The following is a 142,487-nucleotide window of genomic DNA, read 5'->3' as shown; positions in this document are numbered from 1 at the left end:
ATGAACAGTAGCATTCTTACTTAGTAAAATGGAATTTGGGTGGATTTTCATGATAGTAAGGGCAAAATCGTCTAACGATTAAATTTTTGATATATATCTTTCACCTGGATGTGCTCATCGAAATGAGACGTGGCGTCTTGTTCCGTATGAGACACGTGTTAACATTGGAGAGTGCCACCTGTCATATTGGTCCCACTGATGTAACTGGCTCAGATGCGGACAAAACAATGGCAGTGCAGTACAAACTACAAAGACGAGGATAACACCGCATCTTTGTCGCTGACGCGGCAAAGAGCAATCTCAGCCGTAGGATCATCGGTGAGAGATCCAAGGGCTGTAAACGATATTTTGAGGCACCCTGAATGGAGACGGGTTATTAGGTTACATGACTTAAATGTCTACGTACAATGAATCCACAACGAGTCATTGAAGTTGTAGTTTTAGCTAGCAAAACGTGTCAGGCAATAACATCTTCCTAAAATTAATGTGAAGAGAAGAGCCTACTTATGATACTATTTATGTGAATAGGTTGGAACGCCTTCTATTCAACTTTACACTCTCGGCTTGGATTGGGAAATTAGGGATTGAATCGGCATCATATTTAAAGAAAAAATTTAGGAAAATAACATCACATCTTGTCCTTAAGTATTTAAAGAGCTGTCAAGAAGACATGAAATTACATTTCTCAAAAAGCTCTTACAAGCCAACTAAAAGCGAAATGACAAGCTAGAACCATGGTTTTAAATTTCGAAATTTCGGATTTCGGTGGGGACCGAAACCGAAATTCCCCCCTCTACAATATTTTGGACTGAAATTCTGAAATTTCAATTTATTATCATTTACAAAAAAATGTTACAAAATTTTGGAATTTTGGGGAATTTCGGCCTGAAATTTCGGATTTCGGTAGGGTCCGAAATTAGTACCGAAACCGAAATTTAAAACCTTGGCTAGGACCACGCATCTATTAAAACATTACAGTGCTGATATCATTTCCCAAAATTTAATCCCAGTAGTTCGAATAAAAATTGACTACTAGTATTTGCACTGCCATTTTTTTATAATAAGTTGAACTCACCTTGTCTTTTATTATTTAATCAACTCTCTAAGGTTGTTACAATTCCCACAAAATTCTTACCATGTTTTCATAAGATGAGCTCACCTGGTCATTTATTTTTTAATCAGGTCTCAAAAGTTAGAGAAAAGTAAGGAAGGGGGCTCATGTTTCGAGAAATTATGGATTTGGGCACCTTTTAAAACAAGAATGAAACACTGGCTAATCTTCAAAATCTAGGGGGGAAGACCCTGTTACCCTTCTGACATCGACAGAGTCCTCTTCTTTCATTACTGCCTCTAAATTGGCACGCTTCACGAGGCTTCTTTTGGTTCGTTTGAATGTGAATTTGAACCGACAAAGCTTTGGGTTTGTTTCTATCTTGGCCGTCGGAAATAACTAGAGACGAATGGATGCTTGACACATGTTGGAAAACTTTTTGGAACCCCGATGTTATTGAATACTTTTTGGAACGCTAACGTTATCTTTTGGCTTAGAACGGTAACGTTATTGAATACTTCTCTTTTGGCTTAGAATCTTTTCCCTTATCTTTTGGTCCTCATTATTTACGCCGGCGTACCTATTATTTATGTCGGCGTACCCATGAATTCTGCCGGCGTACACCCTATTTCAGCTTACATCCTATTTCCGCAGGCGTACCCCATTATTTATGTCGGCGTACACACTACTTCGGCTTGCACCCTATTTCCGCCTGCGTACCCCTTTATTTACTCCGGCGTACCCATGAATTCTACCGATGTACACCATATTTCGGCTTGCACCCTATTTCCACCGGCGTACCCATTATTTCCGATGGCCAAGATAGAAACGAACCCAAGGTTTTGTCGGTTAAAATACACATTTGAAAGAACCAAAAGAAGCCTCGTGAAGCGCACCAATTTAAGAGACAGTAATGAAAAAGGAAGACTTTGTCGATATCAGAAGGGTACCAGGGTCATTTGACCACCCTATTTTGAAGATTAGCCCGTGTTTCATTCTTGTTTTTAAAGGTACCCGTAATCCGTAATTCCTCGAAACATGAGCCCACATTCCGTACTTTTCTCCAAAAGTTATTACAATTCCGACAAAGCTGTCACCATCCAATTAAAAAAGAAAAGACAAGGTGAGTTTGTCTTATTATCAAAACATGGTGGGGAATATCAGTAGCCTTATAGATTAGATCTCAGAGAAGTTTGTAGAACTACTCTAGATCATTTTGGGCAGGAATGGCTAGGGACTGTCGCAGAAGACATTTCGTGGATGGGCTGTTGCATGTGAGAGCAGCCAGCTCAGATGAATAAAATGAATAAGACAAAATTTGAGCTTGTGTGGAGGCTCTCGATCACATGCAACAGACCATCCTCGAAATGCCTTATGCGATGGTCACTAGCAGACCCCTTCTCCCCATCATGATAACTTCTCTAAATATCATTCTCTGCTTTGTGATTAATTTTTAGGACCAATTACCAATGGGGGACAAACATTAGGCAAAATTATCAACAGGACCCATGCTTTTCAAAAATTATCAACGGGGGACAAAAGAGGTCTTGTCAGTAAAAGCTGGACGAAAATACCCTTTGGCATATACAACACGTTTTGACTTTGGAAGGGGGTTTTCAAGTCTCTACGATTGGGGTTATCAGGTATCAAAATGGGGTTGCCAATTTCAGAATGGGCTTATCAAGTCCCTGAAAATTGGCCGAGGGTACTAGAGTTTTGGAAGGGGGTTTTCAAGTATTTGGGATTGGGGTTATCTAGTATCAAAATGGGCTTATCAAGTGCTTGAAAATTGGCAGAGGGTACTAAAGTTTTGGAAGAGGGTTTTCAAGTTTTTAGGATTGGAGTTATCTAGTATAAAAAATGGGGTCACCAATTTCCGAATGGGGTGATCAAGTTCCTAAAAATTGGCCAAGCGTACTAGAGTTTTGGAAGGGGGTTTTCAAGTCTCTGGGATTGGGGTTATCTAGCATAAAAATGGGGTTACCAATTTCTGAATGGGCTTATCAAGTCCTTGAAAATTGGCCGAGGGTACTGGAGTTTTGGAAGGGGGTTTTCAAGTCTCTAGGATTGGGGTTATCGGGTATCAAAATGGGGTTACCAATTTCAGAATGGACTTATCAAGTCCCTGAAAATTGGCCGAGGGTACTAGAGTTTTGGAAGGGGGTTTTCAAGTATTTGGGATTGGGGTTATCTAGTATCAAAATGGGGTTACCAATTTACGAATGGGCTTATCAAATCCCTTGAAATTGCCCAAGGGTACTGGAGTTTTGGAAGGGGGTTTTCAAGTCTCTAGGGTTAGGGTTATCCAGTATCAAAATGGGGTTACCAAATTTCGAATGGGCTTATCAAGTCCCTTATGAACACGTTTTTACTTCCTGTTTTTTTTCACTCGTTCATTTTCACTTTTTTTTCTTTCTACCGTACGATTCATCTTCCTCATCCTCCATTGAAAGGGAGAAGGAGAAATGCAAAACCCTAAAACAAATGAAAAATAAAACCTAGATATTGAAAGATAGATGGGAATGAACTCACGTTTCAAATTTTTGAGTTTTCCCGCCTCCAATGGTGGCTAAATGATGAAGAAGATGACTGGTAATGTAGAAAAAAACAAAGTTGAAAATGAAAAAGTGAAAAAAAAGAGGGAAAGAAGAGAGAAGAGGGAAAAGTGGAAAAGCAAAACGTGTTGCTTAAGAAAAGGGCATTTTCGTCCAGCTTTTAATGACAAGACATATTTTGTCCCCTGTTGATAATTTCTGAAAAGCATGGGTCCTGTTGATAATTTCACCTAATTTTTGTCCCCCATTGGTAATTGATCCTAATTTTAAAGCAGTACGTGAATTCTTCACGTTTCCTAAGAACTCTTTAGCAAATGACACTTTTTCCAATTTCAAGATTTTACATAGGGAAATGATTTCAACACAAACATGTATTGATACATGACGCTCATGTTTCTTGTCTTTTACATTTAAAGAGCAGTAAAAGGGTTTTTATGGTCGCAAAAAGCACTTACGTGACAATTAAATGCTAAAAGACAAGATACATGAGCTCATGTATCATTTCCCTTTATAAACATACCATTATTATAAAAGACAAAAAATGCCAATATAAATAAAACAAATTATTAAAATCCTTATACTATATATAAAGCGAGAATCACGGGTTATTTTCATGCCCACTTTAGCCTTAATTCCAACTATGTCCTCTATGTATTCTGCCTGTCCTTTAAGATACAGCTTTATGAAATTCCTTAGGCTATTTTTGCTATCTTATTTATTTCTTTCATACTTTAGTCTAAATTCCATGAACTTTCCCTTATCTGGTCTTGTTCTCTATTTGACCTTTACTTATTAGAGTAAGGGTATTCTTGTCATTCGACTTATGAACTCTACCCCTCAAAAAACAGCCAAAACTTGCCTCACTTGGAGCCAATCCACTAAACCCAACCTTCTATCTCGTCCAAAGCCTATTTGGTGGCCTATCCCATCAGCTTTTGCTTTTCCAAGCACCAATCTCCGCTTCCACAAATGTTTTATCACCCTCCCTCTTTACCTCTCCACCGTATGCCCATTCAAACAAATATTGCCATTAGGCTGCCACACCCATGCCCTTTGTTTTTAATCGCAAAGTCTCTTCTCTCTTTCCCCCACTTCCTCATGTCCTCATTTCCTCTTAAGAAACCACCAAAAAATCCACAATTAATTAATTACCAATGATATTGGCGCCCATCGAATGGACAGTTTGGATCATCCTACGGTATGCCTATCACATGGACGGTTTGGATCATCCTACACCTGCTGTCTTTCCCTTCCCAGTGCCCATCCACAAAACTCTAGAAAGAAAGACTCTCAGCTACTTTTGTGCTCAATTTGGATTTGCATAAAGGACCGTATGATCATATAAAAGTAATTTTGGTTTTGTTTTTTGCAAATTTTGTATACACCTTACATGTAAAGAGTATTACAAGTGAAGATGTTCTGTAAATTAAACTAAGACTTTACACCTTATGTGTACTGCCTGATATATATATATATATATATATATATATATATATATATATATATATATATATATATATATATATATAAATTTAAGTAATGCTTTACATCTCTTGCGTATTGCCTGATGTATAGAAGCTTCTAAACTTGTTTCCACATCGAACCCTTTTGACAAACAACATATGATCTCTTATTTTATTTTATTTAAGTAGAGAAACTGCTTGCACGTGCATTTTTACTTTTTCTATTAAAGTCTCAATCGTATTAGCACAATATTTTGACGTTTTTATGCTAGGCCGTGGGCAGATCAATATGTGACTTAAGGGTATGTATCTTGATTCAGTGTATATATAGCTTAGGTGTCTAAATGTAGGTGGTCTCACTTGAGCCCAAATGGGAGGCCCACTAAATGGCCACCATTTCAAGTACAACTCACCACCACCACCAAAACCAAAACAAAGAGGTAGTGGGTCCCACAACCACTTGCACCACTATGCTAGTGGTTGTGAGTAGTTATTGCATGTGGGAGTAGTATATAATGATTTTTCCTCTCTTTTTAGAGGGGGAGAAAAAAAAACCAAAAAGCAAAGCAAAGAGAGCAAAAAGGGAAGACTAAGAAGAAAAGGAAGGATCCACAGATAAAGCTACTTCAACACAAGGAAAGCTCTCCCTCACTAAGACTATCAAGAAAAATTCTACCTCAACGAAGCAATCAAGTACTTAAGAATTCTCTCCTACGAAAGAACAAGCCACCACAAAAAGCCCTTCACTAGAAGAAAATTAAAATATCTTCACAACCGATAAAGTGCGAAGCCCGGAGTGAAGCTTGCACATCTTTTTTGAAATGGTGAAGTTTACACATCTTCAAAAACCGAAGAACGAGAATCAAGCTGCGAAAGCCCTCATCTTCAACATACCGATTGTTGTCTTCACAATTTTATCGTTAATCAGAGGATTGTAGAAAGTTGTACCACTTTTCATTTAATTATAATTTCTCTGTAATTTGTCATCGAATTTTCGTGTTAGTGAATTACGCGAAATTTGTTGTCGACACTGACGTAATTCTCAGTTTGAGTACTTTGAATGACCTGTATGCAAGATGAAAAAACATTGTTATGTATATTAGGCTCCTGCAGGGGCCCATCTCTCTTCCTTTTCAGCCCCCAAAGCATGCTGCTTTTAAACTCCATGGTCGTCTCCTTAGAGGCACAAAAGCAAAACTTTGCCTTGGCTCTTCAATCTATCTTCAACTAAACATGGATGGAGTCTCGCTTTGGTTCTTTTGATGTGTTTGTCAAACAACAGACATAATTCTCTTCAGAAAATACGGCAGTAGATTGACTAGATTTCTCTCCTTTGCCATGACTCTTTTGTTTTGCCAAGTTATCTTCCCTGTTTTAAGTCCAATATAAGTGAATTTTTTTTTTGCTTTGTTTTCTGAGAAATGACAGTAAAGGCCAATACAAATGATTGAACAGGAGAATATATGATGCTTCATCGAATTTTTTCTGCGAGCAATACACATTCAGAGTTCTAGAACTGGCAAGATAAGAGTATTTCGATCCATACCCATCTTGAGTTATTCTTCGTGGGACTTCTGTTGAACAATTACATAGCTAATACAATGTTCTCCACAGCCCCTACTTTATAAGTATTATAAATAACAAGGCACATAACCAACCGGCACTCATGTCTTGAAGTTTCTGTGATGCCCCAAGTCAAGCTACCTGCAAAGCTTCTTCACGTTTCACGTCAAACACCTTGATAAGGACATCCTCAACAACCTGTTCGAGCCGATCACATAAGAATTAGAATCTATAAAAAGTCAAGAAAAGGTACAAATTTAGATAGAACCAATGGTCAGCTACTGGAAATCGGATATAATTTACCATAGCTAAGTTCTCCTGAGACAGGATTTTTCAGTTACTAATATGGAAATCGGACATCCTCAACCCAAGTTCGTCCATAGGATTTTTCAGTTGAAGAACCAATGAATCCTATGATTAGTAGCGTTGTGTTTTAGTTTTCTATTACGTAGATGATTGGTAAATTCAGTTTAAATATGAGGGGCATGTCCTGCTTCCATCAACTTTATGGTATTGCTCAATTATCCATTATATAGTAACTTAAGCTGCATCGCAAGTAGGGCAGGCTAGATTTTCCATGATTAGGAAAAGGAAATTCAAGCACATTATTTTCCCTATAAACTAGGTGTCAACCAATGAATAGTTATGCAACATCAACATCTGTAGGTGTCAATCAACGATTGAAATGTCATTGATTCTTAAAGAATCAGTGTCATCGATCGCGTCTTCCTTCTATACCAATTTCTAGCTGCCAAGTTTTCAAGAAAAATTGTAGAATCTCAGATTTCCTCATATACTATGGAGATCCAAGTATTCAAGCTTTCACTCATATACCATGGAGTCGTGAATCCCAAACAGAACTTATATCCAACAAGCCAAACTACAATTAGGGACAGGAAAGCCCCAAAAGTCAAAGATTGTAAGAATTTATTTGCAGAGATTTTCTTATTTAAGAAAATTACCTTATCAGGAGTAGAAGCACCTGAAGTTACACCTATGGTGATTGGACCCTCTGGTAGCCAGTTTTCTTTCTCAACCAGTCCTCCATGCTGACACAATAAACAAAAAAACAGCTTGATTACTATCATTCTAAATTAATCAAATGGCTAAGCAAGAAAACAACAAGTTTCCAATGATTTCCTCTTCAAGCTTACATTCAACTTATAACTTATTCTGTTCCCAGGACCTATCCTCTTCTCACTGTCAATCCAATAGGACGGAATTCCTTTGTCCTCTGCAATCTCTTGTAGATGTGACGTATTACTTGAATTCCATCCACCAATTACTAAAATGAGATCAACTTTGTCCTTCACCAGCTCATACATTGCATCTTGTCGCTCCTGAGATAAGTTTCAAATTCAATTTACAGGAAAGGTCAATCCAATTAGCATGATTATATGTGCAAAGACCTAACAATTGTTTAAGGGGGACACTTGTAGAATTGATACTCTCTATTCAATCGAAGTTAGCCGCACAAAAGCTCTGCAGTTAGGAAAGATTGGGAAGCATGCGGTACAAGATAAAATCATTTTGTGTGTTATAAAAAAACACACACACAGGAGTAATAAGCAGAATAAAGAAATACAACGAACATATTTGAAAGGTGAGGAACCAGGGCTATGGTTTATGAATAAACACTTGGTGGAGACAAACAACCATGCCTCTAAAGAGATGGTCTCCAAAAAATGAACACTCTCAGTTCTCAACACAAGGGATCGGTCCGTATACCGCAGGAAAGGGGTGGTCCCCATGTGACATTTTCAGAATTGGACAACTAACAATTTAAAATAAGAAAGATCATACAAGTTTATCAGACATCTAAACTGGAGTATACCAACTCATGGGTTCTGGTTGTAGAGAGATGGTCTATCAGCATGAAAATGAAGTTTTAGCATTCATGTAAGCTATGATGTTTGGGATGCAGCTAGGATTTCCTATGTACTCTTTTTCTCTGGTTGAAATTTGAGGCATAAAAGGTTGAGACAGGGCTTCAAACTCTGCTCGCTAGCTATTGCCAAAACTGTATTATAGAAAAAGTTCATTTCCTTATGGAGGAGGAGGACACAAAAGCATAATTTTTTTTTTGATAGGTAAGCTGGGATCGAACCCCTGACCTCAGGGTGGAAGGCCAAAAAGCCTTTACCATAGAGCTAGGGGCTCAATCCCACACAAGAGCATAAAAATCTAGGAATATTTTCGACGTTCATTTTTATCCAAAGTCCCAAGAAACAAGCTTTTAAAAAATATCATTGATATTTGCTACAATGAATCAAAGGTTAAATTCAGTAACTCACATGCTAGCACCTTGATTGGTTCCTTGTAAGCATCAAAGTTTCTTACTATTGCCAATTTGTTACAAATCCATGCAAGTCATCAATGTAATGAAAAGGACTATTTTTTCCATTTTAGATATGTGGTAATCCTTCTTCACATGTTGCAAGCTCTATATCAAGTAGATTAGGTAGATTTTCTGGGACTGGAAATTGAATTCAAGTATACTCATAATGATGTCGGACAGGAAGGGAAGGAAACTAGGAAAGAAAGTTCGGATCTCCTTATAACTGGATTAGGATAAAAATTGTTAAATACAGTAGAATAAATAAACAACTGTGTTCAGACTTTACAAGTTTTAAAAGAAATAAACAAAATTGGACTGACAGTTTGGTAACAAAATTACTAACAGGATCATGAATGCGACAGGAAAAGGTGTAATAGTTCAGGTTCAACAACAAAAGATCAAAATCTGGATGAATGGCTGGCGTGGAAATTTTAACAAGGATGAAAGTTTCGGGTTTATAAAACTGGTCTTGGGATTGGAAATGAATGTCGAACAGTTCCAGATGAATGGTTGAAGAAATAGAGACTGAATGATAGAATATGAAAAGAGAAGGCAGTATGATTTAAAACAGGAAAACATAAGAACTAACTAGAGAGTAGCAGATCTAAATATCTGTAACCAGATAAATAAGAAAAATAGGTAGGTTAGAGCCATGCAAGTAAAACCCTAGGCATCACACCTAGGTTCAAGGTGTCACACCTCGAGGATGGAGGCTTAACAGTCCCGATGGTTTGGTCTTTGCAGAGAAGCCCTCGAGGATGGAGGCTTCACACTCCCGATGGTTTGGTGTTTGCAGAGAAGCCCTTTTCTTCATTCATTCAATCAAGCTTTTGATGGCCATAAGGTTTTATATAACTAGGCTCTACCATGACCTCTTCACCTAGACTTCTAATCAAACCCAATGTCTGATTGCTTGAACCAATTGACAAGCAACATACACTTCCCCTAAACAACAGTCCTATTTGATTTAAAACAACTAACAAACACTGCAACTGGACTGTATGACTTATCCTGCAAAAACTTCTAACTTAAATAATAAAAAAAAATGAATAATAAAAGAAACTATTCTAATGTGGCCCAGGTGGAATAGCTCCTATTTGACTAGCAACAAGTCATATTGGACACTTTGTCTGAAGTCGAACAAGTGGTAGAATTGTCTTGCTTAAAACTGAAATCCACCTGAACTCTTCTTCACATTTCTTCAAAATCAAGTGGGTGGTGCCCATGGGCCCCACTTCATGACGTGTTTGATCACCATCTCTAGAGCCTCCTTGTGTGTGTGTTTTTTTAATTCTGTGGACAATCACATGGGAAAGTTATAACTTGGTGTTAACAATGAATAGTTATGTGCCATTCAAAAAGAAAAATAAAACAGTGAATAGTTATGCTATTCTGACAATTACAGTTACAGTATGCTGGTCAAAACTAGCACAGGTTTCCAAAAGATTGAAGAATCATTGACACTGACCACAACTACCTTCTATACCAACTTTTCTAATTGCCAAGAATTCGTAAGAGTGACCCGATGTCTTGAGAAAATCTGTCAAGAGAACAGTACCTGAGTGGCGTCGCAAATCGTATTGAAGCTCAAGAAGTGCTCGTTGATATTTTCTACTCCATGCATCTGCATCATGGTCCTCTCGACCAATTTCCCTTGGAAGTTGAACAAGTAAAAGCCTAAATATCACAAGCTCCATTGTACGAACAAAATAACAAGGGAATGACAGATTTGTTTTTTCCCCGAAAGATAAAAGGGAATGGAAGATACACCATAATAGTATAATCGTGACTCACCAATTTCTTCGGTTTCACCTTTGAGCATTGTAGTTTGGTTCGCAATGCCTACTTTTAGTAAATCAATGTCTGGGTCAAACCCTGGGGAAACTGCATTCTTGAATTTCTGCAGACATACAGACTATTATTTCACTGAATCATTCCAAGAATATTTTTTTTAATTATCAGTGACAGACACAGCAAATCTGTACCGTCATAAACTCCACTTTTGTTGAACTAGATCCATCGAGCTTGCCTCCAAGGATGTAGTCGCATACGTACATTGCCTGGTTTCAGTTAAACAATTCCAACAATAGTGACTAAACATGTATAACTACATTTGATTATTTGAATCATCACAAGGAAGAACACAAGCAACAAAGTGGGAAAACGAAAAAAAAAAAAACATACCTCTGCCATGTTCTTCACAATAATATATTTCCCTGCAAAAGATGCAGTTGCAATAGTCTCTTCATGAGAGTATTTACCGTGAATGATTGAACTGTAGTCCCCCTTCTTGTGTTTTTCAACAGAGTTCCAGACCTTTAAAAAAAATTCAAAACATTACAAATTATTTTGTGATAAAAAACTATGAAAAAAGATGTCCAGTAATGTCATTGTTAGACTAGCGCAAGATGTCATTCTCTGAAATGTGTACCTTAGATACCCACGGGCAAGTTGTGTCGACTATTTGTACGTTCTTTTCACTCAACGTCAACATCTCATCTACAGCAGCTCCAAAAGCAGACAAAACCACTACATCACCCTTTTCGACAAGATCAAATTGTTTCTTCCCATCCGCAATGGGAATATTCTGCACTCCCATCTCCCTCAACCTCTACAAATTTAAAATATAAAATAACTTCATAGGTATAAACTAAATGATACAGAGGCACTCAATTAAATATCTCAATTATGAACCCTTAGCTATGAAAATTCATAAAAATATCACGGACTTCCAATATATTCATGGGCCTTGAAGATTCAACTAAGCACACCAGAGTATGCGAATCTGTAAGAAAGCAAGTTCGGTTAACAATTTAATAATGTACCCGTCAATTTGTTACACACTTAAATTCTTCATATGAGAATAAGCAGAAAAAAAAACAATTTTCAAGAAAATAAACAGATTGTGTTGCTGTATCGTGTATGCAATCATAGTATTACTGACCACCATGACGAAATTGTCTCCATATCTGTAGCGAGTGGTTGATTCAATACTTAAATATATGTTACTACAAGGTGCAGATACTAATAACATTTCAAGCAACCCAGTTGAAATTGAAGATTAATGGAGTCTATCCTACTTACCTACTGTCCAGTGATAGCATTGACTTGTCATGGTATCTTGAATATGGGGCCTTCGAAGGCAAAAGAAATCCATCTTTAAGGGGACCATTCTATAGCACACCTTGGTCGGCCCATAACCACATGTAGCTAGCATATATGCTGTAACTTGATATGGATCCCAATCTTAGCAAGTAAGTTGCTCATTCATTATATCTGGGAACATTTGAGATAGAGAAATCCTTTCATTATACACGTCACGAGTGTTATCCACAGACTATAATATGTGCCAACCTCCAAGCACCTGGGCGACAGCTTTCTTTGGAATTTGGGACACATAAAATAGCCAGGAATTTAGAGACGATTTGCTCAGTATTGTTCGAGCAATGTCTCCCACTCAATAAATCTAGCTCTAAACATAAAAAAACGGTATCCAAAGTGCGAATTACAGGATACATACTAAAAAGTGTTCCTATACAGCTAAAGAAAAAGCCCTCCATCGGGTACCCCACAATGTCCAGAAAGGAAGATATATTTACTGGGATCTATTCACGCACATGTGTGGTTTCAAAACTGTATTCAATCATTTGGCCTGTTGAATAATGTTCTTGGTTAGGTTAGTTCCAAATAGGTCCTGAATCATATGAAGCCGGTAAGCACAAATCTCTTTTGGGTATTTGCTTAACAGGGGGTTAGAGAGCTCCGCCTACCGAGATAAAGCATAAAGCTTGCCGAGCAGATATCGTGCACTACTTCTTTCGTTAGCGTGATACTGGTAGGTTAAACCGAGTCAACTTAGCTGAGTCAACAATTGAAGCTGCGAGTTTTTTATTGACTCAAGTGAGTCAAATGAGTTTGCTAATAGTCAAAACCGAGTCAACTCATCAACTCGTGCGAGTCAATGACTTGGGGAGGTTTTAGCCAGTGATTTTGGAAATACATCATAAGCATACAGGTAATGCTTCATCTTAACAGAATGACAACCCTCTTCCCTACGGCTCTGTTCACTTGCGTTCCCGGGAGACCAAATCCCGGGAAAACACCTCTTTTTTTCCCGAGAAAGCTAAAATAGCGGTGTTCACTTGCCTTCTCGGGAAAATAGCAATGGTTAGGTGGATATTGAAAAAAATGACGTGGAAATTGATAAAATGACATGGAGGGAAAGATTTTCTCACCAGAGTGGGAAACGAAATCCCAATAAAATTGCGCGATTCGGTTTCCCGGGAAACTAAAAGTCGTTCGGTGAGGAGTAAAAACGGTAGATGAAATAGTAAAGTGGGTTGTTCAAAGTAAAGAGGTTCTTGTAAAAAGAAACCCTAAATAGTCTTCTTCCTCCCTTCTTCGTCCGTCCATGGCAGCCATCTGAAATTTCGTCTTCATCAAACGGATGGCAAGGTTGGCTTTCCAGGTATGTTTCTCTCCTCTTATCTTCATTTCTATTTTGTTTTGTTTTTTTGGGTTTTCCCTTCTTCTTATTCCCCTCTATTACAGTGAAGTTTTTTTGGGTTTTTTGGCTTTCCAGGCAAGCTTGCCATTTTTTTTGGTTTTGAAGCTGTTATTGACATTTTTTTTTCATTTTTGGTCGAATTTGTTTGTTGGATTTTTTGGGCCATTTTTGCAGAAACGCGTGGGTAGTAACCTTTTTTTTTTTCTTTTTTTTCTGAAGTAATGTTACATGAAGAATGTGGTGGTGTAAGCTAGTCGAAGCTACTCTTGAAGTGCGGTAAGCTTATGAGTTACAATAAATTTGGGATATGTTTTGCTTTCATCTCCTCATTCTGATTTTTTTTATATGGATTTTTTTCTTTCATTCTTTTTTTTTCTCATGAGCTTTTCTATTGTTTCAGTTTCAGTTTTGGGTTTATTTTCTGATATTAGATGCTTTTAAAAAAAATCTGTATTTAATTTTGCCTCTAATTTATCATATTTTCTCATGCTGCATTTCTGAGGAATGAACATGTCTTGCCAGAAATGCAGCACAGGTCTAGTTCATGCTTCAGTTAAATGAATCCTTCTAAGGTTTATATCTCTTTTGTTAATGGTTGTATGTGGGGAATTCTGGTCATATTGCTGGTATTATGTGTTTAAGAGCTGACCAAATTCTGGTCAAAAAATATTGTTCTTATAAAATAGAAGCGCCAAGAAGCTACATTGCTGTAGAAAATAAGTTACTTCGATCGAAAGCATGGTGATTCCTCAGCAGGATTGGCACTCTTAAGTACTAGATTATGGCCTGAACATGGTCATTTAAAATATAAGAGGAACTCAGCTCCAGTGGTTGTATTTACTTTTCTTTTCTTTTTTTAATTCTATACATTATTTAGGTATCCATTATGAAAATTATCTATTTGAGGATATTACTCTGTTTTAAATACAAGATTTTGTACTAGTGTCCTGTTTCTTACTTCTGATGCATTGGATTTCTTCTAATACTTAGTTTGCATGTACAACACCCAGTTGTAGACCTTTGATGCCCGAACAATTCCCCTCATTACCAATATAACTGTAAAAGCAATTGTATGTAATGGCTAACCAAAAGATGTCTTTTCATGACAATTAGCAAGTTCTGTACCAAAGAAGTATTTCAAATCACCCAAGATTGCGACGGTCTAGGTTGTAATTTACAGTGTATTTCAAAATACCATGTTGCAAATTAAAGTGTACTAATTGTGGCTATATTTGATATTCTCCTACTGGATGTTTTTGTCAAGTGGTGTTTAGCTACTTTCCGCTTCGAGATGCATCCAAACTAGGGGTGCAACTCGGTTCGATTTTTCAGAATTCAGGTTGAGCTTTTACCATAAAATGGAGTCGGGTTCGAGTTGATTCAAATTCCCTTTTTAGCAAAAGCTCAACCCAACCTGGCCCAATTTGCACCCCTAATCCAAACTACTTTCAAACGAAATTTTTTTGTTCCAGGAGGAGCAAGTGGAATTGGTGCAGAGACATGTTATTATTGCTGCAAGGAACATTGAGGCTGCAAACGATACGAAACAATTCATTGTCAATGGAAACAAAGCTGCTCGTGTGGATGTATTGAAACTTGATCTTAGCTCGTTAAAATCTGTCAGGGCATTTGTTGCTGAGTTTAATGCTCTTGATATCCCTCTTAACATCTTAATGTAATCTCTCTCTCTCTCTCTCACACACACACACACACTATTTACACCCATCTGAATGTAAAAAATGGAGCCTTGGGAATGTAAATATCATATGGGTGTAAAACAAAATTTCAAAGGTTTGACCCATTTATGTTGTAATTCAAATGAGAACATGTATCTTACAAAAATGATTAAATTTTTAAAATGATTTCTTATGTTTAGGTTTCCTTTAATTGGCAAGTGAACAGGCGTGGGAAACCATTTCCTGCACAATTTCCCGGGATTTCCTGCGCAAGTGAACAGGTGTGGGAAACCTTTTCCTTCACAGTTTCTCGGGATTTCTTTTCCTTTTGCCACGTCAGATTCTCGGGAAACCTTTTCTTTTCCTTTCCCTGGAAAACAAGTGAACGGAGCAAGTATTAATTAAGTGAAGGAAAATGACTACCGTCCCAAAATATGGAACAGTGTGGTTCTTGCTTTTAGGATGGCACCAAAAATCATTTCTGAAATCTGATTCTCAAATATAACAATTTCCTAACGCTTTACGTGGGAGGAATTAAAATGAAGTTTGCAAAAGCTTGAAAGGAGAAGTGAGCATAGGAACGGAAGTAGAGCCAGAATAAAGGTTAGCCTTCAAAGGGTTCACGGTTAGGAGTGGACTAGGGAACACATATTAGTTGCAGGATCTGACTTCTAAATGCTCTCCAGATCAAAATTACATCACACATCATCACTAAAATGGAAAAAAAAAAATACGCAATTCTCGATTAGAAAAGAATGCAGTTCTTAACACTTCTAAGTTCCCACTTCCCACCCAACTTTTTTCTATTCATTTTTATTTTATGAATAGTAATTGCCTACACAGTTAACAATAATTCAATAGTGCCCAAATTTATTTATTTATTTTTTCTTCTAGCCTGTAAGATTTTCCCAGAATCATACTGTTAAAGTATAAATGATTAAATAACACCAACTCTAACAGCTTAAGCTTTTAGAGTAATTAGCTGTTTCACACATACGAATCAATCACACGAAAGTTTACACATACACATGCTGATAGGCATCGAATATCACAGAAAATACCATATTTTGATATTTTCACAAACCATCTTGTCTTTTAGTATTTAAAGAGCTCTTAAAAGTTTACTAAATTTCCCAAAATGCTCTCACAAGCCAATTTAAGAAGAAAAAACAGCTGGGTTTGCGCAAATATCAAAATATGGTTGTGCTGATAACATTTCACAAACTACAAGGTGAAAAAAAGCTTCATGCAACAAACAAAGTAGGGATTAGATTCACCAAACCCCGTTAATAGTCGGATTGTGACTAAGTTCTTTCGTAATCCAAATCTTCTCTTCTGGAAATTGCTTCCTCGCTTCATAGACAATCTGCACAGCTCGTTCCACGCCCCAGCAAAACCCGAATGCCTGTGCTAATCTCACTCTAACATTACCCCATGTATACTCGTATCCGTTCTCCTTCAATGTCTTTATCACATCACCTAAAAATCTCCAAACCGAAACCAAAATTACAAACCAAATTCTAACATCGACCTAACTCAATTCCCCTTAATTTCGATAAATTTCCTCAAAAAAAAAAAGCAAATGAAACCTGGAACTCAAATTCCGCAAAAGGAAAACGAATAATTTAAACCTTCCACCGAGCAAAAACATGAGTTCTAGGGTTTTTACCGAACAAAACATGAGTTCTAGGGTTTTTATCTAGCAAAAACATCGAATCAATGGAGAATTCAGAAGAGTTCTAGGGTCTTTACCGAGCGAAAACAACGAATCAATGGAGAATTCAAGAATCAATTGAACAATAATTTCATCGAGGAATCAAAGAACCTACTTCTGTACTCCCGATTCATGAGTTCTAGGACTTCTTCTTTATGTCCGAAACCCCTGCGATTGTAATTCTTGCTTCTCTTTAGGTTTTTGCGAAACGTTTTCGCATCAAAATCCGATTCCACGGCCGGAGCGGCAGAGTCGCCGCCACCGCACCGGACGGACAAATTTTTCCGGCATCCTAATCGGATTCCGGCTGGATTTTCCGGCAGATGGAGTTCCGGCCGGGTCGAGAATCGGCAAAATTGCAGAGATATCGCCATGAAGTGGAATGAAGAGAGCGAGACTATTTCAAAAAAAAGAGAGCGAGAGACGATGGATCTTTGTCCAAAGTGCCGTTTTTATATCTTTCTCATTTTTTTTAAGGGTGATGATATTTTCGCCTCCCCTGTAGAGGATTATGCGCCCCACTGATAATGTGAGATTTGAGTCTTTGACGTCAAAAAGCGTTGAAGGCTGTCCACAAGGAGGCGCATTATCCTGAAGTGGGGGCGAAAACATTACGTCCTTTTTTAGTTATTATTAATTTTTCCTACCCACTCTTTGGTAGCGTTTTGCATGTGCTGAAAGCGACAAAGTTTTATACCCTCAACGAGAGAGCCCGAATTTTCTGAAATAGAAATGCTAAGCAGACGGGCTTTAAGCCTACCGTTACCGTATGGTGGTGGTCCCACCCTTATTAGGGCTAAAATGTTCTGATCAGATGATCCTAACCGTTGGATTGAAACCTAAACAAGAGGCAAAATTGCGTGATGCACCCTTGATGGCAATATTAGTGATTTTGATGTGTATTTTGGGTGAATTTGATGACTGCATGTATTAGGAAAATGTTTTCTTGGGTGAGGATGACAAAACACGTGACATCGTGATCTTCGTGATTCTCTATATCTCGCCAGGAAAGTTTTTACCAGCCGTTGGATCAATCAACATCGTCTTTCTCGTGATTTTCGTGCTCCTCTGGTTGGTGAGAGATATTGAGTGGGGCCTTCCACGCGTTACTAGAGGTGTAAATGGATATTCGAAAATTCGATTATCGTCCGCATCCGAATCCGTTTAAAGCGAATATTATCCGATCCGTTTAACATCCAAATCCGAGAAGTAAATCCTTTTTATTTATTATTAATAATATCATTAATATTTATTTTTAGTAATGATACACTATCTTTTGTTTCTATAAGAAAAGTGAATATTCTTTTTAGAAAAAATAAAATAAAAACAAAAATAGCCCAAACCCATTCCATCAAAATAACCCAAACTCATTCCATCATATACAAAAAAAAAGAAAAAACCCAAAGACCACTACCAACACTATCATCCATCCCCATCGCCTCTCTCTCTCTCTCTCTCTCTCTCTCTCTCTCTCTCTCTCTCTCTCTCTCTCTCTCTCTCTCTCTCTCTCTCTCTCTCTTTGTTTTAAAAGAAAGAAGAGGATCTCATATATTTTAGGGTTTGAGAGTTAATTTTGTGAAGAGAATGTAGAGGTCTAGTTTTAGGGTTTGAAAAATTCATTCGAGTAAGTAGAAGAAAAAAGATAAAGTGTTGCAATAAAATGTTCGAATTTACCGGATAAACGGATACGGATAATATCCGAATTCGAACAATATCCGACGGATACGAATTCGGTAATAGATATTAAATATCCGTCGAATCTGAATCCGAATCCGAATTCGGATAGTGTATACTGTAATCGAATTCGGATATAGTCATATCCGCTCCGAATTCGATCCGTTTACACCCCTACGCGTTACAGCTCCTGCTTGACCGCTTCTAGGGACCATAGCAGAGGTATTTTGCGGACCAGCTGTTGCATGAGAAAGCAGCCACATAGGCTCAGATTTTTGTCTCATTCATTTAATTCATATGAGATGGCAGCTCCCTACCATCTGCGATGGTCCCTAGCAAATCCCATATAATAATAATAGTCTAAAGCTATACTATTTGTTGGATGCTTCAAGATACCCTCTAAAATGGTTTTGGCAGTTAAGCCAGTGGTGAGCATACATTTCCTCAAGATTCCTTATTTTTTCCCTACCTTTGTCTTTTTCAGTGCATTGAGGTCTGTTTGGATGCAACAAACTTGGCATTCATTGGGATTGCCCTGGGATTTAGGGAGGGTCGCAACTTGGGTCGAGCGGGTCATGTTTTGAAGAACCTTACAGTTCTACACTACCCGAGAAACAATCTTGGGTTGGGTTTTTGTTCTGGAAAACCCATGATTCATAAATCGGGTCTACAGGGGCGGAGCTACATGTAGCATAAGGGAGGCAGCTGCCCCTGTTGAGTTGGGTGGGCCAAACTCCTTAATAGGCCCAACTCAAATGGACCCAACCCCCTTTAAAATTTGAAGCTGGCCTGATCCCTTATGTATAAGCCTGCCCCCCTTATGTATAAATTCTGGCTCCGCCACTGCAGGTCTACCAAGGGAGTTTCTTGGGTCGGGTCGGGTTGTATTTTTTCATACTATCGCATTGAGCGTCATGTGAGACTACTCTTTTTTATTCCCACTTGTCCCGATTCACCCTAAACTTGATTTAAAAATGATTGCGGGCTGTTCTTGGGTAACTATGAAGGATTGTGGAGAAGAATAGGGGGAACTTCATATTGTTCAGGATTGTAAATTCTCATTAAAGTTTGAGCATCTATAGTGGTTTTCTATAGCTCCATTTTCTCATTTATATCCACTTAGTTACCGTGCTTGTTCTAAGCATGCTTGGATTAAAGTAGGTGAATGATGTGTGAATCCATAGTTGCATCATGTTCAATCTTTACTGTTTTGGGAAAAAACTTAGAAAGAAATGGCCAGATTATTGCTCAAGACCCCCAAAAAGGGAACAGTTCTGTGATAAATAACGATAAAGCATGCCACTTTCAGTCCAGTTCTGGTTTACACCTTTTGATGATGTATGTCAGCAATGGCGTGGATCAAGGAAGGATTTGGAGATCATGAAAGAACACTAGGGGCAGTTGTACTTTAGGAAGTTGCAGGTTTTCTGTACTACTGAGAGCTTAACTTATCTCCTTCACTTTACACAATCAGAGAGCCAGAGACTAAAAACCACAGACATTGCCAAAAACTGACTTAAGTGCCAAGCGAGACTTCAATATCTCATGATTAGATTCACATTTAGGACCCAATTTATATTCATATTTAGCCTTATCATCGACCTTTTTTATTCTTATCGTTACCTTTTACTCCTAGACAAACAACGAAAACCCTAGGTAAGTCCGAGGGATCTCCAATTCTTGTCTCCTCCCTCAAGGTGGCAAACGGGCCGTGCCGCCTGAGGCCCGGCACGGCACGGAGAGCTACAGTGACTCGTGCAGGCACGGCACGAAGCAGTGGGCCATGCCGGGCTTGGTTGGGTGGCACGGCCCGCGAGCCTGGTTCCCCTTTATAAAATGTATTTTCATTTGGAGGAAAAATCAACATCACGTGGCTAGTCTTGTTAGGTAATATTTGAAATGATAATCACACTTCTTTAATAATAACAGTTTTTGCCCCATTGTTTACTTTTCTAAATAGTTAAGGAAAGTCTTATATTCATCCCCTTTTTACATGGGACAGCCCCCCTAGTGTATTTATGACCACCCAGGGTTTGACTAGAAAGATCAGTTGCATTTTGGCTGCTACGTGCAAACTGCAGTATAAGAGGTTTTTAAGATTGCAGATTACACACAATAAGTGGCCCCTAAAAAGCAATTGAGTTGCATAACCAAACTGACTGTGGGCATAAAAAATATATATATATTTGTCCATCTCAAATTACAAAATCGCCCCAATTTTCTTAAGTGGGCCCTACACCCTAAAAAGAGGTCTAAATGTAGGTGGTCTCACTTGAGCCCAAATGGGAGGCCCACTAAATGGCCACCATTTCAAGTACAACTCACCACCACCACCAAAACCAAGAATGAAACACTGGCTAATCTTCAAAATCTGGGGGGGAAGACCCTGTTACCCTTCTGACATCGACAGAGTCCTCTTTTTTCATTACTGCCTCTAAATTGGCACGCTTCACGAGGCTTCTTTTGGTTCGTTTGAATGTGAATTTGAACCGACAAAGCTTTGGGTTTGTTTCTATCTTGGCCGTCGGAAATAACTAGAGACGAATGGATGCTTGACACATGTTGGAAAACTTTTTGGAACCCCGATGTTATTGAATACTTTTTGGAACGCTAACGTTATCTTTTCTCACTTATCTTTTGGCTTAGAACGGTAACGTTATTGAATACGTCTCTTTTGGCTTAGAATCTTTTCCCTTATCTTTTGGTCCTCATTATTTACGCCGGCGTACCTATTATTTATGTCGGCGTACCCATGAATTCTGCCGGCGTACACCCTATTTCCGCTTACATCCTATTTCCGCAGGCGTACCCCATTATTTATGTCGGCGTACACACTATTTCGGCTTGCACCCTATTTCCCCCTGCGTACCCCTTTATTTACTCCGGCATACCCATGAATTCTACCGGTGTACACCATTTTCGGCTTGCACCCTATTTCCACCGGCGTACCCATTATTTCCGATGGCCAAGATAGAAACGAACCCAAGGTTTTGTCGGTTAAAATACACATTTGAACGAACCAAAAGAAGCATCGTGAAGCACACCAATTTAAGTGACAGTAATGAAAAAGGAAGACTCTGTCGATGTCAGAAGGGTATCAGGGTCTTTTGACCACCCTATTTTGAAGATTTGCCCGTGTTTCATTCTTCTTTTAAAAGGTACCCGTAATCCGTAATTCCTCAAAACATGAGCCCACATTCCGTACTTTTCTCCAAAAGTTATTACAATTCCGACAAAGCTGTCACCATCCAATTAAAAAAGAAAAGACAAGGTGAGTTTGTCTTATTATCAAAACATGGTGGGGAATATCAGTAGCCTTATAGATTAGATCTCAGAGAAGTTTGTAGAACTACTCTAGATCATTTTGGGCAGGAATGGCTAGGGACTGTCGCAGAAGACATTTCGTGGATGGGCTGTTGCATGTGAGAGCAGCCAGCTCAGATGAATAAAATGAATAAGACAAAATTTGAGCTTGTGTGGAGGCTCTCGATCACATGCAACAGACCATCCTCGAAATGCCTTATGTGATGGTCACTAGCAGACCCCTTCTCCTCATCATGATAACTTCTCTAAATATCATTCTCTGCTTTGTGATTAATTTTTAGGACCAATTACCAATGGGGGACAAACATTAGGCAAAATTATCAACAGACCCATGCTTTTCAAAAATTATCAACGGGGGACAAAAGAGGTCTTGTCACTAAAAGCTTGACGAAAATACCCTTTGGCATATACAACACGTTTTGACTTTGGAAGGGGGTTTTCAAGTCTCTACGATTGGGGTTATCAGGTATCAAAATGGGGTTACCAATTTCAGAATGGGCTTATCAAGTCCCAGAAAATTGGCCGAGGGTACTAGAGTTTTGGAAGGGGGCTTTCAAGTATTTGAGATTGGGGTTATCTAGTATCAAAATGGGCTTATCAAGTGCTTGAAAATTGGCAGAGGGTACTAAAGTTTTGGAAGAGGGTTTTTAAGTTTCTAGGATTGGAGTTATCTAGTATAAAAAATGGGGTCACCAATTTCCGAATGGGGTGATCAAGTCCCTAAAAATTGGCCAAGCGTACTAGAGTTTTGGAAGGGGGTTTTCAAGTCTCTGGGATTGGGGTAATCTAGCATAAAAATGGGGTTACCAATTTCTGAATAGGCTTATCAAGTCCTTGGAAATTGGCCGAGGGTACTGGAGTTTTGGAAGGGGGTTTTCAAGTCTCTAGGATTGGGGTTATCGGGTATCAAAATGGGGTTACCAATTTCAGAATGGGCTTATCAAGTCCCTGAAAATTGGCCGAGGGTACTAGAGTTTTAGAAGGGGGTTTTCAAGTATTTGGGATTGGGGTTATCTAGTATCAAAATGGGGTTACCAATTTACGAATGGGCTTATCAAATCCCTTAAAATTGCCCATGGGTACTGGAGTTTTGGAAGGGGGTTTTCAAGTCTCTGGGGTTAGGGTTATCCAGTATCAAAATGGGGTTACCAAATTCCGAATGGGCTTATCAAGTCCCTTATGAACACGTTTTTACTTCCTGTTTTTTTTCACTCGTTCATTTTCACATTTTTTTCTTTCTACCGTACGATTCATCTTCCTCATCCTCCATTGAAAGGGAGAAGGAGAAATGCAAAACCCTAAAACAAATGAAAAATAAAACTTAGATATTGAAAGATAGATGGGAATGAACTCACGTTTCAAATTTTTGAGTTTTCCCACCTCCAATGGTGGCTAAATGATGAAGAAGATGACTGGTAATGTAGAAAAAAAAACAAAGTTGAAAATGAATGTGTGAAAAAAAAAAGAGGGAAAGAAGAGAGAAGAGGGAAAAGTGGGAAAGCAAAACATGTTGCTTAAAAAAAGGGCATTTTCGTCCAGCTTTTAATGACAAGATATATTTTGTCCCCCATTGATAATTTCTGAAAAGCATGGGTCATGTTGATAATTTCACCTAATTTTTGTCCCCCATTGGTAATTGATCCTAATTTTAAAGCAGTATGTGGATTCTTCACGTTTCCTAAGAACTCTTTAGCAAATGACACTTTTTCCAATTTCAAGATTTTTACATAGGGAAGTGATTTCAACACAAACATGTTTTGATACATGACGCTCATGTTTCTTGTCTTTTACATTTAAAGAGCAGTAAAAGGGTTTTTATGGTCGCAAAAAGCACTTACATGACAATTAAATGCTAAAAGACAAGATACATGAGCTCATGTATCATTTCCCTTTATAAACATACCATTATTATAAAAGACAAAAAATGCCAATATAAATAAAACAAATTATTAAAATCCTTATACTATATATAAAGCGAGAATCACGGGTTATTTTCATGCCCACTTTAGCCTTAATTCCAACTATGTCCTCTATGTATTCTGCCTGTCCTTTAAGATACAGCTTTATGAAATTCCTTAGGCTATTTTTGCTATCTTATTTATTTATTTCATAGTTTAGTCTAAATTCCATGAACTTTCCCTTATCTGGTCTTGTTCCCTATTTGACCTTTTCTTATTAGAGTAAGGGTATTCTTGTCATTCGACTTATGAACTCTACCCCTAAAAAAACAGCCAAAACTTGCCTCACTTGGAGCCAATCCACTAAACCCAACCTTCTATCTCGTCCAAAGCCTATTTGGTGGCCTATCCCATCAGCTTTTGCTTTTCCAAGCACCAATCTCCGCTTCCCACAAATGTTTTATCACCCTCCCTCTTTACCTCTCCACCGTATGCCCATTCAAACAAATATTGCCATTAGGCTGCCACACCCATGCCCTTTGTTTTTAATCGCAAAGTCTCTTCTCTCTTTCCCCCACTTCCTCATGTCCTCATTTCCTCTTAAGAAACCACCAAAAAATCCACAATTAATTAATTACCAATGATATTGGCGCCCATCGAATGGACAGTTTGGATCATCCTACGGTATGCCTATCACATGGACGGTTTGGATCATCCTACAGCTGCTGTCTTTTCTTTCCCACTGCCCATCCACAAAACTCTACAAAGAAAGACTCTCAGCTACTTTTGTGCTCAATTTGGATTTGCATAAAGGACCGTATGATCATATAAAAGTAATTCCGGTTTTGTTTTTTGCAAATTTTGTATACACCTTACATGTAAAGAGTATTACAAGTGAAGATGTTCTGTAAATTAAACTAAGACTTTACACCTCTTGCGTATTTCCTTATGTATAGAAGCTTCTAAACTTGTTTCCACATCGAACCCTTTTGACAAACAACATATGATCTCTTATTTTATTTTTTTTAAGTAGAGAAACCGCTTGCACGTGCATTTTTACTTTTTTATTAAAGTCTCAATCGTATTAGCACAATATTTTGACGTTTTTATGCTAGGCCGTGGGCAGATCAATATGTAACTTAAGGGTATGTATCTTGATTCAGTGTATATATAGCTTAGGTGTCTAAATGTAGGTGGTCTCACTTGAGCCCAAATGGGAGGCCCACTAAATGGCCACCATTTCAAGTACAACTCACCACCACCACCAAAACCAAAACAAAGAGGTAGTGGGTCCCACAACCACTTGCACCACTATGCTAGTGGTTGTGAGTAGTTATTGCATGTGGGAGTAGTATATAATGATTTTTCCTCTCTTTTTAGAGGGGGAGAAAAAAAAACCAAAAAGCAAAGCAAAGAGAGCAAAAAGGGAAGACTAAGAAGAAAAGGAAGGATCCACAGATAAAGCTACTTCAACACAAGGAAAGCTCTCCCTCACTAAGACTATCAAGAAAAATTCTACCTCAACGAAGCAATCAAGTACTTAAGAATTCTCTCCTACGAAAGAACAAGCCACCACAAAAAGCCCTTCACTAGAAGAAAATTAAAATATCTTCACAACCGATAAAGTGCGAAGCCCGGAGTGAAGCTTGCACATCTTTTTTGAAATGGTGAAGTTTACACATCTTCAAAAACCGAAGAACGAGAATCAAGCTGCGAAAGCCCTCATCTTCAACATACCGATTGTTGTCTTCACAATTTTATCGTTAATCAGAGGATTGTAGAAAGTTGTACCACTTTTCATTTAATTATAATTTCTCTGTAATTTGTCATCGAATTTTCGTGTTAGTGAATTACGCGAAATTTGTTGTCGACACTGACGTAATTCTCAGTTTGAGTACTTTGAATGACCTGTATGCAAGATGAAAAAACATTGTTATGTATATTAGGCTCCTGCAGGGGCCCATCTCTCTTCCTTTTCAGCCCCCAAAGCATGCTGCTTTTAAACTCCATGGTCGTCTCCTTAGAGGCACAAAAGCAAAACTTTGCCTTGGCTCTTCAATCTATCTTCAACTAAACATGGATGGAGTCTCGCTTTGGTTCTTTTGATGTGTTTGTCAAACAACAGACATAATTCTCTTCAGAAAATACGGCAGTAGATTGACTAGATTTCTCTCCTTTGCCATGACTCTTTTGTTTTGCCAAGTTATCTTCCCTGTTTTAAGTCCAATATAAGTGAATTTTTTTTTGCTTTGTTTTCTGAGAAATGAGTAAAGGCCAATACAAATGATTGAACAGGAGAATATATGATGCTTCATCGAATTTTTTCTGCGAGCAATACACATTCAGAGTTCTAGAACTGGCAACATAAGAGTATTTCGATCCATACCCATCTTGAGTTATTCTTCGTGGGACTTCTGTTGAACTTTTACATATGAAAAATAACAATTACATAGCTAATACAATGTTCTCCACAGCCCCTACTTTATAAGTATTATAAATAACAAGGCACATAACCAACCGGCAATATTTGAATGCCTACTCATGTCTTGAAGTTTCTGTGATGCCCCAAGTCAAGCTACCTGCAAAGCTTCTTCACGTTTCACGTCAAACACCTTGATAAGGACATCCTCAACAACCTGTTCGAGCCAATCACATAAGAATTAGAATCTATAAAAAGTCAAGAAAAGGTACAAATTTAGATAGAACCAATGATCAGCTACTGGAAATCGGATATAATTTACCATAGCTAAGTTCTCCTGAGACAGGATTTTTCAGTTACTAATATGGAAATCGGACATCCTCAACCCAAGTTCGTCCATAGGATTTTTCAGTTGAAGAACCTATGAATCCTATGATTAGTAGCGTTGTGTTTTAGTTTTCTACTACGTAGATGATTGGTAAATTCAGTTTAAATATGAGGGGCATGTCCTGCTTCCATCAACTTTATGGTATTGCTCAATTATCCATTATATAGTAACTCAAGCTGCATCGCAAGTAGGGCAGGCTAGATTTTCCATGATTAGGAAAAGGAAATTCAAGCACATTATTTTCCCTATAAACTAGGTGTCAACCAATGAATAGTTATGCAACATCAACATTTGTAGGTGTCAATCAACGATTGAAATGTCATTGATTCTTAAAGAATCAGTGTCATCGATCGTGTCTTCCTTCTATACCAATTTCTAGCTGCCAAGTTTTCAAGAAAAATTGTAGAATCTCGGATTTCCTCATATACTATGGAGATCCAAGTATTCAAGCTTTCACTCATATACCATGGAGTCGTGAATCCCAAACAGAACTTATATCCAACAAGCCAAGCTACAATTAGGGACAGGAAAGCCCCAAAAGTCAAAGATTGTAAGAATTTATTTGCAGAGATTTTCTTATTTAAGAAAATTACCTTATCAGGAGTAGAAGCACCTGAAGTTACACCTATGGTGATTGGACCCTCTGGTAGCCAGTTTTCTTTCTCAACCAGTTCTCCATGCTGACACAATAAATAAAAAAACAGCTTCATTACTATCATTCTAAATTAATCAAATGGCTAGGCAAGAAAACAACAAGTTTCCAATGATTTCCTCTTCAAGCTTACATTCAACTTATAACTTATTCTGTTCCCAGGACCTATCCTCCTCTCACTGTCAATCCAATAGGACGGAATTCCTTTGTCCTCTGCAATCTCTTGTAGATGTGACGTATTACTTGAATTCCATCCACCAATTACTAAAATGAGATCAACTTTGTCCTTCACCAGCTCATACATTGCATCTTGTCGCTCCTGAGATAAGTTTCAAATTCAATTTACAGGAAAGGTCAATCCAATTAGCATGATTATATGTGCAAAGACCTAACAATTGTTTAAGGGGGACACTTGTAGAATTGATACTCTCTATTCAATCGAAGTTAGCAGCACAAAAGCTCTATAGTTAGGAAAGATTGGGAAGCATGCGGTACAAGATAAAATCATTTTGTGTCTTATAAAAAAAACACACACAGGAGTAATACGCAGAATAAAGAAATACAACGAACATATTTGAAAGGTGAGGAACACAGGTCTATGGTTTATGAATAAACACTTGGTGGAGACAAACAACCATGCCTCTAAAGAGATGGTCTCCAAAAAATGAACACTCTCAGTTCTCAACACAAGGGATCGATCCCTATACCGCAGGAAAGGGGTGGTCCCCATGTGACATTTTCAGAATTGGACAACTAACAATTTAAAATAAGAAAGATCATACAAGTTTATAGGACATCTAAACAGGAGTATACCAACTCATGGGTTCTGGTTGTAGAGAGATGGTTTATCAGCATGAAAATGAAGTTTTAGCATTCATGTAAGCTATGATGTTTGGGATGCAGCTAGGATTTCCTATGTACTCTTTTTCTCTGGTTGAAATTTGAGGCATAAAAGGTTGAGACAGGGCTTCAAACTCTGCTCGCTAGCTATTGCCAAAACTGTATTATAGAAAAAGTTCATTTCCTTATGGAGGAGGAGGACACAAAAGCATAAATTTTTTTCTTGATAGGTAAGCTGGGATCGAACCCCTGACCACAGGGTGGAAGGCCAAAGCCTTTACCATAGAGGTAGGGGCTCAATCCCACACAAGAGCATAAAATCTCTGAATATTTTCGACGTTCATTTTTATCCAAAGTCCCAAGAAACAAGCTTTTAAAAAATATCATTGATATTTGCTACAATGAATCAAAGGTTAAATTCAGTAACTCACATGCTAGCACCTTGATTGGTTCCTTGTAAGCATCAAAGTTTCTTACTATTGCCAATTTGTTACAATTCCATGCAAGTCATCAATGTAATGAAAAGGACTATTTTTTCCATTTTAGATATGTGGTAATCCTTCTTCACATGTTGCAAGCTCTATATCAAGTAGATAAGGTAGATTTTCTGGGACTGGAAATTGAATTCAAGTATACTCATAATGATGTCAGACAGGAAGGGAAGGAAACTAGGAAAGAAAGTTCGGATCTCCTTATAACTGGATTAGGATAAAAATTGTTAAATACAGTAGAATAAATAAACAACTGCGTTCAGACTTTACAAGCTTTAAAAGAAATAAACAAAATTGGACTGACAGTTTGGTAACAAAATTACTAACAGGATCATGAATGCGACAGGAAAAGGTGTAATAGTTCAGGTTCAACAACAAAAGATCAAAATCTGGATGAATGGCTGGCGTGGAAATTTTAACAAGGATCAAAGTTTCGGGTTTATAAAACTGGTCTTGGGATTGGAAATGAATGTCGAACAGCTCTAGATGAATGGTTGAAGAAATAGAGACTGAATGGTAGAATATGAAAAGAGAAGGCAGTATGATTTAAAACAGGAAAACATAAGAACTAACTAGAGAGTAGCAGATCTAAATATCTGTAACCAGATAAATAAGAAAACTAGGTAGGTTAGAGCCATGCAAGTAAAACCCTAGGCATCACACCTAGGTTCAAGGTGTCACACCTCGAGGATGGAGGCTTAACAGTCCCGACGGTTTGGTCTTTGCAGAGAAGCCCTCGAGGATGGAGGCTTCACACTCCCGATGGTTTGGTGTTTGCAGAGAAGCCCTTTTCTTCATTCATTCAATCATGCTTTTGATCGCCATAAGGTTTTATATAACTAGGCTCTACCATGACCTCTTCACCTAGACTTCTAATCAAACCCAATGTCTGATTGCTTGAACCAATTGACAAGCAACATACACTTCCCCTAAACAACAGTCCTATTTGATTTAAAACAACTAACAAACACTGCAACTGGACTGTATGACTTATCCTGCAAAAACTTCTAACTTAAATAATAAAAAAAATGAATAATAAAAGAAACTATTCTAATGTGGCCCAGGTGGAATAGCTCCTATTTGACTAGCAACAAGTCATATTGGACACTTTGTCTGAAGTTGAACAAGTGGTAGAATTGTCTTGCTTAAAACTGAAATCCACCTGAACTCTTCTTCACATTTCTTCAAAATCAAGTGGGTGGTGCCCATGGGCCCCACTTCATGACGTGTTTGATCACCATCTCTAGAGCCTCCTTGTGTGTGTGTTTTTTTAATTCTGTGGACAATCACATGGGAAAGCTATAACTTGGTGTGAACAATGAATAGTTATGTGCCATTCAAAAAGATAAAAGAAAAACAGTGAATAGTTATGCTAGACTGACAATTACAGTTACAGTATGCTGGTCAAAACTAGCACAGGTTTCCAAAAGATTGAAGAATCATTGACACTGACCACAACTACCTTCTATACCAACTTTTCTAATTGCCAAGAATTCGTAAGAGTGACCCGATGTCTTGAGAAAATCTGTCAAGAGAACAGTACCTGAGTGGCGTCGCAAATCGTATTGAAGCTCAAGAAGTGCTCGTTGATATTTTCTACTCCATGCTTCTGCATCATGGTCCTCTCGACCAATTTCCCTGGGAAGTTGAACAAGTAAAAGCCTAAATATCACAAGCTCCATTGTACGAACAAAATAACAAGGGAATGAAAGATTTGTTTTTTCCCCGAAAGATAAAAGGAAATGGCAGATACACCATAATAGTATAATCGTGACTCACCAATTTCTTCGGTTTCACCTTTGAGCATTGTAGTTTGGTTGGCAATGCCTACTTTTAGTAAATCAACGTCTGGGTCAAACCCTGGGGAAACTGCATTCTTGAATTTCTGCAGACATACAGACTATTATTTCACTGAATCATTCCAAGAATATTTTTTTTAATTATCAGTGACAGACACAGCAAATCTGTACCGTCATAAACTCCACTTTTGTTGAACTAGATCCATCGAGCTTGCCTCCAAGGATGTAGTCGCATACGTACATTGCCTGGTTTCAGTTAAACAATTCCAACAATAGTGACTAAACATGTATAACTACATTTGATTATTTGAATCATCAGAAGGAAGAACACAAGCAACAAAGTGGGAAAATGAAAAAAAAAAAAAAACATACCTCTGCCATGTTCTTCACAATAATATATTTCCCTGCAAAAGATGCAGTTGCAATAGTCTCTTCATGAGAGTATTTACCGTGAATGATTGAACTGTAGTCCCCCTTCTTGTGTTTTTCAACAGAGTTCCAGACCTTTAAAAAAATTCAAAAAATTACAAATTATTTTGCGATAAAAAACTATGAAAAAAGATGTCCAGTAATGTCATTGTTAGACTAGCGCAAGATGTCATTCTCTGAAATGTGTACCTTAGACACCCACGGGCAAGTTGTGTCGACTATTTGTACGTTCTTTTCACTCAACGTCAACATCTCATCTACAGCAGCTCCAAAAGCAGGCAAAACCACTACATCACCCTTTTCGACAAGATCAAATTGTTTCTTCCCATCCGCAATGGGAATATTCTGCACTCCCATCTCCGTCAACCTCTACAAATTTAAAATATAAAATAACTTCATAGGTATAAACTAAATGATACAGAGGCACTCAATTAAATATCTCAATTATGAACCCTGAGCTATGAAAATTCATAAAAATATCACGGACTTCCAATATATTCATGGGCCTTGAAGATTCAACTAAGCACACCAGAGTATGCGAATCTGTAAGAAAGCAAGTTCGGTTAACAATTTAATAATGTACCAGTCAATTTGATACACACTTAAATTCTTCATATGAAAATAAGCAGAAAAAAAAAAACAATTTTCAAGAAAATAAACAGATTGTGTTGCTGTATCGTGTATGCAATCATAGTATTACTGACCACCATGACGAAATTGTCTCCATATCTGTAGCGAGTGGTTGATTCAATACTTAAATATATGTTACTACAAGGTGCAGATACTAATAACATTTCAAGCAACCCAGTTGAAATTGAAGATTAATGGAGTCTATCCTACTTACCTACTGTCCAGTGATAGCATTGACTTGTCATGGTATCTTGAATATGGGGCCTTTGAAGGCAAAAGAAATCCATCTTTAAGGGGACCATTCTATAGCACACCTTGGTCGACCCATAACCACATGTAGCTAGCATATATGCTGTAACTTGATATGGATCCCAATCTTAGCAAGTAAGTTGCTCATTCATTTTATCTGGGAACATTTGAGATAGAGAAATCCTTTCATTATACATGTCACGAGTGTTATCCACAGACTATAATATGTGCCAACCTCCAAGGACCTGGGCGACACCTTTCTTTGGAATTTGGGACACATAAAATAGCCAGGAATTTAGAGACGATTTGCTCAGCATTGTTCGAGCAATGTGTCCCACTCAATAAATCTAGCTCTAAACATCAAAAAAACGGTATCCAAAGTGCGAATTACAGGATACATACTAAAAAGTGTTCCTATACAGCTAAAGAAAAAGCCCTTCATCGGGTACCCCACAATGTCCAGAAAGGAAGATATATTTACTGGGATCTATTCACGCACATGTGCGGTTTCAAAACTGTATTCAATCATTTGGCCTGTTGAATAATGTTCTTGGTTAGGTTAGTTCCAAATAGGTCCTGAATCATATGAAGCCGGTAAGCACAAATCTCTTTTGGGTATTTGCTTAACACGGGGGTTAGAGAGCTCCGCCTACCGAGATAAAGCATAAAGCTTGCCGAGCAAGAAGGGGGACTACAGTCAAAGTAGGGATTAGAAAAAACAGCTGGGTTTGCGCAAATATCAAAATATGGTTGTGCTGATAACATTTCACAAACTAAAAGGGGAAAAAAAGCTCCATGCAACAAACAAAGTAGGGATTAGATTCACCAAACCTCGTTAACAGTCGGATTGTGAATAATTTCATTCGTAATCCAAATCTTTTCTTCTGGAAATTGCTTCCTCGCTTCATAGGCAATCTGCACAGCTCGTTCCACGCCCCAGCAAAACCCGTATGCCTGTGCTAATCTTACTCTAACATTACCCCATGTATACTCGTATCCGTTCTCCTTCAATGTCTTTATCACATCACCTAAAAATCTCCAAACCGAAACCAAAATTACAAACCAAATTCTAACATCGACCTAACTCAATTCCCCTTAATTTCGATAAATTTCCTCAAAAAAAAGAAGCAAATGAAACCTGGAACTCAAATTCCGCAAAAGGAAAATGAATAATTCAAACCTTCCACCGAGCAAAAACATGAGTTCTAGGGTTTTTACCGAACAAAAACATGAGTTCTAGGGTTTTTATCTAGCAAAAACATCGAATCAATGGAGAATTCAGAATCATTTGAATTCTAGAAGAAAAACATGAGTTCTAGGGTCTTTACCGAGCAAAAACAACGAATCAATGGAGAATTCAAGAATCAATTGAACAATAATTTCATCGAGGAATCAAAGAACCTACTTGTGTACTCCCGATTCATGAGTTCTAGGGTTTCTTCTTTATGTCCGAAACCCCTGCGATTGTAATTCTTGCTTCTCGTTAGGTTTTTGCGAAACGTTTTCGCATCAAAATCCGATTCCACGGCCGGAGCGGCAGAGTCGCCGCCACCGCACCGGACGGAGAAATTTTTCCGGCATCCTAATCGGATTCCGGCTGGATTTTCCGGCAGATGGAGTTCCGGCCGGGTCGAGAATCGGCAAAATTGCAGAGATATCGCCATGAAGTGGAACGAAGAGAGAGAGAGAGAGAGACTATGGATCTTTGTCCAAAGTGCCGTTTTTATCTCTTTCTCATTTCTTTTAAGGGTGATGATTTTTTCGCCTCCCCTGTAGAGGATTATGCGCCCCACTGATAATGTGAGATTTGAGTCTTTGACGTCAAAAAGCGTTGAAGGCTGTCCACAAGGAGGCGCATTATCCTGAAGTGGGGGCGAAAACATTATGTCCTTTTTTAGTTATTATTAATTTTTCCTACCCACTCTTTGGTTATTGTCTGGCGTTTTGCATGTGCTGAAAGCGACAAAGTTTTATACCCTCAACGAGAGAGCCCGAATTTTCTGAAATAGAAATGCTAAGCAGACGGGCCTTAATCCTACCGTATGGTGGTGGTCCCACCCTTATTAGAGCTAAAATGTTCTGATCAGATGATCCTAACCGTTGGATTGAAACCTAAACAAGAGGCAAAATTGCGTGATGCACGCTTGATGGCAATATTAGTGATTTTGAGGTGTATTTTGGGTGAATTTGATGACTGCATGTATTAGGAAAATGTTTTCTTGGGTGAGGATGACAAAACACGTGACATCGTGATCTTCGTGATTCTCTATATCTCGCCAGGAAAGTTTTTACCAGCCGTTGGATCAATCAACATCGTCTTTCTCGTGATTTTCGTGCTCCTCTGGTTGGTGAGAGATATTGAGTGGGGCCTTCCACGCGTTACAGCTCCCGCTTGACCGCTTCTAGGGACCATAGCAGAGGTATTTTGCGGACCAGCTGTTGCATGAGAAAGCAGCCACATAGGCTCAGATTTTTGTCTCATTCATTTAATTCATATGAGATGGCAGCTCCCTACCATCTGCGATGGTCCCTAGCAAATCCCATATAACTATACTATTTGTTGGATGCTTCAAGATACCCTCTAAAATGGTTTTGGCAGTTAGGCCGGTGGTTAGCATACATTTCCTCAAGATTCCTTATTTTTTCCCGACCTTTGTCTTTTTCAGTGCAATTTGGAGGGTTTTAATTAAATAACAAATTTTTCATTAGTAGACTATAGCTGAGGATTTTTTTATATGAGGACTTCTCTCCTTTACAGTATCTACCATAGATTGACATCAAGCAAAATGGTCAACGGTGGATCATCTCTGCTGGCAATCCAATGATGGATCCAGCGATTGTTGAGTTTGTTGGGCCCACAAGTTATGCCTCGTAACCGCAGTAAATGACGTGCATTGAGGTCTGTTTGGATGCAACAAACTTGGCATTCATTGGGATTGCCCTGGGATTTAGGGAGGGTCGCAACTTGGGTCGAGCGGGTCATGTTTTGAAGAACCCTACAGTCCTACACTACCCGAGAAACAATCTTGGGTTGGGTTTTTGTTCTTGAAAACTCATGATTCATAAATCGGGTGTACAGGGGTGGAGCTACATGTAGCATAAGGGAGGCAGCTGCCCATGTTGAGTTGGGTAGGCCAAACTCCTTAATAGGCCCAACTCAATTGGACCCAACCCCCTTTAAAATTTGAAGCTGGCCTGATCCCTTATGTAAGCCTGCCCCCCTTATGTATAAATCCTGGCTCCGCCACTGCAGGTCTACCAAGGGAGTTTCTTGGGTTGGGTCGGGTTGTATTTTTTCATACTGTCGCATTGAGCTTCATGTGAGACTACTCTTTTTTATTCCCACTGGTCCCAATTCACCCTAAACTTGATTTAAAAATGATTGCGGGCTGTTCTTGGGTAACTATGAAGGATTATGGAGAAGAATAGGGGGAACTTCATATTGTTCAGGATTGTAAATTCTCATTAAAGTTTGAGCATCTATAGTGGTTTTCTATAGCTCCATTTTCTCATTTATATCCACTTAGTTACCGTGCTTGTTCTAAGCATGCTTGGATTAAAGTAGCTGAATGATGTGTGAATCCATAGTTGCATCATGTTTAATCTTTACTGTTTTGGGAAAAAACTTAGAAAGAAATGGCCAAATTATTGCTCAAGACCCCCAAAAAAGGAACAGTTCTGTGATAAATAACGATAAAGCATGCCACTTTCAGTCCAGTTCTGGTTTACACCTTTTGATGATGTATGTGAGCAATGGCGTGGATCAAGGAAGGATTTGGAGATCATGGAGGAACACTACGGGCAGTTGTACTTTAGGAAGTTGCAGGTTTTCTGTACTACTGAGAGCTTAACTTATCTCCTTCACTTTACACAATCAGAGAGCCAGAGACTAAAAACCACAGACATAGCCAAAAACTGACTTAAGTGCCAAGCTAGACTTCAATATCTCATGATTAGATTCACATTTAGGACCCAATTTATATTCATATTTAGCCTTATCATCGCCCTTTTTTATTCTTATCGTTACCTTTTACTCCTAGACAAACAGCGAAAACCCTAGGTAAGTCCGAGGGATCTCCAATGCCGTGCATGCTGGGCTTGGTTGGGTGGCCCGGCGGGCCGTCACGGCACGGCCCGCAAGCCTGGTTCCCCCTTTATAAAATGTATTTTTTTTAAAAAACCCCAAAAATACCCCCCAAAGTTGTTTTGAACTGCTAGTTTGGGGGGGTATATTCGTCCAAAACATATATTTTCAAAGAAAAAAAAAAACACGGCCCGACCCGGCACTGCTGGCCACAAGCTGCGGGCCGTGCCTAGCCTCGAGGATTTCGGCCTGGCCCAGCACAGCCCATGACCCCTTCCGTGCCGTGACGTGCCCGGCCCGCAGATCTCTACCAACTGAGCTATATCCCACCGAGCCAAGTGGAGCATTCATGAAGGAGTCAGATGCTTCTTCGATTCTTTTCCCTAGCGCAGCTGGGCCATCCTGGACTTGAACCAGAGAGCTTGCCCGTGAAGTAAATCATCGCACCTACGATCCAATGACATGAATCGAGCTTTAATGAGTTCGAATATGTAACGTCAAGCAGTTCCGCTTTCTCGGTCCGAGAAGTGCATTGTTGGAACTGGGTTGGAACGCCAAACGGCTCTAGATTCGGGGGTTTCAGCTATAGCCGAACAAGATGGAAAGATCTCATTAGGTGGCGTCCCAAAACAATTTCAAGTAAGCCAGCCCTTCCTCTTTCACTATACCCCGGATATCCTACCATCGTCGTAGGGAAATAGCTACATAAGGAAAGCTCTTCTATTCTGGTTCATGGTTTCTCTTGGCTATATGGTTCATCCGGGAGAGAAATTGAGCTTCAAGAAATAGTGAATGGTCTTATCAATACACAAATGTATAACTCCCCAGGAATTTCAATTGCGCTTCATTTCCGTAGTGCGTTACCATGCAAGAGATCGGGATAAATATGATATGGGAAACAAAATCCACTTGGTTTCCGACTTGGTGCAAACCAAAGTCATCGTTCCCTTGTTTCACACAACCCAAAAGTTATTCCATGGGTCTCTAGGAAGAAGAAAAAATACGGGATTGTATCAAGAATTATGTACAAAAAAATATGGTCCAAACCAATCTCCCCTCCCACAATACTATGTCCCAAGAACATGATCTCCTCCTGGGCCAAGGAAGATTTCTCTTTCTTCACATAGAGATGGTTCTCACGTAAGATCCGAAAGATGGTGCGAAGGTGCACGACATGTTCCTCACAATTGAATTTGACTATTGATTTGATTCTATTGATAAATCAAATCAATGACCCGAACCTATCAGTAATCAGTGCGGGCCTATCCGGGCCTCATTTGGTCGTGCCGGGCCGCCGGCACGACACGTTTGCCACCTTGACTCCTCCCTGAAAACTACTTATCCATTCATTTACATTGCATCTAAACAGACCCATAGAGTAGGATCGAGTGTATGCATTCAAACTCCAATCATTTCTATGGTAAGACCAAGCACATGGGTGTTCTTATAAAGAAAGGATGTGTCGTTAATTTCACTCGTCTTTTCTTATTTAGCTACCCGGAAATGATTTATTCTCCACCTTTTCTTCCCGGGGTCACAAATACACTAGAGGGGGTGGCCGGGGAAGAAAAGGGGCATATATATATCATTTCCCTTCTCTTAATGATGCATGTGTTGAATGTTTTATTGTTTTATGTTTTCTAGTGCATTGCTATTTATTTTTTAATGTGAGATGTGGGTGTCATGGTAATTAAAATTTAGAAAAAGATAAAAGTAATAATACATCAAGGGAAAAACAAACAAAAGAGTATAAAAATGAAGTCAATTTTAAGAAAAGCCAGGCAAGAAGTATTAGAAAATAGAAATGTTGCAGAAGGGGTGAAATATCATTTCCCATGTATCGGGTATCAATCAGCCTCGAAAATCATGGTTTATTAATTCAGTCCTTATCATGCATCCATCTCCTTCAATTCAAGTGATTCAAACACAGTTGTTATACATATACGAGCAAGATCCAAACCATTCCGACCAAAGATCCTTATGGAAAAATTACATTCCCAGATCGTTGGAGAAGCCAACTAGATAATTAACTTGAACTATTCTGTCAGCAAGCTTATGTTAAGGTCCTGAGTGGCGTCTGCCTAGGTATGGGACTAGGTGGGACCCAACCCGGTATGGGACAAGTTTAAATGGTTTAACTTAATGCATTTCATTAGCTTTAGGGCTTTTTTGGCGTATTGGTTAGGTACTTAAAATTTGGTATTAGACCAGCCAACACGTCGTGTATTGAATCACGGAAGGGGCGACCTACAGAGAAAACTACTTGGTAAGTTGATAGAGTGACTTCCTCCCCCTGCCAAGATATTGAGATTTAGGGATTAAGCCTCTAGCTCAATGGTCAAGGCTTTGTTCTTTAACCTCAAGATAGGATGTTCAATCCCAGCTTACGTATCTAAAAAAGGAAATGGTATCAGCAATACCATGTTTTAATAGTTGCACGGTCCCAACTTGTCTTTTCTCTTTTAATTGGCTTGTGAGAGCTTTTTGGGAACTTTAATAACCTTTCGCAGCTCTTTAATTACTAAAAAACAAGATGCTTTAATGAAAATATCAAATCATGGTACTGCTGATATCATTTGGCGTAGCCGAAAGCACAAAGAACGAGTCGAGGTTAATTAATATCAACACCGGTCGGAATAAACCTTCAAATCCATGAAGGGATGTTCGACTAGTCCATGAAAAACGAGTAAATTACCACTTTCTCTAACCAAGGAAGAAGGAAATTCTTTATTTCATAAACAAAACATCAATCGTGCAACAACCTTGCTCATTCGGTTTATTTTGGCAAGTTGACCCGTTATCAAATTAAAAGATATTGAGATTTTTTGGGCAGTGATAAATCGACCCCCCAATATCTTAAATTGACCCCTATGTGTCTTTCTCTCCTCTGGGTTAGAGAGAGAGAGACACACACATAGGGGGTCGATTTATCACTCCCAATTTTTTTTGGGAAATGATAAATGCGCCTCTTTTCATTACTTAGGACACCCAGCTGCATTGTATCTATGACTGCAAAGGGGGCTGTTTTACTTCACATTTAAGGAATGAAGTGACTGCTACATACAATGCGGTTAGGTGTCCCAAGTGATAAAAGGGGCGCATTTATCATCTCTTTCTTTTTATTTTTGATGGGATTTGCTAGCTAGGGTCCATCGCAAAAGGCATTTCGCAGAACGTCTATTGCATGAGAGAGCAGCCACATAGGCTCACTTTACAAAAGATTTTGTCATTATTCATGAGGTGGCTGCTCTCTCAATTTTTTATTTTTTTTTAAAGGTGGGTGGCTGCTCTCTCATGCAACAGAAGTTCCGCGAAATGCCTTTTGTGATGGACCCTAATAAATCCCTTGTCTGAAAACATAGACCTCAATATCGCATTCCTCCCCCATTTCCTTCTTTTCCCTTCCCGTTACCTTTTCCCCTTGCTTTTTCGTCTCTTTCCTTCTCCCCCCTCTCTGCATGGGTGTAATAAACCGTCTACTGGACAAAAACAAAAAAATAACCGCTTGATGAAGACTCCAGGTAGAGTGGGCCCAATGCATGGGCCAACGTTATCAACATGCAAAAGCATGTCGACATGGTTGGCGTGCTAAGATAGCATTTCTTTTTCAATTTATTGCTAAGATAAGAAAACTTATAAGATACTTTTTTGTTTAGGTGAGTGAGAACTTGAATAGGTGACTGTTGACCTAACCAATTATCATATACAACAGTTGTTAGACTTAAATATAATCAATAAATCTTTTGTGACAAACATTATTTTCGTTGAGGCTCCTCTGTTACATCCTATGTAAAATTGGCGGAAAACCCATTTTACTCTGAAAGAAATGGAGCGTAAGGAAAAGGTTGCTTGAAGCATTACACCCAAGGTATCTAGTTTGGAATACCAAGTTTGTTGCCTCCAGCCCTTAAATATATAGATACACTAGGGTTATAAGAGGTTAATGGGCTCTAGCCCAAATAGGCCCCACTACACCGGTCCATTATCTTATTGGGCTTATATTATAACATAATAGGGTTATATTATATACCCAACATCATGGCCACCTGTATTGGGATTTGGCCCATAGATATTGTTGGTCATCACAAATCCAATCTATTGACCTTGTCCTACTCTATTCATATAATTTTAGACCGTTGATTAATCATGATGGAAAAGATGTCCTTTAATATGTATTTAAGCCAATGATTTTTCCCCATCTCAATATTCCATAAGACTTGAATAAAATAAGGGGGCTGATATCATCAGGACTACTATATTTTAACAATGGCCCTTTGGTTCTACACTTTTCTAATTGAATGCTGATAGCATCTTGTAGCCGTGAAAACAAGTAAAAAACTACAAAAAAGTGTAAAACAAAGTGTGCAGTGCAAATATCAAAATATGTTACTGCTGATATCAGTCGCTTTAATAAAATAATGAATTGTTTTTTTTTTTTTTCAGGCAATAGCATGTTCCAAGAAGCATCGTATGTTAATCCATGGTTTTGTCATTACTGATAAAGGGCGTGAGAAACACGTCATCAAATAATCAAAGAAAAAGAAAAGAATGATATATGTGGCCCACAATATACATCTATAACAGAACACAGGCCCATGACCACATAGAACTAGCAATGTCAAAAAATAAAAAAGCAAAAGACAAAGTAAAAGAAAGAAGAGAGATATTTCACACAATCAAGAAAGAGGTGAACTGGACTTTACCTTTTCTGCCGACAAAGTTTAAAAATAGATTTGACTGGGCTCTTGGACACAAGAACCAGGCCAAAGTTGTAATGGGCTTCTATGGTCAAGTGAAGCCCAACTAATAAAAACTTGGCCCATCTTACTATTCCCAAACAGTGATCCTAATGACGAGATTTGAGGCATGAAAATATTGACGGCTTAAACACATTTTTAAGATGGCTTTTACCGCTGATCCTAAAAGTGACTTTTAGTGGACTTACCCTTCCCTTTGGCCCACAAAGTGTACAAAACCAGAACCAGGCCCAACTATCCAAATATCATGAACAAATCCAGACCCAATATGGGCCGGGCCTTAAAAGCCCATTAGGTCTCCAATTCAGTAACAGCCTTAACTATCAACCAGCAAAATCATAGGCACATTATAAAAATTCTTTCTATCCTATACGGAAAAAAATAAAGTGTATACAGCACTAAAGTTTGTCATCAGCCCACTTTGGGTGCGAGGAAGCTCCCATGCACTTTCCTTATACCTAATTCCCACGTATTCTGTAATGTCCAGGCAACTTCCACGTCTTAATCGGGCAGACTCTTCATGACTCTTTTACTCTTCCCCCATCCAAATTTCCATTCCTAGCCTAATACCTAGTAATATATATACTAAGCTTAGCCTTCCATGTCTCTACACCAAATTCTCTTCCAATGGCTTCTAAATGCTTCTCTAATAAGAGTGTCAAAGTAAGCCTCCCGCGCCCTCGGCCTCGCCAAAAATCTGATTCCCGGAGCCCAAAATCCGGCGGATCTTCGAGCCCACCCGTATTTTCTCCCTCAATTCAAGCCAATGAGAGGACGCGAGACCTTCAAGAATCATTCCGTTACTTTGATGGTGATGGTGATGGGAACATATCGATTGAGGAACTAAGATCCTTCTTCGTGTCGATAGGGGAGGACATGTCTAGTGATGAGGCCAAAGCTGTGATTGCCGAGTTTGATTCCGATTCCGATGGTTTGTTGGACTTCCAAGACTTTGCGAAGTTGATGGAAAGGGACAGTGGGGATGTTGATGATCTAAGGAGGGCGTTCGAGATGTTTGAGGTCGAGAAGGGATCGGGATGCATAACACCCAAAGGGTTGCAACGGACGTTGAATCGGCTAGGGGACGAAAGGTCAGTGGAGGAGTGCGAGGCCATGATTCGGGTTTTCGATCTGGATGGTAATGGGGTGCTCGATTTCCAGGAGTTTCACCAGATGATGGCTGCTTGATATATACCTTTCTATATATCATATATTATGCATTTGGATATGAATGAATGTCAATTATCTTACTAGTGCTATAATTTGAGTCCCTAGACATGGGGGCAAAAGAGTTATCTATGTATGTTATTTCAAATATAAGTACAGTGGAACAATTGTATTCCAAACTTTATATTTTCAATGAGAACTAGTTAATGTTGAAGTTTTAAAATTAATGAATGGGAATAGCATATCCAAAATGAATAGATAATTTCTAGGAGGGTTTGAAGTTTATGAAATATTTTCCCATAGATGGACAGTACTTCCAGACATGTGGTTTATCCTTCCCAGATAGGAAACCAAAATGTCCATATGAGAGATAATGACAGTTGTTTGGAAAGAAGAAAATCGTAGAAAGAGAGGAAACAATACCTTTGTTCGAATTCGGATATTATCCGTATCCGTTTATTCGGTAAATTCAAACATTTTATTGCGGCACTTTATCTTTTTTCTCCTTCTTACTCGAATGAATTTTCCAAACCCTAAAACTAGGCCTCTATATTCTCTTCACAAAATTAACTCTCAAACCCTAAAATATATGAGATCCTCTTCTTCCTTTTAAAACAAAGGCAGAGAGAGAAAGAGGGAGGCGGTGGGGATGGATGATGGTGTTGGTAGTGGTTTTTGAGTTTTTCCTTCTTTTTTTTTTTTGTATATGATGGAATGGGTTTGGGCTATTTTGATGGAATGGGTTTGGGCCATTTTTGTTTTTGTTTTTTTTTCTAAAATGAAAATTCACTTTTCTTTTAGAAACAAAAGATAGTGTGTGATTACTAAAAATAAATATTAATGATATTATTAATAATAAATAAAAAGGATTTACTTCTCGGATTCGGATGTTAAACGGATCGGATATACCATTTACCAGATTCGCATCCGCTAAGAGCCGGATATCTCATAAACGAATTCGGATAATATCCGCTTGAGACGGATTCGGATAATATTCGCTTTAAACGGATTCGGATGCGGACAGTAATCGAATTTTCGAATATCCATATACACCCCTAGGTGCAGCTTGGGTTGGGCTCAATCCGAACCCGATGGGTTGAACCTGATTTTGGATTGGGTTGGGGTTGGGAAAAGCCATTTGATTTCAGGTTGGGTTAGGGTTGAGACTTTGGGAACCCGACCCAGCCTCCATCTTCTAATTTATCGTGAATACTTTGTATTTTTCTGTTTAGCCCTAGGTTAACCTGAACCCACCAACTCAACCCGAGTCGGTTTGGAAAAAAACATATTAGATAGATGGGTTGGGTTAGGGTTGACCATCCTCTACCCAAGGCTCAGGTTGGGTTGGGCTGGGTTAGAGTTGAGGTAATGCTATCTTGGGTTGGGCTAGGGTTGGGCTAAACTAGAATTGAGTTGCACCCCGGTTGTGTTGAGATTTTGCTAAAAAATGAATTGGAGTCAACTTAACTAAACCCGATTTCATGGTAAAAGCTCAACAAAAATCCCCGAAAAGGGTCCAGAGTTGCACCCCTAGTACTTTGTCCAAAAAAAACAAAAGGAACAATGTTTCACAGTAAAAGAAGGGAAATATTATCAGCACTCCCGTATTTTGATGATCGCACTCCTCACTTCATTAAAAAGTACGGTATAGCCCGCACCATAGGATGGTCCAAACCGTCCATTACATGGGTGACAACCTAAATAGGTTGTGCCCCAAACATCATCTCCATAGGCTGATCCTAACCCTCCGATCTATAGAGGGACGGAATATTAGAGGGTTGATCCTAACCCTCTATAGATTGGAGGGTTAGGATCAACCTACGGAGATGATTTTTGGGGCACAACCTATTTAGGCTGTGGCCCATCTAATGAATGGCCTGGATCATCTTATGGTGCAGGCCATACTGTACTTTTTAATAAAGTGAGGAGTGCGATCATCAAAATACGGGACAGCTGATCACATTTCCCTAAAAGACTAAATAGATAAAAATTGTTCTTTCAAGTTAGGCTAAAGCATTGTTCATCATGATCACTGGCTTGATCATCCTGTATTATCTGCCACATCTATAGATAGTAGAGATTGATTGGTAGAATTCCTCTACATTTTGGACGGTAGCAAATCCCTTACTAATTATATGATTCTAATTACCACGATTGAGCGGCTAAGATCATTTATTCTCATGGGACCCGTAGGCTGTAGCCCACAGATTTTATATGCTAATCATCACATGTGTGCCACATGTTACTGTGCGATCCACTTGGCTAGAAAAGTCGCGATGCTCCACTTCTTTTTTACTTTTTCTTAGAATATCAAAGCACTCTCTTTTAAAAACGTTCCATTTATCTTCCCATGACCCAAACACCGATCCAAGAAAAAAGAAGACCGTTGTTTTGGTGAGGAATGGAAAATCATCCCTCAACCCCAACTTTTTCAGAGAGGGGTCTCAACTATTTTCACTGGGGAGGGACCTTTGCTGCCATGTGAGATTCCCTTCTCTCCCTTTTGTCATATGTTCATGAATTTTTTCTTTTAATTTTTACTGAACTCCCTAATTTTTTTTGCTGTACCTCTTTATATCTGATTGTGGTTTGCAAGTTTCTGCTCTGTTTAAGAAAAGATAATATTGGTATTTGTATTTATGGTTTATAGATCCCATGGAGCTTCTGCCCTTACACCTTTCATGAACTGTTGACTGCATGTGCATTTGGTGGATCTGAAAATCCCATTCTCATATGGGTTTTCACCCAAATTTGGTAGATTTCAGAACTAAAATTGAATTTGGAAGGAATGTGGAGTTGTAATTCAGCAGCCATTTTCTTGTATTTTCAGAATAATTGATACCTGTTTTGTTGTAATTTGATGCTAAAGAAGCATTGTTGGATCGAACCCACAATTTCTAAATTTCCCACAGTTTCATAGAAGTAAATACATGCATTGATGGCTTTTCGTAATTGGAGTTCAATCGATTCTTCGCTCAAAGTATATGTTCTTCTAATTTGATGTTGTAATCTTGTAAACTCTTAATTTTAGTAAACTCTTATATATGATGTATATGCCTACATCGATGGATTATTGGCAAAGGTAATGTTGCCTTATGGTGTAATACTTGGTTTGGTACTTCTCCCTTTATTAATCAAGCTAGTAATAGGGCTAACCAGAATGTGAATCCTTTAGTCAAGGATTTGATTAATGATACATGTAGACAGAATCTCTCATGTGTGGACAATAATATTTCAAATAGGGTTCTTAATGCTATCAAAACCATAGTTTTAAAACTCCCCCACGTCATCGTGGACTCCCCCGAGTCAACTCCCTTTCCCCTTGGCTGCGTTCCGTGTTTTGCCGCCACGTTCCGCGTTTTTCCCTACAAAGTCAATAAAAACTCCTTTGACTCTCCCGAGTTATGACTGCGTCAACTGAGTATTCAGCCGCACCAACCACATTCTTGGCTGCGTCCATCCCGAGTCAACAAGGATTTTTCTTGACGGCATTTTTACCCGCATCCGCATTTTTAAACACTGATCAAGACCTCTACAGTGAAGATCTTTCATCATGATGATGAGCTAGTTTGGACCCCTAACAAATCTGGTTACTTTTCCATGAAATCTGCTTGGGATTTGGTGAGAAATAAATATCCTAAGAAAAGATGGCCGTTTTTTGGTTGGAAGGACCCTCTCTCTCTCTCTCTCTCTCTCTCTCTCTCTCTCTCTCTCTCTCTCACACACACACACACACACACACACACACACACTTCCTGCTTTATATGGAATATCTTCATGAAAGCCATGCTTGTCGATAGTAGCTTACATGATATTTTGATCCCCTTTCCGTCCAAGTGTACAAGCTGCTCAACACCGAAGGAAGAAGATATTGATCATTTGGTTGCGAATAGTGATATGGCGAGAGCATTAAAGCAATATGGAATCATTTCCTCACCTACTTAGAAGTTCCTTTGAAAATTGAAAACCAATCCATTATTGCTAGATTGGTCCAATGGTTTGATCTTTCAAGGAGGAAAAGTAGATGTCCTTTGGTTTGCTTTGAAAATTATTTTTTCTCTCATCACCTGGGAGATATGGAAGGAGAGATGCACTCAACGTATGGAAGGTAAAACAGAACCTGTAAACTGCATTACCAGGGCTGCTATGGTGTGAGACTAAGGTGCTCGCTAAATATTTCGCTCCCGATTGTTTTATTGAAGCCTGAGCGCTTGAAATTCCCATCATCCCTAATCTGACTAGAAGGTTGAGAATTTTCCTAGTGAAGTGGTTTAAACTTTAAACCCACGAGAGATGAAATAAAGCTAAAAACTGATGGAGGCTCATAGGGTAATCTTGGCATTTCTGGTGGAGGAGGGAATGTTGCCTCCTCCACCAGCGGTTCTTTTGCAGAATGTTGCCTCTTGATTTCTTCGTTGTCTCTTCTGGATTACTTAGTTGCCTCAAAGACAATTAAGGGAAATGGGTGTATGTTCCTAGTCTTTAGGCTATTACTTTCCAGGCTATTTTCAAGGTGTACTAGAAAGCAAAGTTAAAGAGAGTCACCCACCAATAAGCAGAGGCTTAAAGGTTGTTTTCTTCCCATATCTGGTGGAGGTATTTTTTTAATAATTATCAAATTTACTGAAGGAAGATAATGGATACAAGAAAATACAGATCCATAAAAGGTCAATGGCTCCCTAAATCCCAATATGCAATTACAGCCTTCGAATAACATCTAGCTTCTGAATCAGCTGCTTCATTAGCCTATCCATGACAGACTCATGGACACTGTATTTCAGCATTTATGTTGCCTTTGCCACTATTTCCAGGTATCAAATTCGATGCTTCTTAAAAGTACCATGCATACGTAAAGGGGAAGTTTAGTTTCATATCTTTTGATGACAATACGATCAATTGTTCTTGATTTTTTTGTATTTTCAGCTTGTCCCTCCGTTTTAGTATTCATATTGCTTGAGTAATTCAAATGAGTTTGTGTTTTTATGTATACTATTCCTCTCATGAGATAGTTGTATATTCTCTTTATTTTGGGTAGTTTTATGTATTTAGGGAAGTTTCTGACTTCTTTTTTTTGTTTTTATTTTTGACAATTAAAATATTATATATTTGAGTGAACCCCTTAGATCAAGTTGATGCAAGCATAATTCAAACCTTATGCTCTCAAGTTTACAGTTCAGGCATCACTAGATTCTACGGGCATTCGAATTCACTATATTTGATTTTCAGGTGTATAATAGTTTAGATTTTCTCAATATGCCATTTATGTTGTTAGATATTGAACAAGTCCAAAGCTTCTAAGTGTTGCTTTGGCATTGCAATGTTTTCAATTCATGGAGGCATGGTGCATGACCAAATTTCTTGGGCCCTACACTGAATCACATATATATTTTGATCCCTCTTTGTTCAGTTTTTTATTGATCTTGAACCATGCGAGACGGAAATCACACATGCAGACTTCTCTTTTAGTATCTTATATCTTCTTGAGTTTGCCACCTGCGCTGTTCAAAGTTTTACGGTATGCACTATTTCTCCTCCCAAAATTACTATAGACTTTAGTATGGGCTTGTCAGTGTAGCTGAACTTTGTTTATCACATTGCAGAGGACAGTTTGGAAGTTGGGTTTCCTTTCTTGCAGTTGTATTCAATCTCTTCTATCCTCAAAGCTTCCCAGGTTTGGATTGTTTGTGTTTACTCTATACTCTGGTATAGACTTGTGGTTGAGCACAAATATTTGTGAACTCATTATGGATCTTCTCCTGCCCAGAGAGCCTGATGCTCCCCTGCCCTTCATAGTGTTGTGGCCTTTTATTCGATGACGTGTTTTAATAAGATTCTTATAATTGATCATCTTCGCGATAGAAATATGCTCATTATGAATAATTGTGATTTATGTTTAAAAGATGCAGAGTTTGTTGACTACCCTTTGCTCCATTGCAATTTCATAGTTCATATTGACTCTTGGACTTTCGCTTTATGGCCATCTTGAGGTAGAACTCTCTGCAGCATATGTTTTGCTGTAGTGCTTTGGCTGGTCTCCAAGAAAAGGAACAATGGAGTCTTTAAAGGTGTTTTAGAGGTATTAATAGCATTCAAAGACAAATCATCTCTACTGTTTTTCATGGGGCTACTACTATTCTGAGTTCCCATGGAATTTCTGAGACTTCCTTGGGAGAAAATCCATATGAGCAGGTGTAAAAAGGAGGGTCTTTGCTCTAGGTGGGCCCTCCCCCTCCTAGGTTTTGGAAGCTTCATTTCGACTTGTCGAGTCTTAGCAATCTGGATCCGGCTGGTATTCAAGGCCTTCTTAGAAACTCCAAGATCGAAGTTAGTTGGGCTTATCTGAGAGAATGATTTTAACAAGGCAAAGGTCCTACTGCTCCTTGGAGAAATTTGGCCTGTTACTAAACATTTGATTGATCATCTCATTATGGAGGGAAACTCTCAATGTGGCTAATTGGGTGATAGTTGGTCACAATATTGAGATTCGTCAATATAGTTGGTCATGTGATAGTTGGTCACAATATTGAGATTCGTCACATTTCGCTTGATTGTTGCTCAGTTTGATATTGATAGAGATGACTTTATGACTTCCGATAATCTCCCTCCCTGAGGAGATTTGCCATATTTATACATTTATTGGTTTTTTATTTTTTTGCTTTCTGCAATCCTTTTTACTTTTTTGCTTTAGATCTCCTCAGTCTTACTATTAAATGAAAAGGGTACTATAGAATAGCTGACTGCTTAGTGATTTATTTAAAAGGTAATTGTGGTTTTCAATTCACCATTAAGAGTCGAGTCATCAAGTTCGTAGAGGTTTTTTGTGGGTTCTCATGTTAGGATCAATACGGACAAAAGAAACCTAGTTTGATCGCCCAAATTTGACAACCTGATGATAACATAAAACATAGAGAACAACTGGTCATTTTCTCGCTCTTTAATATTTTCATGAAAAAATATTGTAACAATCCCTTCTTTCTTTTTCTTATCATATCTCCTTTTCGTCCTTTTCATTAATCAAACAATGGCTAATCGAGTTTAAGTTCTGCTTCTAATGATACAAATGCTAAATAAATGTAGCAGAGAGCAGCTATAAAACCCACACAATTTGTTGCATGAAGATTGTCTAAATAGGATAGTGCATTACTATTGGGTGGAATATTTCACCCCTTGGCTAGTGAAAAGAATTATGTAAGTTTTCCTGAAATTACAATAGGATAGTGCTTCTTTTAACAATTATGTAATTTTTTTTGGCCACTGATAATCTGCATCATTACCATGTCTGCAGCTTCTCGCTTCCCCCTGTTCGTCGTCACGCCTAGTTTGGTGGCTCATGAACTACGCAGTGGCATCATTGGTTGCATTTTGTGTACTATAATTGGGGTCTTTATTTTAATCGAGCACATTCGAGGAACTGGAGGTTGTGGCAATTGTTGGTTAGATTTGCACTATTTTTCTTATTTTGTGGGTGTATCTTTTCTGTTATTCTTTCCCATATTGGATCTTTCCATGGGAGCTTGATAAGGTGCTTCATGAAATGTTAGCTTTGTCAACAAACTTGTTGGTAATTTCTGGTGCTTTCTCCTGTCTCATATGTCTCAACAGTTCTCTGCAAAATTTGTACATCCAATCTTGAGAAAGAAATATTAAGTTTTTAAGCTTTGTTTTCAGGCTATAAATTGAAGTTCCCAAAAGAATTCAATGTTCAATTAGTGTAAAAAAACTTCAGCTCAACTTCGCAGTCGATCTTCTGATTCCCAGTTTGACTAGGCTGAGACAGTGAAAACCCCACAATTTGAATAGAAAATCATGTTTTGGTCTCGTGCAGCGAAACCAAGTTTTCTCGGCTGAGTATCAAGTCGATTTTCGAGTTTCAAGCTATTGGAAATCGAACAATGGTGAAGGTTCCGAGTTTTTGTCGTCTTTTTTTTTGTGATGTTTTTTTTTTTTGGTAGATATGCTTGGATAATTTACAGTGTCTTGTTTTTTTTTTTCTTTTATCTCCTTTTCTCTTCTCAATTATTTGCTATTTTGGATATTTGATGTGGGAAAAATAACTGTAAGTGGGGTGATGCTTATTAAGGATGTTGATCAGCCATGAAAAGTAGTTTGGTAAGACTTTCATTTATTAATTATTTTTGCAGTTTGGTAAGACTTTCATTTATTAATTATTTTTTATTTGTTTTGGACATTTCAACATCTTGAATTTACTATTCACTTCTTGTTTCTCATGTCTGATGTGGTCTAATGGGGCTGTTTCTCCAAGGGGATAGAAGCCTTGGATAAGCTATTCCTTGGATTGGGTACCCTGCTTAGATAATTTTATCTCGAATAAACCCCTGAGATTGGCTATCCCTTATTCAATTTGGGTTGGGTTTTATTGCTATTTTAAGCCCAAGGAAAAAAGGGTGTTCTTTTTACCCGATCTGAACCGGACCTTCTCAGCCCATATCGGGCTCAAAGGCCCCCAACAAAGGTAGTTGCAGAAAACTTTGGGGCTGTAATTGCAGGATGGATAACACCTTATCTTGGGTTTCTTTGTATTCCAGAATAGGTTTTTTTATATAAGTTCTATCCACGTGATATTGTAAGTACTATTTTCACCCTCTGGTAGTAATTATTCTTGCCCTTGTTTTTTGTAGGAGAGTAGTTTTTCAAAATAGATCTTATAATGGACAGTTGTGCCAGAAACAATGGATAAGTCTTTTCTTGGGATATGTCTTCTCTAGAACTATCTATTCTGCCATAAAACAGCCTCTTGGTGTACCGAATGAGTCTTCTTCTCATATGTTTTGACCGGGTATTTGTTTGGAAAACAATAATACACTGATTCCAGCATTTGGTTCAAAAAAATAAATAAATAAACGGACCTGGGGCAGGATTCAGGAACGAGGGGTGGAATTAAAGGAGGAAATGCTGGAATCTGTTTCTCGCCCCAAGAGGTGGTATTCTGATTCTGAAAGCTGGAATGAACTTTTTCTTCAATTAAATTTTGGGAGATGATTTTTTCGCCACCTCCCTTTTCACGTGATTTGACGTCAAGAAGTGTTAAAGTCCGCCAACAATTCACTTTAACAGTGGGGTGTATTATCCTACAGGGGGGCAAAAAAATCGTCTCCCTAAATTTTTTATTTTAATATTTTCCATCTCATTTCATGGGGAATCAGAATAGGAATCGGAATAGGATCCACTCTGATTTTGAATTAGATTCCTGATTCAGGTAATCCAATCACAACCCATACAGGTATTCGTATCATGAAAAGATAGCCATATGAATCGGTGCAACTCGGGTAGGGCTGGGTCGGGTTGAGGCCAACCTGAACCCAACCCGAGGAACCATATGCTCAACCCTAACCCCACCCAACCCGATGGGGTTCAACCCAACCCAACCCGAGGAACTGTTTCATCAACCCGAACCAGACCCGATTTTGGTCTTGTGTGGTGCATGTTGAGATGCTCCAGCCAAAACTACTGGTTTTTCTTGCCTTCAGCACCCCCTTCAATGGAAAGAGAGTGTGCCATTGCTTTACTGAATTTTAATAGCTGTACATAATAATAATTTTCAAAATTGTTCACTTTTTTATCCGTATGTTACAGAATTGTCAAGTTTCAGGTTGTTCCATGCCTCAACCCTAACCCAACCCGAAATTACCTTGGGTTCACTTTTCCCAACCCGAATCCGAACCCGAGCGAGTGGCAACCCAACCGGGGAAAAAAATCGGGTTGAACCCATCGGGTTGAACCCATCGGGTTCAAGTTGAGCCCACCCGAATTGCACCCCTACATATGATAGTGTTCGACCAATGGCACAGAAGGTAGGGTTGTAATAATATTATCCATGTAACCGCACTACCATATTTTTAAAAAGGAAGTGATAAATCAACCCCCAGATATCTTAAAGAGAGAAAATTTAACTGGCAACCAAACGTATGAGTCTTTCTCTCTCCTCTGGGTTAGAGAGAGAAAGAGGAGAGAGAAAGACACACAGGGGTTGATTTAAGATATATGGGGGTCGATTTATCAGTTCCCTTTAATAATTGCACTGACTCATCCTGTCTTTCATTATTTAAACTGAGGTCAAACGCTATTACATTTCCCAAAAAGCTCTCACAAGCCAATTAAAACCAAAGAGACAAGCTGAGTTTGTGCAATTTAATAGCAGCACCTTAAATTAAAAAAGCCCGCCGCCCTACCCCTCTCTCTTGGTCATGGTCAAATATTGCCTTTTTTTTTGTAAATTCAACTGTGACAGAGATAGTCAACCATTGTATGCTCTCCTTTCACATTCAGCCTATCAAAAGAAACAGCATCAGACACGAAACTTAGAATAATTCCACATTTACAGATCCATTTCTAAGGCACCCATTTTATTAGAAGCCCCTTTCTTCCATCCCACCTTTTAATACCACCATAATCTCCAACACCCACTTTCATTCCTCCATATGGGTTCTCAATCTCTCATTTTTTTCTACATCCTCTGTTTCATCTCCTCTCCTTTTGTTCTTGCTCAACAGCCATATGTAGGAAATTTAATAACACAATGTGCAAGAACAGATAATTCCTCCTCTATTCTTGGATACACCTGCAATGGTCAAAACCAAAGTTGCCAAGCTTTTCTGATTTTCAGGTCAATAACCCCATATAATTCTGTTGCCTCAATTTCAGCTCTTTTGGATTCAGACCCATCACAGCTTTCTCAAGCAAATTCAGTTTCTATCAATGAAACATTTGGAGCAAACCAGCAGGTGATTGTTCCAGTGATCTGCTCTTGTTCTGGTGAGTATTATCAAGCAAATTCATCTTATACTATTGAAAGTGGAGATAATTATTTTATTGTTGCAAACAACACATATCAGGGTCTGTCAACTTGCCAAGCTCTACAGAATCAGAACAACTATTCAGCTACCACCTTAGATGTTGGAGTTAATATAACTGTCCCTCTTAGGTGTGCTTGTCCAACAGGGAATCAAAGTAGGGATGGTGTGAATTATCTAGAAAGTTACTTGGTAGGAGAGGGAGATGATCTTCCTACAATAAGCCAGAGGTTTGGTGTGGATGTGCAGAAACTTCTCCTTGCTAATGGACTTTCTGGGGTAAATACTGTTATCTATCCTTTTACAACACTTCTTATTCCTCTGCAAAATCAGCCTACAATTAATCAGACCATCACACCACCACCACCACCACCACCACCATCACAACCACCCCCTTCCCCTCCATCAGATAACAATTCCACAAAAACTTGGGTGTATGTGGTTATTGGAGTTGCAGTGGGTGCTTTTGTCTTGGTTGCCTCAATTGTTCTTTTCTATGTCGTAAGAAATAAGAGGAAATCCAATCAAATTCCCATTTCAAATGACTTGGACAGCAATGAAATACCAGCAATTCTCATTTCAGATGAATGGAAGAAGGATGAGAAACAGTCTAAGTCAGATGTAACTAAAGATCTTATTGTAGGTATATCTGATATAGGTCACAGCCTGAAAGTGTATACATTTAAGGAATTGAAATTGGCGACGGAGGATTTTGTCCCCAATTGTAATATCAAAGGGTCTGTTTATCGAGGGGTCATTAAGGGGGATGTAGCTGCAATTAAGAGGATCAACGGAGACGTTCCAAAGGAGATTGAGTTACTCAAAAGGATTAACCATTTGAACTTGATCAAGCTTTCGGGTGTTTGTTTCAGTGAAGGCCAATGGTATCTTGTTTACGAGTATGCTGAAAATGGGCCTCTGAGTGACTGGATATTTAATGGAAATGATTCAAAGGTTTTGAGTTGGGTGCAAAGGATGCAGATTGCTTTGGATGTAGCCAATGGTTTGAACTATCTCCACAGCTATGCTGAACCAGGCATTGTGCACATGGACATAAAAAGCGGCAACATTCTTTTGGATGGTAATTTTAGGGCCAAGATTGCTAATTTTGGAAGCGCAAGGTCTGGTGAAGGAAATGAAGGTGGCTTTGCATTGACAAGGCACATTATAGGGACTAAAGGTTATATGGCACCTGAGTACTTGGAGAATGGTCTTGTTTCGGTGAAACTTGATGTTTATGCTTATGGGATTGTGATGTTGGAGAGCATTACTGGTAAAGAAGGTAGTATTATATGGGAAGGGAAAGACATGCCATTACCAGAGGTCTTAATAGCCATACTCAGTAAAGAAAATGCAAAAGAGAAGGTTACTGACTTTATTGATCCTTCTCTGCAAGGGAATTATCCTCTGGATTTAGCTATGATGGTGGCCAGATTAATCGAGCGCAGCCTAGGGAAAGATCCATCAAGTCGGTCGAGCATGGATGAAATTGTGCAGTCCCTTTCAAAGATTTTATCTGCTTCATTGGATTGGGAACTATCAAATAGTTTCTCTGTCTCCCAAAGCTTAGCATTGACTCAGAACTAGGATGTTCTATTGAGTGCTGAGAAAATTTCTCTTTGATTTGCTGCAAGAAACTGAGTTCTGGGTATCCTTTTACATGGTTTTTATGTATTGAAAATTGTTTTAGTTGTCCTGCTTTTGGGCATGTTCTCAACATCATTATATCTATCTACAGTTAATGGTAGCTTTATGTGATGAAGCTAATTCAATATTTTTAGTTATTGTAAGAATTTTTGATGTTTTGATTAAAAAATATTTATTGCTGATAATTACAACTCTCCCCTCACTTGAGTTGATGTTTTAAAACTTTTCTTGTGTTTACCATCTTGACCTTTTTTAACCATTTCAACTGTAATTTTTAAGATAGATCAAATCTTATATGGTAAGATCTAATCATCGGATCATTAGAGGGTAAGATTAGGCTACCTACTTAGATGAGACATTTATTAGGATTATCTTTCCCAAATCTTATCTTTTTTTCTTTATCTATACCTAGTTAGATTAGACGATTAAAATAGATGGGGAGGTAATGAAAGAAAATATCAACATTTAAGAAGCTTGATTGTACTTTTGATCTTCCTTCTTTTGTCACATCTGCCACAAATTGTTGTACTGCTAACACCCGTTTGGATCTCCATTGGTGAAACAACATTCTAGGCTCCATGGAGTTTACTCAACATCACAATTTAATTTGGACAACCTTTTATATTAGTTTTTTTTTAAAAAAAACCAAATGAAGGACCTGATAACAATTGTAACAAATGATCCTTAATGGGTCGGGACACACACACACCCACTAAATAAGATCCATGGATCTGCGTCAGGACACAGACACACACACACAAAGTAAGATCCATGGAGCTGAAACGAGTGGATTGGCATCTCTGACTGAGTAGGACGCGATATTAAAAAAGAATGTGACACAGATATAGGTGGATCTAATTCGAATTTGGGTCTGTTGATAGGCCCTACTGGAAGTGAATGTAAGGTCGTGGACCGTATAAAAAATAGACCTGGCAAACACGACCCATGCCCACGGGTCGACCCAACCCACTGGCAAATTTGAGGGCACGGGTCGGGGTTTTAGTGACCCACCAAAATCAATCCACGGGTGACCCAACCCGCAAAAACACGGGTCGGGTCGGGTCAACCCGCGGGTGCCCCCTGGTTGACCCAAATTATAATATGCTGAAAGTTTGAAAATAGATCTAAATTCCACTCTTAAACTTTCAGATTCCACTGTTATATATGCTGAAAGTCTGAAAATAGGTTGTGCTTTGGATGATCCAAATTCCAAACCGTGACCCCAATGTTATTAGGTTGTGCTTTGAACTGAAAGTTTGAAACTCTGACCCCAATGTTATATATGCTTTGGATGATCCAAATTCCAAACCGTGCATTTGATGGGCCATAATGTAAATAGGTTGTGCCTAAAAAATCATTAGCATAGGATGATTCTAACCCTCCGATCTAAAGAGGGACTCACAATATGGAAACTTCTATAGATCGAACCGTTGAGGCACGATCTATTTACGTTGTGGCCCATCAAATGGACGGTTTGGATCATCCTATGGTGTAGGTTGTACCGTCCATCTTGAAAATTAGGGATTGAATTTATCGCCAGCCAAAAAATCACTGTTTTGGAAAAAAATGCGGGTCGACCCGCCCCGCCCGCACAGGTATGGGTCACTAGTTGCTGACCTGTAGGAATGCGGGTCATTTTGACCCGCAACCCGCGGGTCAACCCGACCCCACCCACCCTTTTGCCAGGTCTAATAAAAAATATAGATAACGATCCTAGAGCCGATGAAATGGAAGGGTCAGATCATTTAAAATTGGATACAGCATGCTGTAGCGGGCCCACGTCACTGTAAAAGGCCTATGGTCTAGAATGTATGTGCCCGGGCTCATTTGTGTACGGGCCATAATAATTAATAGCATTTACAGTGGAGCCAACACAATTAGGTGATCTAAACCCTTCATTTATTGGGCCTCCAAGTAAATAGATTGTGCACCCAAAAATCTTCTCCATAGGATTGATCCTAACCCTACCCATAGTATGATCCTAACCCTCGAATCTACAAGATAGGATCTTTTCAAATTTAAGGGCTAGGATCATCAGAATTATGATGGGCCATCATCAGTTGACGGTTGATTGTCATAGCCACTTGAGCGTGTGGGCTTCAGATTCTTAGCTGAGCTGGCACTTGCGTGAAAGGAAAGTTTCTGTCACGCGGAGTATTAAAGACCGTTCATCGATGGCCCATTAGACATCCAACGGACAGAAGTCTAACAGTTTTTTGCCGTTAAATTTTACCGTTTCCGTTTGTAACCGTTGTTGCTGAGCTGGCGCTTAAAAGGAAAGTTTTGGCGCTTAAGTTTTGCTACCTGTTGAGCTGGCAATTTAGGTTCAGAAAAGGTTTCTATTCTCGTTTCCCCATCTGGGTTTTTAGTTTTCATTCGCTTAGCTGAATTTTTCTCTCTCAAAATCGGAGATTTCTATTCTAGCCCTCCGACTGTCGAAACCCTACCCGAGCACTGGATTTGAATGGATTTCCCATTTTCATCCTCAAAAGTCGAACTCCCTCCACACTCAGGTGAAGCAGATCCAACGGATTTCCTACCAACCGTGCAGAATCCAGGTTTTTTTTTCCTTTCTATTTGGTGTTTTTGACGATCAATATTTCATTTCCTATTTGGTTTTTCCTCACTTTTTTTTTTATTTCAAATGGATGTTTCTGAATCTCTCTCTCGCTCTCTCTATGAAAAATTTCGAATTCCTGTATACGATTTTTTTTTTTTTTTTTTTTTTTGTAATTTGATTCACTTGAAATCATAACTCTGAAATTTTTGAGGATTTAGTTTCTCAAATTCAGAACACTTTGCAATTTTGCATTCCTAGACTTTGCATTATTAGATTCAATTGCTTGATTTTGACGCTTCGGCGTCAGATTTTCTTCCTTCTAAAATCATCAACAACAAATCAATGATTTTCTATTACGAATTTGTCTCGATATTAGGAGGAGTTCGTTTCTTACTGCATCTTATCTGTTAATATTCGTTATACACATTACAAGCTTTGTGCCATTCACCAGCAATAAATTATAGTACTGGGGTTTTGCATTGTCTTGGGGATAGAAAGGTCATTTTTATATGGGCATGTATCTAAAGGTGTGTTTTGGTTGCTTTAGGGATCAGTTTTCCATATATTTATCTCACTAAACATACAAAAATACAGGGTGATAGTTGACAAACATTTCACTTGAAATCTGACAAAGAAGAAGCCCCAACGATGATATCTATATATATTTCTGATGCCCCACTCACCAATGATGACAGTGAGCAAAAACTTCACTGATTGAGTATAATTTCATTACCAAATGTAGATTTCTCCATTTGTTCTGGAGTATTTGGGAGAGTAATTGAGGAACTTTCACCAGCATATTTTAACTCGGGTATTTTGCTTTGATTTTTTTAGTCTTAAAATAGTAGTTTATGTATTTTTATGTTAGTTTAGATTAATATACACTTTCTGTGATTCATTGTGTTAGCATGTAGAGCTTTTCTTTCAGTAGCTTCGTATTTTTCAATTTTGATTTTGTTTGCCATACTGCTTGCTTTAGCCTATCTGCTTGCTGAGTGCACTGGAAACCCAAAGCAATGTATCGCAGCCCAAAAGCCCAGATGCGGTAACCCATGATTCCCTTTTCCTCATGAATGCTTACAGGACGATTTAAAGTGAAGATCCCAAAGAAGTTGGGAACTGTCTTTGCCCTTCCCTACATCATCAGTCTTGGTATCCTCTGTGAATGGGTAAATCAAATCCCAAATGAAAATCATACCCAAACCCTGAATACTTGCCAATTTTATATACATGTATCCTCTTTTTCTCCTCTGTAATCTATTCTACTGCCTCTCTCTTTTCCTACATCATCAGTCTTGGTATCCTCTGTGAATGGGTAAATCAAACCCCAAATGAAAATCGAATCCAAACCCTGAATGCTTGCCAATTTTATATACATGTATCCTCTTTTTCTCCTTTGTAATCTATTCTACTGCTTCTCTCTTTTCCTTTTTTTTTTCTTTTTTTTTCTCCCACTACTGAAAAGACCAAATGGAAAACCCTGTCTCAAAAGCTTTTACACTTCTTTTCTTTTCTCCTTTGTAAAATCTTTTACACTTCGTTTTTTCCCTTCTTCTCATGGAGTATAGTTACTGTATGGGGAATTTCAGATAGCTTTTACACTTCTTTGCCTTTACATTTCTTTTAAACTTATTTGTTTTACTTTTCTTTAATTTTACCTGTTAAAGTATAAACGAATAAATAATGCCTTCTCCAACAGCTTAAGCTTTTGGAGTAACTGGTTGTTTCACATGGCATCAGAGCAAAATGCCTGGGTTCAAACCTCCTCGATAGCAGAAATCCACATGCAATGGCCAAACCCAATAGAGGGGCCACATGTAGGCCAACCCAAAGAAAGAGGGGGACCACACATGAGGGGGAGTGTTAAAGTATAAACGAATAAATAACGCCTTCTCCAACAGCTTAAGCTTTTGGAGTAACTGGTTGTTTCACATTACCCAATTCAGAAAGCTTTTACTTTCAGAAGGCTTTTACATTTCTTTGTTTTTTACACTTCTTTGTTGCTTTCACTTTCTTTTACACTTCCTCTACACTTCTTTGTTTTTACATTTCTTTCACATTTCTCTAACACTTTTTTGCTTTTACATTTTTTTTTAACAGAGTGAATAAACTTATCCAAAGCTTCAAATCAAAATTTTCATTTGTGATACTTTTCGGTGTAAGAAGATGAATGTGGATTGAGTTATAAAGCATCTAAAATCTTGAATTGGATAAGGTGAATTCACCTCAATTGGTTTACCCCTTGCATTCATTTTGGAGAAGTTTTTCCAGATTGAGGTCCGAAGATCTCTTTGAACCGATTTCACATTCAGGTTTGTCTACAGGGTTAGAATTCAGGTTCTTATCTCAGATTTTGTCACCGGGACTCACGAAATTCGCAAAAAGGAAGAGAATTTGAGGAATTTAGAAGTTTCAGTTTTGCTGCATTTAGAGAGCGAATTTCGGTCAAAGTGTTGCAAAATTCAATTGGCTATTTCGATCAGGGTAGTGAGAGTAAGCAGAGATTTTCGAATTTTCAGCCTCGGATTAAAATCCTCTTCATTTCCCTGGAAAAAAGAGATTCGGATATTCGGCGATTTGGAAATACCAAGAAGCTGAGACTCGGAATTAAGAGGGAGGAAAAAGAAAAGAAAATTTCTTTTGGGTGTATGGAGCTTCCTCAACCTAGACCGTTTAGAACCGAAGGTATCCATTAATTAAAACGTGAGCGTTTTTCACTTAATATTTCTCCTATTTTATTTAGTTATGGTGTTGTGAAGCGAAAGAATATTTGATTTGAAGTTACTGGGTTATTTTTGGAAACTTTCTTTTCTAATCTTTTCTATAGTTAAAGTTAGAAATTTTATTTTCCTTTTGTTTTTGGTATTTTTCTCAAATTAGAAAGAACTTGGTATTCTTAAAAGGAAAGTTGTGTTCCTATTTTAAGAAAGAAAGTTAGTGGATATTTTAATTTTGGAATTTGAAAAATTAGAAAGAATACTTTCCTTTCTTAGTTTTGTTTTTCTTTTGGAATCTTTCTTTTAAAAGGATTTGAATAAGAAATAGAAATAGAAACTTGCTTTTTATATGGTATGGTGAAAAGGGAAAGAAAGGTTGAAAAAAAATATATTTTTAGAAAGTTTACCTTTTGATTATAGTTTTGATTTGTAGCCTTTTTGACTTGAGCTATTAAGTCTGAAGGGTTTTTATGCCTAGTTCCTTAAAGCCATCTGGCTTGAGAGCAACTGACTGAAAACTCCATACATGGGTCAATTAGAAAGCTTAATAAATCAAAGCATTGCACGTAATCAAAAGTAAAGCTTGAACTCATATGCATCAATGTCTATGATATATGCAAATCAAAGATTAGTCGGACACTGCTTAGTAGCCTGGGTGTCTGGTGCATGCCCTGCATGTCATTCACGCCAAAAGCAGTAGAGGATTACAAAAGTGAGTTCTATTCTTAGAAAGTAATGGAAAAGTGTAAAGGATGGTGGACCATATAAGATTGCAATTTTTCTATTAAGTTTCAAAAATCAAATTTCTTTTATGGTCCGATTACATTAGAGGCAAGTTTAAGGGAGCAAAGTAGGACAAATTCAAAAGAGGATTCCTTGATTAAAATATTTTTCTAATTTTTCCAACTTGGGATATAATGCAAAGTTTTAGTATGGGGGTATTCTTGTTCTTCTATTTTGAGCAATATATTAAAGAAACAGGATTAGAAATTTTTGGCTTTACTCTATAGTGGGATTTGAAAAGAAAAGTTTTTTTCCAGAATTTTGTGTGCATATTCACTGCCAACACTCACGAGACACAACTCGTCCACTAGGGTAATCTAGGCGTTTAAAGGCTTGTTGCACGTGCTAAGTGCAATCGTGATTCCTACGAAAGTGAGTTAGGATTTTATTTTGTTCCTATTTTTTCTTTATTTTCTTCTTGTTTGCTTCAAATCAAACTTATCCGAAGCTTCAAATCAAAATTTTCATTTGTGATACTTTTCGGTGTAAGAAGATGAATGTGGATTGAGTTATAAAGCATCTAAAATCTTGAATTGGATAAGGTGAATTCACCTCAATTGGTTTACCCCTTGCATTCATTTTGGAGAAGTTTTTCCAGATTGAGGTCCGAAGATCTCTTTGAACCGATTTCACATTCAGGTTTGTCTACAGGGTTAGAATTCAGGTTCTTATCTCAGATTTTGTCACCGGGACTCACGAAATTCGCAAAAAGGAAGAGAATTTGAGGAATTTAGAAGTTTCAGTTTTGCTGCATTTAGAGAGCGAATTTCGGTCAAAGTGTTGCAAAATTCAATTGGCTATTTCGATCAGGGTAGTGAGAGTAAGCAGAGATTTTCGAATTTTCAGCCTCGGATTAAAATCCTCTTCATTTCCCTGGAAAAAAGAGATTCGGATATTCGGCGATTTGGAAATACCAAGAAGCTGAGACTCGGAATTAAGAGGGAGGAAAAAGAAAAGAAAATTTCTTTTGGGTGTATGGAGCTTCCTCAACCTAGACCGTTTAGAACCGAAGGTATCCATTAATTAAAACGTGAGCGTTTTTCACTTAATATTTCTCCTATTTTATTTAGTTATGGTGTTGTGAAGCGAAAGAATATTTGATTTGAAGTTACTGGGTTATTTTTGGAAACTTTCTTTTCTAATCTTTTCTATAGTTAAAGTTAGAAATTTTATTTTCCTTTTGTTTTTGGTATTTTTCTCAAATTAGAAAGAACTTGGTATTCTTAAAAGGAAAGTTGTGTTCCTATTTTAAGAAAGAAAGTTAGTGGATATTTTAATTTTGGAATTTGAAAAATTAGAAAGAATACTTTCCTTTCTTAGTTTTGTTTTTCTTTTGGAATCTTTCTTTTAAAAGGATTTGAATAAGAAATAGAAATAGAAACTTGCTTTTTATATGGTATGGTGAAAAGGGAAAGAAAGGTTGAAAAAAAATATATTTTTAGAAAGTTTACCTTTTGATTATAGTTTTGATTTGTAGCCTTTTTGACTTGAGCTATTAAGTCTGAAGGGTTTTTATGCCTAGTTCCTTAAAGCCATCTGGCTTGAGAGCAACTGACTGAAAACTCCATACATGGGTCAATTAGAAAGCTTAATAAATCAAAGCATTGCACGTAATCAAAAGTAAAGCTTGAACTCATATGCATCAATGTCTATGATATATGCAAATCAAAGATTAGTCGGACACTGCTTAGTAGCCTGGGTGTCTGGTGCATGCCCTGCATGTCATTCACGCCAAAAGCAGTAGAGGATTACAAAAGTGAGTTCTATTCTTAGAAAGTAATGGAAAAGTGTAAAGGATGGTGGACCATATAAGATTGCAATTTTTCTATTAAGTTTCAAAAATCAAATTTCTTTTATGGTCCGATTACATTAGAGGCAAGTTTAAGGGAGCAAAGTAGGACAAATTCAAAAGAGGATTCCTTGATTAAAATATTTTTCTAATTTTTCCAACTTGGGATATAATGCAAAGTTTTAGTATGGGGGTATTCTTGTTCTTCTATTTTGAGCAATATATTAAAGAAACAGGATTAGAAATTTTTGGCTTTACTCTATAGTGGGATTTGAAAAGAAAAGTTTTTTTCCAGAATTTTGTGTGCATATTCACTGCCAACACTCACGAGACACAACTCGTCCACTAGGGTAACCTAGGCGTTTAAAGGCTTGTTGCACGTGCTAAGTGCAATCGTGATTCCTACGAAAGTGAGTTAGGATTTTATTTTGTTCCTATTTTTTCTTTATTTTCTTCTTGTTTGCTTCAAATCAAACTTATCCGAAGCTTCAAATCAAAATTTTCATTTGTGATACTTTTCGGTGTAAGAAGATGAATGTGGATTGAGTTATAAAGCATCTAAAATCTTGAATTGGATAAGGTGAATTCACCTCAATTGGTTTACCCCTTGCATTCATTTTGGAGAAGTTTTTCCAGATTGAGGTCCGAAGATCTCTTTGAACCGATTTCACATTCAGGTTTGTCTACAGGGTTAGAATTCAGGTTCTTATCTCAGATTTTGTCACCGGGACTCACGAAATTCGCAAAAAGGAAGAGAATTTGAGGAATTTAGAAGTTTTCAGTTTTGCTGCATTTATAGAGCGAATTTCGGTCAAAGTGTTGCAAAATTCAATTGGCTATTTCGATCAGGGTAGTGAGAGTAAGCAGAGATTTTCGAATTTTCAGCCTCGGATTAAAATCCTCTTCATTTCCCTGGAAAAAAGAGATTCGGATATTCGGCGATTTGGAAATACCAAGAAGCTGAGACTCGGAATTAAGAGGGAGGAAAAAGAAAAGAAAATTTCTTTTGGGTGTATGGAGCTTCCTCAACCTAGACCGTTTAGAACCGAAGGTATCCATTAATTAAAAAGTGAGCGTTTTTCACTTAATATTTCTCCTATTTTATTTAGTTATGGTGTTGTGAAGCGAAACAATATTTGATTTGAAGTTACTGGGTTATCATGTGATTACAGGGAAAAAAACCTACCCATGATTTTCTCTCACTATACAATGATTCCTCTTTCCAGCACCAGGATCCAAGGCCGCCTTCTCAAGGTACACTCATATAACAATAGAATTTACTTTTGCTTTCTCAATGCCCTTACTTTATAAAATGTTTGTTCTTTCATATTTTATGTGGGCTATAATATGCCACCCCATTTTCCGAGTCTATTTTAAAGCTTTTGTTTGATTACCTGCCACAACACCCCATTTTCCAAAACAATTAGTGGTTACAATCACAATTACCAATGTTTATTTACATATAATAAACCTCGTGATAATCCTGGCCCTTTTTTTTATTGAGTATAATTTCATTACCATATGTATTTCTGATGCCCCACTCACCAATGTTGATAGTGAGCAAAAACTTCATTGATTAATGTACCTTAGACACCCACGGGCAAGTTGTGTCGACTATTTGTACGTTCTTTTCACTCAACGTCAACATCTCATCTACAGCAGCTCCAAAAGCAGGCAAAACCACTACATCACCCTTTTCGACAAGATCAAATTGTTTCTTCCCATCCGCAATGGGAATATTCTGCACTCCCATCTCCGTCAACCTCTACAAATTTAAAATATAAAATAACTTCATAGGTATAAACTAAATGATACAGAGGCACTTAATTAAATATCTCAATTATGAACCCTGAGCTATGAAAATTCATAAAAATATCACGGACTTCCAATATATTCATGGGCCTTGAAGATTCAACTAAGCACACCAGAGTATGCGAATCTGTAAGAAAGCAAGTTCGGTTAACAATTTAATAATGTACCAGTCAATTTGATACACACTTAAATTCTTCATATGAAAATAAGCAGAAAAAAAAAACAATTTTCAAGAAAATAAACAGATTGTGTTGCTGTATCGTGTATGCAATCATAGTATTACTGACCACCATGACGAAATTGTCTCCATATCTGTAGCGAGTGGTTGATTCAATACTTAAATATATGTTACTACAAGGTGCAGATACTAATAACATTTCAAGCAACCCAGTTGAAATTGAAGATTAATGGAGTCTATCCTACTTACCTACTGTCCAGTGATAGCATTGACTTGTCATGGTATCTTGAATATGGGGCCTTCGAAGGCAAAAGAAATCCATCTTTAAGGGGACCATTCTATAGCACACCTTGGTCGACCCATAACCACATGTAGCTAGCATATATGCTGTAACTTGATATGGATCCCAATCTTAGCAAGTAAGTTGCTCATTCATTATATCTGGGAACATTTGAGATAGAGAAATCCTTTCATTATACATGTCACGAGTGTTATCCACAGACTATAATATGTGCCAACCTCCAAGGACCTGGGCGACACCTTTCTTTGGAATTTGGGACACATAAAATAGCCAGGAATTTAGAGACGATTTGCTCAGCATTGTTCGAGCAATGTGTCCCACTCAATAAATCTAGCTCTAAACATCAAAAAAACGGTATCCAAAGTGCGAATTACAGGATACATACTAAAAAGTGTTCCTATACAGCTAAAGAAAAAGCCCTTCATCGGGTACCCCACAATGTCCAGAAAGGAAGATATATTTACTGGGATCTATTCACGCACATGTGCGGTTTCAAAACTGTATTCAATCATTTGGCCTGTTGAATAATGTTCTTGGTTAGGTTAGTTCCAAATAGGTCCTGAATCATATGAAGCCGGTAAGCACAAATCTCTTTTGGGTATTTGCTTAACACGGGGGTTAGAGAGCTCCGCCTACCGAGATAAAGCATAAAGCTTGCCGAGCAGATATCGTGCACTACTTCTTTCGTTAGCGTGATACTGGTGGGAACTCCCAAAGGTTAAACCGAGTCAACTTAGCTGAGTCAACAATTGAAGCTGCGAGTTTTTTATTGACTCAAGTGAGTCAAATGAGTTTGCTAATAGTCAAAACCGAGTCAACTCATCAACTCGTGCAAGTCAATGACTTGGGGAGGTTTTAGCCAGTGATTTTGGAAATACATCATAAGCTTACAGGTAATGCTTCATCTTAACAGAATGACAACCCTCTTCCCTACAAGTATTAATTAAGTGAAGGAAAATGACTACCCTCCCAAAATATGGAACAGTGTGGTTCTTGCTTTTAGTATGGCACCAAAAATCATTTCTGAAATCTGATTCTCAAATATAACAATTTCCTAACTCTTTACGTAGGAGGAATTAAAATGAAGTTTGCAAAAGCTTGAAAGGAGAAGTGAGCAGAGGAACGGAAGTAGAGCCAGAATAAAGGTTAGCCTTCAAAGGGTTCACGGTTAGGAGTGCACTAGGGAACACATATTAGTTGCAGGATCTGACTTCTAAATGCTCTCCAGATCAAAATTACATCACACATCATCACTAAAATGGAAAAAAAAAATACGCAATTCTCGATTAGAAAAGAATGCAGTTCTTAACACTTCTAAGTTCCCACTTCCCACCCAACTTTTTTCTATTCATTTTTATTTTATGAATAGTAATTGCCTACACAGTTAACAATAGTTCAACAGTGCCCAAAGTTTTTTTTTTCCCTCTAGCCTGTAAGATTTTCCCAGAATCATACTGTTAAAGTATAAATGATTAAATAACACCAACTCTAACAGCTTAAGCTTTTAGAGTAACTAGTTGTTTCACACATACGAATCAATCACACGAAAGTTTACACATACACATGCTGATAGGCATCGAATATCACAGAAAATACCATATTTTGATATTTTCACAAACCATCTTGTCTTTTAGTATATAAAGAGCTCTTAAAAGTTTATTAAATTTCCCAAAATGCTCTCACAAGCCAATTTAAGAAGAAAAAACAGCTGGGTTTGCGCAAATATCAAAATATGGTTGTGCTGATAACATTTCACAAACTAAAAGGTGAAAAAAAGCTCCATGCAACAAACAAAGTAGGGATTAGATTCACCAAACCTCGTTAACAGTCGGATTGTGAATAATTTCATTCGTAATCCAAATCTTCTCTTCTGGAAATTGCTTCCTCGCTTCATAGGCAATCTGCACAGCTCGTTCCACGCCCCAGCAAAACCCGTATGCCTGTGCTAATCTCACTCTAACATTACCCCATGTATACTCGTATCCGTTCTCCTTCAATGTCTTTATCACATCACCTAAAAATCTCCAAACCGAAACCAAAATTACAAACCAAATTCTAACATCGACCTAACTCAATTCCCCTTAATTTCGATAAATTTCCTCAAAAAAAAGAAGCAAATGAAACCTGGAACTCAAATTCCGCAAAAGGAAAATGAATAATTCAAACCTTCCACCGAGCAAAAACATGAGTTCTAGGGTTTTTACCGAACAAAAACATGAGTTCTAGGGTTTTTATCTAGCAAAAACATCGAATCAATGGAGAATTCAGAATCATTTGAATTCTAGAAGAAAAACATGAGTTCTAGGGTCTTTACCGAGCAAAAACAACGAATCAATGGAGAATTCAAGAATCAATTGAACAATAATTTCATCGAGGAATCAAAGAACCTACTTGTGTACTCCCGATTCATGAGTTCTAGGGTTTCTTCTTTATGTCCGAAACCCCTGCGATTGTAATTCTTGCTTCTCGTTAGGTTTTTGCGAAACGTTTTCGCATCAAAATCCGATTCCACGGCCGGAGCGGCAGAGTCGCTGCCACCGCACCGGACGGAGAAATTTTTCCGGCATCCTAATCGGATTCCGGCTGGATTTTCCGGCAGATGGAGTTCCGGCCGGGTCGAGAATCGGCAAAATTGCAGAGATATCGCCATGAAGTGGAATGAAGAGAGAGAGAGAGAGAGAGAGAGAGAGAGAGAGAGACGATGGATCTTTGTCCAAAGTGCCGTTTTTATCTCTTTCTCATTTTTTTTAAGGGTGATGATATTTTCGCCTCCCCTGTAGAGGATTATGCGCCCCACTGATAATGTGAGATTTGAGTCTTTGACGTCAAAAAGCGTTGAAGGCTGTCCACAAGGAGGCGCATTATCCTGAAGTGGGGGCGAAAACATTACGTCCTTTTTTAGTTATTATTAATTTTTCCTACCCACTCTTTGGTTATTGTCTGGCGTTTTGCATGTGCTGAAAGCGACAAAGTTTTATACCCTCAACGAGAGAGCCCGAATTTTCTGAAATAGAAATGCTAAGCAGACGGGCCTTAAGCCTACCGTATGGTGGTGGTCCCACCCTTATTAGGGCTAAAATGTTCTGATCAGATGATCCTAACCGTTGGATTGAAACCTAAACAAGAGGCAAAATTGCGTGATGCACGCTTGATGGCAATATTAGTGATTTTGAGGTGTATTTTGGGTGAATTTGATGACTGCATGTATTAGGAAAATGTTTTCTTGGGTGAGGATGACAAAACACGTGACATCGTGATCTTCGTGATTCTCTATATCTCGCCAGGAAAGTTTTTACCAGCCGTTGGATCAATCAACATCGTCTTTCTCGTGATTTTCGTGCTCCTCTGGTTGGTGAGAGATATTGAGTGGGGCCTTCCACGCGTTACAGCTCCCGCTTGACCGCTTCTAGGGACCATAGCAGAGGTATTTTGCGGACCAGCTGTTGCATGAGAAAGCAGCCACATAGGCTCAGATTTTTGTCTCATTCATTTAATTCATATGAGATGGCAGCTCCCTACCATCTGCGATGGTCCCTAGCAAATCCCATATAACTATACTATTTGTTGGATGCTTCAAGATACCCTCTAAAATGGTTTTGGCAGTTAGGCCGGTGGTTAGCATACATTTCCTCAAGATTCCTTATTTTTTCCCGACCTTTGTCTTTTTCAGTGCAATTTGGAGGGTTTTAATTAAATAACAAATTTTTCATTAGTAGACTATAGCTGAGGATTTTTTTATATGAGGACTTCTCTCCTTTACAGTATCTACCATAGATTGACATCAAGCAAAATGGTCAACGGTGGATCATCTCTGCTGGCAATCCAATGATGGATCCAGCGATTGTTGAGTTTGTTGGGCCCACAAGTTATGCCTCGTAACCGCAGTAAATGACGTGCATTGAGGTCTGTTTGGATGCAACAAACTTGGCATTCATTGGGATTGCCCTGGGATTTAGGGAGGGTCGCAACTTGGGTCGAGCGGGTCATGTTTTGAAGAACCCTACAGTCCTACACTACCCGAGAAACAATCTTGGGTTGGGTTTTTGTTCTTGAAAACCCATGATTCATAAATCGGGTGTACAGGGGTGGAGCTACATGTAGCGTAAGGGAGGCAGCTGCCCTGTTGAGTTGGGTGGGCCAAACTCCTTAATAGGCCCAACTCAATTGGACCCAATCCCCTTTAAAATTTGAAACTGGCCCGATCCCTTATGTATAAGCCTCCCCCCCTTATGTATAAATCTTGGCTCCGTCACTGCAGGTCTACCAAGGGAGTTTCTTGGGTTGGGTCGGGTTGTATTTTTTCATACTGTCGCATTTAGCTTCATGTGAGACTACTCTTTTTTATTCCCACTTGTCCCAATTCACCCTAAACTTGATTTAAAAATGATTGCGGGCTGTTCTTGGGTAACTATGAAGGATTATGGAGAAGGATAGGGGGAACTTCATATTGTTTGGGATTGTAAATTCTCATTAAAGTTTGAGCATCTATATTGGTTTTCTGTAGCTCCATTTTCTCATTTATATCCACTTAGTTACCGTGCTTGTTCTAAGCATGCTTGGATTAAAGTAGCTGAATGATGTGTGAATCCATAGTTGCATCATGTTTAATCTTTGCTGTTTTGGGAAAAAACTTAGAAAGAAATGGCCAGATTATTGCTCAAGACCCCCAAAAAAGGAACAGTTCTGTGATAAATAACGATAAAGCATGCCACTTTCAGTCCAGTTCTGGTTTACACCTTTTGATGATGTATGTGAGCAATGGCGTGGATCAAGGAAGGATTTGGAGATCATGAAAGAACACTAGGGGCAGTTGTACTTTAGGAAGTTGCAGGTTTTCTGTACTACTGAGAGCTTAACTTATCTCCTTCACTTTACACAATCAGAGAGCCAGAGACTAAAAACCACAGACATAGCCAAAAACTGACTTAAGTGCCAAGCTAGACTTCAATATCTCAGGATTAGATTCACATTTAGGACCCAATTTATATTCATATTTAGCCTTATCATCGCCCTTTTTTATTCTTATCGTTACCTTTTACTCCTAAACAAACAGCGAAAACCCTAGGTAAGTCCGAGGGATCTCCAATTCTTGTCTCCTCCCTCAAGGTGGCAAACGGGCCGTGCTGCCTGCGGCCCGGCACGGCACAGATAGCTACAGTGACGCGTGCCGTGCATGCCGGGCTTGGTTGGGTGGCCTGGCGGGCCGTCACGGCACGGCCCGTGAGCCTGGTTCCCCCTTTATAAAATGTATTTTTTTTAAAAAAACCCAAAAAATACCCCCCAAAGTTGTTTCGAACTGCTAGTTTGGGGGGGGGGGGGGTATTTTCGTCCAAAACATATATTTTCAAAGAAAAAAAAAACACGGCCCGGCCCGGCACTGCTGGCCACAAGCTGCGGGCCGTGCCTAGCCTCGAGGATTTCGGCCCGGCCCGGCACAGCCCATGCTTCCGTGCCGTGACGTGCCCGGCCCGCGGAGCTCTACCAACTGAGCTATATCCCGCCGAGCCAAGTGGAGCATTCATGAAGGAGTCAGATGCTTCTTCGATTCTTTTCCCTAGCGCAGCTGGGCCATCTTGGACTTGAACCAGAGACCTTGCCCGTGAAGTAAATCATCGCACCTACGATCCAATGACATGAATCCAGCTTTAATGAGTTCGAATATGTAATGTCAAGCAGTTCCGCTTTCTCAGTCCGAGAAGTGCATTGTTGGAACTGGGTTGGAACCCCAAGCGGCTCTAGATTCGGGGGTTTCAGCTATAGCCGAACAAGATGGAAAGATCTCATTAGGTGGTGTCCCAAAACAATTTCAAGTAAGCCAGCCCTTCCTCTTTCACTATACTCCGGATATCCTACCATCGTCGTAGGGAAATAGCTACATAAGGAAAGCTCTTCTATTCTGGTTCATGGTTTCTCTTGGCTATATGGTTCATCCGGGTGAGAAATCGAGCTTCAAGAAATAGTGAATGATCTTATCAATACACAAATGTATAACTCCCCAGGAATTTCAATTGCGCTTCATTTCCGTAGTGCGTTACCAGGCAAGAGATCAGGATAAATATGATATGGGAAAAAAAATAAATCCACTTGGTTTCCGACTTGGTGCAAACCAAAGTCATCGTTCCCTTGTTTCACACAACCCAAAAGTTATTCCAGGTGTCTCTAGGAAGATGAAAAAATACGGGATTGTATCAAGAATTATGTACAAAAAAATATGGTCCAGACCAATCTCCCCTCCCACAATACTATGTCCCAAGAACATGATCTCCTCCTGGGCCAAGGAAGATTTCTCTTTCTTCACATATAGATGGTTCTCACGTAAGATCCGAAAGATGGTGCGAAGGTGCACGACATGTTCCTCACAATTGAATTTGACTATTGATTTGATTCTATTGATAAATCAAATCAATGACCCGAACCTATCAGTAATCAGTGCGGGCCTATCCGGGCCTCATTTGGTCGTGCCAGGCCGCCGGCACGGCACGTTTGCCACCTTGACTCCTCCCTGAAAACTACTTATCCATTCATTTACATTGCATCTAAACAGACCCATAGAGTAGGATCGAGTGTATGCATTCAAACTCCAATCATTTCTATGGTAAGACCAAGCACATGGGTGTTCTTATAAAGAAAGGATGTGTCGTTAATTTCCCTAGTCTTTTCTTGTTTAGCTACCCGGAAATGATTTATTCTCCACCTTTTCTTCCCTGGGTCACAAATACACTAGAGGGGGTGGCCGGGGAAGAAAAGGGGCATATATATATATAGAGGAATATATATACAGAGGAATATGTTCGTGCCCTCAAGCTCTAATAAGGAATGGTGCGCTTGAGTGCACCAATCACATGGGTCCCACAATTTCTGTGAGGATCCAAACCATTCATTTGCAAGGGCCTATCATAGATAGGGTGTGTACCAAAAATCAGCTCCATTGAATCATCCTAACCCCTCCAAAAGTGGAGGGCAAAATGGGCAGATTTGTGGTCTGTCCATTTTGACCTCCACAAATGGATGGGTTAGGATGATCCTATGGAGCTGATTTTTTGTACACACCCTATCTATGTAAGGCCCTTTCTAGTGAATGCTTTGGATCATCCTAACAATGTGGGCCTCATTGGTTTGAGAGCTCAAGCTCACGAATATGTTCCAACGCTCAAGCTCACAATCCTTTTCCTCATATATATATACCCTTCTCTTAATGATGCATGTGTTGAATGTTTTATTGTTTTATGTTTTCTAGTGCATTGCTATTTATTTTTTAATGTGAGATGTGGGTGTCATGCTAATTAAAATTTAGAAAAGATAAAAGTAATAATACATCAAGGGAAAAACAAACAAAAGAGTATAAAAATGAAGTCAATTTTAAGAAAAGCCAGGCAAGAAGCATTAGAAAATAGAAATGTTGCAGAAGGGGTGAAATATCATTTCCCATGTATCGGTTATCAATCACCCTCGAAAATCATGGTTTATTAATTCAGTCCATCCATCTCCTTCAATTCAAGTGATTCAAACACAGTTGTTATACATATACGCGCAAGATCCAAACCATTCCGACCAAAGATCCTTATGGAAAAATTACATTCCCAGATCGTTGGAGAAGCCAACTAGATAATTAACTTGAACTATTCTGTCAGCAAGCTTATGTTAAGGTCCTGAGTGGCGTCTGCCTAGGTATGGGACTAGGTGGGACCCAACCCGGTATGGGACAAGTTTAAAGAGTTTAACTTAACGCATTTCATTAGCTCTAGGGCTTTTTTGGCGTATTGGTTAGGTACTTAAAATTTGGTATTAGACCAGCCAGCACGTCGTGCATTGAATCACGGAAGGGGCGACGAGTGACTTCCTCCTCCTGCCAAGATATTGAGATTTAGGGATTAAACCTCTAGCTCAATGGTCAAGGCTTTGTTCTTTAACCTCAAGATAGGATGTTCAATCCCAGCTTACGTATCTAAAAAAGGAAATGATATCAGCACAACCATGTTTTAATAGTTGCACGGTCCCAGCTTGTCTTTTCTCTTTTAATTGGCTTGTGAGAGCTTTTTGGGAACTTTAATACCCTTTCGCAGCTCTTTAATTACTAAAAAACAAGATGCTTTAATGAAAATATCAAATCATGGTACTGTTGATATCATTTGGCGTAGCCGAAAGCACAAAGAACGAGTCGAGGTTGATTAATATCAACACCGGTCGGAATAAACCTTCAAATCCATGAAGGGATGTTCGACTAGTCCATGAAGAACGAGTAAATTACCACTTCTCTAACCAAGGAAGAAGGAAATTCTTTATTTCATAAACAAAACATCAATCGTGCAACAACCTTGCTCGTTCGGTTTATTTTGGCAAGTTGACCCGTTATCAAATTAAAAGATATTGAAATTTTTTGGGCAGTGATAAATCGACCCCCCAATATCTTAAATTGACCCCTATGTGTCTTTCTCTCTCCTCTGGGTTAGAGAGAGAGAGACACACACACATAGGGGTCGATTTATCACTCCCGATTTTTTTTGGGAAATGATAAATGCGCCCCTTTTCATTACTTAGGACACCCAGCTGCATTGTATCTATGACTGCAAAGGGGGCTGTTTTACTTCACATTTAAGGAATGAAGTGACCTGATTGCTACATACGATGTGGTTAGGTGTCCCAAGTGATGAAAAAGGGCGCATTTATCATCTCTTTCTTTTCATTTTTTGATGGGATTTGCTAGCTAGGGTCCATCGCAAAAGGCATTTCGCAGAAGGTCTATTGCATGAGAGAGCAGCCATAGGCTCACTTTCCAAAAGATTTTGTCATTATTCATGAGGTGGCTGCTCTCTCTTTTTTATTTTTATTTTTATTTTTATTTTAAAGGTGGGTGGCTGCTCTCTCATGCAACAGAAGTTCCGCGAAATGCCTTTTGTGATGGACCCTAATAAATCCCTTGTCTGAAAATATAGACCTAAATATCGCATTTCTCCCCCATTTCCTTCTCTTCCCTTCCCATTACCTTTTCCCTTTCTTTTTCGTCTCTTTCCTTCTCCCCCCTCTCTGCATGGGTGTAATAAACCGTCTACTGGACAAAAACAAAAAAATAACCGCTTGATGAACACTCCAGGTAGAGTGGGCCCATTGCATGGGCCAACGTTATCAACATGCAAAAGCATGTCGACATGGTTGGCGTGCTAAGATAGCATTTCTTTTTCAATTTATTGCTAAGATAAGAAAACTTATAAGATACTTTTTTGTTTAGGTGAGTGAGAACTTGAATAGGTGACTGTTGACCTAACCAATTATCAAATACAATAGTTGTTAGACTTAAATATAATCAATAAATCTTTTGTGACAAACATTATTTTCGTTGAGGCTCCTCTGTTACATCCTATGTAAAATTGGCGGAAAACCCATTTTACTCTGAAAGAAATGGAGCGTAAGGAAAAGGTTGCTTGAAGCATTACACCCAAGGTATCTAGTTTGGAATACCAAGTTTGTTGCCTCCAGCCCTTAAATATATAGATACACTAGGGTTATAAGAGGTTAATGGGCTCTAGCCCAAATAGGCTCCACTACACCGGTCCATTATCTTATTGGGCTTATATTATAACATAATAGGGTTATATTATATACCCAACATCATGGCCACCTGTATTGGGATTTGGCCCATAGATATTGTTGGTCATCACAAATCCAATCTATTGACCTTGTCCTACTCTATTCATATAATTTTAGACCATTGATTAATCATGATGGAAAAGATGTCCTTTAATATGTATTTAAGCCAATGATTTTTTCCTATCTCAATATTCCATAAGACTTTAATAAAATAAGGGGGCTGATATCATCAGGACTACTATATTTTAACAATGGCCCTTTGGTTCTACACTTTTTCTAATTGAATGCTGATTAGCATCTTGTAGCCGTGAAAACTAAGGAAAAAACTAAAAAAAAGTGTAAAACAAAGTGTGCAGTGCAAATATCAAAATATGTTACTGCTGATATCAGTCGCTTTAATAAAATAATGAGTTGTTTTTTTTTTCTAACTCAATAGCATGTTCCAAGAAGCATCGTATGGTAATCCATGGTTTTGTCATTACTGATAAAGGGCGTGAGAAACACGTCATCAAATAATCAAAGAAAAAGAAAAGAATGATATATGTGGCCCACAATATACATCTATAACAGAACACAGGCCCATGACCACATAGAACTAGCAATGTCAAAAAATAAAAAAGCAAAAGACAAAGTAAAAGAAAGAAGAGAGATATTTCACACAATCAAGAAAGAGGTGAACTGGACTTTACCTTTTCTGCCGACAAAGTTTAAAAATAGATTTGACTGGGCTCTTGGACACAAGAACCAGGCCAAAGTTGTAATGGGCTTCTATGGTCAAGTGAAGCCCAACTAATAAAAACTTGGCCCATCTTACTATTCCCAAACAGTGATCCTAATGACGAGATTTGAGGCATGAAAATATTGACGGCTTAAACACATTTTTAAGATGGCTTTTACCGCTGATCCTAAAAGTGACTTTTAGTGGACTTACCCTTCCCTTTGGCCCACAAAGTGTACAAAACCAGAACCAGGCCCAACTATCCAAATATCATGAACAAATCCAGACCCAATATGGGCCGGGCCTTAAAAACCCATTAGGTCTCCAATTCAGTAACAGCCTTAACTATCAACCAGCAAAATCATAGGCACATTATAAAAATTCTTTCTATCCTATACGGAAAACAATAAAGTGTATACAGCACTAAAGTTTGTCATCAGCCCACTTTGGGTGCCAGGAAGCTCCCATGCACTTTCCTTATACCTAATTCCCACGTATTCTGTAATGTCCAGGCAACTTCCACGTCTTAATCGGGCAGACTCTTCATGACTCTTTTACTCTTCCCCCATCCAAATTTCCATTCCTAGCCTAATACCTAGTAATATATATACTAAGCTTAGCCTTCCATGTCTCTACACCAAATTCTCTTCCAATGGCTTCTAAATGCTTCTCTAATAAGAGTGTCAAAGTAAGCCTCCCGCGCCCTCGGCCTCGCCAAAAATCTGATTCCCGGAGCCCAAAATCTGGCGGATCTTCGAGCCCACCCGTATTTTCTCCCTCAATTCAAGCCAATGAGAGGACGCGAGACCTTCAAGAATCATTCCGTTACTTTGATGGTGATGGTGATGGGAACATATCGATTGAGGAACTAAGATCCTTCTTCGTGTCGATAGGGGAGGACATGTCTAGTGATGAGGCCAAAGCTGTGATTGCCGAGTTTGATTCCGATTCCGATGGTTTGTTGGACTTCCAAGACTTTGCGAAGTTGATGGAAAGGGACAGTGGGGATGTTGATGATCTAAGGAGGGCGTTCGAGATGTTTGAGGTCGAGAAGGGATCGGGATGCATAACACCCAAAGGGTTGCAGCGGACGTTGAATCGGCTAGGGGACGAAAGGTCAGTGGAGGAGTGCGAGGCCATGATTCGGGTTTTCGATCTGGATGGTAATGGGGTGCTCGATTTCCAGGAGTTTCACCAGATGATGGCTGCTTGATATATACCTTTCTATATATCATATATTATGCATTTGGATATGAATGAATGTCAATTATCTTACTAGTGCTATAATTTGAGTCCCTAGACATGGGGGCAAAAGAGTTATCTATGTATGTTATTTCAAATATAAGTACAGTGGAACAATTGTATTCCAAACTTTATATTTTCAATGAGAACTAGTTAATGTTGAAGTTTTAAAATTAATGAATGGGAATAGCATATCCAAAATGAATAGACAATTTCTAGGAGGGTTTGAAGTTTATGAAATATTTTCCCATAGATGGACAGTACTTCCAGACATGTGGTTTATCCTTTCCAGATAGGAAACCAAAATGTCCATATGAGAGATAATGACAGTTGTTTGGAAAGAAGAAAATCGTAGAAAGAGAGGAAACAATACCTTTGTTCGAATTCGGATATTATCCGTATCCGTTTATTCGGTAAATTCGAACATTTTATTGTGGCACTTTATCCTTTTTCTCCTTCTTACTCGAATGAATTTTCCAAACCCTAATACTAGGCCTCTATATTCACTTCACAAAATTAACTCTTAAACCCTAAAATATATGAGATCCTCTTCTTCCTTTTAAAACAAAGGCAGAGAGAAAGAGGGAGGCGGTGGGGATGGATGATGGTGTTGGTAGTGGTTTTTGGGTTTTTCCTTCTTTTTCTTTTGTATATGATGGAATGGGTTTGGGCTATTTTGATGGAATGGGTTTGGGCCATTTTTGTTTTTGTTTTTTTTTCTAAAATGAAAATTCACTTTTCTTTTAGAAACAAAAGATAGTGTGTGATTACTAAAAATAAATATTAATGATATTATTAATAATAAATAAAAAGGATTTACTTCTCGGATTTGGATGTTAAACGGATCGGATATACCATTTACCAGATTCGCATCCGCTAAGAGCCGGATATCTCATAAACGGATTCGGATAATATCTGCTTGAGACGGATTCGGATAATATTCGCTTTAAACGGATTCGGATGCGGACGGTAATCGAATTTTCGAATATCCATATACACCCCTAGGTGCAGCTTGGGTTGGGCTCAATCCGAACCCGATGGGTTCAACCTGATTTTGGATTGGGTTAGGGTTGGGAAAAGCCATTTGATTTCAGGTTGGGTTAGGGTTGAGACTTTGGGAACCCGACCCGGCCTCCATCTTCTAATTTATCGTGAATACTTTGTATTTTTCTGTTTAGCCGTAGGTTAACCTGAACCCACCAACTCAACCCGAGTCGGTTTGGAAAAAAACAGATTAGATAGATGGGTTGGGTTAGGGTTGACCATCCTCTACCCAAGGCTCAGGTTGGGTTGGGCTGGGTTAGAGTTGAGGTAATGCTATCTTGGGTTGGGCTAAACTAGAATTGAGTTGCACCCCGGTTGTGTTGAGATTTTGCTAAAAAATGAATTGGAGTCAACTTAACTAGACCCGATTTCATGGTAAAAGCTCAACAAAAATCCCCGAAAAGGGTCCAGAGTTGCACCCCTAGTACTTTGTCCAAAAAAAACAAAAGGAACAATGTTTCACAGTAAAAGAAGGGAAATGTTATCAGCACTCCCGTATTTTGATGATCGCACTCCTCACTTCATTAAAAAGTACGGTATAGCCCGCACCATAGGATGGTCCAAACCGTCCATTACATGGGCGACAACCTAAATAGGTTGTGCCCCAAACATCATCTCCATAGGCTGATCCTAACCCTCCGATCTATAGAGGGACTGAATATTAGAGGGTTGATTCTAACCCTCTATAGATTGGAGGGTTAGGATCAACCTACGGAGATGATTTTTGGGGCACAACCTATTTAGGCTGTGGCCCATCTAATGAATGGTCTGGATCATCTTATGGTGCAGGCCATACTGTACTTTTTAATAAAGTGAGGAGTGCGATCATCACATTTCCCTAAAAGAATAAATAGATAAAAATTGTTCTTTCAAGTTAGGCTAAAGCATTGTTCATCATGATCACTGGCTTGATCATCCTGTATTATCTGCCACATCTATAGATAGTAGAGATTGATTGGTAGAATTCCTGTACATTTTGGACGGTAGCAAATCCCTTACTAATTATATGATTCTAATTACCACGATTGAGCGGCTAAGATCATTTATTCTCATGGGACCCGTAGGCTGTAGCCCACAGATTTTATATGCTAATCATCACATGTTACTGTGTGATCCACTTGGCTAGAAAAGTCGCGATGCTCCACTTCTTTTTTACTTTTTCTTAGAATATCAAACCACTCTCTTTTAAAAACGTTCCATTTATCTTCCCATGACCCAAACACCGATCCAAGAAAAAAGAAGACCGTTGTTTTGGTGAAGAATGGAAAATCATCCCTCAACCCCAACCTTTTCAGAGAGGGGTCTCAACTATTTTCACTGGGGAGGGACCTTTGCTGCCATGTGAGATTCCCTTCTCTCCCTTTTGTCATGTGTTCATGAATTTTTTCTTTTAATTTTTACTGAACTACCTAATTTTTTTTTGCTGTACCTCTTTATATCTGATTGTGGTTTGCAAGTTTCTGCTCTGTTTAAGAAAAGCTAATATTGGTATTTGTATTTATGGTTTATAGATCCCATGGAGCTTCTGCCCTTACAGCTTTCATGAACTGTTGACTGCATGTGCATTTGGTGGATCTGAAAATCCCATTCTCATATGGGTTTTCACCCAAATTTGGTAGATTTCAGAACTAAAATTGAATTTGGAAGGAATGTGGAGTTGTAATTCAGCAGCCATTTTCTTGTATTTTCAGAATAATTGATACCTGTGTGTTGTAATTTGATGCTAAAGAAGCATTGTTGGATCGAACCCACAATTTCTAAATTTCCCATAGTTTCATAGAAGTAAATACATGCATTGATGTCTTTTCGTAATTGCAGTTCAATCGATTCTTCGCTCAAAGTATATGTTCTTCTAATTTGATGTTGTAATATTGTAAACTCTTAATTTTAGTAAACTCTTATATATGATGTATATGCTTACATCGATGGATTATTGGCAAAGGTAATGTTGCCTTATGGTGTGATACTTGGTTTGGTACTTCTCCCTTTATTAATCAAGCTAGTAATAGGGCTAACCAGAATGTGAATCTTTTAGTCAAGGATTTGATTAATGATACATGTAGACAGAATCTCTCATGTGTGGACAATAATATTTCAAATAGGGTTCTTAATGCTATCAAAACCATAGTTTTAAAACTCCCCCGCGTCATCGTGAACTCCCCCGAGTCAACTCCCTTTCCCCTTGGCTGCGTTCCGTGTTTTGCCACCACGTTCCGCGTTTTTCCCTACAAAGTCAATAAAAACTCCTTTGACTCTCCCGAGTTATGACTGCGTCAACTGAGTATTCAGCCGCACCAACCACATTCTTGGCTGCGTCCATCCCGAGTCAACAAGGATTTTTCTTGACGGCATTTTTACCCGCATCCGCGTTTTTAAACACTGATCAAGACCTCTACAGTGAAGATCTTTGATCATGATGATGAGCTCGTTTGGACCCCTAACAAATCTGGTTACTTTTCCATGAAATCTGCTTGGGATTTGGTGAGAAATAAATATCCTAAGAAAAGATGGCCGTTTTTTGGTTGGAAGGACTCTCTCTCTCTCTCTCTCTCTCTCTCTCTCTCTCACACACACACACACACACACACACACACACTTCCTGCTTTATATGGAATATCTTCATGAAAGCCATGCTTGTCGATAGTAGCTTACATGATATTTTGATCCCCTTTCCGTCCAAGTGTGCAAGCTGCTCAACACCGAAGGAAGAAGATATTGATCATTTGGTTGCGAATAGTGATATGGCGAGAGCATTAGAGCAATATGGAATCATTTCCTTACCTACTTAGAAGTTCCTTTGAAAATTGAAAACCAATCCATTATTGCTAGACTGGTCCAATGGTTTGATCTTTCAAGGAGGAAAAGTAGATGTCCTTTGGTTTGCTTTGAAAATTATTTTTTCTCTCATCACCTGGGAGATATGGAAGGAGAGATGCACTCAACGTATGGAAGGTAAAACAGAACCTGTAAACTGCATTACCAGGGCTGCTATGGTGTGAGACTAAGGTGCTCGCTAAATATTTCGCTCCTGATTGTTTTATTGAAGCCTGAGCGCTTGAAATTCCCATCATCCCTAATCTGACTAGAAGGTTGAGAGTTTTCCTACTGAAGTGGTTTAAACTTTAAACCCACGAGAGATGAAATAAAGCTAAAAACTGATGGAGGCTCATAGGGTAATCTTGGCATTTCTGGTGGAAGAGGGAATGTTGCCTCCTCCACCAGCGGTTCTTTTGCAGAATGCTGCCTCTTGATTTCTTCGTTGTCTCTTCTGGATTACTTAGTTGCCTCAAAGACAATTAAGGGAAATGGGTGTATGTTCCTAGTCTTTAGGCTATTACTTTCCAGGCTATTTTCAAGGTGTACTAGAAAGCAAAGTTAAAGAGAGTCACCCACCAATAAGCATAGGCTTAAAGGTTGTTTTCTTCCCATATCTGGTGGAGGTATTTTTTTAATAATTATCAAATTTACTGAAGGAAGATAATGGATACAAGAAAATACAGATCCATAAAAGGTCAATGGCTCCCTAAATCCCAATATGCAATTACAGCCTTCGAATAACATTTAGCTTCTGAATCAGCTGCTTCATTAGCCTATCCATGACAGACTCATGGACACTGTATTTCAGCATTTATGTTGCCTTTGCCACTATTTCCAGGTATCAAATTCGATGCTTCTTAAAAGTACCATGCATACGTAAAGGGAAAGTTTAGTTTCATATCTTTTGATGACAATACGATCAATTGTTCTTGATTTTTTTGTATTTTCAGCTTGTCCCTCCGTTTTAGTATTTATATTGCTTGAGTAATTCAAATGAGTTTGTGTTTTTATGTATACTATTCCTCTCATGAGATAGTTGTATATTCTCTTTATTTTGGGTAGTTTAATGTATTTAGGGAAGTTTCTGACTTCTTTTTTTTGTTTTTATTTTTGACAATTGAAATATTATACATTTGAGTGAACCCCTTAGATCAAGTTGATGCAAGCATAATTCAAACCTTATGCTCTCAAGTTTACAGTTCAGGCATCACTAAATTCTGCGGGCATTCGAACTCACTATATTTGATTTTCAGGTGTATAATAGTTTAGATTTTCTCAATATGCCATTTATGTTGTTAGATATTGAACAAGTCCAAAGCTTCTAAGTGTTGCTTTGGCATTGCAATGTTTTCAATTCATGGAGGCATGGTGCATGACCAAATTTCTTGGGCCCTACACTGAATCACATATATATTTTGATCTCTCTTTGTTCAGTTTTTTATTGATCTTGAACCATGTGAGACGGAAATCACACATGCAGACTTCTCTTTTAGTATCTTATATCTTTTTGAGTTTGCCACCTGCGCTGTTCAAAGTTTTACGGTATGCACTATTTCTCCTCCCAAAATTACTATAGACTTTATATGATTGGGCTTGTCAGTGTAGCTGAACTTTGTTTATCACATTGCAGAGGACAGTTTGGAAGTTGGGTTTCCTTTCTTGCAGTTGTATTCAATCTCTTCTATCCTCAAAGCTTCCCAGGTTTGGATTGTTTGTGTTTACTCTATACTCTGGTATAGACTTGTGGTTGAGCACAAATATTTGTGAACTCATTATGGATCTTCTCCTGCCCAGAGAGCCTGATGCTCCCCTGCCCTTCATAGTGTTGTGGCCTTTTATTCGATGACGTGTTTTAATAAGATTCTTATAATTGATCATCTTCGCGATAGAAATATGCTCATTATGAATAATTGTGATTTATGTTTAAAAGATGCAGAGTTTGTTGACTATCCGTTGCTCCATTGCAATTTCATAGTTCATATTGACTCTTGGACTTTCGCTTTATGGCCATCTTGAGGTAGAACTCTCTGCAGCATATGTTTTGCTGTAGTGCTTTGGCTGGTCTCCAAGAAAAGGAACAATGGAGTCTTTAAAGGTGTTTTAGAGGTATTAATAGCATTCAAAGACAAATCGTCTCTACTGTTTTTCATGGGGCTACTACTATTCTGAGTTCCCATGGAATTTCTGAGACTTCCTTGGGAGAAAATCCATATGAGCAGGTGTAAAAAGGAGGGTCTTTGCTCTAGGTGGGCCCTCCCCCTCCTAGGTTTTGGAAGCTTCATTTCGACTTGTCGAGTCTTAGCAATCTGGATCCGGCTGGTATTCAAGGCCTTCTTAGAAACTCCAAGATCGAAGTTAGTTGGGCTTATCTGAGAGAATGATTTTAACAAGGCAAAGGTCTTACTGCTCCTTGGAGAAATTTGGCCTGTTACTAAACATTTGGTTGATCATCTCATTATGGAGGGAAACTCTCAATGTGGCTAATTGGGTGATAGTTGGTCACAATATTGAGATTCGTCAATATAGTTGGTCATGTGATAGTTGGTCACAATATTGAGATTCGTCACATTTCGCTTGATTGTTGCTCAGTTTGATATTGATAGAAATGACTTTATGACTTCCGATAATCTCCCTCCCTGAGGAGATTTACCATATTTATACATTTATTGGTTTTTATTTTTTTGCTTTCTGCAATCCTTTTTACTTTTTGGCTTTAGATCTCCTCAGTCTTACTATTAAATGAAAAGGGTACTATAGAATAGCTGACTGCTTAGTGATTTATTTAAAAGCTAATTGTGGTTTTCAATTCACCATTAAGAGTCGAGTCATCAAGTTTGTAGAGGTTTTTTGTGGGCTCCCATGTCAGGATCAATACGGACAAAAGAAACCTAGTTTGATCGCCCAAATTTGACAACCTGATGATAGAATAAAACATAGAGAACAACTGGTCATTTTCTCCTCTTTAATATTTTCATGAAAAAATATTGTAACAATCCCTTCTTTCTTTTTCTTATCATATCTCCTTTTCGTCCTTTTCATTAATCAAACAATGGCTAATCGAGTTTAAGTTCTGCTTCTAATGATAGAAATGCTAAATAAATGTAGCAGAGAGCAGCTATAAAACCCACACAATTTGTTGCATGAAGATTGTCTAAATAGGATAGTGCATTACTATCGGGTGGAATATTTCACCCCTTGGCTAGTGAAAAGAATTATGTTAGTTTTCCTGAAATTACAATAGGATAGTGCTTCTTTTAACAATTATGGAATTTTTTTTGGCCACTGATAATCTGCATCATTACCATGTCTGCAGCTTCTCGCTTCCCCCTGTTCGTCGTCACGCCTAGTTTGGTGGCTCATGAACTACGCAGCGGCGTCATTGTTTGCATTTTGGGTACTATAATTGGGGTCTTTATTTTAATCGAGCACATTCGAGGAACTGGAGGTTGTGGCAATTGTTGGTTAGATTTGCACTACTTTTCTTATTTTGTGGGTATATCTTTTCTGTTATTCTTTCCCATATTGGATCTTTCCATGGGAGCTTGATAAGGTGCTTCATGAAATGTTAGCTTTGTCAACAAACTTGTTGGTAATTTCTGGTGCTTTCTCCTGTCTCATATGTCTCAACAGTTCTCTGCAAAATTTGTACATCCAATCTTGAGAAAGAAATATTAAGTTTTTAAGCTTTGTTTTCAGGCTATAAATTGAAGTTCCCAAAAGAATTCAATGTTCAATTAGTGTAAAAAAACTTCAGCCCAACTTCGCAGTCGATCTTCTGATTCCCAGTTTGACTAGGCTGAGACAGTGAAAACCCCACAATTTGAATAGAAAATCATGTTTTGGTCTCGTGCAGCGAAACCAAGTTTTCTCGGCTGAGTATCAAGTCGATTTTCGAGTTTCAAGCTATTGGAAATCGAACAATGGTGAAGGTTCCGAGTTTTTGTCGTCTTTTTTTTTTGTGATGTTTTTTTTTTGGTAGATATGCTTGGATAATTTACAGTGTCTTGTTTTTTTTTTCTTTTATCTCCTTTTCTCTTCTCAATTATTTGCTATTTTGGATATTTGATGTGGGAAAAATAACTGTAAGTGGGGTGATGCTTATTAAGGATGTTGATCAGCCATGAAAAGTAGTTTGGTAAGACTTTCATTTATTAATTATTTTTGCAGTTTGGTAAGACTTTCATTTATGAATTATTTTTTATTTGTTTTGGACATTTCAACATCTTGAATTTACTATTCACTTCTTGTTTCTCATGTCTGATGTGGTCTAATGGGGCTGTTTCTACAAGGGGATAGAAACCTTGGATAAGCTATTCCTTGGATTGGGTACCCTGCTTAGATAGTTTTATCTCGAATAAAAACCCCTGAGATTGGCTATCCCTTATTCAATTTGGGTTGGGTTTTATTGCTATTTTAAGCCCAAGGAAAAAAGGGTGTTCTTTTTACCCGATCTGAACCGGACCTTCTCAGCCCATATCGGGCTCAAAGGCCCCCAACAAAGGTAGTTGCAGAAAACTTTGGGGCTGTAATTGCAGGATGGATAACACCTTATCTTGGGTTTCTTTGTATTCCAGAATAGGTTTTTTTTATATAAGTTCTATCCACGTGATATTGTAAGTACTATTTTCACCCTCTGGTAGTAATTATTCTTGCCCTTGTTTTTTGTAGGAGAGTAGTTTTTCAAAATAGATCTTATAATGGACAGTTGTGCCAGAAACAATGGATAAGTCTTTTCTTGGGATATGTCTTCTCTGGAACAATCTATTCTGCCATAAAACAGCCTCTTGGTGTACCGAATGAGTCTTCTTCTCATATTTTTTTGACCGGGTATTTGTTTGGAAAACAATAATACACTGATTCCAGCATTTGGTTCAAAAAAATAAATAAATAAACGGACCTGGGGCAGGATTCAGGAACGAGGGGTGGAATTAAAGGAGGAAATGCTGGAATCTGTTTCTCGCCCAAAGAGGTGGTATTCTGATTCTGACAGCTGGAATGAACTTTTTCTTCAATTAAATTTTGGGAGGTGATTTTTTCGCCCCCCCCCCTTTAGGATAATACACCCCCCTTTTCACGTGATTTGACGTCAAGAAGTGTTAAAGTCCGCCAACAATTCACTTTAACAGTGGGGTGTATTATCCTACAGGGGGGCAAAAAAATCGTCTCCCTAAATTTTTTATTTTAATATTTTCCATCTCATTTCATGGGGAATCAGAATAGGAATCGGAATAGGATCCACTCTGATTTTGAATTAGATTCCTGATTCAGGTAATCCAATCACAACCCATACAGGTATTCGTATCATGAAAAGATAGCCATATGAATCGGTGCAACTCGGGTCGGGCTGGGTCGGGTTGAGGCCAACCTGAACCCAACCCGAGGAACCATATGCTCAACCCTAACCCCACCCAACCCGATGGGGTTCAACCCAACCCAACCCGAGGAACCGTTTCATCAACCCGAACCAGACCCGATTTTGGTCTTGTGTGGTGCATGTTGAGATGCTCCAGCCAAAACTACTGGTTTTTCTTGCCTTCAGCACCCCCTTCAATGGAAAGAGAGTGTGCCATTGCTTTACTGAATTTTAATAGCTGTACATAATAATAATTTTCAAAATTGTTCACTTTTTTATCCGTATGTTACAGAATTGTCAAGTTTCAGGTTGTTCCATGCCTCAACCCTAACCCAACCCGAAATTACCTTGGGTTCACTTTTCCCAACCCGAATCCGAACCCGAGCGAGTGGCAACCCAACCGGGGAAAAAAATCGGGTTGAACCCATCGGGTTCAAGTTGAGCCCACCCGAATTGCACCCCTACATATGATAGTGTTCGACCAATGGCACAGAAGGTAGGGTTGTAATAATATTATCCATGTAACCGCACTACCATATTTTTAAAAAGGAAGTGATAAATCAACCCCCAAATATCTTAAAGAGAGAAAATTTAACTGGCAACCAAACGTATGAGTCTTTCTCTCTCCTCTGGGTTAGAGAGAGAAAGAGGAGAGAGAAAGACACACAGGGGTTGATTTAAGATATATGGGGGTCGATTTATCAGTTCCCTTTAATAATTGCACTGACTCATCCTGTCTTTCATTATTTAAACTGAGGTCAAACGCTATTACATTTCCCAAAAAGCTCTCACAAGCCAATTAAAACCAAAGAGACAAGCTGAGTTTGTGCAATTTAATAGCAGCACCTTAAATTAAAAAAGCCCGCCGCCCTCCCCCTCTCTCTCACATTTGGTCATGGTCAAATATTGCCTTTTTTTTTGCAAATTCAACTGTGACAGAGATAGTCAACCATTGTATGCTCTCCTTTCACATTCAGCCTATCAAAAGAAACAGCATCAGACACGAAACTTAGAATAATTCCACATTTACAGATCCATTTCTAAGGCACCCATTTTATTAGAAGCCCCTTTCTTCCATCCCACCTTTTAATACCACCATAATCTCCAACACCCACTTTCATTCCTCCATATGGGTTCTCAATCTCTCATTTTTTTCTACATCCTCTGTTTCATCTCCTCTCCTTTTGTTCTTGCTCAACAGCCATATGTAGGAAATTTAATAACACAATGTGCAAGAACAGATAATTCCTCCTCTATTCTTGGATACACCTGCAATGGTCAAAACCAAAGTTGCCAAGCTTTTCTGATTTTCAGGTCAATAACCCCATATAATTCTGTTGCCTCAATTTCAGCTCTTTTGGATTCAGACCCATCACAGCTTTCTCAAGCAAATTCAGTTTCTATCAATGAAACATTTGGAGCAAACCAGCAGGTGATTGTTCCAGTGATCTGCTCTTGTTCTGGTGAGTATTATCAAGCAAATTCATCTTATACTATTGAAAGTGGAGATAATTATTTTATTGTTGCAAACAACACATATCAGGGTCTGTCAACTTGCCAAGCTCTACAGAATCAGAACAACTATTCAGCTACCACCTTAGATGTTGGAGTTAATATAACTGTCCCTCTTAGGTGTGCTTGTCCAACAGGGAATCAAAGTAGGGATGGTGTGAATTATCTAGAAAGTTACTTGGTAGGAGAGGGAGATGATCTTCCTACAATAAGCCAGAGGTTTGGTGTGGATGTGCAGAAACTTCTCCTTGCTAATGGACTTTCTGGGGTAAATTCTGTTATCTATCCTTTTACAACACTTCTTATTCCTCTGCAAAATCAGCCTACAATTAATCAGACCATCACACCACCACCACCACCACCACCACCATCACAACCACCCCCTTCCCCTCCATCAGATAACAATTCCACAAAAACTTGGGTGTATGTGGTTATTGGAGTTGCAGTGGGTGCTTTTGTCTTGGTTGCCTCAATTGTTCTTTTCTATGTCGTAAGAAATAAGAGGAAATCCAATCAAATTCCCATTTCAAATGACTTGGACAGCAATGAAATACCAGCAATTCTCATTTCAGATGAATGGAAGAAGGATGAGAAACAGTCTAAGTCAGATGTAACTAAAGATCTTATTGTAGGTATATCTGATATAGGTCACAGCCTGAAAGTGTATACATTTAAGGAATTGAAATTGGCGACGGAGGATTTTGTCCCCAATTGTAATATCAAAGGGTCTGTTTATCGAGGGGTCATTAAGGGGGATGTAGCTGCAATTAAGAGGATCAACGGAGACGTTCCAAAGGAGATTGAGTTACTCAAAAGGATTAACCATTTGAACTTGATCAAGCTTTCGGGTGTTTGTTTCAGTGAAGGCCAATGGTATCTTGTTTACGAGTATGCTGAAAATGGGCCTCTGAGTGACTGGATATTTAATGGAAATGATTCAAAGGTTTTGAGTTGGGTGCAAAGGATGCAGATTGCTTTGGATGTAGCCAATGGTTTGAACTATCTCCACAGCTATGCTGAACCAGGCATTGTGCACATGGACATAAAAAGCGGCAACATTCTTTTGGATGGTAATTTTAGGGCCAAGATTGCTAATTTTGGAAGCGCAAGGTCTGGTGAAGGAAATGAAGGTGGCTTTGCATTGACAAGGCACATTATAGGGACTAAAGGTTATATGGCACCTGAGTACTTGGAGAATGGTCTTGTTTCGGTGAAACTTGATGTTTATGCTTATGGGATTGTGATGTTGGAGAGCATTACTGGTAAAGAAGGTAGTATTATATGGGAAGGGAAAGACATGCCATTACCAGAGGTCTTAATAGCCATACTCAGTAAAGAAAATGCAAAAGAGAAGGTTACTGACTTTATTGATCCTTCTCTGCAAGGGAATTATCCTCTGGATTTAGCTATGATGGTGGCCAGATTAATCGAGCGCAGCCTAGGGAAAGATCCATCAAGTCGGTCGAGCATGGATGAAATTGTGCAGTCCCTTTCAAAGATTTTGTCTGCTTCATTGGATTGGGAACTATCAAATAGTTTCTCTGTCTCCCAAAGCTTAGCATTGACTCAGAACTAGGATGTTCTATTGAGTGCTGAGAAAATTTCTCTTTGATTTGCTGCAAGAAACTGAGTTCTGGGTATCCTTTTACATGGTTTTTATGTATTGAAAATTGTTTTAGTTGTCCTGCTTTTGGGCATGTTCTCAACATCATTATATCTATCTACAGTTAATGGTAGCTTTATGTGATGAAGCTAATTCAATATTTTTAGTTATTGTAAGAATTTTTTATGTTTTGATTAAAAAATATTTATTGCTGATAATTACAACTCTCCCCTCACTTGAGTTGATGTTTTAAAACTTTTCTTGTGTTTACCATCTTGACCTTTTTTAACCATTTCAACTGTAATTTTTAAGATAGATCAAATCTTATATGGTAAGATCTAATCATCGGATCATTAGAGGGTAAGATTAGGCTACCTACTTAGATGAGACATTTATTAGGATTATCTTTCCCAAATCTTATCTTTTTTTCTTTGTCTATACCTAGTTAGATTAGACGATTAAAATAGATGGGGAGGTAATGAAAGAAAATATCAACATTTAAGAAGCTTGATTGTACTTTTGATCTTCCTTCTTTTGTCACATCTGCCACAAATTGTTGTACTGCTAACACCCGTTTGGATCTCCATTGGTGAAACAACATTCTAGGCTCCATGGAGTTTACTCAACATCACAATTTAATTTGGACAACCTTTTATATTAGTTTTTTTTTTTAAAAACCAAATGAAGGACCTGATAACAATTGTAACAAATGATCCTTAATGGGTCGGGACACACACACACCCACTAAATAAGATCCATGGATCTGCGTCAGGACACAGACACACACACACAAAGTAAGATCCATGGAGCTGAAACGAGTGGATTGGCATCTCTGACTGAGTAGGACGCGATATTAAAAAAGAATGTGACACAGATATAGGTGGATCTAATTCGAATTTGGGTCTGTTGATAGGCCCTACTGGAAGTGAATGTAAGGTATAAAAAATAGACCTGGCAAACACGACCCATGCCCACGGGTCGACCCAACCCACTGGCAAATTTGAGGGCACGGGTCGGGGTTTTAGTGACCCACCAAAATCAATCCACGGGTGACCCAACCCGCAAAAACACGGGTCGGGTCGGGTCAACCCGCGGGTGCCCCCTGGTTGACCCAAATTATAATATGCTGAAAGTTTGAAAATAGATCTAAATTCCACTCTTAAACTTTCAGATTCCACTGTTATATATGCTGAAAGTCTGAAAATAGGTTGTGCTTTGGATGATCCAAATTCCAAACCGTGACCCCAATGTTATTAGGTTGTGCTTTGAACTGAAAGTTTGAAACTCTGACCCCAATGTTATATATGCTTTGGATGATCCAAATTCCAAACCGTGCATTTGATGGGCCATAACGTAAATAGGTTGTGCCTAAAAAATCATTAGCATAGGATGATTCTAACCCTCCGATCTAAAGAGGGACTCACAATATGGAAACTTCTATAGATCAAACAGTTGAGGCACGATCTATTTACGTTGTGGCCCATCAAATGGACGGTTTGGATCATCCTATGGTGTAGGTTGTACCGTCTATCTTGAAAATTAGGGATTGAATTTATCGCCAGCCAAAAAATCACTGTTTTGGAAAAAATTGCGGGTCGACCCGACCCGCCCGCACAGGTATGGGTCACTAGTTGCTGACCTGTAGGAATGCGGGTCATTTTGACCCGCAACCCGCGGGTCAACCCGACCCGACCCACCCTTTTGCCAGGTCTAATAAAAAATATAGATAACGATCCTAGAGCCGATGAAATGGAAGGGTCAGATCATTTAAAATTGGATACAGCATGCTGTAGCGGGCCCACGTCACTGTAAAAGGCCTATGGTCTAGAATGTATGTGCCCGGGCCCATTTGTGTACGGGCCATAATAATTAATAGTATTTACAGTGGAGCCAACACAATTAGGTGATCTAAACCCTTCATTTATTGGGCCTCCAAGTAAATAGATTGTGCACCCAAAAATCTTCTCCATAGGATTGATCCTAACCCTACCCATAGTATGATCCTAACCCTCGAATCTACAAGATAGGATCTTTTCAAATTTAAGGGCTAGGATCATCAGAATTATGATGGACCATCATCAGTTGACGGTTGATTGTCATAGCCACTTGAGCGTGTGGGCTTCAGATTCTTAGCTGAGCTGGCACTTGCGTGAAAAGAAAGTTTCTGTCACGCGGAGTATTAAAGACCGTTCATCGAGGGCCCATTAGACATCCAACGGACAGAAGTCTAACAGTTTTTTGCCGTTAAATTTTACCGTTTCGTAACCGTTGTTGCTGAGCTGGCGCTTAAAAGGAAAGTTTTGCACACGCTCTCTGTTAAATTTTACCGTTTCCGTTTGCTACCTGCTGAGCTGGCAATTTAGGTTCAGAAAAGGTTTCTATTCTCGTTTCCCCATCTGGGTTTTTAGTTTTCATTCGCTTAGCTGAATTTTTCTCTCTCAAAATCGGAGATTTCTATTCTAGCCCTCCGACTGTCGAAACCCTACCCGAGCACTGGATTTGAATGGATTTCCCATTTTCATCCTCAAAAGTCGAACTCCCTCCACACTCAGGTGAAGCAGATCAACGGATTTCCTACCAACCGTGCAGAATCCAGGTTTTTTTCCTTTCTATTTGGTGTTTTTGACGATCAAGATTTCATTTCCTATTTGGTTTTTCCTCACTTTTATTTTTTTTCAAATGGATGTTTCTGAATCTCTCTATCGCTCTCTCTATGAAAAATTTCGAATACCTGTATACGATTTTTTTTTTTTTTTGTAATTTGATTCACTTGAAATCATAACTCTGAAATTTTTGAGGATTTAGTTTCTCAAATTCAGAACACTTTGCAATTTTGCATTCCTAGACTTTGCATTATTAGATTCAATTGCTTGATTTTGACGCTTCGGCGTCAGATTTTCTTCCTTCTAAAATCATCAACAACAAGTCAATGATTTTCTATTACGAATTTGTCTCGATATTAGGAGGAGTTCGTTTCTTACTGCATCTTATCTGTTAATATTCGTTATACACATTACAAGCTTTGTGCCATTCACCAGCAATAAATTATAGTACTGGGGTTTTGCATTGTCTTGGGGATAGAAAGGTCATTTTTATATGGGCATGTATCTAAAGGTGTGTTTTGGTTGCCTTAGGGATCAGTTTTCCATATACTTATCTCACTAAACATACAAAAATACAGGGTGATAGTTGACAAACATTTCACTTGAAATCTGACAAAGAAGAAGCCCCAACGATGATATCTATATATATTTCTGATGCCCCACTCACCAATGATGACAGTGAGCAAAAAATTCACTGATTGAGTATAATTTCATTACCAAATGTAGATTTCTCCATTTGGTCTGGAGTATTTGGGAGAGTAATTGAGGAACTTTCACCAGCATATTTTAACTCGGGTATTTTGCTTTGATTTTTTTAGTCTTAAAATAGTAGTTTATGTATTTTTATGTTAGTTTAGATTAATATACACTTTCTGTGATTCATTGTGTTAGCATGTAGAGCTTTTCTTTCAGTAGCTTCGTATTTTTCAATTTTGATTTTGTTTGCCATACTGCTTGCTTTAGCCTATCTGCTTGCTGAGTGCACTGGAAACCCACAGCAATGTATCGCAGCCCAAAAGCCCAGATGCGGTAACCCATGATTCCCTTTTCCTCATGAATGCTTACAGGACGATTTAAAGTGAAGATCCCAAAGAAGTTGGGAACTGTCTTTGCCCTTCCCTACATCATCAGTCTTGGTATCCTCTGTGAATGGGTAAATCAAATCCCAAATGAAAATCATACCCAAACCCTGAATACTTGCCAATTTTATATACATGTATCCTCTTTTTCTCCTCTGTAATCTATTCTACTGCCTCTCTCTTTTCCTACATCATCAGTCTTGGTATCCTCTGTGAATGGGTAAATCAAACCCCAAATGAAAATCGAATCCAAACCCTGAATGCTTGCCAATTTTATATACATGTATCCTCTTTTTCTCCTTTGTAATCTATTCTACTGCTTCTCTCTTTTCCTTTTTTTTTCTTTTTTTTTTCTCCCACTACTGAAAAGACCAAATGGAAAACCCTGTCTCAAAAGCTTTTACACTTCTTTTCTTTTCTCCTTTGTAAAATCTTTTACACTTCGTTTTTTCCCTTCTTCTCATGGAGTATAGTTACTGTATGGGGAATTTCAGATAGCTTTTACACTTCTTTGCCTTTACATTTCTTTTAAACTTATTTGTTTTTACATTTCTTTAATTTTACCTGTTAAAGTATAAACGAATAAATAACGCCTTCTCCAACAGCTTAAGCTTTTGGAGTAACTGGTTGTTTCACATGGCATCAGAGCAAAATGCCTGGGTTCAAACCTCCTCGATAGCAGAAATCCACATGCAATGGCCAAACCCAATAGAGGGGCCACATGTGCCACGTGTAGAGGCCAACCCAAAGAAAGAGGGGGACCACACATGAGGGGGAGTGTTAAAGTATAAACGAATAAATAACGCCTTCTCCAACAGCTTAAGCTTTTGGAGTAACTGGTTGTTTCACATTACCCAATTCATAAAGCTTTTACTTTCAGAAGGCTTTTACATTTCTTTGTTTTTTACACTTCTTTGTTGCTTTCACTTTCTTTTACACTTCCTCTACACTTCTTTGTTTTTACATTTCTTTCACATTTCTCTAACACTTTTTTGCTTTTACATTTTTTTTTAACAGAGTGAATAAACTTATCCGAAGCTTCAAATCAAAATTTTCATTTGTGATACTTTTCGGTGTAAGAAGATGAATGTGGATTGAGTTATAAAGCATCTAAAATCTTGAATTGGATAAGGTGAATTCACCTCAATTGGTTTACCCCTTGCATTCATTTTGGAGAAGTGTTTCCAGATTGAGGTCCGAAGATCTCTTTGAACCGATTTCACATTCAGGTTTGTCTACAGGGTTAGAATTCAGGTTCTTATCTCAGATTTTGTCACCGGGACTCACGAAATTCGCAAAAAGGAAGAGAATTTGAGGAATTTAGAAGTTTCAGTTTTGCTGCATTTAGAGAGCGAATTTCGGTCAAAGTGTTGCAAAATTCAATTGGCTATTTCGATCAGGGTAGTGAGAGTAAGCAGAGATTTTCGAATTTTCAGCCTCGGATTAAAATCCTCTTCATTTCCCTGGAAAAAAGAGATTCGGATATTCGGCGATTTGGAAATACCAAGAAGCTGAGACTCGGAATTAAGAGGGAGGAAAAAGAAAAGAAAATTTCTTTTGGGTGTATGGAGCTTCCTCAACCTAGACCGTTTAGAACCGAAGGTATCCATTAATTAAAACGTGAGCGTTTTTCACTTAATATTTCTCCTATTTTATTTAGTTATGGTGTTGTGAAGCGAAAGAATATTTGATTTGAAGTTACTGGGTTATTTTTGGAAACTTTCTTTTCTAATCTTTTCTATAGTTAAAGTTAGAAATTTTCTTTTCCTTTTGTTTTTGGTATTTTTCTCAAATTAGAAAGAACTTGGTATTCTTAAAAGGAAAGTTGTGTTCCTATTTTAAGAAAGAAAGTTAGTGGATATTTTAATTTTGGAATTTGAAAAATTAGAAAGAATACTTTCCTTTCTTAGTTTTGTTTTTCTTTTGGAATCTTTCTTTTAAAAGGATTTGAATAAGAAATAGAAATAGAAACTTGCTTTTTATATGGTATGGTGAAAAAGGAAAGAAAGGTTGAAAAAAAAAATATTTTTAGAAAGTTTACCTTTTGATTATAGTTTTGATTTGTAGCCTTTTTGACTTGAGCTATTAAGTCTGAAGGGTTTTTATGCCTAGTTCCTTAAAGCCATCTGGCTTGAGAGCAACTGACTGAAAACTCCATACATGGGTCAATTAGAAAGCTTAATAAATCAAAGCATTGCACGTAATCAAAAGTAAAGCTTGAACTCATATGCATCAATGTCTATGATATATGCAAATCAAAGATTAGTCGGACACTGCTTAGTAGCCTGGGTGTCTGGTGCATGCCCTGCATGTCATTCACGCCAAAAGCAGTAGAGGATTACAAAAGTGAGTTCTATTCTTAGAAAGTAATGGAAAAGTGTAAAGGATGGTGGACCATATAAGATTGCAATTTTTCTATTAAGTTTCAAAAATCAAATTTCTTTTATGGTCCGATTACATTAGAGGCAAGTTTAAGGGAGCAAAGTAGGACAAATTCAAAAGAGGATTCCTTGATTAAAATATTTTTCTAATTTTTCCAACTTGGGATATAATGCAAAGTTTTAGTATGGGGGTATTCTTGTTCTTCTATTTTGAGCAATATATTAAAGAAACAGGATTAGAAATTTTTGGCTTTACTTTATAGTGGGATTTGAAAAGAAAAGTTTGTTTTCAGAATTTTGTGTGCATATTCACTGCAAACACTCACGAGACACAACTCGTCCACTAGGGTAACCTAGGCGTTTAAAGGCTTGTTGCACGTGCTAAGTGCAATCGTGATTCCTACGAAAGTGAGTTAGGATTTTATTTTGTTCCTATTTTTTCTTTATTTTCTTCTTGTTTGCTTCAAATCAAACTTATCCGAAGCTTCAAATCAAAATTTTCATTTGTGATACTTTTCGGTGTAAGAAGATGAATGTGGATTGAGTTATAAAGCATCTAAAATCTTGAATTGGATAAGGTGAATTCACCTCAATTGGTTTACCCCTTGCATTCATTTTGGAGAAGTTTTTCCAGATTGAGGTCCGAAGATCTCTTTGAACCGATTTCACATTCAGGTTTGTCTACAGGGTTAGAATTCAGGTTCTTATCTCAGATTTTGTCACCGGGACTCACGAAATTCGCAAAAAGGAAGAGAATTTGAGGAATTTAGAAGTTTCAGTTTTGCTGCATTTAGAGAGCGAATTTCGGTCAAAGTGTTGCAAAATTCAATTGGCTATTTCGATCAGGGTAGTGAGAGTAAGCAGAGATTTTCGAATTTTCAGCCTCGGATTAAAATCCTCTTCATTTCCCTGGAAAAAAGAGATTCGGATATTCGGCAATTTGGAAATACCAAGAAGCTGAGACTCGGAATTAAGAGGGAGGAAAAAGAAAAGAAAATTTCTTTTGGGTGTATGGAGCTTCCTCAACCTAGACCGTTTAGAACCGAAGGTATCCATTAATTAAAAAGTGAGCGTTTTTCACTTTATATTTCTCCTATTTTATTTAGTTATGGTGTTGTGAAGCGAAACAATATTTGATTTGAAGTTACTGGGTTATCATGTGATTACAGGGAAAAAAACCTACCCATGATTTTCTCTCACTATACAACGATTCCTCTTTCCAGCGCCAGGATCCAAGGCCGCCTTCTCAAGGTACACTCATATAACAATAGAATTTACTTTTGCTTTCTCAATGCCCTTACTTTATAAAATGTTTGTTCTTTCATATTTTATGTGGGCTATAATATTGCCACCCCATTTTCCGAGTCTATTTTAAAGCTTTTGTTTGATTACCTGCCACAACACCCCATTTTCCAAAACAATTAGTGGTTACAATCACAATTACCAATGTTTATTTACATATAATAAACCTCGTGATAATCCTGGCCCTTTTTTTTATTGAGTATAATTTCATTACCATATGTATTTCTGATGCCCCACTCACCAATGTTGATAGTGAGCAAAAACTTCATTGATTGAGTATAATTTCATTACCAAATGTAGATATTTCCCTTTGTTCTGGAGTTTTTGGGAGAGTAATTGACGAACTTTCACCAGCATGTTTTAACTCAGGTATTTTTCTTTGATTTTTTTAGTCTTAGAATAGTAGTTTATGTTAGTTTAGATTAATAAACTCTTTCTGTGATTCATGTTGTTAGAGCATGTAGAGCTTTTCTTTCAGTAGCTTCGTATCTGAATTTTGATTTTGTTTGCCATACTGCTTGCTTTAGCCTATCTGCTTGCTGAGTGCACTGGAAACCCACAGCAATGTATTGCAGCCCAAAAGCCCGGATGCGGTAACCCCTGATTCCCTTTTCCTCACGAATGCTTACAGGACGATTTAAAGTGAAGATCCCAAAGAAGTTGGGAATTGTCTTTGCCCTTCCCTACATCATCAGTCTTGGTATCCTCTGTGAATGGGTAAATCAAATCCCAAATGAAAATAATATCCAAACCTTGAATACTTGCCAATTTTATATACATGTATCCTCTTTTTCTCCTTTGTAATCTATTCTACTGCCTCTCTCTTTACCTACATCATCAGTCTTGGTATCCTCTGTGAATGGGTAAATCAAACCCCAAATGAAAATCGAATCCAAACCCTGAATGCTTGCCAATTTTATATACATGTATCCTCTTTTTCTCCTTTTGTAATTTATTCTACTGCTTCTCTCTTTTCCTTTTTTTTTTCTTTTTTTTTTCTCCCACTACTGAAAAGACCAAATGGAAAACCCTGTCTCAAAAGCTTTTACACTTCTTTTCTTTTCTCCTTTGTAAAATCTTTTACACTTCGTTTTTTCCCTTCTTCTCATAGAGTATAGTTATTGTATGGGGAATTTCAGATAGCTTTTACACTTCTTTGCCTTTACATTTCTTTTAAACTTATTTGTTTTTACATTTCTTTAATTTTACCTGTTAAAGTATAAACGAATAAATAACGCCTTCTCCAACAGCTTAAGCTTTTGGAGTAACTGGTTGTTTCACATGGCATCAGAGCAAAATGCCTGGGTTCAAACCTCCTCGATAGCAGAAATCCACATGCAATGGCCAAACCCAATAGAGGGGCCACATGTGCCACGTGTAGAGGCCAACCCAAAGAAAGAGGGGGACCACACATGAGGGGGAGTGTTAAAGTATAAACGAATAAATAACGCCTTCTCCAACAGCTTAAGCTTTTGGAGTAACTGGTTGTTTCACATTACCCAATTCATAAAGCTTTTACTTTCAGAAGGCTTTTACATTTCTTTGTTTTTTACACTTCTTTGTTGCTTTCACTTTCTTTTACACTTCCTCTACACTTCTTTGTTTTTACATTTCTTTCACATTTCTCTAACACTTTTTTGCTTTTACATTTTTTTTTAACAGAGTGAATAAACTTATCCGAAGCTTCAAATCAAAATTTTCATTTGTGATACTTTTCGGTGTAAGAAGATGAATGTGGATTGAGTTATAAAGCATCTAAAATCTTGAATTGGATAAGGTGAATTCACCTCAATTGGTTTACCCCTTGCATTCATTTTGGAGAAGTGTTTCCAGATTGAGGTCCGAAGATCTCTTTGAACCGATTTCACATTCAGGTTTGTCTACAGGGTTAGAATTCAGGTTCTTATCTCAGATTTTGTCACCGGGACTCACGAAATTCGCAAAAAGGAAGAGAATTTGAGGAATTTAGAAGTTTCAGTTTTGCTGCATTTAGAGAGCGAATTTCGGTCAAAGTGTTGCAAAATTCAATTGGCTATTTCGATCAGGGTAGTGAGAGTAAGCAGAGATTTTCGAATTTTCAGCCTCGGATTAAAATCCTCTTCATTTCCCTGGAAAAAAGAGATTCGGATATTCGGCGATTTGGAAATACCAAGAAGCTGAGACTCGGAATTAAGAGGGAGGAAAAAGAAAAGAAAATTTCTTTTGGGTGTATGGAGCTTCCTCAACCTAGACCGTTTAGAACCGAAGGTATCCATTAATTAAAACGTGAGCGTTTTTCACTTAATATTTCTCCTATTTTATTTAGTTATGGTGTTGTGAAGCGAAAGAATATTTGATTTGAAGTTACTGGGTTATTTTTGGAAACTTTCTTTTCTAATCTTTTCTATAGTTAAAGTTAGAAATTTTCTTTTCCTTTTGTTTTTGGTATTTTTCTCAAATTAGAAAGAACTTGGTATTCTTAAAAGGAAAGTTGTGTTCCTATTTTAAGAAAGAAAGTTAGTGGATATTTTAATTTTGGAATTTGAAAAATTAGAAAGAATACTTTCCTTTCTTAGTTTTGTTTTTCTTTTGGAATCTTTCTTTTAAAAGGATTTGAATAAGAAATAGAAATAGAAACTTGCTTTTTATATGGTATGGTGAAAAAGGAAAGAAAGGTTGAAAAAAAAAATATTTTTAGAAAGTTTACCTTTTGATTATAGTTTTGATTTGTAGCCTTTTTGACTTGAGCTATTAAGTCTGAAGGGTTTTTATGCCTAGTTCCTTAAAGCCATCTGGCTTGAGAGCAACTGACTGAAAACTCCATACATGGGTCAATTAGAAAGCTTAATAAATCAAAGCATTGCACGTAATCAAAAGTAAAGCTTGAACTCATATGCATCAATGTCTATGATATATGCAAATCAAAGATTAGTCGGACACTGCTTAGTAGCCTGGGTGTCTGGTGCATGCCCTGCATGTCATTCACGCCAAAAGCAGTAGAGGATTACAAAAGTGAGTTCTATTCTTAGAAAGTAATGGAAAAGTGTAAAGGATGGTGGACCATATAAGATTGCAATTTTTCTATTAAGTTTCAAAAATCAAATTTCTTTTATGGTCCGATTACATTAGAGGCAAGTTTAAGGGAGCAAAGTAGGACAAATTCAAAAGAGGATTCCTTGATTAAAATATTTTTCTAATTTTTCCAACTTGGGATATAATGCAAAGTTTTAGTATGGGGGTATTCTTGTTCTTCTATTTTGAGCAATATATTAAAGAAACAGGATTAGAAATTTTTGGCTTTACTTTATAGTGGGATTTGAAAAGAAAAGTTTGTTTTCAGAATTTTGTGTGCATATTCACTGCAAACACTCACGAGACACAACTCGTCCACTAGGGTAACCTAGGCGTTTAAAGGCTTGTTGCACGTGCTAAGTGCAATCGTGATTCCTACGAAAGTGAGTTAGGATTTTATTTTGTTCCTATTTTTTCTTTATTTTCTTCTTGTTTGCTTCAAATCAAACTTATCCGAAGCTTCAAATCAAAATTTTCATTTGTGATACTTTTCGGTGTAAGAAGATGAATGTGGATTGAGTTATAAAGCATCTAAAATCTTGAATTGGATAAGGTGAATTCACCTCAATTGGTTTACCCCTTGCATTCATTTTGGAGAAGTTTTTCCAGATTGAGGTCCGAAGATCTCTTTGAACCGATTTCACATTCAGGTTTGTCTACAGGGTTAGAATTCAGGTTCTTATCTCAGATTTTGTCACCGGGACTCACGAAATTCGCAAAAAGGAAGAGAATTTGAGGAATTTAGAAGTTTCAGTTTTGCTGCATTTAGAGAGCGAATTTCGGTCAAAGTGTTGCAAAATTCAATTGGCTATTTCGATCAGGGTAGTGAGAGTAAGCAGAGATTTTCGAATTTTCAGCCTCGGATTAAAATCCTCTTCATTTCCCTGGAAAAAAGAGATTCGGATATTCGGCAATTTGGAAATACCAAGAAGCTGAGACTCGGAATTAAGAGGGAGGAAAAAGAAAAGAAAATTTCTTTTGGGTGTATGGAGCTTCCTCAACCTAGACCGTTTAGAACCGAAGGTATCCATTAATTAAAAAGTGAGCGTTTTTCACTTTATATTTCTCCTATTTTATTTAGTTATGGTGTTGTGAAGCGAAACAATATTTGATTTGAAGTTACTGGGTTATCATGTGATTACAGGGAAAAAAACCTACCCATGATTTTCTCTCACTATACAACGATTCCTCTTTCCAGCGCCAGGATCCAAGGCCGCCTTCTCAAGGTACACTCATATAACAATAGAATTTACTTTTGCTTTCTCAATGCCCTTACTTTATAAAATGTTTGTTCTTTCATATTTTATGTGGGCTATAATATTGCCACCCCATTTTCCGAGTCTATTTTAAAGCTTTTGTTTGATTACCTGCCACAACACCCCATTTTCCAAAACAATTAGTGGTTACAATCACAATTACCAATGTTTATTTACATATAATAAACCTCGTGATAATCCTGGCCCTTTTTTTTATTGAGTATAATTTCATTACCATATGTATTTCTGATGCCCCACTCACCAATGTTGATAGTGAGCAAAAACTTCATTGATTGAGTATAATTTCATTACCAAATGTAGATATTTCCCTTTGTTCTGGAGTTTTTGGGAGAGTAATTGACGAACTTTCACCAGCATGTTTTAACTCAGGTATTTTTCTTTGATTTTTTTAGTCTTAGAATAGTAGTTTATGTTAGTTTAGATTAATAAACTCTTTCTGTGATTCATGTTGTTAGAGCATGTAGAGCTTTTCTTTCAGTAGCTTCGTATCTGAATTTTGATTTTGTTTGCCATACTGCTTGCTTTAGCCTATCTGCTTGCTGAGTGCACTGGAAACCCACAGCAATGTATTGCAGCCCAAAAGCCCGGATGCGGTAACCCCTGATTCCCTTTTCCTCACGAATGCTTACAGGACGATTTAAAGTGAAGATCCCAAAGAAGTTGGGAATTGTCTTTGCCCTTCCCTACATCATCAGTCTTGGTATCCTCTGTGAATGGGTAAATCAAATCCCAAATGAAAATAATATCCAAACCTTGAATACTTGCCAATTTTATATACATGTATCCTCTTTTTCTCCTTTGTAATCTATTCTACTGCCTCTCTCTTTACCTACATCATCAGTCTTGGTATCCTCTGTGAATGGGTAAATCAAACCCCAAATGAAAATCGAATCCAAACCCTGAATGCTTGCCAATTTTATATACATGTATCCTCTTTTTCTCCTTTTGTAATTTATTCTACTGCTTCTCTCTTTTCCTTTTTTTTTTCTTTTTTTTTTCTCCCACTACTGAAAAGACCAAATGGAAAACCCTGTCTCAAAAGCTTTTACACTTCTTTTCTTTTCTCCTTTGTAAAATCTTTTACACTTCGTTTTTTCCCTTCTTCTCATAGAGTATAGTTATTGTATGGGGAATTTCAGATAGCTTTTACACTTCTTTGCCTTTACATTTCTTTTAAACTTATTTGTTTTTACATTTCTTTAATTTTACCTGTTAAAGTATAAACGAATAAATAACGCCTTCTCCAACAGCTTAAGCTTTTGGAGTAACTGGTTGTTTCACATGGCATCAGAGCAAAATGCCTGGGTTCAAACCTCCTCGATAGCAGAAATCCACATGCAATGGCCAAACCCAATAGAGGGGCCACATGTGCCACGTGTAGAGGCCAACCCAAAGAAAGAGGGGGACCACACATGAGGGGGAGTGTTAAAGTATAAACGAATAAATAACGCCTTCTCCAACAGCTTAAGCTTTTGGAGTAACTGGTTGTTTCACATTACCCAATTCATAAAGCTTTTACTTTCAGAAGGCTTTTACATTTCTTTGTTTTTTACACTTCTTTGTTGCTTTCACTTTCTTTTACACTTCCTCTACACTTCTTTGTTTTTACATTTCTTTCACATTTCTCTAACACTTTTTTGCTTTTACATTTTTTTTTAACAGAGTGAATAAACTTATCCGAAGCTTCAAATCAAAATTTTCATTTGTGATACTTTTCGGTGTAAGAAGATGAATGTGGATTGAGTTATAAAGCATCTAAAATCTTGAATTGGATAAGGTGAATTCACCTCAATTGGTTTACCCCTTGCATTCATTTTGGAGAAGTGTTTCCAGATTGAGGTCCGAAGATCTCTTTGAACCGATTTCACATTCAGGTTTGTCTACAGGGTTAGAATTCAGGTTCTTATCTCAGATTTTGTCACCGGGACTCACGAAATTCGCAAAAAGGAAGAGAATTTGAGGAATTTAGAAGTTTCAGTTTTGCTGCATTTAGAGAGCGAATTTCGGTCAAAGTGTTGCAAAATTCAATTGGCTATTTCGATCAGGGTAGTGAGAGTAAGCAGAGATTTTCGAATTTTCAGCCTCGGATTAAAATCCTCTTCATTTCCCTGGAAAAAAGAGATTCGGATATTCGGCGATTTGGAAATACCAAGAAGCTGAGACTCGGAATTAAGAGGGAGGAAAAAGAAAAGAAAATTTCTTTTGGGTGTATGGAGCTTCCTCAACCTAGACCGTTTAGAACCGAAGGTATCCATTAATTAAAACGTGAGCGTTTTTCACTTAATATTTCTCCTATTTTATTTAGTTATGGTGTTGTGAAGCGAAAGAATATTTGATTTGAAGTTACTGGGTTATTTTTGGAAACTTTCTTTTCTAATCTTTTCTATAGTTAAAGTTAGAAATTTTCTTTTCCTTTTGTTTTTGGTATTTTTCTCAAATTAGAAAGAACTTGGTATTCTTAAAAGGAAAGTTGTGTTCCTATTTTAAGAAAGAAAGTTAGTGGATATTTTAATTTTGGAATTTGAAAAATTAGAAAGAATACTTTCCTTTCTTAGTTTTGTTTTTCTTTTGGAATCTTTCTTTTAAAAGGATTTGAATAAGAAATAGAAATAGAAACTTGCTTTTTATATGGTATGGTGAAAAAGGAAAGAAAGGTTGAAAAAAAAAATATTTTTAGAAAGTTTACCTTTTGATTATAGTTTTGATTTGTAGCCTTTTTGACTTGAGCTATTAAGTCTGAAGGGTTTTTATGCCTAGTTCCTTAAAGCCATCTGGCTTGAGAGCAACTGACTGAAAACTCCATACATGGGTCAATTAGAAAGCTTAATAAATCAAAGCATTGCACGTAATCAAAAGTAAAGCTTGAACTCATATGCATCAATGTCTATGATATATGCAAATCAAAGATTAGTCGGACACTGCTTAGTAGCCTGGGTGTCTGGTGCATGCCCTGCATGTCATTCACGCCAAAAGCAGTAGAGGATTACAAAAGTGAGTTCTATTCTTAGAAAGTAATGGAAAAGTGTAAAGGATGGTGGACCATATAAGATTGCAATTTTTCTATTAAGTTTCAAAAATCAAATTTCTTTTATGGTCCGATTACATTAGAGGCAAGTTTAAGGGAGCAAAGTAGGACAAATTCAAAAGAGGATTCCTTGATTAAAATATTTTTCTAATTTTTCCAACTTGGGATATAATGCAAAGTTTTAGTATGGGGGTATTCTTGTTCTTCTATTTTGAGCAATATATTAAAGAAACAGGATTAGAAATTTTTGGCTTTACTTTATAGTGGGATTTGAAAAGAAAAGTTTGTTTTCAGAATTTTGTGTGCATATTCACTGCAAACACTCACGAGACACAACTCGTCCACTAGGGTAACCTAGGCGTTTAAAGGCTTGTTGCACGTGCTAAGTGCAATCGTGATTCCTACGAAAGTGAGTTAGGATTTTATTTTGTTCCTATTTTTTCTTTATTTTCTTCTTGTTTGCTTCAAATCAAACTTATCCGAAGCTTCAAATCAAAATTTTCATTTGTGATACTTTTCGGTGTAAGAAGATGAATGTGGATTGAGTTATAAAGCATCTAAAATCTTGAATTGGATAAGGTGAATTCACCTCAATTGGTTTACCCCTTGCATTCATTTTGGAGAAGTTTTTCCAGATTGAGGTCCGAAGATCTCTTTGAACCGATTTCACATTCAGGTTTGTCTACAGGGTTAGAATTCAGGTTCTTATCTCAGATTTTGTCACCGGGACTCACGAAATTCGCAAAAAGGAAGAGAATTTGAGGAATTTAGAAGTTTCAGTTTTGCTGCATTTAGAGAGCGAATTTCGGTCAAAGTGTTGCAAAATTCAATTGGCTATTTCGATCAGGGTAGTGAGAGTAAGCAGAGATTTTCGAATTTTCAGCCTCGGATTAAAATCCTCTTCATTTCCCTGGAAAAAAGAGATTCGGATATTCGGCAATTTGGAAATACCAAGAAGCTGAGACTCGGAATTAAGAGGGAGGAAAAAGAAAAGAAAATTTCTTTTGGGTGTATGGAGCTTCCTCAACCTAGACCGTTTAGAACCGAAGGTATCCATTAATTAAAAAGTGAGCGTTTTTCACTTTATATTTCTCCTATTTTATTTAGTTATGGTGTTGTGAAGCGAAACAATATTTGATTTGAAGTTACTGGGTTATCATGTGATTACAGGGAAAAAAACCTACCCATGATTTTCTCTCACTATACAACGATTCCTCTTTCCAGCGCCAGGATCCAAGGCCGCCTTCTCAAGGTACACTCATATAACAATAGAATTTACTTTTGCTTTCTCAATGCCCTTACTTTATAAAATGTTTGTTCTTTCATATTTTATGTGGGCTATAATATTGCCACCCCATTTTCCGAGTCTATTTTAAAGCTTTTGTTTGATTACCTGCCACAACACCCCATTTTCCAAAACAATTAGTGGTTACAATCACAATTACCAATGTTTATTTACATATAATAAACCTCGTGATAATCCTGGCCCTTTTTTTTATTGAGTATAATTTCATTACCATATGTATTTCTGATGCCCCACTCACCAATGTTGATAGTGAGCAAAAACTTCATTGATTGAGTATAATTTCATTACCAAATGTAGATATTTCCCTTTGTTCTGGAGTTTTTGGGAGAGTAATTGACGAACTTTCACCAGCATGTTTTAACTCAGGTATTTTTCTTTGATTTTTTTAGTCTTAGAATAGTAGTTTATGTTAGTTTAGATTAATAAACTCTTTCTGTGATTCATGTTGTTAGAGCATGTAGAGCTTTTCTTTCAGTAGCTTCGTATCTGAATTTTGATTTTGTTTGCCATACTGCTTGCTTTAGCCTATCTGCTTGCTGAGTGCACTGGAAACCCACAGCAATGTATTGCAGCCCAAAAGCCCGGATGCGGTAACCCCTGATTCCCTTTTCCTCACGAATGCTTACAGGACGATTTAAAGTGAAGATCCCAAAGAAGTTGGGAATTGTCTTTGCCCTTCCCTACATCATCAGTCTTGGTATCCTCTGTGAATGGGTAAATCAAATCCCAAATGAAAATAATATCCAAACCTTGAATACTTGCCAATTTTATATACATGTATCCTCTTTTTCTCCTTTGTAATCTATTCTACTGCCTCTCTCTTTACCTACATCATCAGTCTTGGTATCCTCTGTGAATGGGTAAATCAAACCCCAAATGAAAATCGAATCCAAACCCTGAATGCTTGCCAATTTTATATACATGTATCCTCTTTTTCTCCTTTTGTAATTTATTCTACTGCTTCTCTCTTTTCCTTTTTTTTTTCTTTTTTTTTTCTCCCACTACTGAAAAGACCAAATGGAAAACCCTGTCTCAAAAGCTTTTACACTTCTTTTCTTTTCTCCTTTGTAAAATCTTTTACACTTCGTTTTTTCCCTTCTTCTCATAGAGTATAGTTATTGTATGGGGAATTTCAGATAGCTTTTACACTTCTTTGCCTTTACATTTCTTTTAAACTTATTTGTTTTTACATTTCTTTAATTTTACCTGTTAAAGTATAAACGAATAAATAACGCCTTCTCCAACAGCTTAAGCTTTTGGAGTAACTGGTTGTTTCACATGGCATCAGAGCAAAATGCCTGGGTTCAAACCTCCTCGATAGCAGAAATCCACATGCAATGGCCAAACCCAATAGAGGGGCCACATGTGCCACGTGTAGAGGCCAACCCAAAGAAAGAGGGGGACCACACATGAGGGGGAGTGTTAAAGTATAAACGAATAAATAACGCCTTCTCCAACAGCTTAAGCTTTTGGAGTAACTGGTTGTTTCACATTACCCAATTCATAAAGCTTTTACTTTCAGAAGGCTTTTACATTTCTTTGTTTTTTACACTTCTTTGTTGCTTTCACTTTCTTTTACACTTCCTCTACACTTCTTTGTTTTTACATTTCTTTCACATTTCTCTAACACTTTTTTGCTTTTACATTTTTTTTTAACAGAGTGAATAAACTTATCCGAAGCTTCAAATCAAAATTTTCATTTGTGATACTTTTCGGTGTAAGAAGATGAATGTGGATTGAGTTATAAAGCATCTAAAATCTTGAATTGGATAAGGTGAATTCACCTCAATTGGTTTACCCCTTGCATTCATTTTGGAGAAGTGTTTCCAGATTGAGGTCCGAAGATCTCTTTGAACCGATTTCACATTCAGGTTTGTCTACAGGGTTAGAATTCAGGTTCTTATCTCAGATTTTGTCACCGGGACTCACGAAATTCGCAAAAAGGAAGAGAATTTGAGGAATTTAGAAGTTTCAGTTTTGCTGCATTTAGAGAGCGAATTTCGGTCAAAGTGTTGCAAAATTCAATTGGCTATTTCGATCAGGGTAGTGAGAGTAAGCAGAGATTTTCGAATTTTCAGCCTCGGATTAAAATCCTCTTCATTTCCCTGGAAAAAAGAGATTCGGATATTCGGCGATTTGGAAATACCAAGAAGCTGAGACTCGGAATTAAGAGGGAGGAAAAAGAAAAGAAAATTTCTTTTGGGTGTATGGAGCTTCCTCAACCTAGACCGTTTAGAACCGAAGGTATCCATTAATTAAAACGTGAGCGTTTTTCACTTTATATTTCTCCTATTTTATTTAGTTATGGTGTTGTGAAGCGAAAGAATATTTGATTTGAAGTTACTGGGTTATTTTTGGAAACTTTCTTTTCTAATCTTTTCTATAGTTAAAGTTAGAAATTTTCTTTTCCTTTTGTTTTTGGTATTTTTCTCAAATTAGAAAGAACTTGGTATTCTTAAAAGGAAAGTTGTGTTCCTATTTTAAGAAAGAAAGTTAGTGGATATTTTAATTTTGGAATTTGAAAAATTAGAAAGAATACTTTCCTTTCTTAGTTTTGTTTTTCTTTTGGAATCTTTCTTTTAAAAGGATTTGAATAAGAAATAGAAATAGAAACTTGCTTTTTATATGGTATGGTGAAAAAGGAAAGAAAGGTTGAAAAAAAAAATATTTTTAGAAAGTTTACCTTTTGATTATAGTTTTGATTTGTAGCCTTTTTGACTTGAGCTATTAAGTCTGAAGGGTTTTTATGCCTAGTTCCTTAAAGCCATCTGGCTTGAGAGCAACTGACTGAAAACTCCATACATGGGTCAATTAGAAAGCTTAATAAATCAAAGCATTGCACGTAATCAAAAGTAAAGCTTGAACTCATATGCATCAATGTCTATGATATATGCAAATCAAAGATTAGTCGGACACTGCTTAGTAGCCTGGGTGTCTGGTGCATGCCCTGCATGTCATTCACGCCAAAAGCAGTAGAGGATTACAAAAGTGAGTTCTATTCTTAGAAAGTAATGGAAAAGTGTAAAGGATGGTGGACCATATAAGATTGCAATTTTTCTATTAAGTTTCAAAAATCAAATTTCTTTTATGGTCCGATTACATTAGAGGCAAGTTTAAGGGAGCAAAGTAGGACAAATTCAAAAGAGGATTCCTTGATTAAAATATTTTTCTAATTTTTCCAACTTGGGATATAATGCAAAGTTTTAGTATGGGGGTATTCTTGTTCTTCTATTTTGAGCAATATATTAAAGAAACAGGATTAGAAATTTTTGGCTTTACTTTATAGTGGGATTTGAAAAGAAAAGTTTGTTTTCAGAATTTTGTGTGCATATTCACTGCAAACACTCACGAGACACAACTCGTCCACTAGGGTAACCTAGGCGTTTAAAGGCTTGTTGCACGTGCTAAGTGCAATCGTGATTCCTACGAAAGTGAGTTAGGATTTTATTTTGTTCCTATTTTTTCTTTATTTTCTTCTTGTTTGCTTCAAATCAAACTTATCCGAAGCTTCAAATCAAAATTTTCATTTGTGATACTTTTCGGTGTAAGAAGATGAATGTGGATTGAGTTATAAAGCATCTAAAATCTTGAATTGGATAAGGTGAATTCACCTCAATTGGTTTACCCCTTGCATTCATTTTGGAGAAGTTTTTCCAGATTGAGGTCCGAAGATCTCTTTGAACCGATTTCACATTCAGGTTTGTCTACAGGGTTAGAATTCAGGTTCTTATCTCAGATTTTGTCACCGGGACTCACGAAATTCGCAAAAAGGAAGAGAATTTGAGGAATTTAGAAGTTTCAGTTTTGCTGCATTTAGAGAGCGAATTTCGGTCAAAGTGTTGCAAAATTCAATTGGCTATTTCGATCAGGGTAGTGAGAGTAAGCAGAGATTTTCGAATTTTCAGCCTCGGATTAAAATCCTCTTCATTTCCCTGGAAAAAAGAGATTCGGATATTCGGCAATTTGGAAATACCAAGAAGCTGAGACTCGGAATTAAGAGGGAGGAAAAAGAAAAGAAAATTTCTTTTGGGTGTATGGAGCTTCCTCAACCTAGACCGTTTAGAACCGAAGGTATCCATTAATTAAAAAGTGAGCGTTTTTCACTTTATATTTCTCCTATTTTATTTAGTTATGGTGTTGTGAAGCGAAACAATATTTGATTTGAAGTTACTGGGTTATCATGTGATTACAGGGAAAAAAACCTACCCATGATTTTCTCTCACTATACAACGATTCCTCTTTCCAGCGCCAGGATCCAAGGCCGCCTTCTCAAGGTACACTCATATAACAATAGAATTTACTTTTGCTTTCTCAATGCCCTTACTTTATAAAATGTTTGTTCTTTCATATTTTATGTGGGCTATAATATTGCCACCCCATTTTCCGAGTCTATTTTAAAGCTTTTGTTTGATTACCTGCCACAACACCCCATTTTCCAAAACAATTAGTGGTTACAATCACAATTACCAATGTTTATTTACATATAATAAACCTCGTGATAATCCTGGCCCTTTTTTTTATTGAGTATAATTTCATTACCATATGTATTTCTGATGCCCCACTCACCAATGTTGATAGTGAGCAAAAACTTCATTGATTGAGTATAATTTCATTACCAAATGTAGATATTTCCCTTTGTTCTGGAGTTTTTGGGAGAGTAATTGACGAACTTTCACCAGCATGTTTTAACTCAGGTATTTTTCTTTGATTTTTTTAGTCTTAGAATAGTAGTTTATGTTAGTTTAGATTAATAAACTCTTTCTGTGATTCATGTTGTTAGAGCATGTAGAGCTTTTCTTTCAGTAGCTTCGTATCTGAATTTTGATTTTGTTTGCCATACTGCTTGCTTTAGCCTATCTGCTTGCTGAGTGCACTGGAAACCCACAGCAATGTATTGCAGCCCAAAAGCCCGGATGCGGTAACCCCTGATTCCCTTTTCCTCACGAATGCTTACAGGACGATTTAAAGTGAAGATCCCAAAGAAGTTGGGAATTGTCTTTGCCCTTCCCTACATCATCAGTCTTGGTATCCTCTGTGAATGGGTAAATCAAATCCCAAATGAAAATAATATCCAAACCTTGAATACTTGCCAATTTTATATACATGTATCCTCTTTTTCTCCTTTGTAATCTATTCTACTGCCTCTCTCTTTACCTACATCATCAGTCTTGGTATCCTCTGTGAATGGGTAAATCAAACCCCAAATGAAAATCGAATCCAAACCCTGAATGCTTGCCAATTTTATATACATGTATCCTCTTTTTCTCCTTTTGTAATTTATTCTACTGCTTCTCTCTTTTCCTTTTTTTTTTCTTTTTTTTTTCTCCCACTACTGAAAAGACCAAATGGAAAACCCTGTCTCAAAAGCTTTTACACTTCTTTTCTTTTCTCCTTTGTAAAATCTTTTACACTTCGTTTTTTCCCTTCTTCTCATAGAGTATAGTTATTGTATGGGGAATTTCAGATAGCTTTTACACTTCTTTGCCTTTACATTTCTTTTAAACTTATTTGTTTTTACATTTCTTTAATTTTACCTGTTAAAGTATAAACGAATAAATAACGCCTTCTCCAACAGCTTAAGCTTTTGGAGTAACTGGTTGTTTCACATGGCATCAGAGCAAAATGCCTGGGTTCAAACCTCCTCGATAGCAGAAATCCACATGCAATGGCCAAACCCAATAGAGGGGCCACATGTGCCACGTGTAGAGGCCAACCCAAAGAAAGAGGGGGACCACACATGAGGGGGAGTGTTAAAGTATAAACGAATAAATAACGCCTTCTCCAACAGCTTAAGCTTTTGGAGTAACTGGTTGTTTCACATTACCCAATTCATAAAGCTTTTACTTTCAGAAGGCTTTTACATTTCTTTGTTTTTTACACTTCTTTGTTGCTTTCACTTTCTTTTACACTTCCTCTACACTTCTTTGTTTTTACATTTCTTTCACATTTCTCTAACACTGTTTTGCTTTTACATTTTTTTTAACAGAGTGAATAAACTTATCCGAAGCTTCAAATCAAAAATTTCATTTGTGATACTTTTCGGTGTAAGAAGATGAATGTGGATTGAGTTATAAAGCATCTAAAATCTTGAATTGGATAAGGTGAATTCACCTCAATTGGTTGACCCCTTGCATTCATTTTGGAGAAGTTTTTCCAGATTGAGGTCCGAAGATCTCTTTGAACCGATTTCACATTCAGGTTTGTCTACAGGGTTAGAATTCAAGTTCTTATCTCAGATTTTCTCAGCGGGACTCACGAAATTCGCAAAAAGGAAGAGAATTTGAGGAATTTAGAAGTTTCAGTTTTGCTGCATTTAGAGAGCGAATTTCGGTCAAAGTGTTGCAAAATTCAATTGGCTATTTCGATCAGGGTAGTGAGAGTAAGCAGAGATTTTCGAATTTTCAGCCTCGGATTAAAATCCTCTTCATTTCCCTGGAAAAAAGAGATTCGGATATTCGGCGATTTGGAAATACCAAGAAGCTGAGACTAGGAATTAAGAGGGAGGAAAAAGAAAAGAAAATTTCTTTTGGGTGTATGGAGCTTCCTCAACCTAGACCGTTTAGAACCGAAGGTATCCATTAATTAAAAAGTGAGCGTTTTTCACTTTATATTTCTCCTATTTTATTTAGTTATGGTGTAGTGAAGCGAAAGAATATTTGATTTGAAGTTACTGGGTTATCACGTGATTACAGGGAAAAAAACCTACCCATGATTTTCTCTCACTGTACAACGATTCCTCTTTCCAGCACCAGGATCCAAGGCCGCCTTCTCAAGGTACGCTCATATAAAAATAGAATTTACTTTTGCTTTCTCAAGGCCCTTACTTTATAAAATTATTGTTCTTTCATATTTTATGTGGGCTATAATATTGCCACCCCATTTTCCGAGTCTATTTTAAAGCTTTCGTTTGATTACCTGCCACAACACCCCATTTTCCAAAACAATTAGTGGTTACAATCACAATTACCAATGTTTATTTACATATAATAAACCTCGTGATAATCCTGGCCCTTTTTTTTATTGAGTATAATTTCATTACCAAATGTATTTCTGATGCCCCACTCACCAATGTTGACAGTGAGCAAAAACTTCATTGATTTGAGTATAATTGCATTACCAAATGTAGATATTTCCCTTTGTTCTGGAGTTTTTGGGAGAGTAATTGACGAACTTTCACCAGCATGTTTTAACTCAGGTATTTTTCTTTGATTTTTTTAGTCTTAGAATAGTAGTTTATGTATTTTTGTGTTAGTTTAGATTAATAAACTCTTTCTGTGATTCATGTTGTTAGAGCATGTAGAGCTTTTCTTTCAGTAGCTTCGTATCTGAATTTTGATTTTGTTTGCCATACTGCTTGCTTTAGCCTATCTGCTTGCTGAGTGCACTGGAAACCCACAGCAATGTATTGCAGCCCAGAAGCCCGGATGCGGTAACCCCTGATTCCCTTTCCCTCACGAATGCTTACAGGACAATTTAAAGTCAAGATCCCAAAGAAGTTCTGAAATCTCTTTGCCCTTCCCTACATCATCACTTCTTTGCTTTTCTCCTTTGTAAAATCTTTTACACTTTGTTTTTTTCCTTCTTCTCATGGAGTATAGTTACTGTTGGAAATGGGGAATTTCAGATAGCTTTTACCCTTCTCTGCCTTTACATTTCTTTTAAACTTCTTTGTTTTTACGTTTCTTTAATTTTACACAATTCAGAAAGCTTTTACTGCCAGAAGGCTTTTACATTTCTTTGTTTTTACACTTCTTTCTTGCTTTCGCTTTCTTTTACACTTTCTTTTACACTTTCTCTACACTTCTTTGTTTTTACATTTCTTTTACAGTTCTTTTACATTTCTCTAATACTTCTTTGCTTTTACGTTTCTTTTCGTATCTTTTACCCAGTCACCTGTCTTTGCTTTTCTCATATGCTTTTACACTTCTATGTTTTTTTTTTCTTATTCTCATGGAGTATAGGTACTTTATTGAGGCCACGTCTGGCCACTAGGAGTTTTTTTCATGGTAAATTAGTGTCTCCAAGTGGTGAGAAGAGGGGTATGGCTGGTAGGAGAAGGGGAGGCTTGCGAGGGCTCGGATGATTTGAGTGTGAGAAGTGGCTAAAAAATCAGGAAAAAGTTGGTCGTATTCTGAGGGGAGTTTTTTGTTTCCTGGTTTTTTAGGCTTTTCTTGCCTACTCCTCATTCGTACCCTCTCCTACTTATCCATCTCCCACCTTCCCCCACCATTGGGTAAGCTAATATTCCAGGAAAAAAATCATGGTAGCCAAACATGCCACGAGTGTTGGAAATGGGAAATTTCAGAAAACTTTTACATTTCTCTGCTTTTACATTTCTTTTACACACTGTTGGAAGCTTTTTTTCTATTCTCATTCAGTATTGGTATCTTACTCACTGTTGGAAGCTTTTACTCTTCTTTGATTTTACATTTCTTTTACACTCCTTTGTTTCTACATTTCTTACTTTTACCCAATTCAGCAAGCTTTTACTTTCAGAAGGCTTTTACATTTCTTTGTTGCTTGTACTTTCTTTTACACTTCCTCTGCTCTTCTTTGTTTTTACATTTCTTTTACAGTTCTTTTACATTTCTGCAACACTTCTTTGCTTTTACATTTCTTTTACACTTCGTTTACCCAGTCACATGTCTTTGCTTTTCTCCTATGTAAAAGCTTTTATCCTTCTTTGTTTTTTCCTTATTCTCATGGAGTATAGGTAGCTTACTGAGTCTCGGAAATGGGAAATTTCAGAAAACTTTTACACTTCACCGCTTTTCTCCTTTGTAAAAGCTTTTACACTTTGTTTTGTTTCTTATTCTCATTCAGTATAGGTAACTTACTCAGTGTTGGAAATGAGAGGTTTCAGCAAGCTTTTACATTTCTTTTTCACCTGGGCTTATTTTCCATTTCTGTACTACTCTTTTTTCTACAAAAACTTCTTGAAGACTTGAATTCTTCTCACTAATTGAAATAAAAGAAGAAATGAGTCTTCTCATTATACCCCATAAATTATTTTTTCTTCTAACCATGATGGGTATTGCATTTTTTCTTCGTTTATAACATATCAATCAATATACAATGATATCGCTTATTTAATTTTTCTACCCAAAATACTTTAAATGCTTCTTTGAATTAACCATTAATTTTTTCTTTTCGTAAAATCTCTCTTTGATGTGTAACATTTCGTCTCACTTTTCAGATTTATGAGAATGTGCAGAGGGAAATAGATCAATAGTCAATTATAGCTCATTAAGGCATCGGACCATTATGCAGTTTAAAAAGGCATTGTACTCTGTTTAGATTTGATTTTAATTCTGATAATTGTTTTACTTTAGAAGTAAATATTTCATGCAATATGTAGATGACTGTCATTTAGAAATTTATATGATTGTTCAATTGCTAATGCATTTTTGTCAATGCACAGGGTTTTCTACTAGTACACACACACAGGTACACACTACTTACGTACATATGTATGCATGTATGCATTGTGTATTTATACATGATTCTCTCTGTTTTTTTTTGAATGATTGCCAATTTATTGAAAAAAGGGGGGGCCAAGATGGTCGAAGTACAAACATAAGATATACAGGAAAGAAAAATATGAAAAACCAAATAGGACTATGGGGTGGAAGAATATAAAAGATCCAACTCTTCTTTGGATAGTCCTAGCCTAGCCATTCTATCGGCCACCATGTTGCCGACCGATGATCGTGCATGAAGGAAAGAGCCATACTTCTTTTTACAGTCTCAGATCTCTTGTTATCTGGAAAGTAAAAGATTTTCATAGAAAAATTTGGTGGACTTTGAAAAGTACTCATTGAGTTCAACTGTTCAACATATATGATTTCATCTTTATTTACTGTTTAATGCTGAATTTTTATATGGATTTTTTTTTAAATATTTTAAATATTTACATTAAATTTCTTTATTCTGTTATTTTTGTTTTACTTTTTTAAGGGAAATGATATCGGCACGACCATGTTTTGTTATTTGCTGCGAGGTTCTAGTTTGTCTATTCTTTTTTAAGTGGCTTGTGAGAGCTTTATGGTAACTGTAATAACCTTTTGACAGGTCTTTAAATACTAAAAGACAACATAGGTTAGCGCAAATATCAAAACACGGTTCTCTCTGTTACATGGGGACTGGTATAGGCAAATTGGTGTTATATAAATTTGATAGAAATTGGGTTGCTTGCAATGAAGTAAAGATGTATTGGAAACCCTAGCTCGATCGTGTAAGTTTTGACCATGTAATGACCTCTTGGTCGAAGAGTGTCCAAGAGATCCTAGAGAAATAAATGCAGCATTGATTGCCAAAGGGACTGTTCCAGCTACAAGAGAGAGTTCAGGTGTGAAAATTAGGGGTTGATTCAGAGAAAATATAATGTGGCAAAGGGAAAGATTGAGGAGAAGTGGAGGATGCAATTCGATGCATAAGTGGATAATAAAATGGGGTGAAGGACTAATGTGACAACTATTAAATAAGTGGTGAAACAAAGAGAACAACAGGCTTGTTAGCCAGAGATCTAGAGGATAAAAATGGGTAAGGAGGTGAGAAGGTACTGTAACAACAATTGAAACAAATATGAGGAGAGGATTGAGATGAGGAATGGTGGAGAGAAAGGAGGCACCTGTAAGATCCAGCCTTGGGAAACTAGGAGCTAGAGATAGGGGAGTGGTAGGCCGATCATTGGAAAATGCTCTAGACTCTTATCTATCAAATAAGATCGATCTGTCTAGATTACTTCAGAAGGTCTTCGACTAATTATCTCATAGAGACCTATCGCCCTTACTAATAATTTTCGATCCTCCCTTAATCGATGGGCTTGGTGAAATATTTTTTAATGACCCCTCAGACTTACTCATAGCTCAGATTTTCTGCCAATCGATGGGTTAGGTGAAATATCCCGTAACGACTTATTGGCCGTAGAATTCAGATACTAAGGTAATGATGGGGTGGGTGAAATATCCCGTAGCGACCTATCGGCTATCGTAATGACCCAAATCCTTAGGTATTCGATGGCCCATCCAACTTCTTTAGGCTGAGCACGTGGACCTTACCAAGGAAGCAGGATTCTTCCCTAAGAGCCTTTGATTCCCGCTTTCGATTCTTGCTCTGGCAACCTTGAGCAGGATTCTTCCCTAGGAGCGTTCGAATCCTGCTTTGATTCCCGCTCTGGCAACCTTGGACCCAACACACTGAGAAGTCTCCACGATATCATAGCCCTGCCTTTTAAGTAGTTTTAAAGTGTTTATTCTCACTAATTTATCCTTATTTAGCTTACTCGTTTACAGCTTAAGGATGGTTAAGCTAATCAAGGTAAATTTTCTCAACTCAAACTAACCTCTTCGTCCAAAACCAATCGTCGGGCTATTTCCTCGACTCATATCAATCAAATTAGATCAACCGGTCTAAATCGTTCACAACGGTCTTCATGTCTTTGATCAGCTTACTAAGAATTACGATCCTCAAGTAATCGATGAGATGAGTGAAATATCGCGTAACGACCTATCGACCTTACTCATAACTCATATACTCAATCTGATCCATAATGCATTGCTTGGAAAATGGGGAAGGAGCTGAGCAGTTGCTGTAACAACAATTGAAACAAATAAGAGGAGATGATTGAGATGAGGAACGGTGGAGAGAAAGGAGGCACCTGTAAGATCCAGCCTTGGGAAACTAGGAGCTAGAGATAGGGGACTGGTAGGCCGATCATTGGAAAATCTTCTAGACTCTTATCTATCAAATAAGATCTATCGGTCTAGATTATTTCAGAAGGTCTCCGACTAATTATCTCATAGGGACCTATCGCCCTTACTAGTAATTTTCAATCCTCCCTTATTCGATGGGCTTGGTGAAATATTTTTTAATGACCCGTCAGACTTACTCATAAGCTCAGATTTTCAGCCAATCGATGGGATAGGTGAAAGATCCCGTAACAACTTATTGGCCCTGGAATTCAAATACTAAGGTAATCGATGGGCTGGGTGAAATATCCCATAACGACCATCGGCTATTATCATGACTCAAATCCTTAGGTATTCGAGGGCCCATCCAACTTCTTTAGGCTGAGCACGTGGACCCAACATACTGAGGATTCGCCACGATACCTAAGCGCCGCCTTTTACCATGGGAGAAATTCCAACCTTTTTAAATACTTTTAGAATGTTTATTCTCACTAATTTCTCCTTATTTAGCTTACTCGTTTACAGCTTAAGGATGGTTAAGCTAATCAAGGTAAATTTTCTCAACTCAAACTAACCTCTTAGTTCAAAACCAATCGCCGGGCTATTTCCTCGACATTCATATCAATCAAATTAGATCAGTCGGTCTAAATCATTCAGAGCGGTCTTCATGTCTTTTATCAGCTTACCAAGAATTACGATCCTCAAGTATTCGATGAGATGAGTGAAATATCGCGTAACGACCTATCGTCCTTACTCATAAATCATATTGTAAATGTGATCCATGGGCTAGGAGAAATATTTCATTACTACCTACAAGCCTTATTAACAATTTAAATCCTCAGGTAATTGATGGGCTTGATAAAATATCTTGTAACGAACTAGATGCATTGCTTGGAACTCAGATTCTTAGGTAATCTATGGGCTGGATGAAATATCCCGTAACTACCTAATGACCTTGCTCAAAACTTGGATCATTAGCCCAATATTTGACTTCTATCTCCTTGTCTTTTATCCCTATCTTTTTCCCTAATCTCATTCCTAATTTCCCTATCTGAAGTTTTTCTCTTATTGCTTAAGAGTCCCTTTTCCAATCGTTGTTGTAGTTATTTCTTTTGCATCTCTTTGAAACTCCTTCACGAGGAAGACCATGATCGAAACTTGCACGATCAAGATACAAGTTCTCCTTCATCTTTATTTCATTCTTCGAAACCTACTTTCATATTTGATACTTTCTACACTTATTTGCTTTTACCAGCCACATCTTCATCACCTTCAGTCCCATACTCTCCATACATCCATACACTCAAGCCCCAACCCCTAGCTTTCTTGGACATATGTACGTATTTTATCGTGTCAAACAAATCCCATTTCAATGTAAAATACTTATCTATGCCAAGAAAGGTAGGGGTTGTGATTTGTATGCTTAAGAGATGTTTGTTATAAAGATGGGGACTGGTATAGGCAAATTTATGTTATATAAAATTGATCGAAATTTGGGTTGGTTGCGATGAAGTAAAGCTGTATTGGAAACCCCTAGCTCGGTCGTCCAAGTTTTGACCATGTAACGACCTCTTGGTCGAGGAGTGTCGAAGAGATGCTAGAGAAATAAATGCAGCACTGATTGGCAATGGGACTGTTCTAGCCACAACAGAGAGTTCAGGCTAGAAAATTAAGGGTTGGATTGGGGGAAAATAGAATGTGTCAAAGGGAAATACAAAGGAGAAGTGGAGGCTGCAATTCGATGCATAAGATGATTATAAAATGGGGTGAAAGCCTGAAGTGACAACTATTAAATAAGTGGCGAAACAGAGAGAACAATAGGCTTCTCAGCCAGAGATCTAGAGGTGGAAAATGGGTAAGGAGCTGAGAAGTTCCTGTAACAACAATTGAAACAAATAAGAGGAGAGGATTGAGATGAGGAACGATGGAGAGAAAGGAGGCGCCTATAAGATCCAGCCTTGGGAAATTAGGAGCCAGAGATAGGGGAGTGGTAGGCCGATCATTGGAAAATCTTATAGACTCTTATCTATCAAATAAGATCGATCGGTCTAGATTATTTCAGAAGGTCTCCGACTAATTATCTTATAGGGAGCTATCGCCCTTACTAGTAATTTTCGATCCTCCCTTAATCGATGGGCTTGGTGAAATATTTTATAATGACCCGTCAGAGTTACTCATAGCTCAGATTTTCAGCCAATCGATGGGTTAGGTGAAATATCTCGTAACGACTTATTGGCCCTGGAATTCAAATACTAAGGTAATCGATGGGCTGAGGGAAATATCCCATAACGACCATCGGCTATTGTCTTGACTCAAATACTTAGGTATTCGAGGGCCCATCCAACTTCTTTAGGCTGAGCACGTGGACCCAACATACTGAGGAGTCGCGACGATACCTAAGCACCGCCTTTTACCATGGGAGAAATTCCAACCTTTTTAAATAGTTTTAGAATGTTTATTCTCACTAATTTCGCCTTATTTAGCTCACTCGTTTACAGCTAAATGATGGTTAAGCTAATCAAAGTAAATTTTCTCAACTCAAACTAACCTCTTACTCCAAAACCAATCGCCGGGCTATTTTCTCGACATTCATATCAATCAAATTAGATCAGTCGGTCTAAATTATTCACAACGGTCTTCATGACTTTTATCAGCTTACGAAGAATTACGATCCTCAAGTAATCGATGAGATGAGTGAAATATCGCGTAACGACCTATCGACCTTACTCATAACTCATATACTAAATGTGATCCATGGGCTAGGTAGAATATTTCATTACTACCTACAAGCCTTACTAACAATTTAAATCCTTAGGTAATGGATGGGGTTGATAAAATATCTTGTAACGAACTAGATGCATTGCTTGGAACTCAGATTCTTAGGTAATTTATGGGCTGGATGAAATATCCCGTTACTACCTAATGACCTTGCTCAAAATTTGGATCATTAGCCCAATATTTGCCTTCTATCTCCTTGTCTTTTATCCCTATCTTTTCCCATAATCTCACTCCTAATTTCCCTATCTGAAGTTTTTCTCTTGTTGCTGAAGAGTCCCTTTTCCAATCGTTGTTGTAGCTATTTCTTTTGCATATCTTTGAAACCCTTCACGAGGAAGACCATCATTAAAACTTGCACGATCAAGATACGGGTTCCCCTTCATCTTTATTTCATTTTTGGAAACCTACTTTCATATTTGATACTTTCTAAACTTATTTGCTTTTACCAGCCACATCTTCATCGACCTCAGTCCCATACTCTCCATACATCCATACGCTCAAGCCCCAACCCCTAGCTTTCTTGGACATATGTAGGTATTTTATCGTGTCAAACAAATCCCATTTCAACGTAAAATACTTATCTATGCCAAAAAAGGTAGGGGTTGTGATTTGTATGTTTAAGACATGTTTGTTGTAGGGTATGAAGCTAAGGGTGATAAAGATGGGGACTGGTATAGGCAAATTTATGTTATATAAAATTGATCGAAATTGGGTTGGTTGCAATGAAGTAAAGATGTATTGGAACCCCTAGCTCGGTCGTGCAAGTTTTGACCATGTAACGACCTCTTGGTCGAGGAGTGTCGAAGAGATGCTAGAGAAACAATTGGAGCACTGATTGGCAATGGGACTGTTCTAGCCACAACAGAGAGTTCGGGTGAGAAAATTAGGGGTTGGTTTGGGGCAAAACAGAATGTGGCAAAGGGAAATACGAAGAGAAGTGGAGGCTGCAATTCGATGCATAAGATGATAATAAAATGGGGTGAAGGACTGATGTGACAACTATTAATTAAGTGGCGAAACAGAGAGAACAACAAGCTTCTCAGCCAGAGATCTGGAGGTGGAAAATGGGTAAGGAGCTGAGAAGTTGCTGTAACAACAATTGGAACAATTATGTGGAGAGGATTGAGACAAGGAACGGTGGAGAGAAAGGAGATGCCTGTAAGATCTAGCCTTGGGAATCTAGGTGCTAGAGATAGGGGAGTGGTAGCCCGATCATTGGAAAATCTTCTACACTCTTATCTATTAAATAAGATCGATCAGTCTAGGTTATTTCAGAAGGTCTTCGACTAATTTTATCATAGGGACCTATCGCCCTTACTAATAATTTTCGGTCCTCCCTTAATCGATGGGTTGGTGAAATATTTTTTAATGACCCGTCAGACTTACTCATACCTCAGATTTTCAGGCAATCGATGGGTTAGGTGAAATATCCCGTAACGACTTATTGGCCCTGGAAATCAAATACTAAGGTAATCGATGGGCTGGGTGAAATATCCCATAACGACCATCGGCTATTTTCATTGACCCAAATGCTTAGGTATTCGATGGCCCATCCAACTTCTTTAGGCTGAGCACGTAGACCCAACACACTGAGGAGTCGCCACGATACCTAAGTGCCGCCTTTTACCATGGAAGAAATTCCAACCTTTTCAAATAGTTTTAGAATGTTTTTTCTCACTAATTTATCCTTATTTAGCTGTCTCGTTTATAGCTTAAGGATGGTTAAGCTAATCAAAGTTAATTTTCTCAACTCAAACTAACCTCTTACTCCAAAACCAATCGCTGGGCTATTTCCACGACATTCATATCAATCAAATTAGATCAGTAGGTCTAAATCATTCACAACGGTCTTCATGTCTTTTATGAGCTTACGAAAAATTACGATCCTCAAGTAATCGATGAGATGAGTGAAATATCGCGTAACGACCTATCGACCTTACTCATAACTCATATGCTAAATGTGATCCATGGGCTAGGTAAAATATTTCATTTCTACCTACAAGTCTTACTAACAATTTAAATCCTCAGGTAATTGATGGGCTTGATAAAATATCTTGTAACGAACTAGATGCATTGCTTGGAACTCAGATTCTTAAATAATCTATGGGCTGGATGAAATATCCCGTAACTACCTAATGACCTTGCTCAAAACTTGGATCATTAGCCCAATATTTGACTTCTATCTCCTTGTCTTTTATCCCTATCTTTTCCCCTAATCTCACTCCTAATTTCCCTATCTGAAGTTTTTCTCTAATTGCTGAAGAGTCCCTTTTCCAATCGTTGTTGTAGCTATTTCTTTTGCATCTCTTTGAAACTCCTTCACGAGGAAGACCATGATCGAAACTTGCTCGATCAAGATACGGGTTCCCCTTCATCTTTATTTCATTCTAGGAAACCTACTTTCATATTTGATACTTTCTACACTTATTTGCTTTTACCAGCCACATCTTCATCACCCTCAGTCCCATACTCTCCATACATCCATACACTAAAGCCCCAACCCCTAGCTTTCTTGGACATATGTAGGTATTTTATCGTGTCAAACAAATCCCATTTCAATGTAAAATACTTATCTATGCCAAGAATGGTAGGGGTTGTGATTTGTATGTTTAAGAGATGTTTGTTGTAGGGTATGGAGCTAAGGGTGATAAAGATGGGGAGTGGCATAGGCAAATTTATGTTATACAAATTTGATCGAAATTGGGTTGGTAGCAATGAAGTAAAGATGTATTGGAACCCCTAGCTCGGTCGTGCAAGTTTTGACCAAGTAACGACCTCTTGGTCGAGGACTAGGGAAATAAATGGAGCGTTGAATGGCAATGGGACTGTTCTAGCCACAACAGAGAGTTCGGGCGAGAAAATTAAGGGTTGGGTTGGGGGAAAAATAGAATGTGGCAAAAGGAAATACAAAGGAGAAGTGGAGGCTTCAATTCGATGGATAAGATGATTATAAAATGGGGTGAAGGACTGATGTGACAACTATTAAATAAGTGGCGAAACAGAGAGAACAACAAGCTTCTCAGCCAGAGATCTAGAGGTGGAAAATAGGTTAGGAGCTGAGAAGTTGTTGTAACAACAATTGAAGCAAATATGGGGAGAGGATTGAGATGAGGAACGGTGGAGAGAAAGGAGGCGCCTGTAAGTTCCAGCCTTGGGAAACTAGGAGCTAGAGTTAGGGGAGTGGTAGGCCGATCATTGGAAAATCTTCTAGACTTTTATCTATCAAATAAGATCGATCGGTCTAGATTATTTCAGTAGGTCTCCGACTTATTATCTCATTGGGACCTACCACACTTACTAGTAATTTTCGATCCTCCCTTAATCGATGGGCTTGGTGAAATATTTTTTAATGACCTGTCAGACTTTCTCATAGCTCAGATTTTCAGCCAATCGATGGGTTAGGTGAAATATCTCGTAACGACTTATTGGCCCTGGAATTCAAATACTAAGGTAATCGATGGGCTTGGTGAAATATCCCATAACGACCATCGGCTATTGTCATGACTCAAATACTTATGTATTCGAGGGCCCATCTAACTTCTTTAGGCTGAGCACGTGGACCCAACATACTGCGGAGTCGCCACAATACCTAAGCGCCGCCTTTTACCAATGGAGGAATTCCAACCTTTTTAAATAGTTTTAGATTGTTTATTCTCACTAATTTTGCCTTATTTAGCTTACTCGTTTATAGCTAAATGATGGTTAAGCTAATCAAGGTAAATTTTCTCAACTCAAACTAACCTCTAAGTCCAAAACCAATCGCGGGGCTATTTCCTCGACATTCATATCAATCAAATTAGATCAGTCGGTCTAAATCATTCACAACGGTCTTCATGTCTTTTATCAGCTTACGAAGAATTACAATCCTCAAGTAATCGATGACATGAGTGAAATATCACGTAACGACCTATCGACCTTACTCATAACTCATATACTAAATGTGATCCATGGGCTAGCTAAAATATTTCATTCCTACCTACAAGCCTTACTAAAAATTTAAATCGTCAGGTAATTGGTGGGCTTGATAAAATATCTTGTAGCGAACTAGATGCATTGCTTGGAACTCAGATTCTTAGGTAATCTATGGGCTGGATGAAATATCCCGTAACTACCTAATGACCTTGCTCAAAATTTGGATCATTAGCCCAATATTTGCCTTCTATCTCCTTGTCTTTTATCCCTATCTTTTCCCCTAATCGCAGTCCTAATTTCCCTATCTGAAGTTTTTCTCTTGTTGCTGAAGAGTACCTTTTGCGATCGTTGTTGTAGCTATTTCTTTTGCATCTCTTTGAAACTCTTTCACGAGGAAGACCATAATCGGAACTTGCACGATCAAGACACGGGTTCCCCTTCATCTTTATTTCATTCTTGGAAACCTACTTTCATATTTGATACTTTCTACACTTATTTGCTTTTACCAGCCACATCTTCATCACCCTCAGTCCCATACTCTCCATACATCCATACACTCAACCCCCAACCCCTAGATTTCTTGGACAGATGTAGGTATTTTATCGTGTCAAACAAATCCCATTTCAATGTAAAATACTTATCTATGCCAAGAATGGTAGGGGTTGTGATTTGTATGTTTAAGAGATGTTTGTTGTAGGGTATGCAGCTAAGGGTGATAAAGATGGGGACTGATATAGGCAAATTTATGTTATACAAATTTGATCGAAATTGGGTTGGTTGCAATGAAGTAAAGATGTATTGGAACCCCTTGCTCGGTCGTGCAAGTTTTGACCATGTAACGACCTCTTGGTCGAGGAGTGCGAAGAGATGCTAGAGAAAGAAATGGAACACTGATTGGCAATGGGAGTGTTCTAGCCACAACAGATAGTTCGGGCGAGAAAATTAAGGGTTGGGTTGGGGGAAAATAGAATGTGGCAAAGGGAAATACAAAGGAGAAGTGGAGGCTGCAATTCGATGGATAAGATGATTATAAAATGGGCTGAAGGACTGATGTGACAATTAAATAAGTGGCGAAACAGAGAAAACAACAAGCTTCTCAGCCAGAGATCTAGAGGTGGAAAATGGGTTAGGAGCTGAGAAGTTGCTGTAACAACAATTGAAACTAATATGGGGAGAGGATTGAGATGAGGAAGGGTGGAGAGAAAGGAGGCGCCTGTAAGATCCAGCCTGGGGAAACTTGGAGCTAGAGATAAGGGAGTGGTAGGCCGATCATTGAAAAATCCTCTAGACTCTTATCTATCAAATAAGTTGATCGGTCTAGATTATTTCAGAAGGTCTCCGACTAATTACCTCATAGGGACCTATCGCCCTTACTAGTAATTTTTGATCCTCCCTTAATTGATGGGCTTGGTGAAATATTTTTTAATGAGCCGTCAGACTTACTCATAGCTCAGATTTTCAGCCAATTGATTGGTTAGGTGAAATATCTCGTAACGGCTTATTGGCCCTGGAATTCAAATACTAAGGTAATCGATGGGCTGGGTGAAATATCCTATAACGACCATCGGCTATTGTCATGACTCAAATACTTAGGTATTCGAGGGCCCATCCAACTTGTTTAGGCTGAGCACGTGGACCTAACATACTGAGGAGTCGCCATGATACCTAAGCGCCGCCTTTTACCATGGGAGAAATTCCAACCTTTTTAAATAGTTTTAGAATGTTTATTCTCACTAATTTCGCCTTATTTAGCTTACTCGTTTACTGCTAAATGATGGCTAAGCTAATCAAGGTAAATTTTCTCAACTCAAACTAACCTCTTAGTCCAAAAACAATCGCCGGGCTATTTTCTCGACATTCATATCAATGAAAATTGGATCCGTCAATCTAAATCATTCGCAACGGTCTTCATGTCTTTTATCAGCTTACGAAGAATTACGATCCTCAAGTAATCGATGAGATGAGTGAAATATCGCGTAATGACCTATCGACCTTACTCATAACTCATAAACTAAATATGATCCATGGGCTAGGTAAAATATTGCATTACTACCTAGAAGCCTTACTAACAATTTAAATCCTCAGGTAATTGATGGGCTTGATAAAATATCTTGTAACGAACTAGATGCATTGCTTGGAACTCAGATTCTTAGGTAATCTATGGACTGGATGAAATATCCCGTAACTACCTAATGACCTTGCCCCAACTTTGGATCATTAGCCCAATATTTGTCTTCTATCTCCTTGTCTTTCTATCTTTTCCCCTAATCTCAGTCTTAATTTCCCTATCTGAAGTTTTTCTATTGTTGCTGATGAGTCATTTTTCCAATCGTTGTTGTAGCTATTTCTTTTGCATCTCTTTGAAACTCCTTCACGAGGAAGACCATGATCAAAACTTGCACGATCAAGATACCGGTTCCCCTTCATCTTTATTTCATACTGGAAACCTACTTTCATATTTGATACTTTCTACACTTATTTGCTTTTACCAGCCACATCTTCATCACCCTGAGTCCCATACTCTCCATACATACATCCATACACTCAAGCCCCAACCCCTAGCTTTCTAGGACATATGTAGGTATTTTATCTTGTCGTACAAATCCCATTTCAATGTAAAATACTTATCTATGCCAAGAAAGGTAGGGGTTGTGATTTGTATGTTTAAGAGATGTTTGTTGTAGGGTATGGAGCTAAGGGTGATAAAGATGGGGACTGGTATTGGCAAATTTATGTTATACAAATTTGATCGAAATTGGGTTGGTTGCAATGAAGTAAAGATGTATTGGAACCCCTAGCTCGGTCGTGCAAGTTTTGACCAAGTAACGACCTCTTGGTCGAGGAGTGTCGAAGAGATGCTAGGGAAATAAATGGAGCGCTGAATGGCAATGGGACTGTTCTAGCCACAACAGAGAGTTCGGGCGAGAAAATTAAGGGTTGGGTTGGGGGAAAATAGAATGTGGCAAAAGGAAATACAAAGGAGAAGTGGAGGCTTCAATTCGATGGATAAGATGAATATAAAATGGGGTGAAGGACTGATGTGACAACTATTAAATAAGTGGCGAAACAGAGAGAACAACAAGCTTCTCAGCCAGAGATCTAGAGGTGGAAAATGGGTTAGGAGCTGAGAAGTTGTTGTAACAACAATTGAAGCAAATATGGGGAGAGGATTGAGATGAGGAACGGTGGAGAGAAAGGAGGCGTCTGTAAGATCCAGCCTTGTGAAACTAGGAGCTAGAGATACGGGAGTGGTAGGCCGATCATTGGAAAATCTTCTAGACTCTTATCTATCAAATAAGATCGATCGGTCTAGATTATTTCAGAAGGTCTCCTACTAATTATCTCATAGGGACCTATCGCCCTTTCTAGTAATTTTCGATCCTCCCTTAATCGATGGGCTTGGTGAAGTATTTTTTAATGACGCGTCAGACTTACTCATAGCTCAGATTTTCAGCCAATCGATGGGTTAGGTGAAATATCTCATAACGACTTATTGGCCCTGGAATTCAAATACTAAGGTAATCGATGGGCTGGGTGAAATATCCCATAACGACCATCGGCTATTGTCATGACTCAAATACTTAGGTATTCGAGGGCCCATCAAACTTCTTTAGGCTGAGCACGTGGAGCCAACATGCTGGGGAGTAGCCACGATACCTAAGCGCCGCCTTTTACCATGCGAGAAATTCCAACCTTTGTAAATAGTTTTAGAATGTTTATTCTTACTAATTTCGCCTTATTTAGCTTACTCGTTTACAGCTAAATGGTGGTTAAGGTAATAAAGGTAAATTTTCTCAACTCAAACTAACCTCTTAGTCCAAAACCAATCGCCGCGCTATTTCCTCGACATTCATTTCAATCAAATTAGATCAGTCTCTCTAAATCATTCACAATGGTCTTCATCTCTTTTATCAGCTTACGAAGAATTACGATCCTCAAGTAATCGATGAGTTGAGTGAAATATCGTGTAACGACCTATTGACCTTACTCATAACTCATATACTAAATGTGATGCATGGGCTAGGTAAAATATTTCATTACTACCTACAAGCCTTAGTAACAATTTAAATCCCCAGGTGATGGGCCTGATAAAATATCTTGTAACGAACTAGATGTATTGCTTGGAACTCAAATTCTTAGGTAATCTATGGGCTGGATGAAATATCCCGTAACGACCTAATGACCTTGCTCAAAATTTGGATCATCAGCCCAATATTTGCCTTCTATCTCCTTGTCTTTCTATGTTTTACCCTAATCTCACTCCTAATTTCCCTATCTGAAGTTTTTCTCTTGTTGCTGATTAGTCCATTTTCCAATCGTTGTTGCAGCTATTTCTTTTGCATTTCTTTAAAACTCCTTCACGAGGAAGACCATGATCGAAACTTACACGATCAAGATACGGGTTCTCCCCTTCATCTTTATTTCATTCTTGGAAACCTACTTTCATATTTGATACTTTCTACACTTATTTGCTTTTACCAGCCACGTCTTCATTACCCACAGTCCCATACTCTCCATCCATCCATACACTCAAGCCCCAACCCCTAGCTTTCTTGGACATATCTAGGTATTTTATCGTGTGAAAAAAACCCCATTGCAATGTAAAATACTTATCTATGCCAAGAAAGGTAGGGGTTGTGATTTGTATGTTTAAGAGATGTTGGTTGTAGGGTATGGAGCTAAGGGTGATAAAGATGGGGACTGGTATTGGCAAATTTATGTTGTACAAATTTGATCGAAATTGGGTTGGTTGCAATGAAGTAAAGATGTATTGGAACCCCTAGCTCGGTCGTGTAAGTTTTGACCAAGTAATGACCTCTTGGTCGAGGAGTGTCGAAGAGATGCTAGGGAAATAAATGGAGCGCTGAATGGCAATGGGACTGTTCTAGCCACAACAGAGAGTTCGGGCGAGAAAATTAAGGGTTGGGTTGGGGGAAAATAGAATGTGGCAAAAGGAAATACAAAGGAGAAGTGGAGGCTGCAATTCGATGGATAAGATGATTATAAAATGGGGTGAAGGACTGATGTGACAACTATTAAATAAGTGGCGAAACAGCAACAAGCTTCTCAGCCAGAGTTCTAGAGGTGGAAAATGGGTTAGGAACTGAGAAGTTGCTGTAACAACAATTGAAACAAATATGGGGAGAGGATTCAGATGAGGAACGGTGGAGAGAAAGGAGGCGTCTGTAAGATCCTGGAAACTAGGAGCTAGAGATAGGGGAGTGGTAGGCCGATCATTGGAAAATCTTCTAGACTCTTATCTATCAAATAAGATCGATCGGTCTAGATTATTTCAGAAGGTCTCCGACTAATTATCTCATAGGGACCTATCGCCCTTACTGGTAATTTTCGATCCTTCCTTAATCGATGGGCTTGGTGAAATATTTTTTAATGACCCGTCAGACTTACTCATAGCTCAGATTTTCAGCCAATCGATGGGTTAGGTGAAATATCTCGTAACGACTTATTGGCCATGGAATTCAAATACTAAGGTAATTGATGGGCTGGGTGAAATATCCCATAACGACCATCGGCTATTGTCATGACTCAAATACTTAGGTATTCGAGGGCCCATCCAACTTCTTTAGGCTGAGCACGTGGAGCCAACGTGCTAAGGAGTAGCCACGATACCTAAGCGCCGCCTTTTACCATGGGAGAAATTCCAACCTTTGTAAATAGTTTTAGAATGTTTATTCTCACTAATTTCGCCTTATTTAGCTTACTCGTTTACAGCTAAATACTGGTTAAGCTAATCAAGGTAAATTTTCTCAACTCAAACTAACCTCTTAGTCCAAAACCAATCGTCGGGCTATTTCCTCGACTTTCATATCAATCAAATTGGATCAGTCGGTCTAAATCATTCACAACGGCCTTCATGTCTTTTATCATCTTACGAAGAATTACGATCCTCAAGTAATCGATGAGATGAGTGAAATATCGTGTAACGACCTATTGTCCTTATTCATAACTCATATACTAAATGTGATGCATGGGCTAGGTAAAATATTTAATTACTACCTACAAGCCTTAGTAACAATTTAAATCCCCAGGTAATTGATGGACTTGATAAAATATCTTGTAACGAACTAGATGCATTGCTTGGAACTCAGATTCTTAGGTAATATATGGGCTGGATGAAATATCCCGTAACGACCTAATGACCTTGCTCAAAATTTGGATCATTAGCCCAATATTTGCCTTCTATCTCCTTGTCTTTTATCCCTATCTTTTCCCCTAATCTCAGTCCTAATTTCCCTATCTGTAGTTTTTCTCTTGTTGCTGAAGAGTCTCTTTTCCAATCGTTGTTGTAGGTATTTCTTTTGCATCTCTTTGAAACTCCTTCACGAGGAAGACCATGATCGAAACTTGCACGATCAAGATACGGGTTCCCCTTCATCTTTATTTCATTCTTTGAAACCTACTTTCATATTTGATACTTTCTACACTTATTTGCTTTTACCAGCCACATCTTCATCACTCACAGTCCCATACTCTCCATACATCCATACACTCAAGCCCCAACCCCTAGCTTTCTTGGACATATGGAGGTATTTTATCGTGTCAAAAAAATGGCATTGCAATGTAAAATACTTATCTATGCCAAGAAAGGTAGGGGTTTTTGATTTGTATGTTTAAGAGATGTTTGTTGTAGGGTATGGAGCTAAGGGTGATAAAGATGGGGACTGGTATAGGCAAATTTATGTTATATAAATTTGGTCAAAATTGGGTTGGTTGCAATGAAGTAAAGATGTATTGGAACCCCTAGCTCGGTTGTGCAAGTTTTGACCATGTAACGACCTCTTGGTCGAGGAGTGTCGAAGAGATGCTAGGGAAATAAATGGAGCGCTGAATGGCAATGGGACTGTTCTAGCCACAACAGAGAGTTCGGGCTAGAAAATTAAGGGTTGGGTTGGGGGAAAATATAATGTGGCAAAGGGAAATACAAAGGAGAAGTGGCGGCTGCAATTCGATGGATAAGATGATTATAAAATGGGGTGAAGGACTGATGTGACAACTATTAAATAAGTGGCGAAACAGAGAGAACAACAAGCTTCTCAGTCAGAGATCTAGAGGTGGAACTTGGGTTAGGAGCTGAAAAGTTGCTGTAACAACAATTGAAACAAATATGAGGAGAGGATGGAGATGAGGAACGGTGGAGAGAAAGGAGGCGCCTATAAGATCCAGCCTTGGGAAATTAGGAGCCAGAGATAGGGGAGTGGTAGGCCGATCATTGGAAAATCTTATAGACTCTTATCTATCAAATAAGATCGATCGGTCTAGATTATTTCTGAAGGTCTCCGACTAATTATCTTATAGGGAGCTATCGCCCTTACTAGTAATTTTCGATCCTCCCTTAATCGATGGGCTTGGTGAAATATTTTATAATGACCCGTCAGAGTTACTCATAGCTCAGATTTTCAGCCAATCGATGGGTTAGGTGAAATATCTCGTAACGACTTATTGGCCCTGGAATTCAAATACTAAGGTAATCGATGGGCTGAGGGAAATATCCCATAACGACCATCGGCTATTGTCTTGACTCAAATACTTAGGTATTCGAGGGCCCATCCAACTTCTTTAGGCTGAGCACGTGGACCCAACATACTGCGGAGTCGCCAGGATACCTAAGCGCCGCCTTTTACCATGGGAGAAATTCCAACCTTTTTAAATAGTTTTAGAATGTTTATTCTCACTAATTTTGCCTTATTTAGCTTACTCGTTTCCAGCTAAATGATGGTTAAGATGAGGAACGGTGGAGAGAAAGAAGGCGCCTGTAAGATCCAGCCTTGGGAAACTAGGAGCTAGAGTTAGGGGAGTGGTAGGCCGATCATTGGAAAATCTTCTAGACTTTTATCTATCAAATAAGATCGATCGGTCTAGATTATTTCAGTAGGTCTCCGACTAATTATCTCATAGGGACCTATCGCCCTTACTAGTAATTTTCGATCCTCCCTTAATCGATGGGCTTGGTGAAAAATTGTTAGTGACCTGTCAGACTTACTCATAGCTCAGATTTTCCGCCAATCGATGGGTTAGGTGAAATATCTCGTAACAACTTAGTGGAACTGGAATTCAAATCCGAAGGTAATCGATGGGATGGGTGAAATATCCCATAACGACCATCGGCTATTGTCATGACTCAAATACTTAGGTATTTGAGGGCCCATCCAACTTCTTTAGGCTGAGCACGTGGACCCAACATACTGAGGAGCTGCCACGTTATCTAAGTGCCGCCTTTTACCATGGGAGAAATTCCAACCTTTTTAAATAGTTTTAGAATGTTTATTCTCACTAATTTTGCCTTATTTAGCTTACTCATTTACAGCTAAATGATGGTTAAGCTAATCAAGGTAAATTTTCTCAACTCAAACTAACCTCTTAGTCCAAAACCAATCGCCGGGCTATTTCCGGGACATTCATATCAATCAAATTAGATCAGTCGGTCTAAATCATTCACAACGGTCTTCATGTCTTTTATTAGCTTACCAAGAATTACGATCCTCAAGTATTCGATGAGATGAGTGAAATATCGCGTAACGACTTATCAACCTTACTCATAACTCATATACTAAATGTGATCCATGGGCTAGGTAAAATATTTCATTACTACCTACAAGCCTTAGTAACAATTTAAATCCTCAGGTAATTGATGGGCTTGATAAAATATCTTGTAACGAACTAGCTGCATTGCTTGGAACTCAGATTCTTAGGTAATCTATGGGCTAGATGAAATATCCCGTAAATACCTAATGACCTTGCTCAAAATTTGGATCATTAGCCCAATATTTGCCTTCTATCTCCTTGTCTTTTATCCCTCTCTTTTCCCCTAATCTCACTCCTTATTTCCCTATCTGAAAATTTTCTCTTGTTGCTCAAGAGTCGCTTTTCCAATCGTTGTTGTAGCTATTTCTATTGCATTTCTTTGAAAATCCTTCACGAGGAAGACCATGTTCGAAACTTGCACGATCAAGATACGGGTTCCCCTTCATCTTTATTTCGTTCTTGGAAACCTGCTTTCATATTTGATACTTCTTACACTTATTTGCTTTTACCAGCCACATCTTCATCACCCTCAGTCCCATACTCTCGATACATCCATACACTCAAGCCCCAACCCCTAGCTTTCTTGGACATATGTGGGTATTTTATCGTGTCAAACAAATCCCATTTCAACGTAAAATACTGATCTATGCCATGAAAGGTAGTGGTTGTGATTTGTATGTTTAAGAGGCTTTTGTTGTAGGGTATGGAGCTAAGGGTGATAAAGATGGGGACTGGTATAGGCAAATTTATGTTATATAAATTTGGTCGAAATTGGGTTGGTTGCAATGAAGTAAAGATGTATTGGAACCCCTAGCTCGATTGTGCAAGTTTTGACCATGTAACGACCTCTTGGTCGAGGAGTGTCGAAGAGATGCTAGGGAAATAAATGGAGCGCTGAATGGCAATGGGACTGTTCTAGCCACAACAGAGAGTTCGGGCGAGAAAATTAGGCGTTGGGTTGGGGGAAAATAGAATGTGGCAAAGGGAAATACAAAGGAGAAGTGGCGGCTGCAATTCGATGGATAAGATGATTATAAAATGGGGTGAAGGACTGATGTGACAACTATTAAATAAGTGGCGAAACAGAGAGAACAACAAGCTTCCCAGCAAGAGATCTAGAGGTGAAAATTGGGTTAGGAGCTGAGATGTTGCTGTAACAACAATTGAAACAAATATGAGGAGAGGATGGAGATGAGGAACGGTGGAGAGAAAGGAAGCGCCTGTAAGATCCAGCCTTGGGAAACTAGGAGCTAGAGATAGGGGAGTGGTAGGCCGATCATTGGAAAATCTTATAGACTCTTATCTATCAAATAAGATCGATCGGTCTAGATTATTTCAGAAGGTCTCCGACTAATTATCTCATAGGGAGCTATCACCCTTACTAGTAATTTTCGATCCACCCTTAATCGATGGGCTTGGTGAAATATTTTATAATGACCCGTCAGAGTTACTCATAGCTCAGATTTTCAGCCAATCGATGGGTTAGGTGGAATATCTCGTAACGACTTATTGGCCCTGGAATTCAAATACTAAGGTAATCGATGGGGCTGAGTGAAATATCCCATAACGACCATCGGCTATTGTCATGACTCAAATACTTAGGTATTCGACGGCCCATCCAACTTCTTTAGGCTGAGCACGTGGACCCAACATACTGCGGAGTCGCCACGATACCTAAGCGCCGCCTTTTACCATGGGAGAAATTCCAACCTTTTTAAATAGTTTTAGAATGTTTATTCTCACTAATATTTAGCTTACTCGTTTCCAGCTAAATGTTGGTTAAGATGAGGAACGGTGGAGAGAAAGGAGGCGCCTGTAAGATCCAGCCTTGGGAAACTAGGAGCTAGAGTTAGGGGAGTGGTAGGCCGATCATTGGAATATCTTCTAGACTTTTATCTATCAAATAAGATCGATCGGTCTAGATTATTTCAGTAGGTCTCTGACTAATTATCTCATAGGGACCTATCGCCCTTACTAGTAATTTTCGATCCTCCCTTAATCGATGGGCTTGGTGAAATATTTTTTAGTGACCCGTCAGACTTACTCATAGCTCAGATTTTCAGCCAATCGATGGGTTAGGTGAAATATCCCATAACGACCATCGGCTATTGTCATGACTCGAATACTTAGGTATTCGAGGGCCCATCGAACTTCTTTAGGCTGAGCACGAGGACCCAACATACTGAGGAGCTGCCACGATATCTAAGCGCCGCCTTTTACCATGGGAGAAATTCCAACCTTTTAAAATAGTTTTAGAATGTTTATTCTCACTAATTTCGCCTTATTTAGGTTACTCGTTTACAGCTAAATGATGGTTAAGCTAATCAAGGTAAATTTTCTCAACTCAAACTAACCTCTTAGTCCAAAACCAATCGCCGGGCTATTTCCTCGACATTCATATCAATCAAATTAGATCAGTCGGTCTAAATAATTCCCAACGGTCCTCATGTCTTTTATCAGCTTACGAAGAATTACGATCCTCAAGTAATCGATGAGATGTGTGAAATATCGCGTAACGACCAATCGACCTTACTCATAACTCATATACTAAATGTGACCCATGGGCTTGGTAAAATATTTCATTACTACCTACAAGCCTTAGTAACAATTTAAATCCTCAGGTAATTGATGGGCTTGATAAAATATCTTCTAACGAACTAGATGCATTGCTTGGAACTCGGATTCTTAGGTAATCTATGGGCTGGATGAAATATCCCGTAAATACCTAATGAGCTTGCTCAAAATTTGGGTCATTAGCCCAATATTTGCCTTCTATGTCCTTGTCTTTTATCCCTATCTTTTCCCCTAATCTCAGTCCTAATTTCCCTATCTGTAGTTTTTGTCTTATTGCTGAAGAGTCTCTTTTCCAATCGTTGTTGTAGGTATTTCTTTTGCATCTCTTTGAAACTCCTTCACGAGGAAGGCCATGATCGAAACTTGCACGATCAAGATACGGGTTCCCCTTCATCTTTATTTCATTCTTGGAAACCTGCTTTCATATTTGATACTTTCTACACTTATTTTCTTTTACCAGGCACATCTTCATCACCCTCAGTCCCATACTCTCGATACATCCATACACTCAAGCCCCAACCCCTAGCTTTCTTGGACATATGTGGGTATTTTATCGTGTCAAACAAATCCCATTTCAACGTAAAATACTTATCTATGCCAAGAAAGGTAGGGGTTGTGATTTGTATGTTTAAGAGATGTTTGTTGTAGGGTATGGAGCTAAGGGTGATAAAGATGGGGAGTGGTATAGGCAAATTTATGTTATATAAATTTGGTCGAAATTGGGTTGGTTGCAATGAAGTAAAGATGTATTGGAACCCCTAGCTCGGTTGTGCAAGTTTTGACCATGTAACGACCTCTTGGTCGAGGAGTGTCGAAGAGATGCTAGAGAAATAAATGGAGCACTGATTGGCAATGGGACTGTTCTAGCCACAACAGAGAGTTCGGGAGATAAAATTAGGGGTTGGATTGGGGGAAAATAGATTGTGGCAAAGGGAAATACAAAGAGAATTGGAGGCTGCAATTCGATGCATAAGATGATTATAAAATTGGGTGATGGACTGATGTGACAACTATTGAATAAGTGGCGAAACAGAGAGAACAACAAGCTTCTCAGCAGAGATCTGGAGGTGGAAAATGGGTATAGGAGCTGAGAAGTTGCTGTAACAACAATTGAAACAAATATGTGGAAAGGATTGAGATGAGGAATGGTGGAGAGATAGGAGACGCCTGGAAGATCTAGCCTTGGGAATCTAGGAGCTAGAGATAGGGGAGTGGTAGGCCGATGATTGGAAAATCTTCTAGACTCTCATCTATTAAATAAGATCAATCGGTCTAGATTATTTCAGAAGGTCTTTGATTAATTATCTCATAGAGAACTATGGCCCTTACGAACAATTTTCGATCTTCCCTTAATCGATGGGCTTGGTGAAATATTTTTTAATGGTCAGACTTACCCATAGCTCAGATTTTTTGCCAATCGATGGGTTTGGTGAAGTATCCCGAAACGACATATTAGCCCTAGAATTCAGATACTAAGGTAATTGATGGGCTGGGTGAAATATCCCATAAAGTCCTACCGGCTTTGCTCATGACTCTAATCCTTAGGTATTCGAGGGCCCATCCAACTTCTTTTAGCTGAGCACGTGGACCCAACACACTGAGGAGTCGCCATGATACCTAAGCCCCGCCTTTTACCATGAGAGAAATTTCATCCTTTTTAAGTAGTTTTAGAGTTTTTATTCTCACTAATTTCTCCTTATTTAGCTTACTCGTCTACAGCTTAAGGATGGTTAAGCTAATCAAGGTAAATTTTCTAAACTCAAACTAACCTCTTCATCTAAAACCAATCGCCGGGCTATTTCGTCGACTCATATCAATCAAATTAGATCAATCAGTCTAAATCATTCACAACGGTCTTCATGTCGTTGATCAGCTTACTAAGAATTACGATCCTCAAGTAAGTAATCGATGAGATGAGTGAAATATCGCGTAACGACCTATCGACCTTACTCATAACTCATATACTCAATGTGATCCTTGGGGTCGGTAAAATATTTCATTACTACCTACAAGCCTTACAAACAATTTAGATCCTCAGGTAATTGTTGGGCTTGATAAAATATCTTGTAACAAACTATATGCCTTGCTTGGAACTTAGATTCTTAGGTAATCTAATGGCTGGATGGAATATCCCGTAATTACCTAATGACCTTGCTCAAAACTTGGATCATTAGCCCAATGTTTCCCTTCTGTCTCCTTGTCTTTTATCCCTATCTTTTTCCCTAATCTCACTCCTAATTTACCAATCTGAAATTTTTCTCTTGTTGCTGAAGAATCCCTTTTCCAATCGTTATTGTAGCTATTTCTTTTGCACCTCTTTGAAACTTCTTCACGAAGACCATGGTCGAAGCTTGCACGATCAAGGTATGGGTTCCCCTTCATCTTTATTTCATTCTTGGAAACCTACTTTCATATTTGATACTTTCTACACTTATTTGCATTTACCAGCCCCATCTTCATCAACCTTAGTCCCATACTCTCTCCCTACATCGACACACTCAAGCCACAACCCTTAGCTTTCTTGGACATATTTAGGTATTTTATCGTGTCAAACAAATCCTAATTCAATGTGAAATACTTATCTATGCTAAGAAAGGTAGGGGTTGTGATTTGTATGTTTAATAGATGTTTGTTGTAGGGTATGGAGCTAAGGGTGATAAAGATGGGGGCTGGTATAGGCAGATTGGTGTTAAGTAAATTTGATAGAAATTGGGTTGGTTGCAAAGAAGAAAAGATGTATTGGAACCCCTAGGTCGATCGTGCAAGTTTCGACCATGTCTCTTGGTCGAGGAGTGTCCAAGAGATGCTAGAGAAATAAATGCAGCACAGATTGGTAAAGGGACTGTTCTAGCCACAAGAGAGAGTTTAGGTGAGAAAATTAGGAGTTGGATTGGGGAAAAATATAATGTGGCAAAGAGAAAGATTGAGGAGAAGTGGAGGTTGCAATTCGATTCATAAGAGGATAATAAAACGGGGTAAAGGACTGATGTAACAACTATTAAATAAGTGGTGAAACAGAGAGAACAACAAGCTTCTCAGCCAGAGATCTGGAGGAGGAAAATGGGTGAGGAGGTGAGAAGTTACTATAACGACAATTGAAATAAATATGAGGAGAGGGTTGAGATGAGGAACGGTTGAGAGAAAGGAGGTGCCTGTAAGATTCAGCCTTGGGTACTCAAGCCACAACCCCTAGCTTTCTTGGACATATGTAGGTATTTTATCGTGTCAAACAAATCACAATTCAATGTGAAATACTTATCTATGCTAAGAAAGGTGTTGTGATTTGTATGTTTAATAGATGTTTGTTGTAGGGTATGGAGCTAAGGGTGATAAAGATGGGGGCCGGTATAGGCAAATTGGTCTTATATATATTTAATAGAAATTGGGTTGGTTACCATTCAAAAAAATAGAAATTGGGTTGGTTGCAATGAAGTAAAGATGTATCGGAACCCCTCGCTCGATTGTGGATGTTTTGACCATGTAACGACCTCCTGGTCGAGGAGTGTCCAAGAGATGGTAGAGAAATAAATGCCGCTCTGTTTAGCAAAGGGACTGTGCCAGCCACAACAGAGTTCAGGTGACAAAATTAGGGGTTGGATTGGGGGAAAATATAATATGACCAAGGAAAAGACTGAAGTAGAGGCGGCAATTCGATGCATAAGAGGATAATAAAATGGGGTGAAGGACTAAGTGACAACTATTAAATATGTGGCATAACAGAGAGAACAACAAGCTTCTCAGCCAGAGATCTGGAAGAGGAAAATTGGTAAGGAGGTGAGAAGTTACTGTAACAACAATTGAAACAAATATGAGGAGAGGATTGAGATGAAGGAACTGTGGAGAGAAAGGAGGCGCCTGTAAGATCCAGCCTTGGGAAACTAGAAGCTAGAGATAGGGGAGTGGTAGGCCGTTGATTGGAAAATCTTCTAGACTCTTATCTATCAAATAAGATCGATCGGTCTAGATTATTTCACTTCGTCTTTGTCTAATTATCTCATAGGGACCTTTCGCCCTTACTAATAATTTTGATCTTCCCTTAATCGATGGGCTTGGTGAAATATTTTTTAACGGTCAGACTTACTCATAGCTCAGATTTTCTGCCCATCGATGGGTTTGGTAAAATACCCCGTAACGACTTATTGGCCCTAGAATTCAGATACTAAGGTAATTGAGGGGCTGGGTGAAATATCCCATAACGACCTATCGGCTTTGCTCATGACTCAAATCCTTAGGTATTTGATGGCCCATCCAACTTATTTTAGCTGAGCACGTGAACCCAACACATTGAGGAGTCGCCCCGATACCTAAGCCCCGCCTTTTACCATGGGAGAAATACCATCCTTGTTTAAGTAGTTTTAGAGTGTTTATTCTCACTAATTTCTCCTTATTTAGCTTCCTCGTTTACAGCTTAAGGATGGTTAAGCTAATCAAGGTAAATTTTCTCAACTCAAACTAACCTCATCGTCCAAAACCAATCACTGGGCTAATTCGTCGATTCATTCAATCAAATTAGATTAATCGATCAAAATCATTCACAATGGTCTTCTTGTCTTTGATCAGCTTACTAAGGTAAATTTTCTCAACTCAAACTAACCTCATCGTCCAAAACCAATCGCAGGGCTATTTCGTCGATTCATTCAATCAAATTAGATTAATCGATCGAAATCATTCACAACGGTCTTCATGTCTTTGATCAGCTTACTAAGACCTACTCAATGTGATCCATGGGCTAGGTGAAATATTTCTTTACTACGTACAAGCCTTGCTAACAATTGAGGTCCTCAGGTAATTGATGGGCTTGATAAAATATCTTGTAATGAACTGTATGCCTTGCTTGGAACTAAGATGTAATCTATTGGCTGGATGAAATATCCCGTAACTACCTAATGACCATGCACAAAACTTGGATCATTAGCTCAATATTTTCCCTCTGTCTCCCTGTCTTTTATCCCTATCTTTTCCCCTAATCTCATTCCTAATTTCCCTATCTGAAATTTTTCTCTTGTTGTTGAAGAGTCCCTTTTTCCAATCGTTGTTGTAGCTATTTCTTTTGCATCTCTTTGAAACTCCTTCACGAAGAAGACCATGGTCGAAGCTTGCATGATCAAAGTACGGGTCCTTGGACATATGTAGGTATTTGATCGTGTCAAACAAATCACAATTCAATGTAAAGTACTTATCTATGCTAAGAAAGGTAGAGGTTCTGAGTTGTATGTTTTATAGATGTTTGTTGTAGGGTTTGGGGCTAAGGGTGATAAAGATGGGGACCGGTATAGGCAAATTAGTGTTATGTAAATTTGATAGAAATTGCTTTGGTTGCAATGAAGTAAAGATGTATTGGAACCCCTAGCTCGAACGTGAAAGTTTTGACCATGTAACGACCTCTTGGTCGAGGAGTGTCCAAGAGATGCAGAGAAATAAATGCAGCATTGATTGGCAAAGGGACTGTTCCAGCCACAAGTGAGAGTTCAGGTGAGAAAATTTGGGGTTGGATTGGGGGAAAATATAATGTGGCAAAGGGAAAGATTGAGGAGAAGTGGAGGCTGCAATTCGATGCATAAGAGGATAATGACATGGGGTGAAGTACCGATATGACAACTATTAAATAAGTGATGAAACAGAGAGATATGGGAGTGGTAGGCCGATCATTGGAAAATGTTCTAGACTTATAACTATCAAATAAGATCGATTAGTCTAGATTATTTAAGAAGGTCTTCGACTAATTGTTTCATAGGGACCTACCGCTCTTACTAATAATTTTCGATCCCCCTTAATCGATGGGCTTAGTGAAATATTTTTTATTGACCCGTAAGAATTACTCATAGCTCAGATTTTCACCCAATCGATGGGTTAGGTGAAATATCTCATAACGACTTATTAGCCCTAGAATTCAGATACTAAGGTAATTAATGGGCTGGGTGAAATATCCCGTTATGACCTATTGGCTATGGTCATGACTCAAATCCTCAGTTATTCGATGACCAATCCAACTTCTTTAGGCTGAGCTTGTGGACCCAACACACTGAGGAGTCGCCACAATACCTAAGCGCCGCCTTTTACCATGGGAGAAATTCCAACCTTTTAAAGTTGTTTTAGAGTGTTTATTCTCACTAATTTCTCTTTATTTAGCTTACTCGTTTACAGCTTAAGGATGGTTAAGCTAATCAAGGTAAATTTTCTTAGCTCAAAGTAACTTCTTTGTCCAAAACCAATCGTTGGGCTATTTCCTCGACTCATATCAATCAAATTGGATCAGTCGGTCTAAATCATTAACAACGGTCTTCATGTCTTTGATCAGCTTACTAAGAATTACGATCATCAAGTAATCGATGAGATGAGTGAAATATCGCGTAACGACCTATCAACCTTACTCATAACTCATATGCTCAATGTGATCCATGGGCTAGGTAAAGCATTTCATTACTACCTACAAGCCTTATTAACAATTTTGATCCTCAGGTAATTGATGGGCTGGATAAAATATCTTGTAACGAACTATTTGCCTTGCTTGGAACTGAGATTCTTAGGTAATCTATGGGCTGGATGAATTATCCCGTAACTCCCAAATGACCTTTCTCAAAACTTCGATAATTAGCCCAATATTTCCCCTCTGTCTCCTTCTCTTTTATCCCTTATCTTTTCCCCTAATCTCACTCATAATTTTCCTATCTGAAATTTTTCTCTTGTTGCTGAAGAGTCACTTTTCCAATCGTTGTTGTAGCTATTTCTTTTCCATCTCTTTGAAACTCCTTCACGATGAAGACCATGATCGAAACTTGCACGATCAAGATACGGGTTCCCCTTCATCTTTATTTCATTCTTGGAAACTTACTTTCATATTTCATACTTTCTACACTTATTTTTCTTTTACCAGCCCCATCTTCATCACCTCAGTCCTATAGCCACAACCCCTAGCTTTCTTGGACATATGTAGGTATTTTGTCGTGCCAAACAAATCACAATTCAATGTAAAATACTTATCTATGCCAAGAAAGGTAGGGGTTGTGGTTTGTATGTTTAATAGATGTTTGTTGTAGGGTATGGAGCTAAGGGTGATAAAAAAAGGGGACCGGTATAGGCAAATTGGTGTTATATAAATTTGATAGAAATTGGGTTGGTTGTAATGAAGTAAAGATGTATTGGAACCCCTAGCTCGATCGTGCAAGTTTTTACCATGTAACGACCTCTTGGTCTATGAGTGTCCAAGTGATGCTGGAGAAATAAATGCAGCACTGATTGGCAAAGGGACTGTGGCTGGAACTCAAGGGGAAAATATAATGTGGCAAGGGGAAAGATTGAGGCGAAGTGAAGGCTGCAATCTAATTTCTCCTTATTTAGCTTACTCGTTTATAGCTTAAGGATGGTTAAGCTAATCAAGGTAAATTTTCTCAACTCAAACTAACATCTTCGTCCAAAACCAATCGTCGGGCTATTTCCTCGACTCATATCAATCAAATTAGATCAATCGGTCTAAATCATTCACAACGGTCTTCATGTCTTTGATCAGCTTACTAAGAATTACTATCATGAAGTAATCGATGAGATGCATTAAATATCGTGTAACGACCTGTTGACTTTACTTATAACTCTTATACTCAATGTGATCCATGGGCAAGGTGAAATATTTCATTACTACGTACAAGCCTTACTAACAATTTAGGTCCCCAGGTAATTGATGGGCATGATAAAATATCTTGTAACGAACTTTATGCCTTGCTTGGAACTCAGATTCTTAGGTAATCTATGGGCTGGATGAAATATCCCGTAACTACCTACTGACCTTGCTCAAAACTTAGATCATTAGCCCAATATTTCCCCTCTGTCTCCTTGTCTTTCTTCCCTATCTTTTCCCCTAATCTCACTCCTAATTTCCCTATCTGAAATTTTTCTCTTGTTGCTGAAGAGTCCCTTTTCCAATCGTTGTTGTAGCTATTTCTTTTGCATCTGTTTGAAACTCCTTCACGAAGAAGACCATGGTCGAAACTTGCACGATCATGGTACGAGTTCCCCTTCATCTTTATTTCATTCTTGGATACCTACTGTAACAACAATTGAAACCAATATGATGAGAGGATTGAGATGAGGAACGGTAGAGAGAAAGGAGGCGCCTATAAGATCCACCCTTGGGAAACTAGGAGCTAGAGATAGGGGAGTGGTAGGCCGATCATTGGAAAATCTTCTAGACTCTTATCTATCAAATAAGATCGGTCAGGTCTAGATTATTTCAGAAGGTCTTCGACTAATTATCTCATAGGGACCTTTCGTCGTTACTACTAATTTTCGATCCTCCCCTAATCGATGGGCTTGGTGAAATATTTTTTAATGACCCGTCAGACTTACTCATAGCTCAGATTTTCAGCCAATCGATGGGTTAGGTGAAATATCTCATAACGACTTATTGGCCCTAGTATTCATATACTAACGTAATCGATGGGCTAGGTGAAATATCCCGTAACGACCTATCGGCTATAGTCATGACTCAAGTCCTTACGTATTCGATGGCCCATCCAACTTCTTTAGGCTGAGCACGTGGACCCAACACACTAAGGAGTCGCCACGATACCTAAGCCCCGCCTTTTACGATTTGAGAAATTCCAACATTTTAAAGTAGTTTTAGAGTGGTTATTCTTACTAATTTCTCCTTATTTAGCTTACTCGTTTATAGCTTAAGGATGGTTAAGCTAATCAAGGTAAATTTTCTCAACTCAAACTAACATCTTCGTCCAAAACCAATCGCCGGGCTATTTCCTCGACTCATATCAATCAAATTTGATCAATCGGTCTAAATCATTCACAACGGTCTTCATGTATTTGATTAGCTTACT

At 38.2% G+C, this 142,487-nt stretch overlaps 8 protein-coding genes, 5 long non-coding RNA genes and 1 pseudogene across 20 annotated transcripts; 11 read left to right on the top strand and 3 right to left on the bottom strand.

The window, feature by feature from the left end:
- Nucleotides 1–6,516: 6,516 nt before the first annotated feature.
- On the bottom strand, nucleotides 6,517–17,293 carry LOC143875541 (4-hydroxy-3-methylbut-2-enyl diphosphate reductase, chloroplastic-like). Its single transcript, XM_077377113.1, has 10 exons — nucleotides 16,983–17,293; nucleotides 16,436–16,632; nucleotides 11,402–11,581; nucleotides 11,155–11,286; nucleotides 10,956–11,030; nucleotides 10,765–10,870; nucleotides 10,529–10,623; nucleotides 7,787–7,972; nucleotides 7,595–7,681; nucleotides 6,517–6,830 (listed from the first exon to the last, which is right to left on the bottom strand). The coding sequence occupies exons 1-10, from the start codon at nucleotides 17,239–17,241 to the stop codon at nucleotides 6,765–6,767; spliced, it is 1,383 nt and encodes a 460-aa protein (XP_077233228.1). The 5' UTR covers nucleotides 17,242–17,293; the 3' UTR covers nucleotides 6,517–6,764.
- LOC143875542 (uncharacterized) lies at nucleotides 12,968–15,282 on the top strand. Its single transcript, XR_013250137.1, has 3 exons — nucleotides 12,968–13,438; nucleotides 13,697–13,753; nucleotides 14,950–15,282. It is a non-coding gene; the product is annotated as an uncharacterized LOC143875542 (long non-coding RNA).
- Nucleotides 17,294–26,050: 8,757 nt separating the features above from the next.
- LOC143875540 (4-hydroxy-3-methylbut-2-enyl diphosphate reductase, chloroplastic-like) lies at nucleotides 26,051–33,362 on the bottom strand. The gene is made up of 10 exons (XM_077377112.1): nucleotides 33,066–33,362; nucleotides 32,492–32,688; nucleotides 30,971–31,150; nucleotides 30,725–30,856; nucleotides 30,524–30,598; nucleotides 30,333–30,438; nucleotides 30,097–30,191; nucleotides 27,356–27,541; nucleotides 27,164–27,250; nucleotides 26,051–26,399 (listed from the first exon to the last, which is right to left on the bottom strand). Exons 1-10 carry the CDS (start codon nucleotides 33,322–33,324, stop codon nucleotides 26,334–26,336), a joined length of 1,383 nt encoding a protein of 460 aa, XP_077233227.1. The 5' UTR covers nucleotides 33,325–33,362; the 3' UTR covers nucleotides 26,051–26,333.
- Nucleotides 33,363–41,005: 7,643 nt separating this feature from the next.
- LOC143875536 (putative calcium-binding protein CML41) lies at nucleotides 41,006–41,891 on the top strand. Its single transcript, XM_077377108.1, has one exon. The coding sequence runs from the start codon at nucleotides 41,129–41,131 to the stop codon at nucleotides 41,687–41,689; it is 561 nt and encodes a 186-aa protein (XP_077233223.1). The 5' UTR covers nucleotides 41,006–41,128; the 3' UTR covers nucleotides 41,690–41,891.
- A 2,066-nt stretch (nucleotides 41,892–43,957) lies between these two features.
- LOC143875538 (cold-regulated 413 plasma membrane protein 2-like) lies at nucleotides 43,958–49,817 on the top strand. 2 transcript variants are annotated; one of them, XM_077377111.1, is made up of 5 exons: nucleotides 43,958–44,149; nucleotides 47,076–47,183; nucleotides 47,269–47,339; nucleotides 48,954–49,229; nucleotides 49,337–49,817. In XM_077377111.1, exons 1-4 carry the CDS (start codon nucleotides 44,070–44,072, stop codon nucleotides 49,184–49,186), a joined length of 492 nt encoding a protein of 163 aa, XP_077233226.1. In that variant the 5' UTR covers nucleotides 43,958–44,069; the 3' UTR covers nucleotides 49,187–49,229; nucleotides 49,337–49,817. The 2 variants fall into 2 exon arrangements, with proteins under 2 accessions (XP_077233226.1, XP_077233225.1); XM_077377110.1 differs by having other exon boundaries at nucleotides 48,954–49,344.
- A 2,158-nt stretch (nucleotides 49,818–51,975) lies between these two features.
- Nucleotides 51,976–54,241, top strand: LOC143875534 (lysM domain receptor-like kinase 4 pseudogene; annotated as a pseudogene).
- Nucleotides 54,242–63,431: 9,190 nt separating this feature from the next.
- On the bottom strand, nucleotides 63,432–66,974 carry LOC143875535 (4-hydroxy-3-methylbut-2-enyl diphosphate reductase, chloroplastic-like). The gene is made up of 3 exons (XM_077377107.1): nucleotides 66,658–66,974; nucleotides 66,084–66,280; nucleotides 63,432–63,740 (listed from the first exon to the last, which is right to left on the bottom strand). The coding sequence occupies exons 1-3, from the start codon at nucleotides 66,914–66,916 to the stop codon at nucleotides 63,552–63,554; spliced, it is 645 nt and encodes a 214-aa protein (XP_077233222.1). The 5' UTR covers nucleotides 66,917–66,974; the 3' UTR covers nucleotides 63,432–63,551.
- An 8,026-nt stretch (nucleotides 66,975–75,000) lies between these two features.
- On the top strand, nucleotides 75,001–75,984 carry LOC143875537 (putative calcium-binding protein CML41). Its single transcript, XM_077377109.1, has one exon. The coding sequence runs from the start codon at nucleotides 75,222–75,224 to the stop codon at nucleotides 75,780–75,782; it is 561 nt and encodes a 186-aa protein (XP_077233224.1). The 5' UTR covers nucleotides 75,001–75,221; the 3' UTR covers nucleotides 75,783–75,984.
- A 2,041-nt stretch (nucleotides 75,985–78,025) lies between these two features.
- On the top strand, nucleotides 78,026–83,359 carry LOC143875533 (cold-regulated 413 plasma membrane protein 2-like). The gene is made up of 4 exons (XM_077377106.1): nucleotides 78,026–78,196; nucleotides 81,107–81,214; nucleotides 81,303–81,373; nucleotides 82,986–83,359. Exons 1-4 carry the CDS (start codon nucleotides 78,117–78,119, stop codon nucleotides 83,216–83,218), a joined length of 492 nt encoding a protein of 163 aa, XP_077233221.1. The 5' UTR covers nucleotides 78,026–78,116; the 3' UTR covers nucleotides 83,219–83,359.
- A 2,593-nt stretch (nucleotides 83,360–85,952) lies between these two features.
- Nucleotides 85,953–88,288, top strand: LOC143875883 (lysM domain receptor-like kinase 4). Its single transcript, XM_077377464.1, has one exon. The coding sequence runs from the start codon at nucleotides 86,155–86,157 to the stop codon at nucleotides 88,111–88,113; it is 1,959 nt and encodes a 652-aa protein (XP_077233579.1). The 5' UTR covers nucleotides 85,953–86,154; the 3' UTR covers nucleotides 88,114–88,288.
- Nucleotides 88,289–94,625: 6,337 nt separating this feature from the next.
- LOC143875882 (uncharacterized) lies at nucleotides 94,626–97,819 on the top strand. 3 transcript variants are annotated; one of them, XR_013250230.1, is made up of 5 exons: nucleotides 94,626–95,251; nucleotides 95,373–95,454; nucleotides 95,806–95,874; nucleotides 96,033–96,222; nucleotides 97,168–97,819. It is a non-coding gene; the product is annotated as an uncharacterized LOC143875882 (long non-coding RNA). The 3 variants fall into 3 exon arrangements; XR_013250229.1 differs by lacking the exon at nucleotides 97,168–97,819 and having other exon boundaries at nucleotides 96,033–96,671; XR_013250231.1 differs by lacking the exon at nucleotides 97,168–97,819 and having other exon boundaries at nucleotides 94,626–95,269; nucleotides 96,033–96,671.
- A 1,134-nt stretch (nucleotides 97,820–98,953) lies between these two features.
- Nucleotides 98,954–102,147, top strand: LOC143875881 (uncharacterized). 3 transcript variants are annotated; one of them, XR_013250227.1, is made up of 5 exons: nucleotides 98,954–99,579; nucleotides 99,701–99,782; nucleotides 100,134–100,202; nucleotides 100,361–100,550; nucleotides 101,496–102,147. It is a non-coding gene; the product is annotated as an uncharacterized LOC143875881 (long non-coding RNA). The 3 variants fall into 3 exon arrangements; XR_013250226.1 differs by lacking the exon at nucleotides 101,496–102,147 and having other exon boundaries at nucleotides 100,361–100,999; XR_013250228.1 differs by lacking the exon at nucleotides 101,496–102,147 and having other exon boundaries at nucleotides 98,954–99,597; nucleotides 100,361–100,999.
- A 1,134-nt stretch (nucleotides 102,148–103,281) lies between these two features.
- LOC143875880 (uncharacterized) lies at nucleotides 103,282–105,907 on the top strand. Of its 3 annotated transcripts, XR_013250224.1 has the most exons (5): nucleotides 103,282–103,907; nucleotides 104,029–104,110; nucleotides 104,462–104,530; nucleotides 104,689–104,878; nucleotides 105,824–105,907. It is a non-coding gene; the product is annotated as an uncharacterized LOC143875880 (long non-coding RNA). The 3 variants fall into 3 exon arrangements; XR_013250223.1 differs by lacking the exon at nucleotides 105,824–105,907 and having other exon boundaries at nucleotides 104,689–105,327; XR_013250225.1 differs by lacking the exon at nucleotides 105,824–105,907 and having other exon boundaries at nucleotides 103,282–103,925; nucleotides 104,689–105,327.
- A 1,702-nt stretch (nucleotides 105,908–107,609) lies between these two features.
- LOC143875879 (uncharacterized) lies at nucleotides 107,610–113,454 on the top strand. The gene is made up of 9 exons (XR_013250222.1): nucleotides 107,610–108,235; nucleotides 108,357–108,438; nucleotides 108,790–108,858; nucleotides 109,017–109,206; nucleotides 110,151–110,753; nucleotides 110,857–110,938; nucleotides 111,291–111,359; nucleotides 111,528–111,593; nucleotides 113,361–113,454. It is a non-coding gene; the product is annotated as an uncharacterized LOC143875879 (long non-coding RNA).
- The last annotated feature ends 29,033 nt before the right edge of the window (nucleotides 113,455–142,487 follow it).

The sequence above is a fragment of the Tasmannia lanceolata genome, unplaced genomic scaffold (genome assembly GCF_043159265.1).
Source record: "Tasmannia lanceolata isolate RefF3 unplaced genomic scaffold, GAP_Taslan_0.1 ptg000004l, whole genome shotgun sequence".
In the NCBI taxonomy this organism is placed as follows: Eukaryota; Viridiplantae; Streptophyta; class Magnoliopsida; order Canellales; family Winteraceae; genus Tasmannia; species Tasmannia lanceolata.
The sequence above is the reverse complement of the archived record's forward strand: the minus strand, read 5'-3'. Positions and strand labels throughout refer to the sequence as shown.

Excerpts from the sequence above, each read along its gene's own strand:
- LOC143875541 (XM_077377113.1), bottom strand. The coding sequence starts at position 17,241 with ATGGCGATATCTCTGCAATTTTGCCGATTCTCGACCCGGCCGGAACTC. Across the intron at positions 11,582-16,435 it reads ACAATCCGACTATTAACGGG|AGGTTGAGGGAGATGGGAGT; the intron begins GTTTGGTGAATC and ends TTAAATTTGTAG. Across the intron at positions 11,287-11,401 it reads CTTGCCCGTGGGTATCTAAG|GTCTGGAACTCTGTTGAAAA; the intron begins GTACACATTTCA and ends TTTTTTTTAAAG.
- LOC143875540 (XM_077377112.1), bottom strand. The coding sequence starts at position 33,324 with ATGGCGATATCTCTGCAATTTTGCCGATTCTCGACCCGGCCGGAACTC. Across the intron at positions 31,151-32,491 it reads ACAATCCGACTGTTAACGAG|AGGTTGACGGAGATGGGAGT; the intron begins GTTTGGTGAATC and ends TTAAATTTGTAG. Across the intron at positions 27,542-30,096 it reads CGATTTGCGACGCCACTCAG|GAGCGACAAGATGCAATGTA; the intron begins GTACTGTTCTCT and ends AACTTATCTCAG.
- LOC143875536 (XM_077377108.1), top strand. The coding sequence starts at position 41,129 with ATGGCTTCTAAATGCTTCTCTAATAAGAGTGTCAAAGTAAGCCTCCCG.
- LOC143875538 (XM_077377111.1), top strand. The coding sequence starts at position 44,070 with ATGGAAAATCATCCCTCAACCCCAACTTTTTCAGAGAGGGGTCTCAAC. Across the intron at positions 44,150-47,075 it reads GGAGGGACCTTTGCTGCCAT|TTTTTTATTGATCTTGAACC; the intron begins GTGAGATTCCCT and ends CTCTTTGTTCAG. Across the intron at positions 47,184-47,268 it reads GCGCTGTTCAAAGTTTTACG|AGGACAGTTTGGAAGTTGGG; the intron begins GTATGCACTATT and ends ATCACATTGCAG.
- LOC143875535 (XM_077377107.1), bottom strand. The coding sequence starts at position 66,916 with ATGGCGATATCTCTGCAATTTTGCCGATTCTCGACCCGGCCGGAACTC. Across the intron at positions 66,281-66,657 it reads CATGAATCGGGAGTACACAA|GTGATGTGATAAAGACATTG; the intron begins GTAGGTTCTTTG and ends GGAGATTTTTAG. Across the intron at positions 63,741-66,083 it reads ACAATCCGACTGTTAACGAG|AGGTTGACGGAGATGGGAGT; the intron begins GTTTGGTGAATC and ends TTAAATTTGTAG.
- LOC143875537 (XM_077377109.1), top strand. The coding sequence starts at position 75,222 with ATGGCTTCTAAATGCTTCTCTAATAAGAGTGTCAAAGTAAGCCTCCCG.
- LOC143875533 (XM_077377106.1), top strand. The coding sequence starts at position 78,117 with ATGGAAAATCATCCCTCAACCCCAACCTTTTCAGAGAGGGGTCTCAAC. Across the intron at positions 78,197-81,106 it reads GGAGGGACCTTTGCTGCCAT|TTTTTTATTGATCTTGAACC; the intron begins GTGAGATTCCCT and ends CTCTTTGTTCAG. Across the intron at positions 81,215-81,302 it reads GCGCTGTTCAAAGTTTTACG|AGGACAGTTTGGAAGTTGGG; the intron begins GTATGCACTATT and ends ATCACATTGCAG.
- LOC143875883 (XM_077377464.1), top strand. The coding sequence starts at position 86,155 with ATGGGTTCTCAATCTCTCATTTTTTTCTACATCCTCTGTTTCATCTCC.